General features: G+C 40.9%; 3 protein-coding genes across 3 annotated transcripts; 2 read left to right on the forward strand and 1 right to left on the reverse strand.

Moving 5' to 3' along the window:
• The first annotated feature begins 20,363 nt into the window (after nucleotides 1-20,363).
• Nucleotides 20,364-21,345, forward strand: LOC137902701 (4-galactosyl-N-acetylglucosaminide 3-alpha-L-fucosyltransferase 9-like). Its single transcript, XM_068746793.1, is given in 2 exon segments — nucleotides 20,364-20,416; nucleotides 20,418-21,345. Coding segments are annotated over 2 exon segments (981 nt in total).
• Nucleotides 21,346-48,830: 27,485 nt separating this feature from the next.
• On the forward strand, nucleotides 48,831-107,318 carry bsna (bassoon presynaptic cytomatrix protein a). The gene is made up of 14 exons (XM_068746217.1): nucleotides 48,831-49,439; nucleotides 59,129-60,179; nucleotides 60,531-60,862; nucleotides 82,887-83,339; nucleotides 85,738-91,098; nucleotides 92,418-92,582; nucleotides 93,741-93,997; nucleotides 94,130-95,048; nucleotides 97,978-100,483; nucleotides 101,357-101,854; nucleotides 103,209-103,528; nucleotides 105,341-105,434; nucleotides 106,914-107,045; nucleotides 107,278-107,318. The coding sequence occupies exons 1-14, from the start codon at nucleotides 48,831-48,833 to the stop codon at nucleotides 107,316-107,318; spliced, it is 12,738 nt and encodes a 4,245-aa protein (XP_068602318.1).
• Nucleotides 107,319-120,358: 13,040 nt separating this feature from the next.
• LOC137902868 (oxysterol-binding protein-related protein 2-like) lies at nucleotides 120,359-128,750 on the reverse strand. Its single transcript, XM_068746967.1, has 13 exons — nucleotides 128,510-128,750; nucleotides 126,051-126,177; nucleotides 125,648-125,723; nucleotides 125,194-125,328; nucleotides 124,495-124,592; nucleotides 124,214-124,396; nucleotides 123,801-123,908; nucleotides 123,004-123,093; nucleotides 122,802-122,922; nucleotides 122,261-122,386; nucleotides 122,012-122,135; nucleotides 121,326-121,416; nucleotides 120,359-120,808 (listed from the first exon to the last, which is right to left on the reverse strand). Exons 1-13 carry the CDS (start codon nucleotides 128,544-128,546, stop codon nucleotides 120,706-120,708), a joined length of 1,419 nt encoding a protein of 472 aa, XP_068603068.1. The 5' UTR covers nucleotides 128,547-128,750; the 3' UTR covers nucleotides 120,359-120,705.
• Nucleotides 128,751-140,290: the final 11,540 nt, after the last annotated feature.

Raw genomic sequence — 140,290 nt, forward strand, 5'->3', positions numbered from 1 at the left:
AGCAGATGTTTTCTGTCTGTCAGTGCATTTGTAAAATGATTTTTAAAGTGCTTTGTAAATAAAGATTATTATTAGAAAAACATTATGAATACATTAAATAAAACAGAAGAGAAGATTAAGTTCAATTCTAACTTGCTCTAATGGACAAAGTGGTTTCACCAGGCCCTGTTGCCACTGCCACCCCCCTTACTGAAATGCTTTGACATAAAGTCATGAAGAAAGATTTAATTTTGAAAACTGAGGAATATCATAAAATCTTTTAAATAACTCATATGTGCCACTTTATTTTCCTCTTCTTTTGATGCCTCTATCTTTCATGGAATTAACAATACACAGATTTGCTCTTCACATGGCTCGTATATAACGACGATGTTGGACCGGAGAAAGAGAGTTTTATTGATGAAGCGCCAAAAGACAAATGCCATCTCGCCCTGTTCCACTCTCCCACCCTTCTCTGACTGTTCTCTGTTCTCACTTCTACACACTTTCAATTAACGCCGGAGGTTTAGCTGAGAGTCAGTGGAGCGGCCCTGCCTCTCCTTTTCTCGTAAAAACTCAACACTGCCTCTCTCTGTCGGTTGACTGAGCCAGAACACGGCACAGAGTGTAATCAGTTTATAGCTGCATCCCAGCGCTTGCTGGTTTCTGCCTGGCGGATCACAGTTTCTACAAAGCACTGCAATAAGAACACTTTCTAAAGCACAGCGCACTGTCATCCACTTTGTTTCCTGCTAAAATGTATGCAACACCTTACTGCATATGGCAACAGACAGCTCATCCGTTTCCAACAGATTTTGTCAGAGGTTTCCTCCTTTTTGATGGGAAACTTGTAGCTCAGAGCAGCTGGGAGCTTAATCATCTGACCTGGAACCAGTAAAAGAGTGAGTAGCTGACTGGGACCTTTACTCCCAGTGGTTCTGTGCTCACTGGCGTCTCACGGACATCCGCTGATGTGTGATGGCAGTAAAATCATAGTCAGGTTTTTAAAGCTGTACAATAAATTCCAGGGTTTTCTCTGAATGCAGAGCACAATTAACTGTGCATTTTATTTCATTTGTAATATATGAATGTATTAATTACTGTGTGTAGATTTCCATCCTCTAAACTGCATGTGAGAAATAAAATGTGGCTTAGACTAGGACTGGATATCAGAATCTGACACCTTTTTAGAAGTGCTGGATTATATATATAATGTCTGATATTATGTATAAATGTGCCACGCCATCTACCACGTGAAGCACCTTTTCTAATTTCAATTTTGAATTCATCCTCATTGTTTTCTGCTATCAGGCGACTAAATGATGGAAGTAGTTGCTGATTTTTAGATCCAAAAAAAGGAGCTTCTGTTAATTCTCAGAAATGTGTGGTTTCCCCTTCTTACATCATGGTATAGGCATTATCATTATTCGGCCTGCTTCAGGCAATGAGTGGTTCAGAGCTGATATTTCATGTCAATTAGGATTTTACCCCTGGATTAATTCACATCTGATGTCAGAAAAGCCAGTGGGGACCTGCAACCATAAGTCATGAGTTTTGACAAATATGACCCAAAGATAAGACGGTTGCTGCAAATGTTGCATGCTGAACTTTTAGCTTTGTTCATTCAACCCTTTTCATTTTGTAATTTGTTCTTTCGGAGGCTGAACGTTAATCTGCCTTATCTCTTTTCTAATTCTTCACAGGGATCCGTCTTTTCTCTCTTTGTTACCGCCAGTCTCCAAAATCTTTTCATCTTTTGCTTCCCTCTCGCCTTTCATCATGAGCTCTCTGTCAATTATGTCTTCAGTACTTCCTTTTCTCTTTCCTCTGTAGACTCAACCTTTTCCTCCCCTCATTCTTTTATCTCATCTCTTGCATGTTTTTTCCCTTCTTTGTCTGTCTTGATGTATTTGCCCTCCCTTGCCTAACGTCCACCAGCCGCGTGGGTCTGAATACACTCACATACACACACATTTGTGCAAACCGCTCCATCGATGCCTTGCACATGCATCGACATTCATGTTCATGTGTTCTTCATTCATGAACCTGCATTGACCACTTTCAGAAATATTTAGTGCTGCAAAACATTTGATGGGTATCCACATAAAGTATTGCCGAACATAATATATATACTGTATAAAAACTGCACATTAAATTATATACATGTATATATATATACTGCACACTAACAAAGGAGCACACGGACAATGAGACTGAGACCACCCCTCTCAAAGACTGAACAACATAGAAGGTCTTTTCTTCCTGTGTCAATTAAATGACACAATGCATCAGTGTCATTTAAAATATTTAAATGACACTATATATTTTTTGGTATATTATTGTTTTCGTTAATTATTAATGCGCTAATTTATAATTCAGACTTTGTTGAGTGGATCATTGTTGCTGATTTAATTTCCCGATATGATTATTCAAGTATTCTGATTCTGATGATAACATATATATTTTATATATAATATACATTTCATATTTTGTAATATATATTGTATTTACTTTAGGTATAATGTTTAACTTTTTTCATTTGAATGATCCCAATTATCTGCACATTTTACTCTAGTGATAATACACTTTTTTTAAGTCGTGTTTATCTAAAACCTATTCAGTTGTGAGATCTATAGGTTTTATTTTCTGTATCTCTGATCGTTCTCCTTCTGTCCACCCGGACTAATCATTTGCTCCACGTGATATCAATCCACTTAAACACTGAGATGCATTACCACAGTGTGTGTGTGTGTTATTTTACCCATTATGATTTTGAAAGTGGGATTTAAAAAAAAACCCACTCAGTGATTTATAATCGGTGTCCAGTCCAATTACCAATTATTACCATATCCTTAACTTTACTGCAGTCCTCACTAAACCTGAGAGACTTGGGTCACCAGGTTTATGGTTTGAAGTGCGGCGAGAGGAATGGCCCTGCAAAGCAACTGAGAAAAAAAGGTGGATGCCGTTTAAAAACTGAGGATGGAGAGGTGGTGGAAATGAAATCAGAGGAATGCAGCCCAAGATGAGGTGTGAAGACAAAAAAAAAAGGAGACAGATGTGTTCAGGAACTGAGTAGAATAAAGAAAAGAGCAGAGAACGGAAATGCTGTAAAAGAGAGGAAATTGAGGAGAATAACGCATGTGGGATTTATGTAGCAGCATAAAGTAAGACACACATAAAATACTGCTCATTTTCTTTTGAAATAAAAGCTGAAGTAATTTAAATCCCCATTGAGCAGATGGTTTCTGTTTTTTAAAGAACTGAGGCAACAGTAGGCGGAATCCTGAAAATGTCTGAAAAGATTCCTGCCAGCAGGAAGTTTGACAGTCTCCTGGCGTGATGAAAGCACATGTTCGAAATAAAAATACAATAATTGATTCTATAGTTTAGAAATGTCATTATTTTCTTGACAATAACAAATATTATACATATAAATATAAAAGTGAGGGCTTATCCAGGGTGTAGCCGACCTCCCGCCCGATGTCAGCGAGGATAGGCTCCAGAGAAAACCTCTGACCCAGATTGTTTTGTCTTCAAAGACAATAAATAAATGAATGAATGAATATAAATATTTTACATGTTATGAAATATTTCCTGACACGTCTTTTGTAGCATGAAATCAGTGTTGCACTGAACCCACTCGGGTAGACTCCACCTTCTTCCGAGTCTCTTCAATTCGCCTTGGCTCCACTCGTGTTCGAATTCCAAAAGTCTGTTCAACTTCCGTGGCATCTTAAACTCAGTTTTTTTGTTCGAGAACCAAGGTTCCACTTTTTCATATTTCACTCCGACAGTTCAGTGTCCTTGTCCTTGTCCTTCCTATGATTCTTATCAGAATCAGAATCATAATCAGAATCAGAATCGGTTTATTGCCATTGTCAGTGAGGGTTCACAGACTAAGACTTTTTCTCTGTGCAATCGTGCGCTCTGCTGTAGGGTATGCCGTAAAGTAGGCTAAGTTAAAAACAGCTCTGCAGTGCTGTCAGGAGTACATTAGGTGGTGAGTGATGTGGAGGAGAGCCCCATGTTGTCATGGCAATCAGTTGAAATCATGATGATTCATGAGGACAAGCAGCAATCGTCACTGAAGATAAAATGCTATGTAAAACTGACTCCAAATCTGTCTTGAATGTAGAAAATCTATAACCCTGAACACTTAACAAACGTCAGCAGTCAGAGGTCTGCACCCCCTCCACCCCCATAAAACTTTATTGTTGCTTTATATTTTATGGTACTCTCTCTCGCTCTCTCTCACACAGTTCCAACAATTCATTCCACAAACTCAGTCTAGTGGTTGGCTCTGTAGAGTCCATGGGGAGTTGAAGATTAGCCTTGGCCAAAAGTGCTAATCCCCCTGCCTACCTATACCTGCACACACGCACACGCACGCACACACACACACACACACAGATGCAGACAAAGTGAACAACCCAACCTGGCCAGTACTTCTGCCCCACACCGGCCAAATGCAGTCTCACTCAAACAAGTCAGCGGAAGGTGAGGGGTCTCTACTTCAGGTCCTCTACACAAACACACACCCAGAAGAAATGAGGGATGGAGGCAGAGAGCGAGGAGAGGGGGGGGGGGGGGTCTGTCTCCAGGGGCTTTATTGAAACCACTCAGCTTCAACAGGTTAGTCCTTTCTGCCATCTGGAGGAACCCGTGTGAGGGAAAATGTAATGTCCTCTTCAAACTCCTACAGGAATGTGTTGCAAAGAAAGAAAGATTCGTTCCAATCTGAGACATCTGGTCTAAAGCCGTGCCCGGTTTACCAGAGCAGCGTGCATGTTGGAGAGAGCAGGCCTGCCGACAGACAACACTCCTCTTGATTTGTCGGTATTCCTCGGCCCAACTAGCGCACAAATCAAGTGTGACGAGAAATATCTACCCTGAAAACACGTAGCATTCCAAATATTACGTTTGAACAGCATCATCGAATGTAGTGTTTGCATATGCCGACTGAGTTCCTGTCATTCCACGAAGAGTGAGTGACATCAGTTACACAAAATTAATTACAGCAATTCAACGGCACTTTATTTAAGTAGGTGCTTAAACAACGTCTAATCGCTGTCTGGGTGAAGCTTTACTGCAAATAGCTGATGATTTCACAGCAACTTAGCTGAACGCGGCTCACTAAGACGAGGTCACGAGGTTGAAGGTTAAAACCACACTGGCTCCTACTGAGAGATTCGGTTTCCTAAGGTGTGTGTGTGTGTGATGCTTTTTTCAGCCACTTCAACACAAAGTAGCAACCTCTGCTGCGATCCTGCTGACCACCAACTCAATATCCTGTGTGGTTTGGCATGTTGGTTCCTTCCTGTCTGTTCACACGTAAAATATTAGTTAGTATTTAGATTATAATTCTTTTACATGTCTCGTATTACTGCTTATCTGTTGAGGCTTCATCCTCTCCCCTCAGTTTTTATGAGGTGTTTTGTTACAAACTGGCAGTCTGTCTTTTTCCCCTCTGATTTAATGGTAACATTTATTTCTTGTTCTCCTCCACACTGTGTCACTTTCTTCTCTTAAACACGCAGACCTTATAAATTAAATCCATCACCTGGGCGGGCTCTCAGATGCTCCACATACCTTCTGGGGTAAAATCCAGCACCACACTGAAAGCAGATTATGCTTCCCTTTTAAAACAAGAAGACGAAGAGAGCGAGAGAGAGAGAGCGAGAGAGGGAGCCTGTCCACTTTTAAAGGATTATTGATTGTAACCACTGAGGAACGAAAAGGACAGGCTTCCAGTTTTAAAGAATTACCTTTCCCCATTTAAAATGGACAATGAAAAACTAAATATGCGCTGTAGGTTGGGTTTACTAACAGGACCCTGTATTAGGATTAATAGGATTAGGATTATCATTGCATTACGCCTCTTCAGTGGCCTGTTGGTGGTCTCTTATAAAGCCAGTGACACTCTGCATACATTTGTTGGAGAAAACTACACAAAGCAAAAATAAAAAAGGAATTAAAAGCAGGCACATACGTTTAATTATAGTACCAGACAAAAATTAAGGATTAAACCCTTATTGTGTTTCTTTAATTCACTTTGATTTATCAATCATGAGTACCATGGCCACTCTGATCATAAATTCCATTTGGCCGCATCATTGACACATCAGATTCCCAAAATATCAAGCTTTGCTTGGAGTTTGCCAGGCGAGCTGGCTCCCCCCCCCCCCCCCCTGCATCCCACCTCGATGCTAAAATAAGATAACTGGCTTACATTTACTGCATATGAAATCAGACTGGTATCGATCTATAATTCACAACAATTTAAGATCATTTTAACAAATACCGGTATATAATATAATTGAATATTTTAGTAGCAGCGCGTGATAAAGTGTGCCGGGTTCGAGGGTTGATGTCGATCTGCTGGGAGTTACAGCAGCTCTTTGTGTTCCTCGGCAGTGCGTTTCATCATTGACTAGAACTTTATGTGAACAACTTTATTAACTTTATTTTTTGTCATGTCCAGTGCAGCGTCTGACATATATTGAATGTCGTTTTTACTGCATGAACTTCTGGCGGTGCAACCTCGACAGTGTCCAACTCAGCGAGGAAAGGGACAATGCTACTTCACAGGCTAACATCAGCAATGGCTGACTACCATTCTGCATCGAGATGATAATGATGAAATAGACTCTCATTTATAGAAAGACACCAGGAGGCACAAAAAAGGTGGAAAAGAATAACTATTGTGCAACAGAGAAGAAAGGATGAGAAACATAAAGATTAAGAAATACTGCATTGTGAATGTTTGGGAGCATCAAGAAAAGAAGAAAAGGAGGAGGAAAAAGGAGAATATAAAGACGGGGGAGGGCTCTTGGTTTCCATGGAGGTAAATCATGAGAACCTCATGACATGGGGCCTCCATGAGAGCACCCTACTCTTCTATGCTCCTCCCTCTCTCTTCCTCTCATTGTCTCATTCCGCCCCTCCTTTTCCTCTCCTTATCCCTGTTTCCACTCTTAGCCTACTTATTTTCCTCTTCCAAAATCCTCCCCGTCTTTCGCTCAACTCACAGCGCCCATATATGGATCAATCACGTATTAATTTGCATAGCAAAGGACATTCCTTAAAATTCCTCCTGGAGCGGATCCCAGATGGTCATAAATGATGAAGCATTGATTACTGGCATGTCTGCCTTTACACTCCCCTCTGTCTGGAATGTTGGGAATAAAAGTGTAATCAGTGACATTCTGATACATGAATACACTGATAATTGCCCTTATACAGTATGTGACCTGTGTACTTTACTATCTCACCATCAGAGGAGGGGCTTTTGGAATATTTTCTGTCTGTCTCCTCTGTTCATTCCTTTATTACATTTTGTTTCTGGATAACTAAAAAAAATTTGAACGTTTTTTTCTGTTTCCATGGTTGCAACTTGAACTTATGCTCTTAGGTTTGCATAGTTTTTGTAATAATAATAAAGGAGCGGAACTCCAGAGTAAATATCCATCCCAGGATCCGGCACCTCTGCATGCCTTGAATTGTTTTTTGGGGCCCGACTCTCCCACTAACACTAAGACTGGGTCAACTTGATTTTCTGTAATCCTTCTTACAAACAGACAAACAAGCCAAAATAATAATAAAAAAAATCACCTCCTTGGTCCCACAAAAACGTTTAAATGTCCACAGCCACACATGGAACGTCCTTTCAGCTAACTGCTGACCTGACCGGATTTAAATGTCCCTGCTGGACTCAAAATGAAAAGGGTTATCTTTTAATTAAATGTAAGAGGGGAAAGAGAGAGGACAGAATAAAAAAACAAGAGGAGGAGGAGGAAGTCAGAATACAGTTGTATGAAGACAATAGGAGGGAAGTGAAGAAAAGGCTGAAGTCAAATAGTGGGGGAAATCACAGAAAACGATGAAGTAGGGGAGGAAAGGAAAAAGAAAAAAACTAAAAGGTATTACAATTTTACTGTAAAAAACCAACAACATCTTAACCAGTGGGGGGCAGGAAGACTTCAGAACATTAGATGTTACAATGAAACAGCTAAAAAACAAACCCTAATACATGGACGTCTTTGCAGACTAAAACATCACAAACTGGCTTCCAGCTCTTTTGCTGTAACGTTTCAGTTCAGATGAGGAGGCTGCTTGTTTAAAATGCTCAGTGAACTCTGCAGTTTTGTCACTACTGTGGCAAAGGGCAGCGTGAGAGGAGGAGCTCATCTCTCCCATCACACACCTGAGGTCTGCCGCTGGATAAACCTTTCTACACAACCTACTGTAATGCACTATAAACTCAGGTCATAAAGACGACCACGGGCCTGGAAAATAAATAAATGACGCTGCGTTCGGCACTTTGTTTAGAACTGTCCAAACTAACTCTGGATCCCCTGTGTCCATTATCCCCCCTGTTTTATTTACTCGTCTTCTCTTCCCACACGTTCTTCTCTTATCCCTCTCATCTTTCTTTTGGGACCTCTCTTTTCTAAACCTCTTCTGCCCCCCATCCTGAAATGGCTTTCTGCTAGTGATGATAAGACCATGACCTCTCTGTCTGTTGGCCCATGTGTGATGACAGCACGGATCATGTGATGATTTAAGAGTGTTTACATCACTGCATCGATGTTAGAGGCAAAGCACGGTTGGATTCTATAAACCTCCCAAACCTACAAATGTGAGTGTGAGTGTGAGTGTTTTTGTTTTCCATAGTGAATGTGTCTTCACTTTGGGTTTATTCGGGGATGGGGGGTCCCTACCTTTAGGGTCAGGCTAATCAAGCTCATCACAAAATGCAATCCTAGACAAATACCAGGCTGCATACAGATGCATGCGCACATGTTTGTTGTCAAAGGACATTTACAACAAGTTCCTTCCAGGCCTGTTTTCATCTGAAATGGTTTTGGATGATTTACATTCCTTCATCTCTCAATTGTTTAAAGTTAAATTTGGTATCACTTACAATGCAGATGCCAATAACCCTCTTTAAAATATTGATTTATAAAATCAAAACCAGAAAAAGACATCGTGTTAAAAGAAGGTTATTTCCATTGTTGGTCCAGAGAAGGTGTTCTGGTTTTCACCCGAGCCACGGTAAGGATTTCTTTCTGCCATTCACTTTGACAATGCTAATTATAATGACAAAGTCATTGCTGCAGCTTTGTGAATAAAAGTGGCATAATATTTTAGATCAAGTTTTAGAAAAGAATTATGGATCCTGAAAATTCAAAATCAACTTTCTACTAAAACAGAGTTGACTTAAAGCTCTTAAAGTTCAACACAGATTTCTGAGCGTAGTAGTGATATGTGTGTAGATGTGTGTGTGTGTGGTCTCCCCTCCTGACTGACAAATATCTCTGCCATGCAGGCAATCAGTCAAGCCTGCAAACACACACAAGCAGCCAATGTGTGTTGGAACGATGATCCAAACTGACTGTCATCCTGAATTCTGTCTGAACCTGCCACCGATAAACCGATCACAGACGGAATGTGTGTCAAAAACGATCCAGACCAGAGCCATGTGTGTGTGTGTGTGTGTGTGTACATGCACACGCTCACTCTAATTCATGCCGGAGAGGTAAACACAAAGGAGAACACACATGCCATTGTACATACGAACACACACACACACACTTGCTGAAGCTGGAACAGAGCACTCTGATTCTGTCCGCTCATCAGGGAGTCTGTTGTCACAGTCAGGATTCCCATGGCTGGAAAATCCATCTCCAAGCTGTTTTCGTATCCTCCAGGACACAGACGAACACCGAGCTTCACAGATCCCCTGCTATCACTTGGGGAAAATGCACCGAACACTCAATCCTTGCCATAAGTTAAAAACTTTTAAAGCATTTCAAATGTTAATGGTGAATTTCTTTTTTTATTTAGGCTGATATGCTGCAGGGTACATGAATATCACATGGGTTTGATTATGCAGTTAAATGATTAAACAAATTCATCATCACTCTGCAGCTGCTAATTTGATCTCTGGGATTGAAATTATTATTTGTATTCAGAAGTGCTAGGTTTCTTTTTTTTAAATAAGGAAAGCACACATACATAAATGTTCCAGTGTCTGTCCTGCAATTTGCTTTGACATCAAATATGTTGAGCATAAAACATGAAAAAAACCTGATGTTTTTAAAGGTTCCCACAATGGTATGTGTGAATTACTACAATTCCAATTTCATTACCATCTAATTGAAATGCAGAGATGTGAAACACTAAACTGAATAAATTCGGTGCCTAAACATTGAAAATTAAATTAAACCAAACTAAACAAAAATCTCAACTTCACAGAGATCGTGGTGAAATGGGCAAAAAAAGGTTATTTGGGAAAGATATTCACAAAACGTAATTTGTTAATTTTAAAGCAACACTATTAGATGACGTAGTTTTATGTATAAATGTATGAATTGAATTAAAAGATAAAGATGCATCATTTTACCCTCGGACATATTGACAGGAGGCGTCGAAGACAGCGTGCAATACGATGGAGAAGTTTAGACAAATACTTTCTGGACATTACTTTCCATTGAGTACCAGCAGAGCAGCTCCACGTCATACATTTTAATGACATGATATTTTTGTGAGCGTCTCCTTTAGCTTTGGAGCAGAGTGATTCCTGTTCCTAGATGCTCAATGGCTGTCTCAGTACGTCAAGGAAAGCACATTAAAAAGCTCTTACATGCCTCTCTATTTGTCTTTGAGCTTTCAGCAGCATGTACATATACAACACTGGAGATGGGCCGAAACTTCCCTGCAGTTTATTTATGTATGGGAGGAGCAGGACGGCTTTAGAGCTGGAAGATTCATCTGAGTCTTTGATTTAACACAAAAACTCAACCGTAATCTTTTCATTCCTGTCCAGAACAGAGGAATCATAGTGTATTTTGTCTGTTTAGTCATAAATAAAAATATGTTTTGCACCTGCATACGACTCGTCTACAGCAGCCGCTGCTGCATGCAGCCCACTAGGATGTCATGAGTGAGTTAGAGACCTCTCCAGTGTTTGAACATTCTGGGCATGAATCCCTCTTTCAGAAATGCTGCTCTTCCCCAGGTATGCTGGTCTGCCGTGGGGGTAACTAATTTATGAAAGGATTGTAAAACATTTTTGGGACTTTGGCCCAGCATAGCAAATCAATTATTCGTTTAAAATGAATAATGTCTGAAGAGTTAGCTACCTTATATTGCACAAATTAACCTGTTGCTGCTCCACATTTCTTTTGTTTAGAAGGCTGTCATGTTGGCTAAGTTTGATTTAAAGCTTTTAATGTGCTGTTCACTTTTTTTTTGCATTGCGTGTTGGATTATGATTTATTTCATGACTAAAGTAAGCTGACCCGTACCTTCGTTACTGCTTGGGTAATCACACTTTTGCTGGTCTCTGTTCTCTGCTTTTTGGGGTCCACTCCTATTTAGCACATAACACTGTTTCCAGTAAGTTCTTCTGTTTCTTGCACAGTTTTGAAATATAATAAAATACCTCACAATTTCAATTCTGATAACATTGTTTTACTCCAATAGCATTGACCCACAGTTTGAAATTTCACAACAAATTCAGTTATGTCAAAGGATGTACCAATGATCAATGCAATAGTGAAAGTAAAGTATGCTATCAAGTCAAACACCTGATTCCTGATGACTGACACTAAATGTGACAACCTGAGCAAAATACTCAAATATAATGGTGTATTCCGCTGGACATCTTGGTCTGTCAATCCCTGCTGGACTTTAGTTTAATCAAACCATCCACTGCAATATGCTGGTTACTGGCTGAGGTTGACAATACCAAGCCAGCCAAACAATATGAAATATAAAAATGGACAAAAACTGTAGTAGAAAAACAACAGACTCAGAGACAGCTGAAAAGGACGAGAGACAGTACTTTCAGTTGTCCCAATGGGATTAACAGAGAGGGGATCCCTTCGCTCAGCTTCTTATAATTTATTGCCCAACCATCCACAGTAGAGGAAGACAAGAAGGGGAGGACTAGCAAAGCTAAGAAGGGGAGGAATGTGAGCATCAGAGAAGGAAACAATAAAGAAGAAACAGAAATATATGGAAAGATGATCAGAATAAGTAATATGATGGCCCATCAATAAAGTATGACCAGTGTTTTATGGCTTCGTTGGTTATTAACCAGGAAGAGAACTCCCATGAACACATTTCAGTCCATTTGCTGTATTCGAGAGAACAGCAGCAGCAGAAGCTCTTGTGTGGAAAAGTGACAGCATAATTTAAAGGCAAAGCAATGACATGAGAATCACGGTATTTTGTAAGTGAAATTTGGAAAGAGTCAAAGGGGAGCATAAGGGAGCAAGAAAAGGTGACGGCAAGGAAAATAGATAAAGGAAGGAAAAAATCCACAAGGGGGAAAGAAAAAGGATGAACTTAGGAGGGAGGGATGAAAAGAAAGGAGGACAGCGCTCAGGGAGCAGCAGCCGTTTCAGAGGTGATAAATGTTGTTTTGACAAGTGCGTATCCACAGGCCCAAAGGTCGCAGTTTGAAAGAAGGCACAAAGGTCAGCCTGAAGTCTGAGTCAAGCCGAATATGATTCCTTAAGTGACAGGTGTGGAATTTAAATGTACGGGTCAGTGTGGCTGAATAGGAGAAGCGAGAAGCATTGCCATGAGTGTAACGTACAATGTTACAATGAACGCAGGGGTTGAGGTGTGAGGATCATCTGATGTCATCCTCTGCTGCAAAGGGAAGACCAAACAAACAAGGCCACCCTCATCATTTGCACGTGGTGAATTGACACTACCTTGTGTGTGTGCATGCGTGTGTGATGAGGAATACAATAAGATGCTGATAGTGGCCATGAAGAGACACTGTAATGTCTAGTCAGCAAGCTGCCTGCAGCAAGAACACTCACACACACACACACACACACTATTACTGAGACTGCAGATGCGCAAACAGACTAACAGTGGTTCAACATGTAAAAATATCAAAAAGACATCCTCTGTGTTCAAGTCCTAAAATGAGAAGCAGGATAGTTTGGAGTCATTGATGGTGTTGGATGCTGAAGACCTGTCCTCAGCATTAAGCACAGGGAGCCTTTAACCCAGGGGTGGGCAAACTTTTTGACTCGTGGGCCACAATAGGTTCTAAAATTTGACAGAGGGGCCGGACCGAGAACAGATGGATGGAGTATTTGTGTGAGCTAATATAAATGACACATGAAAGCTATTGCATTAAAGGATTTGGCCTTTTACAGGTAGCATTACAGGGAAAAGGTCAAATGAATGAGGTTTAATTATAATACAATTTTATTTAATGATATAATTTGGACAAGTTTGGCGGGCCGGATTAAAAAGACCAACATGTGGCCCCCGGGCCTGGGTTTGCCCATGCCTGCTTTAACCCATGGTGACCCAACGGAAACTTCGAAATAACCAGGTGGCATAAATCCAACGTACAAACTGTAGGGATCTAATCTGATCTATGGCTGAGTTTGTTGGAGGAGATCTCTGCATTGGGATACATGAAGGCATTCCAAATTAAAATTAAAGCTTTTATCATCCCAGCATGGTCAGCTCTCCAAGATGAAATGGTCTTCACACAGAAAACATGGCTGATTTTAAATCTCAAGGGTTCTCCAAGTGGAACTATTGTAATAAAGACATTTATGAAATTCACGTCTGAGGGGGGTTTAGATTGTAAAACCATATTTTTATTCTATAAGCCTCGATATCATTGCAATTTATTTTGAAGAACCAAAAGACATTTACAAGCTTGGAGAACAGACAGTAAAATAATGGACCTCTGTTATTAACCACGTCTTGAAGTTAAACTTTTCAATTCCAGCTGTTCATATTCTATATATTGCTCTTTTATTAACGTTTACAAATGTTGTGTACCAAATTTTTTTAATCTTCTGCAGGTCATTAATGCGTTTACACCCTCTTCAGGCCCCCTGTGTGAAGTTAAAAAATTCTTACTGGAAATTATCCCTATAGTTTATTTTCTTTTTTTTTCCTGTCCAAATTCTTAATGAAAGCTTTAGTTTAAAAAATAAAACAATATATATATATATATATATATATATATATACCGTGACATTCTGTTACAATGAAGTCATTTTAATTGTCTAAAAGTGGGCGCCTTGAAGCGCTCCAGTGATTTTCATGTTTACCAGATGGCTTGTTCTTCATCCTTTCATTGGCGCTGGCTGCCTGCTTAAAATCCCTTTAATCTGCAGTCAAACGCCATTTAATAATAAGATTGTAATGTAAACCTTTGTCACTGCAATCAAATCCTATTTGCTCAAAACAGGAAAATGAGTTTGCGATCAAATTCTTGGCGCAAAGTTAAATGCTTTGATTTTAATCTAATTTAAAAGCTCGGTTTTCCAAATTGCGCCAGGGTGCCCAGCTGATTTTAGAGCAGGCATGGGTAAACTACGGCCCGTTGGGCTTTTTAATCCGGCCTGCCGAACGTGTCCAAATTATAATATTTATTTATATTTTTTAGTATTAAACCTCGCTCGTTTTACCCTTTCCCCTGTCATGCCAGCATTTCCCCAATAGATGGCGCATTCCAGGCACATTGACCTTTGTTGGAGGATGGTGTATTACTCTACTACTAGTGTTGTTCGATACCAATGACTTCCTTTCTGACCCGATACTAATCCGATGCAGGCTGGTATCGGCGCTATCTATCCGATACCGATATCTTGTGCAAATACATGTAATGTGTCTGGTAAATCTGAAAACAGTCGTGCATTTCAAATCATAGCTTCATGTATATATATATATATCCCAAAATATTCCCCTTGCACAGTCTTCGACCAGACCCCTGGAAGTTGAGGATTCTGTGCAGCATTATACCTGGAAATGTCTTCATTGTGTGGGTTATACTGTATATACATTTCCATTTTGTTATTTACCGTCCGATCTTCTGTGGCAGGGCTGATCATAGATTATTCAGCACCTTTCATATCTCTTCTCCATCTTGACTGTCTGCACTCTGTCTCTCAGCAGTGTGTGCATGTGTGTGTGGAGAGACAAAACAGGCCAATGTTGGATTATAAATAACAGGTCATGGCTGTGTGTTTTTAGCATGTGCTTCATATAAAAGTGGGAGCTGATACATGGAAACACATGTTAGCAGAGTGATAACCTCGGCCATAAATTAACAAAGAAAACGGGATGCAAAACTATAATAAAATGAGGATGACAAGGAGGTATGCGATAAGAGAAGCAGATGCAGCCTTTGTTTTATAAATACATTATAATTTAGAGCCTTCCAGATTTTAAAAATCTTATGAACCACTTCAAATTTTTAATTTGTTCAAAAGACCAATGTGGGAAATGGTCCCCTCCTACTTGTCTGACAGGCGATGAATGAGAATTGAGAAATGAATTGAGCACAATATAATAAACAGAATAAAACAGTGAAGTGAAGAAAGGAGAGATGGATATGTGATTGGATGCAGAGAGTGATGGAGTATTAATGTCTGACATAAAGCAGCCTCAAATAAGGCTAAAGGCATGTGTGGCTATATTTCTTCAAGGCTAAAAGCTAATATGTTTCCACTTCAGTTTCTACAGGATATTTAAAACATTGCAAAGCGATAGATTATCTTTATTGAGTCTCTAAGAGCATAGCGCTGCTCTCCTAATGCAGGAATCACCTAAACTACGTCTCCCATAAAGGTCTGTGCTCTGACATGCTCGCATTTCTCTTTTACTAGCTGTAAGCGGATATCGCTGCTGGTGGTACCATGCATGATGGTAGTCAACAATGTTTGGTTGCATTGTGTTGGGCAGCTGACAAATATGGGCACAGGCCGAAGAGAGAAGAGAGGGCGGTGCCTTCTGTCCTTCATCATCAACCTGAGGAAAAGACTGGCCTTGGTAAATCAAACAGACTGTAATAATGACAAAGAGGGGTCTCACAATTACAGTGTAATCATACATAAATACTTTCTCTCTCTCACTCTCTCTCCATATCTTACCCCATCAGCTCTCATCTCATTATTGAAGTACCAAATGGGGGGGGGGGGGGGGGGGGGGGGGGTGACCTCATCACCCTGACACCATGGTAATGCCCTGCAGCCGTGCACCCTAGGTCCCCGGGATCCTGGGAAGGTGGAGGAATGTGGAACGTGATTGGTCCGTGTCTAGAAGAGTGGACGGCATGGTGGGCGCAGAGCAACCTGAGGATGGTTGGATTAAATGACAGCTCAAGTATTCAGACACACACACATGCATGCACACACACTTTACAACTCACAAACCATGCTCTAAACACACACAAACACACACATATGTTTCTTCTTTTGGACAAAGTATTAAATAACGTAAAATGTTGGACCCTCGAGCCACACATACACACACCCACACGCACACACTTGATACCTGCACAGCAGCAGCTATCAGAGTCTAATTTACTTTGTCTGTCAGGCTTCAGGGCAGAGGTATGGAGCAGCAAGTGAAGGGTGCTGAAAGTCCTTGTTCTCTCTCGTTCACTCAGTGTCAGAGTGGAAATATTTTGGAATACTTGAGTTGCACTGCCTTTACAGCAGCTTATTGAATCACAGCATCTTAATTTAACACAGCAGCAGTTCTGCTGTGCCTGCAATGCAAATCAAGCACGCCTCACATAGCTGACTCTGTGACTGGTGTTTATGTGAGGGAACAGCCTATACATGAAAAGAGATGTCCAGGAGAAGAGGAATGGCTGTCCAAGTTAATACTTGGAGGTTATTATTTTGCTTTCCTCTCAACAGATGGCGATAGAAGCGGCAAAGAGGAGTTCATCTGCAGGGAACAGTAAATCACAATATCTTTGTGTCTATTGAAGCTCAGCCCCCAGTTAATAAAATCCTATGATTTTCCTACTGGTGTGTAAAAAATGAAATTAATACAATTATTTCAACACATATTTCAAAACAAAAAACAACCGACGGCGCTAATTGGCAGCCTCGCTCCCGTCATTCTGCCCCGGGGCAGCTGTGACTACAGTAGTAGCTTCACCACCACCAAGTGTGGAGTGAATGAATGATGCACAATGTAAAGCATTTGACTGTCCAGAATAGCACTATATAAAACCAATGCATTATTATTATTATTTATTAGATAGAATGTTAGGGCAGTATAAATACAGTCAAACAAAAGAATGTATTACAGTGATGAGTGAACTGAAAGCTGGAGAGCTGCCAGATCACCTCCTGTTTGCAGTTATACAACCAGATAACTCTGTCACCTCTCTCTGCGAGAACAAAAGCATTTCTATAGGTGACACAAGAATGTCTGCTTCTTTTTGCACAGATTTATTACTTCAATATTTTCTCTCCGCACGCCATCTATTCCTGCGAGCTAAAGCACCATGATATAGTTTTATAGTTTAAGTTGGCTTATGCCCAAACACAATATCATGTTTCCTTTCATTCCTATCATTTAGATTCATTAGTGTATTTACCTTTTTGTGGCGATAAGAATTTCCCTTTAAATTACTGCTCTGGTTTGTAATCTTAAGTGAAAATCTCTACTGATTTGGACCAACGAGTATTTCTCACCATTCTCGACACTGACAATTGTTCTGCGTGCACATGTTTTTAAAGTCAGCTATATCTGATTCAGCGTACTGTATAAAATGTGGTCTTGTACTCTGAGGTTTTGGATACTGGCATTTATTTCAGTCCCGATTCTTTGTTTGAATTGTTGCACTTTGGCAAGCTCTAATAGGGACATTGTTTTTGCAGAATTGTTTTTCAGTTTGAAGGCAGCGACATTCACAGCCACATATCCTTGTAGCCATTCAGCAAAGCCACACAAACACTCATTCATGCAATCCCAAGCGTGCATGGGCAGCTCTCGAGTCAAAACAAATCTTCAGAGACAGAAGCAGAGCAAGACGGAAAGAGCATGAGGCGCTCTAAATGTGTTGCCAATTAGCGACAGCAGATTGATGGTGCACAGTGAAAGAGGCCGAAACAGGAACGATATGAACGAAGGAAAGAGGGCTGTTGTTTTCTGGAGCTGTAGTCAAACAAGATGCATGTTTACTGTCCAAAACTGCATGAGAACTAAATAAAAATATCGAAATAAGATATTTGCATCTGTTGACCATTTTTTCCGACATCTTCTCGCTCTCCATTTGAGCCTGCAACTGAAAACACTTTACTTGGAAGGCCTTAGTTTCTGCTCTTCAAGTTTTGATGTCTGATGAGATGATGCCTGATGTCTGAGGTGGGCCTATCAGACAAGGGTGAAAGAGCCACCTGTGATCTACATCAAAATATCCTGCAAAGAATTTGCCCTTGGAACAGAATCAGCAGAATGTCTGTATGTCTCAAAAGACAAAGGGAAAGAAGGAGCCCAGGACATGACATGAGTTTGACCCCAAATGCCTAAGCCAAAGCCATCCATGGCACATTCTGTAGCTGTAGTCCCAGGTTCCGTGCAAATGCTGGGATCTGTTTTCTCACCACCAGCTGAGGAACAACAGGAAGAAGGGAGCATGTTGTGGAGGAGGAGCATGTGGGCGGCAAAGGATCTGTCCTGGATGCACCAGGGAATGAAGTATCACATGCACAGTAGTCAACCAGACCTGATACAATGTGTCACTCTAAAGGTGTATTACCCTTTAAATATTATTGTGTATTATTGTTTCCATTAATTATTATTGCACAATGTAAATACTGTTAATTGTAATTATGTCTTTGTTGTGTGGAGCATTGTTGCTGATATAATTTCCTATTGGATTATTAAAGTATTCTGATTCTGATTTTGCATATATTTGTATGACTGAAATAAACTTAGAGGCCAGACTTGTATGGTTTGGACATGTCCAGAGGAGAGACAGGGACTATCTCGGTCGAAGGATGCTGAGGATGGAACTGCCAGGGAACAGGGCTAGAGGTCGACCCAGGAGAAGTTACATGGACATACAGAGGGAGGACATACGAGTGACTGGTGTTGGGGAGGACGATGCAAAGGACAGAGTGAAGTGGAGAAAGTTGATTTGCTGTGGCAACCCCTGGTGGGAGAAGCCGAAAGTGCAGCAGTCGTAGTGTATGACTGAAATAATACACGTTGAAGTCAGTAGATGGTGCTATGATGCTGTTGTGGGCTCTGTAGGGATATTATAACTACGGGTTCAACTCATAGACAGTTCAGACATAAGTCAGCTGTGGCCAGGACCTATCTTTATTCCGATCTCTATCAATTTACAGGTACTGAAAAACCCACTTCTATAAATATAACTTTTTATTTAACTTGTTCTACAACTGATGTAAATGCAGTGTAACTAATTGTGTACTAATCTTAAATTGTTGTGAGATTTAGGATATATGCAGGAAGTATCCGTCACATTAGACCAATGAAAATTTGTAGTTGGTGGTTCTGACTGCTTTTGGCATTTGTTAGCTGGCAATATCACAAAATTGTCCATCCGTCTATTTCAAGAGAAGAGACAATCAAATTTGAGCTTTTTAAATGTAAATACAGTCCACTTGCCATTTGATATTATAATGAACGGCGAGGCTACATAACATAATAAAACTGGATTACATAGAGAGGTTAAAGAAAATCGTATATTTTGAAAGAGATGACTGTATTAATATTTTATCGAGCAAATGACTATTTTTGATAATTTGATTTTCTAAATGACATTGAACAATGTGAAAAAGTAAACAGACATAAAGTTTTTTTTATGTCCTCTAAAAATACTCTAAGGATGAAGCTTTTTTTTGTTGTTGTTGATGATATGGAAAATAATGATCGGCTATTTTAAACAATGACATTCAGGCACAAACATATTATCCCACCGGTTTGTGTAATAGAATTTAGATATATAGTTAAATGCCTATTTGGGAGATCAAAAATATGTATTTGTGTTTGCAGGGGCTCGACATTGGATGACAATAAAGAAAAATGTCCATCCATCCACCCATGAAAGGTAATTCAAAGATAGGGTGTAACCTGGAAACTAAATTTCCAGTTGTTCAGGTTTAATTGGTAATGGTGTTGATAGACGTTTTCACTGAGAGATTACGTTCTCTTATTGGAATAGAATCAAAGTGTCCTGTGCTCAAAGTATAGCTAGCAGCATGACTAATCATACATTATAGAACGTATGCAAACTAATAACTGTCTGTCTGTCTTGTTAAAAAAATACAAAAATAAGTATAGAGTTTTTAACTGATGCACAAAGTCAATAGACAAGAATCTTTGAGGCAGTAAAATAGACACAAACACATGGCAGAAATATGGAATGCATTCACACTATTAGACGATCAATCTGCATTTTCCATCTTCTTGATCGGGACTTTATTCTGATTTATCTTTTCTTTGATGTGTACTTTCCAGGTCGGTATGTGTTACTTGTACCAACTCACGGAATCCATAAATGCACTCTGATAGTCATTTGCATATGCATACTGAGTTGCTTAACAACTCTCTTAGTGATGTATTTCAAACCACACACCCATTGGATCTTGGTTCCTGTCGACAACAGCGGTCCAAGACCAAGGCAAGAGCGTCTTCTCCAACAACAGGAACGAAAATGTGACCCTAATGCTGATCTGGCTCTGGCCTTTTGGGCAACACTTCCAGCTGACGGCGTGCAAAATTGAGGGTTGTATCTTGACAGCAGATAGGAATCTCTACAATAAGTCAAATGGAGTCATTATCCACCATCGAGACCTCCGGGGTAACTTGTCCAACCTGCCGCAGCTGCAGCGACCACCCTTCCAAAAGTGGGTATGGATGAACTTTGAACCTCCCTCAAACTCCCTCCGGATCCCTGGGATTGAGAATCTGTTCAATGTGACTCTTAATTACCGTCGAGATGCTGACGTTGTTCTACCTTACGGGTCTATTTCAGCAACAAATGGCACGGAGGAGTTTGTCCTACCCAAAAAAAACAAATTTGTCTGCTGGATTATCAGAAGGTGGAAACAGTCTATTAAACGTGTTAGATACTTCTATGAGCTGAAAAAACATATTGAAGTTCATGGCTTTGGACCAGCCTTCAGGAAACCCCTGTCCCGTGAAGATTACCTCACCACAATAGCGAGTTGTAAGTTTTACCTGTCTTTTGAGAATGCCATCCACATGGACTACATTTCAGAAAAATTCTACAACACACTCTCTTTGGGGACTGTGCCAGTGGTTATGGGCCCACCCAGACAGAACTATGAGATGTTCATCCAGGGAGATGCCTTTATCCACGTGGATGACTTCACTTCGCCAGAGAAGCTAGCTGACTATCTGCTGCTCCTGGACAATAATGAGGAAATGTACCTCAGGTACTTTAAGTGGCGACGGCACTTCAGTGTAAAGAGGGAGCATTCCTGGGTGGAGCGCACATGCTTAGCTTGTGGTTATGTGCGATCGCATAAGGAGAAAAAAACAGTCAACATTGACAAATGGTACTGGGGAGCATAATGCAATGACAGACTTTTTGAAGCTTGTTTTTATTTTATTTTTGTTTTTCATTTAATTTGTTAAATGACAATTAATTGATCAACCAAATTATGTTTTTGCCATTAGCACAGTGAAACATCCAACTGATTTTTACTTGTAAACCTATTTTGCTAAACCTTACTTTATCTTTCGCTTCATTCATTTTTTTATGAATTACAAATACACTACAATTTGTTACTTTGTACCCATCAAGCCATCTTTTTCCTTTTGAGAGTGAGACATGGCACACAGTGGGCAGTGCAATAACATTGATTATAAGTGAGGACGAGAATTAAAACTGAAAATATCTATATAATATCAAATATTGATGTGTTACTGTCGCACGGCCGAGTGTTTCTGCTTAGCTTAGTGGCAGCTTCCGTGCTTAATCTAAAATCTTTTTAAAAATTTAAATAACACAGACAACGCCACCTAGCTATTTTAAGTGCCAGGAACTCTAATTAAAAATAATAAAAAGGTTCTAAAACAAGGCAGGCAGTGCAAACAACCAGTAGGACCACACTTTTAAAATGTTAAAAATGTATTACAATAAAAAGTCAACCAGTAAATGTTGGGCCCAACCCTAAAACAATGCTACAAAATAAAACACTAAAAATCCGGAGGAACATGCTCGGAATCGGAGTCATCGCAGTGACGCGGAGTGGTCCTTCCCTTCATCAATCTGCACACTCCGCCGCCGGATCCTCCCACGGCGGCGATGCTGCTGGAGACACCGGCCCCCTCCCGGCAGTCACTCATTCCCGCCAGCAACCCGCTAACATTTTGCGGGGAGGTACGGTTAACCTGCCAGAGTACTAAGCCGTATTAAGCATTGACAATTTGACAATGGCAATAAACACCTTCTGATTCTGATCCTGATTCTGATTCTAAGCTTCGTACTCTGGCTGCTTTCCTGTCGTCTGCTGCTGTAATTTGTCCATTGCCCTCTACAACTCCCTGTCCTGTACAATAAAACCAACGTATAAAAACATGCAAATCCAAAGCATGCAAATATAAAAATGTCTGTACAATTGTCCATCCTGTGACATTACAAATGACCACTAGAAAGACAATCAGAGATTGCAGATACTCGCCTCCAATAGACTATTCGATCTTGTGAGACAGTAAACAGGGCTTCCGGATCCTGCAGACGACAATTTCACTGGTTATTGTTTATTTTTAAGTGCATTAACCTCAGTTATCCGGATTATTTGAAACAATATTTTATTTATTTTCATTCTTCCTATAGTGTACGTCATGCTGACCAAACCTTTTTTGTTGTTCCGAGGATTAAAAAGGAAATAGGGAAATTTGCATTCCAATTCAAAGCGCCTGCTGATTGGAACAGTCTACCATCATCCATCCACTCTATAAAATTTTATAATCTGTTTAAAAATGCCCTATTGTTACATTTTCAAAATGCCTGTAATTGCTTTTAACTTTGTGTTTCGATCTTATGTATATTTTCTTATGTAAAAACTGCAATTTTAGTCTATTATTACTATTTTGACAGTGTGCATGTTTGTGTGCGTGTTGTTTGAGTGTGTGGATGTGTGTTTGTGTGTAAAGAGTGAGTATTTTTTATTTTTTATTTTTTTGCATATCTGCACTGCTGTAATTTTGCTGTAATTTTGTTATTTCTGTTTTGTTTTGATTGAGGACCCCCTTCAAACGAGATGGTTTCATCTCAAGGCGTTTTATCCTTTCAATAAATAAATAAATAAATACATGTTGCAACCCTGAGATGAAATTAACGACTGGACTCACGTTCATCTTCGTTTGGCAACTTTTAATTACAGTCCTCGATTCAGTAACGTCAAGTAATATTTTTGTCTCCTGCATACTACAAGACACCTTCTGGACTCTTTTTCCCATCATGCCATTCGTGTCCCTCCCTCTTAAAGTGACACTCCCATGTTACAGCACAGGCACAATTCCAGATGTAAAAATAATTCTAGAATCTGGATCCAGATCCGGATCGAGCCACGGACAGAACCTTGCTTGTGTAAAAATTTCAAGTCGATTGGCTACCTAGTTTTTGAGTTATGCGCGCGGACAGACAGACAGACAAACAAACAGACCCAATTGCAATACCCTCACCTCCCCTTCGGCGAGGGGAAAAACGTATCACGCTTGCGATGCAGTCGCCTATGCACAGTGAACTTGGCAATAATGTTTATTCTGTTATCTGCAAACTGCATGTAAAATCGATGTGGGAGAAAATCTATGTGGGAGAATGCACTCTGAACAAAACAATGCTGATCTATTCTCTCTTTGTCATTTCTCTCTGTCTGTGAATTTATTTGACCGTTCTGCAGGAATTCTTTCTTTCTTCTTATCATTAACATAGGTGTGTTATTTTTGCTTCTTTTCTCTCTCTGTGTGTGTGTGTGTGTGTATGAGATGGTGTTCTCAGGTGTGTTTGCACAAAGGACCTTTGTTGTTTCCAGTGAAAGAATTTAACCCCTGAATTCCAGAGAAATTCAGGTTATTCTTCTCAGCCGTGGCACATAATGCATACATCATACAGGGTTGATAGGTTAAACCTGTTAAACCTGCAGTTGCATGCTGATCACATGAGTCTCCTTAAATTCAAGCAGTCAGTCAGATTTGAAGCTGCATCTGTGCTGACCACACATGTACACTAGATGGAGCTACTTCACTCTGTAACGTTACAATATTGCTCTTTTTGAGCCACTAGCATAGTGCGCTCACACCAGGATCAGACATTTAGAGGGAATCACGTGTCTGAGTGGCTGGATGGATGGCTGGATCATCGCTGCCCTTTGCTACTTCACATTAATACAGTTGTGTTTGGAGGCCTTTTGTTGGATCTAACAAGCCATAAACTGTTGAAAATAATGCTTCTTTTTCAGACTTATTGTCAAAAAATCACATCTTGGAAAATATGCATTCAATTCCCTCACCAGTCATAAAGGGGTCCAATATTCACTATCATGGAAAATGTCTTCTGGATCTGATCCAGAATGAGGTCAGGAAAAAATATAAAATTTTAACATTAAAAACCCCATTTATAGATTCATAAATCAGTTAAAAACACACATCAACTCTTATTCACTTTTACTTTTCATGGTTTGTGTATAAAGATACCAAGAACAATTTAGAACCTTTTGGTGATGATCCAGGACGGTGTAAATCCAATTAGGAGAGGAGCGAGCTGCTTGGCAAAGGTCTGTGCTTTCTGAGTGTTTTTCTAGTTTTCATTAATTTCAATATACAGTGTAAACACAATCTTAAAACTGAATTTACTCAATGGTGGTTGAATTGAAAATACATGACAATTCATGTGGATTATGTTCCTTTTTAAAAATATTATCGAGAATGAATGAAGCTTGGCAGATAAACACAATCAAATCTCAAATATGGTCATAAAACAATTTATTAAAGGTGATACTGTTCTGATAAGTGGTGAAGTTAAAGTGGAGGTATAGAGTCTAGACCTCTGGGCTGGGGCAGCAAAATTGCTGATTGAGGTTTTGAATATCAGCCATTTAATTAACCAATCACTGCTGACCAATCGGCTTTCCCTGCTTTGGGTTGCTGCTTGGATTGGAGTGGATTGCTGGCACATTACTCATTTTAATCTCTTTAAGTATTCGCCCCCACAGTAGCATCAATGATTCAGTCTATCGAAGTGATTGATTCTGGTTTTGCAGGTTTCCTGCTCAGCCAGGACTCTGTTCTGGAGCTGGAAACTATGCACTGGATGAAACACCTGATGCTGGAGTTCACAATTAATCCACCCTGCTATGATAGCAGATTGAAAATAGACTGGTCAAGCATCTGCCGTTACAGGCTGCTATACTGTAGAAATGACAAATATTAGTATTTACTTTATAGCCCCCAGGGCCAATTTCTTACTCTTTTTTATGTTAAAAGCACTTGACATGTTTTAACTATATGAACAGTCCATTTTTCAGTCCAGAACTAACCATGATGAATACAATTTAAAAATATATTAAAATTAAAATGGAAATTAATATAATTTGTTGCTTTAAGCTGAAAGCAGATTGGAAAAGTAATTGTTTTGGGGTTGTTTTTTTTCCATCTTGTGTAGCTGCAGCACCACTTTGTAAATTTCGTCTACGCCTGGAGCAATCCTGATACAGGCAGTGCTGAAATTAGCTGCCAGATTTATTTGTCTCTGTACAGTCTGACCTCAGAGGGAGACACTTGGCATTATAACAGAGAGACTGGCTCAGGGTGGGACTTTGTTTTCATTAGGTGCGTTTACATCGATACATTTAATCGGATTAAAAGCCTGATCAGAATAAAAATGCTTCATGTACACACCCAAATCAGATTAGTCTGACCCAATCATGTTTTGTTTACAACGGAAGTCGCTACGGCTTCTTCTTCTACTACTATTTCTGGTATATTTGGTAGAAATTGCGAATGTCAAAATATATTTTTACAATCAAAAGTGTGATGCATGAACACGCAAGTCCTTATTGAATCAATATTTTTAGGGTCCATGAACACAATGCATCCGATCACAATTTTACTCCAACTCTGATCAGATTAAATACATTTTGTCCATGTGAACGTAGCCACTGTTGCATAGAATGGATTTAATGTCCTCTTCCTCACGTTGCTTTCCTCAAACATTTCCTTTCTCTTCATAATATTTTGCTGCTATTGAATGATAGTCAAAATAAAACCATGGCCATTGCAACAGTACAGTATATATATTTTATGAACTCGAAGTCAGTCCTACATTATTTACAGCTGACATTTCCCTCACTTTCAGCAAGCGCAATGAGGAACCCTCGTCTACAAATTGAAATTGTTTTAACATCAAAATAATGGTGCTGACTATTGTCATTTACCTGTCTATCAATCCGTTGTTCTTTTTTTTTTTACACCAGCTGATTTTAATTAGAGGGCAGTGCAGTGGCAAAATGGGTAGTCCTGTTATCTTAGGGATTCATTGACTTCAAATCCTCCTGGGACCTTTCCATGTGGAGTCTGTGTCTTCTCCCCTCAGACTGAAATATTGCTTTACCACTTGTTGTTTGGCTATTTGATCAAAATTTTGATCGAATAGCTGCGTTTCATAACAGACAATCCAACAAATGGGTTTAAACACTTTTCTGTCTGCATTATGCTTTGGTTCTAATCCGTACATCCGGCAACCTTTAAAAAAAATTCTGCTTGACTTGAAATGATATATGTAATACTGCACTGCCTTATAATGAATAAATATACCTTCATAGCGGAGTTTGTTCATGCTTATACTCCCTGGCATAGCTTTTATCCAACAAACTATATACGGCATCTGCTTGTAGCTCAAATTTATTTTATATACAAACTTTAACGATGAAGAAATCATCCCAAATAGAAGTGCGTATCCAGCAGCTGTGTAATAAACACACTAAGTCGTATTTGTGGACACGTGATGCGCTGATGCAGTCCAACCAAACGGCCCCTGCGCGTCCACGTCCTTACTCATTCCGTTACGTGAAGCGCGCACTTATATCTCCGTCCTTTTCTCCCACCACTTTTCAGCTGTCAGCAGTTACGTGCATATTTTGACACCAATTAAAAAAAATAAAATTAAGTTGGATTTTTTTTTTCTGCTTGTCTCATGTCTAACTGGTGTTTTAGTGTAAACATTTTACCAGGAATTTATTTTTTATGCATTACATATAAATATTTCTGATATCAAACATTCATGTGAGTATTTAACAGAGGGGAGGGGATTTTCTGGCGAAAAAAGTTTAAATATTGCTTCTCAATTTTCCCTACATTATTTTTTTGTCATTTTTATCTCACGCTTTTATTTCATCTCGTCATCGCGTGGCCGCGCTGCGCACTCCCGTCAACACGTCGGGAGGCAGCCCACTGGTTCTGAAGAGGATAGTGATGGCGGAGATGGAGGAGCAACGTTGAGTTTGTGCTCCCACTTTTACCCCCCCCCCCCCTTCTTCCACTAATTATTTTTGATTTAATATATATACATATATATGTATTTAAAAAACCTACCGATTTGACCGAAGTGCGTTCTTTTCTCCACCTCCCGTCTCCTGAGCCGAGACCGAGATGGGGAACGAAGCGAGCATGGAGGGCGGCGGGCAGCCCGGTGAGCCGGGATCCACCGGGATGATGGGGTCGGTGATGTCCGGCGGACCCTCAACAGGACCGGGCACAGGACAGCATATGAAGCCGGTCAACGGAGCCGCAGCCGGGGGAGGGCTGGGGGTCGGAGGCCCCGGGATGGGAATGACGAGGTAGGGGCTGCAGAGTCAATCCGGCTCGGGGTGAGATCCCATATGAGGTTTAACACGTCAAACGGCAAAACCTGGCGGCGGGCCAGGCGGAGCAGAAACATCCCTTGAGCTGTCCGCGGTGCTGAAGCGCAGCGATCTGCAGCGATAAACTCGCTGTCGGGAACGTCTCTGACGGCCAACATGTGAGCGCGCATGCTGCTGTGATTTCCGGCCACCACTGCGCTCCCGTCTCGGCTGCTGCCGCGGTGTGGTTTTGTTCCACGGCGGCATGTGCTGTAGTAGTATTTCCTCCCTCTGTGCTTGAGCGTGGCGCGTTCCGTGGGACGCGCTTGATGAAACAGGCCTTCCCGAACGCGCTGCCGTCTCGCCTGCATTCTCATTTGAAAGCTTGTCATGTTAAAACGATTCTTTAAAGCGCGGCCGTTGTCGGTGTCTTGTGTTTGACATGTGATGTCGCCGAAGTCTATAAATACTCTGGTTTATTTCCGAATGGGAGGGGAGAGGATGGGTGCTGAATGTGTATGTCTGTGCATGCGTGCGCGACCCTGTGTGTGCTCAGGTAAAGGCGCGTCCCTGCTATGCAGGCCAAAAATACTACACTACATACCATTTAACATGGAATAATATGAAGCATTGTAGGCTTTATATTTAGATAATGTGGAATAAAACCATTTAGAAGGCAGAACATGTAAACCTCAGCAGCCGAGTCCTCATTATGTCGCTGCAGCTACAAGCACAATTCCAATAATCGTTTAGCCCTCATAGTATGACTCTTCAACCATAGAAACCCGTTTGTATAGTTGATAATAATTATAATTAATATAATTATAATTATTATTATGATTATGATTATATAATTATTAAAGTCTTCATCATTTGGATCCAAACTATGTTGATTCCTTCCTCTGACATCCCACCCTGTTTTATGCTGATCAATCATTGGTTTATGTATGAGTGGGGAATAAAATGGCCCTAACAGTCAGCAATGTAAAAAAAACAAAAACAAAAAAGCTTGTGCTCCATGCACAACCCATCTGCCAACTTTCACCAAAATCTGACAGGCAGTGATTGGTGTAATCCTGCAAGACAAGATGAAGACAAACCAAATGTATGACTTAACCTCCTTGGCTGATAATAGTAATTTAATTAATTAAAGATATTCTAAGATTATGTTTCATTGCAAACTCTTTTTTACGGGACACCTCGATGTGGATAACACAACAAAATCCTAATCCTACGTAGCTAAGAGGTGATAAAGTAGCCATGTCTTGCCAAAACCTGAACTGCACTTTCAGATGTGCCTTAATCCCACTAAATCCTTATTTCCTTTACACACACACACACACACACACACACACACATGAACACAATTAGATTTATTCATTAATGCATGCATGTATGAAAAGAGTTGCACTGATGAAAATAAGCTCTGCTCTGGTTTCACTAACTACCAAGGCTTTTCAATGACAATTCAATGGGATGATGTGTTTTGTTGTGCATTCAAGTACTCTGCTCAGCAAACATCACACGTAAAGTACTCTCAATACACTGTAATATACAATGACATAACCCTAACACCATAACCCCCCCCAAAAAACGGCTTGATATCCTGAGAGCCCAACACAAGAAATTAAAACAAGTAATATATGTGTCCCATACAGAGGCACACCTGCACCAGCACAGAGATGGAACAAGGCAGATGTTTATGGGAATGATGCAGAGTAGTAAGTAGGGCTGCAGTTGGATTCCACATACCACAGACTGTGTGTGTGAAGGTTATATTTAGAACACATCCCAGGTTTGATTCATGCTTCTGCAGGAGAGAAGATCGGAGCAGCACAGACACATCCTGCATTATGTAACACAGGCACTCAAAGAGCAAATGACAGCTTCAGTTCATGTCTGATGAGCGACAGAGCGACACGCTCTGATGGTTTATCGCCCTGTTTCAGGATCCACCCTCATAGAATAGTTTTTTTGGTTTTCTCATTAATTTTTTTTCCTGCACTCTGGCTTGCAGACCTCAGTTCTTACATTTGAAATGTATTTCTAATTCTTTTTTCTTTTTTTTTGCAGAAAGCACCACCTCACATTAAGTATTTATAATGGTGTAATACAAGGCCATGTGAACAGATTGAATCACGTGCAGAGTGTGTTTGCTCGCCCCCACCCTTCTGTAACACACACCCTCCCTCTCCTGCACTGCTCCGCCTGACTGCCTGCTCCTATCACTCTCTCTGCAGCTGCCTCACCCCGTCTCCCATCCGCACTCGTTGCTTTGCCGCTTTGTTTCCTTGTCTCTCTTTCCCTTTTCTCACTCTGTCTCTTTTTATCCTTTGCACACTTGCATTCTTAATATAGTTCTCTGTCATCTGCTTTCGCACTGCTTCTTTTTTTTCCCATTCCTCTCATTCTTTACTTTTTGCCTCTCTCCTCTCTCCTCCCTGACTCTGCACATTCCCACGCTTACTCAGAACTCCCTCTGTCTCTCGGTCAATCCTATAAATTAACAGCCATTATTGTCTGATATGTACAGTCATAATGAAAGGAATAAGGCACAAGCCAACATTTATTTTTTCCTTCCAGGATAAGGATGTCTTGGTAAAATTGTCCTTATTAACAAAAATAAATAAATAGAATGATTAAAGGCAGGATTATCAATATCTGTTTCCCAGTGTTTGCTGGTAATTTTCCCATGTGATTTGTGAATTACTTTTTATTTGGGGACTCAATTCATTACAAGGTTTCTTTTGTTGACAGCGTGAAAAATATATTTTTCCTCATCAGCAGGATGTCATTGTTTATCTGTGCCTTTCATATCAGCCTGGTTAAATGAATGGATAGGCCATGGTTTGGGTTCAGGTTGCCAGTTTGGGGCTCTTGATGTTCGATAGGAAACAATAATTAGTCATTTGTACACCTTGGTAATCCTCAATGTCTTTGTCATTCCATAATGATAATGCCTGCCCTTTGCTCTCATCACAATAACCATAGAGGTTTAATGGTTGTAATTATGTGTCATTTTTTTGTCATTCCTGAAAGAACTAATGATGTCACTATTTACTGAGTGGATATTCTTCACAAATATACTGAGCTGCATAATTTGCTCCTTTGCCCCTTTTGTCTCCCCATATAAATCCCTGCCCTCTTCTCAACCAATAACAATCAGTCTATGTATGACTGGCACTGCCTTTATGGTGAGGTACGGCCTCAGTGCAACATTCATTCATTCATTATCCAACCGCTTATTCCGTCATCGGGTCGCGGGCCAAGCTGGAGCCAATCCCAGCAGTCAATGGGCGAGAAGCGGGGTACACCCTGGACAAGCCGCCAGTCCATCGCAGGGCAACACAGAGACAGACAATCAGCCACACACACACACACACTTACGGGCAATTTAGCGTCACCAATCAGCCTAGGCTGCATGTTTTTGGTGGTGGGAGGAAGCCGGAGAACCCGGAGAGAACCCACGCAGACACGGGGAGAACATGCAAACTCCTCACAGAATGGCCACAAGCCGGAGACGAACCTGCGACCATCTTCAGTGCAATATATGTTATGGAATACAAATAAGGAGAGAGGTAGAGCGAGAGAGAGAGGTAAACTGAATGGGGAATGGAGCCTGCTGGAAATAGATCAAATGTAGTTGGATATAGAAGGTTATAAAACCTAAAACCTAACAGCACACAGGACAGGGGGAGGAAGTGAGAGGATTGTTTCATTTCATTTCATTTTCTAACCGCTTATTCCGCTATCGGGTCGCGGGCCAAGCTGGAGCCAATCCCAGCAGTCAATGGGCGAGAGGCAGGGGACACCCTGGACAAGAGGCAGGGGACACCCTGGACAAGCCGCCAGTTCATCGCAGGGCAACACAGAGACAGACAACCAGCCACACACACACTCACACTCACACCTACGGGCAATTTAGCGTCACCAATCAGCCTAGGCAGCATGTATTTGGAGGTGGGAGGAAGCCGGAGAACCCGGAGAGAACCCACGCAGACACGGGGAGAACATGCAAACTCCTCACAGAATGGCCACAAGCCGGAGACGAACCTGCGACCATCTCGCGGTGAGGCAACAGTGCTTACCACTGCGCCACCGAGCCGCCCTGAGAGGATTGTGACTGATCAAAAAGAAGAATAAAACTCTTACCTCCAGGCAGGGATCATAGTGGAACAACCAGCAATACGCATAAGGCAAAGAGTTCAATCACATTTTAAACCTGTTTAATTAAAACTACACTTAAATACATCATGTGAAATGAAAACAGCAAAGAGACCATCGGATTTAATTGGAGGAGAACATAAGATTTAGGATTTATAGCTGCACATAAACAAAATGAAGCTTTCTGTGGCTCACTTCCAGCCAGATATTCCTGCTCTTAATATTCCTTTGCATCAAATGTAATTAACGTAGTATTGCATTATTACTATTACCTCATCTATGCAGGAAGCAGTGAATCATACAAGACAACGAAAGTCAGGCCATGTTCAGAGTGACGTACTTTGTCCCTCAGCGTTCCCTGTCCAGTAATTTTTATTTTTTATTTTATTGCACCACATACGTTCCATATCTGTTTAATTGTCCTTACAAGCAAAATGATACACAACACAGTTAGTTTGTGCAACACAAAGCAGTATTTAATGTATAAATAAAAGGTCAGTATTTGTAAGTATGATTTTTGACCAAAATCTTTATTGTTCATTATAATTAAGACTGCCTCTTAAATCCTTAATGTTAACTATTGAATTGAGTTAAAATTTAATGCTGGAAAACCTGGAGTCCATTATAGCCACATTCTTGGTGAGTAAATTGAAACTGCGACAAAACATGACATGAAAAACACGAAGCAGAAGTTATAATATTACACTACAGTAACAAAACACAAATTAGGCCAGATTATATTTCGGTACAAATCTTTGAGCCTTTCTGACAGCTTTCGGAAAAATGAAAGAATGTTTGAACTTTAGGATTTTAGGACAATTCCTCTTCTGGGAAGAGCTGCAGAAAACAATGATTTCCACCGGAGGATATATTCTGTACGTAAAAGAACTCTTTGTTGAACCCATATGTTGTCAAATGAACTCACAGGAAATTGTTTTTTTTTTGTCTTTCATGTTGAGATTCTGTATTTTGTTTTTTTTATATATATATTTATTTCGAATGCAACAACAAAACAACTTTGTATATATATATATATAACACCCATAAAATAAAATAAAAAAAACCCCAGCTTCATTATAATACACATTTGACTCATTTGAAAAGGAATAGGAAGAAGCCACATTCTTCACCATCAACAAAAGCACAATTCCAATAAATAAAATAAACAGGCAACATAAAAATACTCAGTTCAAGCTATTTAAGAGATTTTTTCTTAACAAAACACACAAAAGGAACAAATGAACATGTATGATTAATTTTACACTCTCCTTCCTCCTGTCTATACTTCTCAAAGATATATGTCTTGTAAAGTAGAGTTCTGTGAAACAGTCCATTCCTCCCAACATCTTAACTACAGTTGGTTAAATGAATTATAGTCATATTCCTGAAAATGGTTTGTAGAAACAAACCACTGCAAATGTTGACATTTTTAAAATATTGACTTATCAGAATGCATGTAAATCTAATGATGATCCTTATTTTGTGAAAGGCATTTCATATTGAATAAAAATGTACACACAGGCAACAAAAAACAACAACAACACAACAACAACAAAAAGACATCTCAATGCCTCGGATATGGCTCAGTAAAAGAATAACAAACAAATAAGGAAAAATAAAGGAGCAGCTCTGCTCTCAGGCTCTAGCGTCTCATCTCGAAAATTATCTTCATCTTTCTTGGGGAATTTAAAACCCCTACAGTTAGATCTCTGCCCTGGGCTGTAGGTTCACTCTCTGACTCACTGGAAAAGGCAGTGAGCAGATTCCTCATCACTATCATTACTTTCACCTGAAGGGTCACTGAACTCATCCTCAGAATGACCTCTAAAACTCGATATGGACATATCAGGAGAGGGACTGTGGACAAATACCGGTGTGTGTGTGTGTGTTTGGGCATTGTGTGACTCTGAAGTGCAACATAGTGGGCGGGAGACAGAGGCCCTCTATATATTTGCTCGCCCTGTTATCAGATGCATTTGCTGGAGCCTCCAAATACTATATGTGTTCGGGCAGCTGCATCAGGAGATAAGACGGCAATAAGCACAATATCACAGCTCAAGAAAGTATTAGTTTTCAGCAAATGAATGCTGGCTCCAGAACGTATAAGTGAAAAACAGAAAAACAATAAGGCTATCAGAGCAGGATGAGACAAAAATCAGTCCAATCACAGGGCAGACACAGACGGGGAACATACATTATAGGTCAGTTTATTTAAAAAGGATGTTGAACCTAAATGTAAAGTCTATCTTTCATATCAGAGCAATGCACGTTTTTCCCCAACTGGAGAGATTCTGGTCATTCCACGGGTCAGGACTGATCTATCCGTGAGAAACCTGACCATGAACACAAGAGCTGAGACTGAAGCAGAGCTCTGAGTCACAGATCATAGCTGAGATTCCCTCAGAGATTAATGCATTTTCTCGTGTCCGTTCACACACGTGTCTGCTGATTGGACAAGCAATCAATTCAGCCCTGCCTCAGGATGAGCGATCCGATGGCTATTTTTATTTTATTTTATTTTGTTTATCATTATTATTCTGTATAAAGCTCAGAATAACAGTTTGTGTAGCTTTACATTAATTTACACCCTCCCCTGAGGAATTTCACAACTATCTGTTTCATATTGACAGTTTCAGTTTCATGTGCTCTTGCTCTAACTGTGAGTTTAGGACTCCTCTCACACTGCCAAGAAATCCTTTGCGGGCGACGCTCTGATGTTCACAAATTGATTTGCGCTGAGAAGACCGGTGTCCCAAAGCACTGAACATCTGCATGGTCACCAATCCAACTGCACATCCTCTCTGTCTCTGCCATAAACCGATCCGACGGGTGATTTATAAGCCAGGTCCGTCCAGACGCTGAGGCAGACACTCACATACGGGGGTCTGACTTGACTCGGTCTGTTGTACCTGGATACAGGCGGTCACTGGCTTATATTTGTCAGCAGAACATTGGTGGCTTGGACTGAAGATGCTTCAGCTATACACTCCTGGCACATATAAACCCACCCACCCAATTTCCCAGCTTCATCTTTGCAGATTCACCAGCTTTATTATGCCTTCATCCTTTTCTGTCTCAGCAGATTCATCAGCCACCAACACCACCGGTGTCTGGGTTCTGTTGTGCTCACATATGATCGAATGCAATAAACCATTCTCCCACCATAAACCATCCTCCCACCTCCAAAAACATGCAATTTAGGTAAATTGATTACTTCAAGTTGTCTGTCTGTGAGTGTGTGTGCATGAGTAGTTGTCTGTCTATGTCTGGCCCTGTGATGCACTGGCGACACATCCAGGGTGTACCTGGCCCCTTGCCCGTAGTCAGCTGAAATAGGCTCCAGTAACATGATTGGCAAATGTATTATTTATTTTATTCTGCATGTTGATGAGGCTATTCTTGCGTCACATTTTGATTTATTTCCCACTGTAAACTACTTGAAGATGACAAAGTGCATATTTCCATAGCGTGATGCCATCTGTGGGTAAATGACACTCACTGCTTGTGTCATTGAGTTGAGGATGCATTCTGTCTGACTTTCATTTGTTTGGTAGAGAATACTCTGCTGCGCACTGGTACGGTGACCTTCACCGTACCAGTGAAGGTCACTCCGTGCTTTGTCATTAAGTTGTTGCTGTCTGACATCAAATGTTTGCTGCTCTGATGCTGCAGCAGAATATGGTGCTTCTGCATGGGCACCTTTCGTGTTTGTGGAAAAGCAAAAGGTAAAAATGCAACATCTTGTAGTAGAATGCTGTGTGTGTATATGCTTGTGTATCAACTCAATGTCAGGGAGCAGTGGGTAGCACTGTTGTCTCACAGCTTCACCTGGGGCCTTTCTGTATGGAGTTTCTCTTCTCTAGTTATCTGTATGGGAAACTTTAATATTCTCTCTCTCTTTATATTTCTGTCTGGTTAATTAATAATGGCGGATCAAAACAATGTTCTTGTTCTTCCTCGAGACCCAAACAGAAACCAATAAAATTGAACACTTACTAGCTTGTTTGTGAGAGCATTAATTGCGCTCACAAACAAGATTTATGTGACTAAAAGATTGCAACAACATACAGTTTTATAAAAAAAATAATTAAAAATTAAAACTGAAGATTCACTGTGACGGCAGCAGTTGTTCAAATACTTTGACCTCATTCACTACAGAGCGGCAATTTCCTCTGTGCAGTTTAATTTTACACACATTTCTGCTGCTGCAGTCATTTGGACTCAGTGTTTTTTTTAGTTTTGAAGAACTAGAGAAGGTAAAATTGGAAGTTTTTGCCATAGGCATGAAATAAGGGGGAGCAAAATGGGAATTTTGAATGTAGGTCACTTTAGTGAAAGTTTGCAAACTTGAAAAGAAGCTGCAACTTCTGTCCTGTTCTGTTCCCAATCTGACTTGATTTTAGAAATGATCCTATCAGGAGCTAATCCTGTTCCAGCACTGATAAATTAAATATGTTACTGCAAGATAAAGGCACAGCATGCAGGGAACAAACTGTTTGAGACATTTCTCAACTTTCAAACACATCATTTTAATTCACAATGAGAGAAAAAGACAAGAGGAAAAAACTACAAGTTCTTGGGCGAGCACTCTGCATCAGTTTGATATTATACAAATTAATATAGGTAAGACGAAACTAAACCTAAGCAAAATAAAATGTATTTCAAAATATACATCTGGAACAAGCACTTTCTTCCTAATTGGTTCTAGGCTTGAAAACAAATAGATGAAGTCTGGTTGCCTCAGGGTTCTTTGATTTCACAAAGTAAAACATCTTTTTTTTTTATGTTCAGGAGTAGTCGATCAGTATGTTGTAAACCCCAAGCTACAGCACTACAGTAATACAAGCTTTTAACCCTAAGTGGGGAAAAAAGACCATCATTTAGACAGTAAATATGAATGGAGTGACAAACGTGTCTGTTTCGGTACAACACCTCCGTGTTTGTGACGGCCTTGCTGAGCAGTGTGCCCATTTGTCTCTGATTCTGTCTGACATTCCTGTGTGACAGTTAATGGGCAGAAGGAAGGCGAGAGAGAGAGAGAGATGGTTGGAGAGGAGGACGCAGACAGACGGAGGCAAATGTAGCGGGACATATTGTGGCTCAGCAGTTCTGTTGACTGAGTACCCTCGCCACCACACGGACACCTCCTTACTCCAGTGGCGACTTTATTGATTGTATCCTCTCTGTATTGACTAGAGTGTCAATACAGTGCATTTCTTGACCTTCTTACCCCCCATAGCCCAATTAAAACCCAAGATTTTCTTTCACTCATGGATGATAGGTTAAACCAAACACATGATCAATTTTTCACCGCTGTCTTTAACTAACAAGCTGGATTTCAAGTGAATGAACTCTGTGTTAATTTATTCTTTGCCAGATGTAAGGCTCTTGGCTAGTAATGTGATAAAATAAACTCGGCAGTAAATACTCGACGAGTACGACCTAAAGCCTCATGGTACCATTTTCACCCTGGCACCAGTTTGTGCCATCTGTTTTGGTACTTATTCCACTTGCCTGTTAGGACTCTGCCGCAGCCATTCAAGCAGCAACATCCAGGAAAAGACCTCATTAGAGTCACCGAGAAGGAAAGTCATAGAAAACCAATGCCCGGGCTGAGAATGACCCTGCATAAATACAAGCAAACCAGTTTAGATACAAATGGAATATAATCAAATTGAGGAGAATAAATCGGTTCATAATGTACCCTGCTTTGGAAAACAGTCGTCATCTGACTTGCTAAATATTGTCCATTTGGACCTCATCAAGACACAAGAACTTGTAATTCTAAATAAAAATACAAAAGCCTTCCAATGTGCCAACGTCAAAAAAGAACAACTCGGATCAGCCACAGTCTGTATTCCGCTTTAGGGTGCACAGTTGTGACACTTCCTCTAAAACAATCTGATTCAATCAGGGCGGAGGATGGGGTAGTTTGGTGTAGAGCGCAAATTACTTTGACAGTGGAAACTTGTCTTATCTCATACTTCATCCCACCCTACTTGAACTTTTCTAATCGCAACTAAGTGCTTACATTTGCCTAATAAAACATATAATAAAAAACCTTGCGATAAAATGATCTCAAGGTCCAATTCTGATATTTCTTCTGAGGTTATTCACTTGACATTTTATGTGTGGCAGATCTAGATAACCTTGTTATTTTGCATAGTTGAAAAAAAAATACATATTATTGAGTGAGAAGTGATGATGCTTGAGGTCTGGTGTCAAAGGTCAAGCCTGTGTCTTTGCAGTTGCTGTAAATTGGGATTAAAACCTTAGAAAAAGCTAAGTGCATCTTAAACTATGATTTTTAATACATATAATTATCCAACGATATCTGACTGAAATCTGTATGGAATCAGATATCTCCTCCTGGAAGCCTTATTTAGAATTTTCTGAAAACAAACTAAATTACCTTTAGAGATTACTACCAAGCAATCAATGTCTCTGTTAGGTATGTTAAATATATTTATTATGTCAAGAACATTGCAAAGTCATGATTTTAAGTTACTTATTATTCACTTTGGACTTGGAGTGCCTAAGAGTGCTCCTGTAAAACAACATTACTTATATAGCCGACATGCTTTTTTTCTTTTTTTTCTTTTTTTTTTTTTTTTTTTACCTTGTCTGCATTCATGCTCCACAGTGACAACGTACATAACATCAGTCACTGTTAGAGTTCTATGCAATTTTTATTCTTATAGTGATTGTGACCGTCACCTGCCCTCTTGGCAGACTAGCCTATTCATATTTTATTGGTTTTATTACCTGCTTACCGCCGTAGAGGGCTGTGCACACCGCAGCCGACATGCTAACGCAGCTATGGGTTTTGACCACATTCCTTTACATACTCCACCCTTCGGGTTTGACAAACCACTCTCTATACGACGTTTGCAATACTGTAGGAAGTGGAATCACATGAGACCAGCATCCACGAGTATGAATTGTGTCATCCGTGCGATCTCGTGCATGTCCTTTTGTCATTGTGCACATTCAAAATACAAAGTACATGCTCAGCATACTGACCTGTTGTTGTGTCAGCTCTTGCTCACGTTGTTTAAAAATGCCATCACATAGTTAATATTCATATCAATGACAATTTACACTCTTGCAGCAAAGAATTATGGAGAAACATCAAGGTCAAATCCAGCCAAGTCACAAGGGAGCTAATGACGAAGAGGATGATAACGATTGTGCAGAAATTATTATTATTACCTGAGTCAGGAAATAGAGATTATTGAGTGAGGTAGCCTCTATTACCATCCCTCTGTCCCATTTACTGACCATTCATTTACTGACCAGTCTGAGCAGCACAAATTAATCCTTTTATTACATACACAGCATGAAACAGACGATGGCTGCCAATGGAGGATGGCTAAAATACTACATTTGGGCATTATGAGGCGAACCAATTCATGAACACAGATTAACTCCACTTTACATTTGCTGGCCTAATCTCTCAACAAGCGGGATATCTTAGAAATTCAAGATAAAATCTCTGAAAAACAAATGTAAATGTGATGGAAACAGAGAAATAACATCAAATATACCTTCATCACAATATGAGTGTATTGGCGCATGAGCATGTTTCATGCTTGTGTGGCTGGCGACGCATTCGGGGTGTATCTTGCCTCTCAACCACAGCAACCATGACCCGCAAGGTGGAAAAGTGGCTGTCGATGGGACAATCATCTCATGTACACGACAATGGATGGATTGATAAATGGAGAGTCTTTCATGCAAGGAAAAAATACAATTTGCAAGAGGAATGAAATGGAATATTTTCAAGGTGGATCGACCACTGTGATTATGCATGCATGAATCACATTTACCAGTTTTGTGTTTGTTTATTGATAAGTGGCTTTCAAACAAACCCTTTTAACAAATATAGCTGGAAGTTGGAATCCATACAAATTGAAAAAAAAAAAATTGGTATTGATTTGAAGCGGCTCACCCGTAACATCAAGATAAAGCTGTCAATGTTAATTTCCAGCAAAATAACCATGCACAAAAGTAAGGTACTTTTACTCACTCATTTTATGCATGCTGCTGTGGAAGCTCCCCCCTCCCTCCCCAGTGTGGCTAATATTAGGGTATCTAAGTATGTTTCTAATGACAATAAGGCTTATGTTTAGCTTTGATGTGGTGCTTCTGCCCTTGTGTCTGCATTGTCATCATATTAAGATGTCATTTCACTTAAACCTTTACTGATCGCCCAGTCAGTGAAAATATATTGTACCTCTGCTCATTTTCTTCCAAAGTAATGCTGCTTTTGTTGTTGTTGATCCCCTTGTGGGACTTAATAAGGACTCTTATTAAGGGTAAACAAGCCATTATCTAAACAAAGACCTTAAAGGGAGAGCGAGAAGAAGATGTGATGGCCAAACTAAAGTGAAGCCAGCAACTTTTTTTTTAAAAAAGGGAGGGGACAGATAGAAAATAGTGTTCTAAATTACGACACACATTTTCATATGCAACACTGCAAATATGCGTCAGCTCAAGTTCATTTGATTTTCTAGAAGTATTAAGGTTTTACAGAAGACATGAAAGGCAGCTTTTGACGAACAGATTTGCTGATAATCTCCGTCACACAGTCATTTGTATGTTGTGTATTTCTGAGGATAAAAGAAAACATCCTATATTTGTAGAGATTTTAGCAGCTGCTGTCTTTTGATTTAATAATATGCTTCTTGTTCTATTTATAAATGCAACACATTTGTTGGGAAAACAGAAAGCCTGACAGTGTGCAGTTTAAAAAAAACATATTTTGTGTACAGTTATCATTTATTTTAACCCTATTTTACCTCCCCCAAGGAGGTAATGTTTCTGATGGCATTTGTCTGTCTGTTTGGAATATACTGTTTCACTTTCACGTCACATTTCACATTTGATGTATTCCATGTGATTTATAATCACTCCACAACTTGATCTTTATTAATTAAGCGATCCATAAAACATTCACGCATGGCTTCGGATGCAGATTCAGATTGAACTCTGAGAGCAGGTACACAAAGGGGAAACACCTAGAAATGGATTTCCATTAGCGTGTGTGCAGATATAAATATGGATGAATGTGGATGTGTGGGTCTGTATGGAGGGAGAGCAAAGGAGTTTGAGGAATATGTTTCTGGGTACACAGCAGCATCAAGGGTAAATCTTCTCTGAGACCTTCACTCTCTGTCTCTATGAGTCGCTTTGATCTTTTTTTTTTTTTTTTGCCAGCCTCCATTTGTTAGATTTTAGTGGCTTTCATTCCAGAGGCGACTGGAGCAGTTCCTGCAGTCATTCAGGTTTAGAGACACCCAGAGAGGTACTCAAGTTGCTTTTCATTCGATCTGACAGGCAAAGAGCCAAAGAGGCAGGAAAACAATGCTGCTGCTGCTTCTAGGTTTACTACTGGTTGGCAAACAGTTTAAAGGCACTTCATTGCCACCTATGGGACTGGAGACAGGGACCCGTTCATTCATTAATTCATTTTCTCAACCACAGTAACGCCCTGACAGGGAAGTAGATAGACCAAAAAAATACCAATTTCCATCCAAAATATATCTAAAACATTCACAAAGCAATAATACAGTCTGTTCTGAGAATCTTCAGTGGCTATTTGGAAAGCCAGTCAGCCAGAAAACTGACAAACTACAGCCTGGATGAATCTTAGTTTCTAAATGCTAATGTCGTTTTCAGTAGTGTAATCAGCCAGTTCTTGAATTGATCAGCTTGCATCAAATCCTATTTTTCAGTGGGCAGGTAATTAACATCTCATTAGCATTTCATTGCAGAAATATTGCTTAGATCTGGCCTGTTTTATCATGATGATGAAATGTAAACGCATGCATTCACGTCTTCCTGCAGGCATGATTGCTGTAATGTATACTTCTCTCTGGTCTTGGGAAACATTCTATTAGTAGTCTGCAGCTTGTCCAGAATGCTAATACGAGAAAATAGGAACATATAATACCAAATCTGGTCTCTCTACATTTGCTGCCAGTATTGGCAAGCCGTGATTTTAAGATTCTTCCTTTAAGTTAAGTTCTAAAGCCTTGCATGGACTTGCAGCAAGTTACTTATCTGAGGTACATATTGATGTGGCTATCCTTGTCACTCCTTCAATTAGCCAAAAAAACTCTCATCCTCACAATGTTTACTTACGCCTTAACTTGGCTCTGAAATACAATCTCACTTCTTGTTAAAGAAACAAGCTCTGTTGGAAATTTTAAATCAAGGTTGAGAACCAGCTTCTATTTTCTGAATAGAGAAAATTGCTGAGCATCGGCATAGATCTGCCCTGCTCAACCATATAATTTAACTCTGCACTATTAAATGTTCTTTTTTTTAAATAAATAGATAGATAGATTCTGTATTTATTCATTTTCCAAACCGCTTTGTCCGTTACTGGAGCCTATCCCAGCAGTCAACGGGTGAGAGGCGGGGTACACCCTGGACAAGCCCGCCAGTACATCGCATGGGCACACATTGGACACACAGACAATTATTCACGCACACAATCACACACATGGGCAATTTAGTGTAACCAATTCGCATGCTTTTGGTGGTGGGAGGAACCTGGAGAGAACGCACGCAGAAACAGGGAGCGCATGCAAACTCCTCACAGAAAGGCCGCAAGTCGGATTCGAACCTGCGACCTTCTTTGCTGTGATACAACAGCGCTTACCACTGCACCACCGTGTGAAATTCTGTGGGTTATAACTTTTACCTTTTTGTATTTATTTTGATATTTCGATTTGTTGCAGTTAACAATGTTTTTTGTAATGTATCGGGACCATGACACATGGTGATTTTGCACTTTAAATAAGATTGATTGATTGACCTCATACTATGTGTGTGGAAAAGTTATAAATGAGTTCAAAGCTCACCAGTAAGTCTGTCAGACACAGAGACAGATGGAAGGATGGATGACTTTCATGTTCATTACTCATTTGCCATTTTCTAAATTATCTTTGTAGCCTTATCTTCTCATGGGAACTTGAGGCATTACATGTCTCAATAAGTACCTGCTGCTCTGTGTGTATGTGAAGGAGAGAGTGAGTTCATGTGAGAACAAGGAAGCGGTAGAAAGAAAGGAGCATGTTTGTATACATTTATATGCGTTCTTCATGTGACTGCAAGCTCCAGGCAAAAGGCAGCTGTGCAGTCGTACGCTTTCATAATGATCACACAGTTCGTCTCTGACTGCTCAGTCTATTTACACACAGAGGTGAAATTGTGTGTGTGTGTGTGAGAGCGAAAGAGAGAGAGACAGTTTGCACATCTGCTGGAGACAAATTTAACACAAAGAGGAACATATATGCACACACACACACACACACGATGAGACACAGATAAATGCTCACACATTTCTATTGCACATTTCTTCTCATTAATTAGATGAATTAGCAGGACGCAGCCTGATCCACAGGCTCTCCAAACTGCTTCCTGGTTCAGCTTTGTAAGGCGTTTTTCCAAATGGCTGCACCAGATCAATCTTTGTGTGTTCAGAGTCAACTTCACTGTTCCTCTTACCTAATTCCATAAATTGAGTTTGAATCTTACAATTTGCTTTTCCTAGCAGCCAGTTGCCTAGACACAGTGTAATGTACAAGCGTGTAATGAGATGTAGCATTTGTAGCATTTATGTCTGCACAAATCACCGTGGCTTGTGCACGCATTCAGTGCATGCGTGATCCCAACGGACCTGGTGCTCATGGTGACAACAACTAGCAGGGTGTTTTTGTGTTTGATTTGAGTTATCTGTTTGAAGAGTGGGGAGGAGGAGGAGGAGGAGGAGGATTGCAGGATCTCTAACAGTATACACAGACAACAAAAGGAATTATATGAGCTTGGATGTGCTGACATGGCCACAGAGCAAACAACTCACACACAAAAAAGGTAAGACGAGTGCCAGTGAGCAGAGCATGCGATTCAGAAAACGTTTTTATTAGACTAGCCAAAATGTTAAATCCAAATTGAAGGATTGATTACCGGTACTAATCCTACTTTACTGCAATCCATTAAGGTAACAGCAGCTACCTATGGAGTCAAAGCTGGCTAAAAGGTCCAACCTCACATGTATCGGCTGTGTGTTGACAGTAAGCTAACAACTCAAGCATGCAAAAGTTATGCACAAGACTGAGTGAAAACCTAATTTTAAACATGATATTTTGTGAAACTGAGTATTGATAATGGAAAAAAAGATGTCACAAACTGGGAGAAAATGAAGAGAGGGCATAATTTAGTTATAGAGAATAATGTCTATTAGAATTTGTCTATTAGATCTTTTTTCTTTTGGTGAAGTCTTCAACCAAAATCTGAAGAGATTGTACCATTTTACAGAATCTCTTGAAAACCTAGAGAGGGAAATGAAGAGTGGGTAAAAAAAAAGAAGAGGGAATAGAGGAGGGAGAGAGAGGACAATGGAATGAGAGATGAAAACGGGAACCAGATGGAAATAAATGAACTGTACAATCCAATTCTATCAATAGGCAGGGGTAGACTGCAGGCAGCGGAGGAATAGACTCATTTTGCTTGTGTTCTAGAGGTGGAATAAATGATTCTGGAGGAGATTCATACAGCAAACATCAATAAAAAGAGAAAACACCTCATCTGGGGATTATTTTGAGGGGGGGATCACAGGCATATAGTTAAACTGCTCTACAACCATCTATTGTCTTTGATTTAAATGAATTTAAAACTATGAACTGAAGACAAGGGACAGATTTAATTAACTAATGATGATTTTTTTTCTCTCTTGATAGCCACATGGATAAACAACACTGTTAAAAGTCACAATCAAATAAAGACTAGTAAAAAAGCAGTTCCCATTAAATCTGAGTTAGGACAGGCCATCCAGCCTGGCGGCGACTTCTCACTGCTGTGCTAGCGTTGCATGAGCAGCAGAATGACAGCCTGTGCTCGGTCTACAGCTAAGGCTGTAGCTGCTCACAGCTGTGGCCGTATGTTTGCTGCATTGGTTTGGTTTGGCTGTTGAGTGATTCTGTCATTGCTGCTGCTGTGTCAACAATCAGTGAAGTTTTGCATTGAACACTCTCAACAAACATGGTAATAATTATTGCTCATTCTATTTAATTAACATGCAAAAGAGTAGATCATGATGAATGTAAAGGATTTACAGCCTGAATTAGGAAAAGTGGATGACATATACTAAGACTAGAATCAATGTATCAATATGTTATTTTATTATCCGTCACATTTTCATTCTTCTTTCGGCTTGTCCTCATCAGGGGTCGCCACAACAACCTTCCTGAAAAGTCAAACATTCCAACAACAGAAATAATCTTAACAGTGTGGGAGGCTGTGATGTGTATCTAGAATAAAATTTTACAGCCCGTGAAAAGGGGTTAGGGTTAGGGTAGTTGTTGAGATCCAAAGTTTAAAAAAAAAGCAGCTGGTAGTAATTAAGATGATCAAATAATTACTTTACACTGGGGAGGGAGACTGAGTTTTGGGAGCTCCATATCCACCGTGATCAAGGGAAGGTAGATGAATGTACTCGGCACTGAGAGACACATGCTTAAATCATCATGCCAAACACCAACTCTGCTAAACTGTACATCAGGCCTTTTTGAGCTTCCAGAAGCTGACATGTTATTTAATGTCATACAATTGGGAAAAACATTACACATCCGCTGGATTCTTCAATGTCAACAAACAAAGGCAGTGCAGAAAACATCGCATAGTGTGATCTCCAGCCCATTTTCTTCTCTCTGTCTCCACCTTTCTTTACATCTGTCCTTGTCTTCGTCACGTGCATACGATGGCAGACAAGCTTCATCCTTGTCTTCATCATTTTCCGTTTCTTTTCCTTTCCTTTTCTTGACTGTAAATGGAGGGTCGTTATGGGAGTGGGTGAAATCACTTTCACCAAACAAGCATGTGTTTTGTGTTTTTAAAGGCTGGGTGTGACAGCGATAAATGTCCCTGGTGCAACACTGAGGCAAAGTGTGCAAACACACGGAAAGAAATACTGTTTCTATTATTTGGCTTGTCATCTGCATCGGCCTCAGTTTCTCACAATTAACGATAACGACGGTGTCTCCTTAAACATGAATATGAGGCTCTTTGGCTGCCTCAATACTTTTTTTGTTTCTCTTTTCTCTATTAAAAAATATATAATATGTGCAGTAACTAGAAATAATGAGAAACAAGTGCACTAATAATTGTTGAAATAGGAGAACGGGATGAATGCAGTCTTAGTTTTAGTCTTATTTAAGCAGCTCCTTAATGTGGAACAGAAAGAGGGGGTGTGGCAAAGGAGGCGTCGGTTTTCAGGGTGAACATACTGCTGAAACGTAAGTGACTGTTACAGTTGGAAATATGTAGCAGAGAACAGTGATATGGTGATTTTTGCCAGTGAGTTTAATGGATTAACTGATACCAGTGGGTCAATTTGTGAGAAGAGAGAGTCGCCAGTGACTCCCTGAGCACTTCAGTCTCCTGTACAGGCCAGAAGAAGAGAGGTTCAAAAAACATTTAGCAGATGTTTAGAAATGATCAAAGGGGGGCATTTGGGGTTATCACGCTTGCATAAACATAGACATAGAATTAAACATGCACAGTCTGGGAATGATTTATTGCAGTTGCAGAGCATTGGGGGGGTATTGAACTTATCCCAACAAGCCTCTCATCCTCCTGCCTCTGCCGGGTGAACCAGCGAAGCTTTGAGGTTCTCCTTGACTCACCCCGTGCCTCTTCAATTTCAAATGTGTGCACATGCGGCTACTGTCACAAGTGTGTGCGCACGGTTAGGTTTAGTTTTTGTCTTGTGTCTATGTGTTTCACCCACTTCCTGTTTTATTTTGGCGCTCACCCCTCCTCACTCCTTTCATACCCTGACTTCCTCCCTTTGTGTGATTGATTCCACCTGTGTTTCCCTACCTGGTGTATAAATTGTTTGTGTCTCCCTTTGTCCTGAGCCAGTTTGTCATGAGTGTTTTGGTGCAGAGAAGCAGCGCCAGCCCATGTCATGTCACGTTAAGTGAGATTTGAATTTTGATACTTTGTATGATCTTTGTTACTTTGCTCAGTTTCATGGTCATAGATGTCTTCCTCTGCAAGAGTGATTTTCTGTTAATACTGTGTTAGTAAAACTTACTGAATTAGAGTTGTGCGTTTGGCTTCAGATCCTAGTTCGGGTCCTGACACAGGAAGTATAAAAGAGACAACAAAAAGGTCTATGATTCACTTCCATTTCAAGAGCACAAATAAAAATCAACAAAAGGAGAGATTGAAAAGGGGACGAGAGAAAACATTGGTCGAGCGAGGCCATGGTCGGTCCTGATTGAAGTAATACATAGTGCAGACAGTGGGGGCAATGAAGACAAAAGCGGTTGTGAAAAAGACTGGGGAGAAACTAAAAAAAAGGTTAGTAACAAAGAGAGAAGGAGAGAGGATGTCACAATGGAAGTCCACAATAACACACGGATTTAGTAAAAGCGGAGACGGACTGGACCCGGTTGACGTAGAATCAGTAACCCAAACATGTCCTATTTGTATACACTGCATATATATACTATATATATACTACACAGATTGCATATATAACTGTCTTATGGACATGAATGTAAATACAAGATTAACTACTGTAGGGCACCATCAAATGAATAGATCTCTATTGTCTGATAACTGTCATATGTCATTGTGTGCTTTATAGGTGGCTGGTGGCTCAAATGTTTCCTGTTAATTCTGTCACTGTAAAATGTCTTTATGAGGCACTGCGAGAGTTTCTCACCTCTTGAATGTAATGCTCTTTGACGTGGATGTAATGGATGATTTCAATTGGAAGAATCAGATGCAATAATTTGCACATCATTGCTATAATGTCACTTTATAACTCATGCTTCGTCTTTATCACGCCATGAACAAACATAAAATAATCTATTTTGAAGAATATTTCTAATGGCTAACATGCATTATATTTTATTAATTTAAGCACTTGTACACGTATATTAGCTTGTGCTGACGGTTAATGAGTAGAGATGTGTGTATATATATATATATATATATTTATGTGTTCTCTATCTTAACACGGCCTATTACATTCCACTTTAATTTGTTTGCACCCACATTTGCTCCGGACTCCATCAGCAACTACCAATGAAAAAAAAAAATGTTAATTATTTTTGCAAGCGGGAGACTCTTTTGCAAGAGTCTCCCGCTTGTTTCTGCATCTCTTTCTTTGCCAAAAAAATAATTGAATTTGGTGGAATTGACAATTACTATGACTGAATTCTCCTGTTGTGTTAATTCATTTAACAATGCATTCAAATACAAATGTGTTCTTTTTTTCCATTAAATATCCCATTGAGGCGGTTTTCAGCCAGCAGGGTACAGGCCTGTTAAACATTCCGTTTCTCATCTGCAGAAAAGCAATCATTGCATTCAAAAATGAACTTCTGTCTTAAACTAACACTGACACAAACTCATTTAAAAATGGTTTTCAGGTCAGAGAGGATGCATTGTAGTTTAATTACATGGCATAATATCCATTCCATCTGTTTATCAGAATTTAGAACATCTTGGTTTACGTCTTTGCTCTAATTCAATTATTAGGCACTTTACACTTAAGAACAATGACAACTAGCTGATGGGCTAATTGTGCTAATTAACTACTACATACCTGCATAGGCAGCACATCCCACTGAAAGGATCAGCATCCCTGATGAAAGATGTTCCATATAGAAGGCATATAAATAAAGATGGAATGTTGCTCATGTATTGCAGTGAAGAGTAAGTTATCTTGCACCTGTTTTACTTTTGCATTAATGCAGAGAATTCCAGAGCATTAATGTGACTGTTGCTGAGGGTGCAAAGCTGTAATAACAGTTATCCTAGCTTGAACAGTTGGCATTAATTACATACATACAACAACTATAACCATAATGTCTAACCTCATATAGAAAATATGTTCTGATCTACTCAGATGCTAATCAATCTAATCAGTTTGTCTTTGCTTTGTCCCTCTCTTTCAGGGGGTCTTTTGGTCCAATGGGAAGCCCCAAGACAGGCATGCAACAAGGAGGAATGGGAGGAGGAGGAATGGGGGGAATGGGAGGAGGAGGTATGGGTGGAATGGGAGGAGGAGGTGGTGGTATGGGAGGAATTGAAGGAGGAGGAATGGAAGGAATAGTAGGAGGTGGCCTGGTAGGTGGTACAATGGGTGGAATGGGAAGAGGAATGGGTGGAGGTGGAATTGGGTCCAGAGCTGGTGAGCCATACCGTCTAGCCACTCATGAAAGTCCAGTTTCACCACGACACATGCAGTCAAGCCATGGACCAGTCATGGGGCATGGCCAAGGATCCGGCCACGGGATGGGTCACAGTCCAGCCGGATCCAGCATGGGAGGCCATGGAGGTCAAAATCCCGGTCAGCATGCCTCCCGCCGAAACCTCCAAGTCGACTTCAGTGGCTCAGGGGGCTCCAGAACAGGGCGATCTCCTTCGGTGTCTCCTGACCGTGGCGTGACACCCACTTCGCCCTACTCGGTGCCACAGATCGCACCGATGCCGAGCAGCAAACTGTGCCCAGTGTGCACCACCACAGAACTGTCCAACCCGCCGGCTGTACCGAACTACAACACCTGCACTCAGTGCAAGGCCACAGTCTGTAACCAGTGTGGATTCAACCCCAACCCGCATCTTACTGAGGTAGGTTGGTTGTGGCAATAAGTTGTATGCATGTTTTGTTATGTGTTGTTGTTGTTGTTTTTTACATCATTTTTTAAACTTTTTAAATTTGAGCGCCATCTGTAGTTTTCTGGCTGTATAAACAGTATCAATAATCAACTAATGCTGATTTATAGTGAGGGACTAAGCATTTGGGAATTAAACTAATTTGAGCCTGTAGGCGGACAGAAAACGCTTTTGATTAATGTTTCAGATTTAGATGATAAATGACGAGACACTCGCATCTGAAGTCGTAACGAGATCCAGCAGAGACAGACACGATAAACACAAGATCCCAGACACGGACGTTGTTTTCATGTTAGTCGATAACTTCCTTCTTCCAGTTGTTCTCGCTGCTTTCCTCTTTCCTTTGCCAGGCGTCTTACTGCTGGCTTTGTTTAGATCCATGAGTAAGAGCTCAAAAGAATAAATCTAAAAAAACACGCACACGAAGCGAAAAAGGTGCACATCTCCAACGGCAGGTCGACTCAAACTGAGTCCACTCGGGTAGACTCCGCCTTCCTTCGCCGTGTCTTCGGTTCGTCCTCGGCTCTTCTCGTGTGTTGGAATTCCGAAAATCTGTTTGACTTCCGAGGCATTTTAAACTCAGTTTTTTTGTTCAAGAACCGACTCAATCGAGAACAGAGGTTCCACTGAAATATATGAGAATGCGATATGTGAGAATATGAATATGAATGGAATGTTTCAGCCAGAATATATAAATCATAAATCTGTGTTAAGCAATTGAAATTGGATTTACATTATTATAAGAACTCAGGGAATGTAGTTATAATAGAATTTTAACAATGAATTTGGTAGATAGAAAACAAGACAGATTTGGTCCCCATTACCTGCAGCCATCTCTCCGTTGTCTCTCAGTCATGTGTCATCTAAACCTTTTGGCAGCATATCCTCCTCCCTGTAGTCTGTTTGTTGTTCAACAGACTGCAAACTAATTTTAGGCTCAGCACATTAATTTGCAGAAGCAAGCCACGCGGGTCATAGTGTGTGTGTGTGTGTGTGTGTGTGTGTGTGTGTGTGTGTGCGTGTGCAGGTGTGTGTGTGTGCGTGCACACGCGCAATTGATTGATTAGTTTCCAGGGAAATCTGCAGATTTTTCTCTTCTGTTCTTTCCCCTCAAATCTCAACACCTGCTTGTCACACAGTATTTATGCGAGTGCAACTCACTCGTGTTCGGTAGTCAGAAACACACACGCAGTCCTTTTATAGAAATATGACAGATTACCCCCAATAATTGTATAGCTATATATTTTATTTATTGCCTACATTTTTCATTCATTTCATTTTACAATATCATCATGATGAGTCATTTAATTTAATATGCTTCTTTCCTGCATTTACAGAATATACAGCATTTATATTCTGTACAGGATCAATCTCCATATAAGCTCTTTCTGCTTTGTGCTGCCAATGACACCTTATACTGGTCTAGTCTAATATTTATCACCGTCACTGTCACACTGCCGATGTAACGAGATAAAAGATATAAGAAAAAAAAGACAGTCTGACAAGAAGAGATCCAATAATGGTTAGATTTGCAGTAAGCATTGAGAGCCCGATAGTGGAGGTGAACACTGGTACAGGATAATTGTATGTCATCACGCCCACTGATGTCTGCTTTGGAGAATATTCCAGTCCATTTCACATTTGGGTTCCTGCTCATCATGGCTAATTAAACCTCAAAGGAGTTGGTCTCACACCCCCAAGCAGAAAATCTGAATTGTCGTCATTGGTGCACTTTGCCTGTTTTGTGCTGGTGTCTTAGGGTCACACCTGTGACTGTCCTATTATTACCCTAATGGTTATTTCCAATCTGAAGGACTAGGCTGACCTAAATGAATGGGTTTGTCTTCATCACCTCTGACAGAGAATAATGATTACAGTCCAGTGTAAATTGCAATGATGAACTGTGAGCCACCCGTTCACCATCCTGTGCTGGAAATGTCAATTTCCGCTCTTCTCCAAACTAACTGTGGTACAAAGGCTTCTCTTCCTGTCTATCGCTCTTCTCTCTCTCATTTTGTCTCATTCTCATATTTCTTTCTTCCTCAGTCTCCACCAACACTCTCAGCCTTTTAGTCACCTTTACGTCTGCCTCCCACTTTCTCCATCTGCTCGTCTTCTGCGTGTCGCTTCCCTCTTTCCAGCGCTCCTCTGCGGTGGAAGAAGCCGTCTGCCATGCATGGCTTGTCCATGAGTGAGCGTTGGATCAAAAGCCCCAGTGTCGGCATAAGCCTCTGCCAAACAGCACAAATCGCATTTGAAAGCCTCCAGTTGCTCTGACAGTTCAGTGGAAATGGGCTCACACATCAACCCACATGTGGAGGCATTGATAATACACTCGGGAACAAGTTTAGATTGGAGGAGAAATGTGGCCGTGCTGTAGATATTACTACTTGTGGGCACAGGCATCTATTCTGACATGCATAAATGTATGTATCAGCAAAATGACAAAATACTTCTGTTATGGATTCATACTCATTTAAAGACCACTGGCAGACTTTTATCTGAAGACTCCTTAGCCCAAATTTGACATTTAATTTAACAGTATTGAGGGAGGACGGCTCAGTGAACCCATTCATTTGGTTAATTGGTTAAACATGATTGATTTGTTTAAAAACTATTCCATCATCTTGAAAAGGCCTCGCTAGCGCTCAGCTGCTAACTGCGATGCTTTTCTTTCATCTGTTCTTCATCCCTCATTGCCAATGGCCCTTTTTGCTGTTGACTGTTAAGGTGTCATTACAAATGAATGACTAGCGGATGATGAAATGTTGAGTGTGTCTAATATGGCTCTCACTTCGAATTGAAGGTCAGAGCTGTCGGAGCTCACATCACCTTCACTTGGCTGAGCTGACTGAATATCATTGGAGTAATTATGCTGCGACAGGAACACAATGCAATAATTGCAGAGACAGACATGTGTGTGACTCATTCCTATCCTGCATCAATGCTTGGGATGCATCTAATATTAAATGGCTGACTGAGAAACTAGCACAGTGTGGTGATGCTGCCTGCCTAGCAGGCCTGTCGCTAAATTAGTCACGTTTTTTTCAAGAAAAATATAACCCTCAGAAAACAAAATGCTGTAGCTCTTGTCACTGGACGAGTTTGCAAGCTGGTCCTCACTTAACGACAGAGTTACATATCGAAGACTCAAAGTCAAAGTAGCATTATTGGTCAATTCCTTCACATGTGAAAAGCATGCAAGGATTCGAGAGAACATTTCCCACACTCCGACGGTGACACAGATAAAGTGCAGAGGCGTACATTTCTGAAAATAAAAAAAATAAGCATAGAAACGCATGACAGTCAGAGGAAAATGTATGCAGCAGTAATGAAATAAGATAAAATGAAATGGTACAGTAAAGTAGACAAGTGGAAGTCTCTTAATGAAGGAGCAGCATGTATTCTTATATAATTTTAAATCATAGTGCAAGATAAACGTCCTTGCTGTGAGGCAGCAATGCTCGCCACTTTGCACACCCAAGTTTAAAAATTTGATAACGGAGCATAATATTCACAGTTCTACTGTGTGTTCCAATGTTTTGGTACAGGCATCCCGTCCTGGTACTGCTACCCTGGCCCGTATCCAACGTATTTCACAGCTGACCCAACTGTTTGGTCTTTCTGAGTTTGTGACCTCTGCTGAGGCAAAGGTGGTTTCTGTAGTCCAGCAGGTTCCATGAAATCGTCTCATATTCACCAAATGAAGAGCAGGGTGCTCAACCCACTGTTTGACACAAAGGAACCCTTGAAGGTCGATTCAAGCTTCACCCTCACCTGGATAAATGAGAATCTACACAAGCACATGCAGCATTTTCATACAGGAATGGATGATGGATGATTTTATTCCTAGGCCTCCTCATACCTTTTAAGCATGTCTCCTTATCTCCCTCTCATCCTCCCTATTCCCATTTCTTATCTCCAGCCATGATCTATCTGCCCCTGCTTTTTTTAATGCTTGTTCATACTTTTCACACTCATCTTCCGAGGTGTGCACCATGTTTCCTTCAAGTATGTTTGGGGGGGGTAACTGGAGAGACCTGGATTATTTTGGCACATGCATTAGCGATGGACAGAGAGCAGCAGAGAGGCTCCAGCTGGGCCGGCTTCGGAGAGAGAAGTCACATGCACATGATCAAATTGACACATGCACGCACACACACACACACACACACAACTGTAAACCCAGGAGTTCAAGAGCAGGAATTTATAATGAGCTGTTTGAAATGATGAATTCCTGATGAGGGACAGAGAGATGGCACCTGTGCTGAGGAAGACTACTACTAATATTATTAATATATATATATATTAGACACAGTGATTTCAGTCATAAAGAAGTCCAATTTACACTATCACACAAAATGTTTTCTGGATCTGATCACGAATGAGGTCAGGGAAAAAATATTACATTTTAACATTGAAAACTGCTTTATGGATTTAAAAAATAAGTTAAATAAATACTCAACTCTGATTCACTTTTACTTTCCATGGTTGGTGTATAAAGATACCAACTATTTAGAGCCTTTTGGTGATGATCCAGATCGCCATGTGGGCGGCGTAAATCCAATTATGAGGGGAATGAGCTGCTTAGCAGAGGTCTGTGCTCTCTGAGTGCTTTTCTAGTTGTGAATGATATTCGCCTACGATAGCCCCATCTTTTCTTTTTTTCCTCTTAATGTTTTTAGTTATGCTGTTTATACAAAACTACACATAGCAAACAACTGTCTTGGTGGGACCATCATCTTCCATCAACTTCTATAACCCAATTTTTTTAAAGTGTGACAGTGCTGTCCCTGTATGATAAGACTTTGAGGTGGCAGTGATATGATCCCTGCTTGCACTGCATTCATGTCTTGATGTCTTATCAGATTGCACACGCTGTTTGGTGCAATGTCCTCCAAATGATGTCTCTCTCTACTTCATCAAAGCAAAGTCTAATCAAAGTAGAAAATTAAAATGCTGAATCAATTAATCAAACATTGTTAGGAGGTCACTCTTTCCCTCTGAGAAAAGTCTATAAATGTAAAGTGTGTCTCAATTTCCACATTTCTTTTAGTCTTTACCACCAACACACAAAAATGTGTTTGTGTGTGTGTGTGTGTGTGTGCAGAAAAAAAAACGCTATTAATAGCTGCACTGTTAAATGTATGTATGATGTCAAGCAGCAAGTAAAAGCAACTTTAAATTCATCTAGAGTTTCTAATTTATTTTAGATGTTGTTTTTAATGACACTCAGACTCTGGACACACATTAGCGTTTGTATGAAAATCTCCTTATATTACACACGACTACATACATTACACACATCTGCACCATAATCTGTGGAAAAAGTGACCGACAAGCATTCAGTAAGAAAAATTGAGTAAACTATAAACAAATAAGAGATGGAAACACAAATTTATCTATCAAGCAAAATGAACCCATATTGTGTAAGGTCTATTTATAATATATTTGCATTAACCAAATCGTAGAACATTATTTAAAAAATAGTTGATGCTTCCATTTGATAACTTTTAACATTTCAGTGTAGGAAAATAGTTGTGGTGGTCAAGGTTATTTGAAGGGGCCAGTTAATTAATTAAGTAAATGGTTGTTTAGGAAATAAAAATGGTGTGTGTGTGAGTGCTTCTAAAATTAGCTGCGGTATTCAGTGCTTCATCTTGGAAATACTTCCTGGAAGGTCATCTCTTTTTTAGTTATTGATCAGTACATTAGTCAGCTGCCATGACGGCCATGCAAATTTCTTCTTCACTGCGTGACGGCCTTCGAGCCTCCACTCAATGACTAAAAGTCAACATAAATATTAGCGATGCAGCGAGCCCACTGCTGAAGCTGTCTATGTAGGAGGGATGTTAAGAATAGGAGCATCATCTTCTGATAAATGTCTGTAAAATAGCACACGCAAAAAGACCTTGACACATTATTTCAGATTATTCTCAGCAACCTTACAAAAATAGTGGATCAATATATTTCTTCAGAGTTTGTGTAATAATCTTAAACCAGAAGCATCAAGTGCAGCAGTAAAAAACTCATGTCTCATGATTGACTGTTTAAATCATTTCCCCTTTACTGCCTCCTAGTTTTCTGCATATGTCGTTATTCCTTAGCTGTGCCTGAATAGGTGCCTTTCCTGCGAAAAAGTGGACGATACCAAGCTGAGCCAGGCAGTAGAAATGCAGATTTATTTGTTATCTAATTTAGAGCCAATCTCAGGCCTTCCCTTCTGACTAATGACAGTTTTTTCACTTGTTTTGGTGTTTATGTTCAACTATAAAAAGCACTGCCAGAGTATACCACCTTTTATGTCAGTTGCAGGGTTGTTATACACTCCCACTTCCTAAAAAGTTAAACTGACTTAATTTCCGTCGGGATCAATAAAGTATCTCTGTCTCTCTGTGTGCATGTCAACAAAACGTCTCTTAATTAAGGACAGTATCTCAGATGATAAAAGAAATAGGAAACCACTTCTACTAAAAGCGTCTGTACTCCTCTCTTCACATATTGATGCCTCACTAAAATTATAGCTCACCTTTATTCTTACTGCGTGACTGCAAAGAATCCTATACTGTTCCTTGTTCTTTCTCTGCCTCCTCTTTGCCTTGAACAGCTGTGCACCATTTGATAGACAGGTCTATTAAAAGCTGGGCACCACGGTGTGGAGCTAACTATGGAACCTGCTGAAGTTTCCTATCTTTCCTTTTTTTCATTGTGACATTTCCAGTCCGTTAGAGCCAATTGCTGACAATAGCAGCTAAATTCAAGTTGACCTTGACGAGACTTGTGAGCATGTTGTACTTGTATCGCTCTCTCTTGCAGACCTTCTGCCGTTGTTGGTTTTAGAAGAGGCGGTGATAGTTTAATTATGTTTCTGTGGTTTTTTCCAGCATTTGTCTACAGTCCACCCAAACTGTAGACAAATGCAGTTTTTCTAATGCTGACACCAGGCTAAACAAATAGCTTGAGTTTGTCACTTCTTATGAAGCTTCTATGTCTGGGGTCTGGATTAACATGAACAAAGGCCTTAAACATACGTGCTTCTGCTGCATTGAAGGCAAAATAAGAAATATAAAATACCTATGCAATTATAGGGTAAAAACAATGTGTTTCCTATGAAGGTGATATGGGTATATAGTGATGTTATTATTATCTGATGCTAGACAGATATACTTACAAGTATATTGCAATGTAGTATTGTATTAGAACAATGATTAAATTGAAGGAGAAGCCACTGTAGGATGTTTCAGACTGATGACGCCTCCTTACGGGAGTGGGTCGATTAAATCAGCTGAGGTGCCCTTGAATAAGGTATTTATCATTCAGATGGTCCGTGGAATGCCAGCAGTTTAGGATGGTGGCTACTTTCATGGGATAGTTTCCAAGTTGCATATGATGATGGAGCAGCATGGTTGACAGCTTCCTGGAAATACAAGCGTTTTAAAAGTTAAATATAAATGTGAGGGCTTCAATGAGTTTAAAGTCATTGCCATGTTCAGATATAGGCGAAGGAGAAATGCCTGAAGACGATATTATACATCACACCTTGGGTTTTCTCTACATTCAGTTATTCTAGAGTTTGGTGATCTGTGACGTGAATATTTCACATTGACAGGCGGTAGCCGTGCGTGCGTGTGTGTGCGCGTGTGTTTGAGTTTAACTGCATTTAGAAATCTTTTATATATTCAAAAGATTCCATTGGAAATTCTGAATAAAGCTGTTTAGCATATTAAATTGACATGGAAGGCAATTTGGATTTAACTTTGAAAGCCAAGTAAATAAAACAATTCACACAACCTTACTTTGGCATAAACATCATAGTCACCTATCTCAAAGCTTTGACATACAAAACCGAGCCTGCCTGCATCGACGCACCCCTGGAGGTGTGAGATGAGAGGAAGACTGTTGCAACAAATCCTGAGTAGCATGACTCTTCCTCACCTGTTGGCAGCAGGACTCAGGTGTGTAAAGGATTTGCTGCTCTGCGAATGAGTAAGCTTGACATAGTGAGAACTGAAGAGCTGCTGGTACCCGAAAGCTGCTGACTCCTCTCCCTCCAATTGGCCCCCTCTTCATCACTTTCTACTCTTTCCCTCATTCCTCTTCAGTATCTTGTGTGATTTGGCTTGTAAGGCAACGGGTTAGATGGGGGGCTCATTAAGATTAGCACTCCCCTTCTCTTCCTCCCTAGCTAGTACTTCTCCCTCTCACCATCTTCATCAGTTGTGGCAGCACAATGTAGGGGGACGAGGAGAATCCTGCGCAGAAAAGAATTACCTTCAAATATTTTGCTAATATATGAATGAGATCTACATTTTTAACTTCATCAGAAAAAAATGCCGCTAAAGCTGGAACAAAGACAACTTGAACAGTTAAAGGGAAAAATGGAGATGTGAAAAGAGTAAATCAGATGGAAGAGGGGCAAATGGGAGTGGAAAAATAGTTAAAGAAGGGAATACGCTATAGAGGAAAGGGGAATGTCAGGCTCTAGCAGGCTCTAGCTGCTGAGCTAACAAAACACGGGATCAGTAATGTTGTCAAGCCATAAAATGCCAGACAGCAAAGCCGGCTGTGAGCGCAAAGCGGGATGAATCACTCAGTTCGTGTACGTGACTGATGCAGCCATGTTTTTCTTTTCCTCTCCCTGGGTTTTCCTCAACCACCATCAAATCCAAGGCTGCTACCTTGTCCAATATCAGCTCGCAAAAAAAGGATGGATAGATGTTTCAGCTGGCAGCAGGTTAAATTATACAGTAACATTGCGCATTGCATTATGGGAAGGAAAGGGGATGGGAAAAACAGAGAATTATAAAAAATAAAAAAAAAAGCACCATTTACAGAAGATGGCTTGCTGTGGTTGTTGCAAGGCTACAATAGGAGAGAAATTATACATAAGTGACGTGACACACTTTACAGTGTCAGGAAAAATTAGAGAGCCAAGCGAGGTCCGGGCACGAGGCAGCGTCAATCAGCTCTCATCTGGAAGAGGTGGGGGAGGAGGAGGAAGGAAGGAAAGAAGGAAGGAAGGGTAAGAGGAGAAGGAGGGGTGATGTGTTTTTTTATTTTTATTTAAGAGGGGTGTTTCATATTTGCATTTGACTACGTGTATCTCTTGTTGTATCTGTTGTGTCCACTCCTGATTTCAATCTCTGTGTGTGTGTGTGTGTGTGTGTGTGCGTGTGTGTGCGCGTGTGTGTGTCCATGAGCAATGTCATGCTCTTCACTCAGCCAAGTTGTGGTTGGTTTACCTCTCTCTCCCTCCGTTTCTGGTTGATTGCAACTATTCCACTATTTCCACTGGAAGAAGAAATGAACCGTATTCTATGTACAGCCATTTAATGCACTCTCTGTCACATGCAGCTTTAAAGATAAAATAATAATAATAATAATAATAAATCATGGATAAATGGCCATGGGATTGTTTGGGTCTTGTTGGAGTTTATGCTCTTCTAGATCATCATTAAAGCTACAAAAGACCTTTCTTCACTTACACTCCTGCAAATTTAAAGAATATCAACTAGGCTTCAAATGTGGTAGGTCTTTATTTTCAACTCCAGGGGAGATTTTAAAGAAGCCAAACCCATTACAACATTGCATTTGATTGCTATTTTAGAGTTAAATAACATTAAACCTTTATTTTCCAATTGCAGGTCCAGGAATGGTTGTGTCTGAATTGTCAGATGCAGAGAGCTCTTGGAATCGACATGACCACACCTCGCTCGAAGAGCCAACAACAGATCCACTCTCCATCCCACCAAGCCAAGCCCATTGTACAGCCTCAGCAGCCCCCTCCCCAGCCAGCTCACACACGACCAGTGGCAGCTGCAGCACAAGCCAGACCTTTGGCACAGAGTCAACCCATCCAGCAACAGCAGCAGTCTCAGCCCTACAGCCAGACCCAACCATACTCACAGTCCCAGCCATACTCCCAATCCCAGCAGTACCCCCAGTCTCAGCCGCAGTCCTACCCTGCATCCCAACCAGGACACCAGACTCAGCAGCATACCTCCCCAGGCCTACAGAGACACCAAGGCCCTGGTGGCCCACATACTCAGACAAGGCCCTTTCAACAAGGCATGCAGTATGACTCGTACTCCCAGGGAGGTTCCGGAGCTCCCGGAGCTGCTGAAGTTCCCATGGGAGGCCTGAGCCAGCCTGGAGGTCCACGGATTCCCCACCCTGGTGCTGTGCCCCTCCCTGGCCTTGCAAAGGCTCCCTCCCAGCCTGATTTGGGTCGTAGTTCTCCGATGCACCAACCTATGGCACGCCACCATGATCAGACGAGAAGCGCTGGTTCCTCCCCGGCCCACAGACCTCAGAGTCAGGCCCCTGCTCCCGCTCAGGACGGCCTGACCAAACTGTTTGGTTTTGGGGCATCACTGCTTAATCAGGCTAGCACTCTGATAAATGTTGACCCTCTACCCACTGCCTCCACCCAGCCAAGCCCTGCGCGAGGCAAGGTGGTATTCAGCAATGCAACTCAAGACAATAAACATCAACAGCAAGGGACCCCTGGGGCCAAACAGTTTGGTATGGGGGGCTCTCATCCTCCAACTCAAATGGGTGATCCTCATGCCCCGAGTCAGATGGGGGGTCATCATGCACCCAGCCAAATGGGTGGCCCTCATGCACCAAGCCAGATGGGGGGTCCTCATGCACCAAGCCAGATGAGTGGCCCTCATGCACCAAGCCAGATGGGGGGTCCTCATGCCCCGAGTCAGACGTTGGCACCCAGCCAAATGGGTGTTCCTCATGCCCCGAGTCAGACGTTGGCACCCAGCCAAATGGGTGGCCCTCATGCACCAAGCCAGATGGGGGGTCCTCATGCACCAAGCCAGATGGGTGGCCCTCATGCACCAAGCCAGATGGGGGGTCCTCATGCCCCCAGCCAAATGGGTGTTCCTCATGCCCCGAGTCAGACGTTGGCACCCAGCCAAATGGGTGGCCCTCATGCACTAAGCCAGAAGGGGGGTCCTCATGCCCCCAGCCAAATGAGGGGTCCTCAGGCGCCCAGTCCAGTTGGGGGGTTTCATACACCCAGTCAAATGGGAGGTCCCCAAATGGGTGGATCTCACGCGCCAACCCAGAAAGAGCAGATCATGCAAAATCAGCAAGGAAAGCCACAACAGCAGTCCCCTGCACTTCACCAAAAGGAACAGCATGGACAAACCCCTGCTCATCGAGAGAAAGGGCCGCTAAAGCAGGAGCTGAAGGAGGCTCCCGTTCCTCCCCCAGAACCTCTCAAGCCCAAAGTAAACTGTCCTCTTTGTAAAACAGAGCTGAACATTGGCAGCTCCGATCCACCCAACCACAACAGCTGTACGCAGTGTCAGAGTCAAGTGTGCAAACTGTGCGGCTTCAATCCAACGCCACATCTGGTGGAGGTAGGAATGCTACACCTACAGTGCGCACACATCTTCTTGGTGACACATGCCTGTGTAAATATGTAAGTAAAATGTGTTTCATATATTGAACACACACACACACACATTGTGATTCACCTCTCAGACAATCAATACCATTCAGCCCAAATAGAAAACAATTTTCACTCCAAGAGTGAACTTCTTTCTTCTCGGTTAGTAAGTACTCATCTTTCTCTCTTTTCTGCAGACTTCACTCTATTTTTCTAATTGTTCCTCTTCTAAGCATCTATAGGCCTATATATTTCCTCTCTCTGCTATCTATTAAATTGTCTATCGTTTATTCTCTCTCATCAGTTTCTTCTAACTAGTTCTCTGCCCCTTTTCTGTCACCATTAAATCAAACTTTTACATACTTTATATACTCCAGATGTGGATTCTCAGAAAAGCATCATTACTTTTATTTTTCAGCAATCATATTTGTAGGAGTATCGATTATATGTTCTGATAAATGGCCTTGAATGAAGGGGGGAAAAAACCTCACTAAAAACACAATTAAAATCTCACACAATCAAATACACTGCCAAGTTACCTTTTCTACAAGTCATGAAGGAAATTAGTCAACCGAAGGATTATTTTTAATCAGAGCTACTCTGCCACTTTGTCTTTTTAGAATCACTCAGCCTCCAAAATGTATTTATCTGTTAGATGAGACGAAGCACTTGTTTTTTTTCAAGTAGGCTCATTTCACAATAAGACACATGAAGTAAAAATGACGGGTAGAAATAAAAATGAATACACATTGAAACACAATGAATAAGAAATAGGGCTAAACCATGTCAAAGTGGAGAGTTGTGAAAAGGCAATAGACAGATTAAAGAGAGATGGATGAAAATAATAGACTAAAAAGCCAGAGGGTGGTAAATGATGAAAGGGAATTTCCAGGGGAAGTGGAATCACAGAACACATTATGTTCAGTTATGCTTTCTGTCTTTGCCTCAAAGTAATTTTGCTGAAGCCTCAATGAGATGCTGCAAAAGGCCAACAATTCACTAGCCTCCCTATTATCGGCCCTGACACAGGGGCAGAAAAAAGGAAGGGGAACGTATTAAATAAGTAAATGGAATAAGCCATAGAAAAGACAATTATATTGAAGATTTCAGGAAGAATGGCACAAAGAAATATTTATAAAATGCAGGGAGAATGAAAGGAAGGAAAATCTAAAGATTTGAGGAAGAAAGTCAAATAACTGACCACAAAGAACATAACAAACAGCAATGAAATGTGAATGTGTGCAGGGTGGGAAGAAATAGCATGGGCTTAAAAAAGAGTAGCATAAAAGATGGAAACTGTGTGAGGATGAATGAAAAGAAATACAGAAATGAGAACGTTTGGTGCAGTAAGAAGCAACGTTTTTATGAGTACATTGAGATTCTGTTTTAGCGTATACATGATTCCTGCAGGGCCTTTAGGGAGTGCAGTTATTCACAGCACTGTATTGATTAGATCAAACTACAGATAATAAATAGGGCTACACAGTGCATAAAAAATCGATGCCATTTAAACCGTCACACACAAGTAGATCAAAAGAAGACTTTGCATATAATGACAGGGTGCATGTTGGTTTGTGTGGACTAATATTTTATGAAACAAATGGGTTTTTTTCAGATCAATACTTGCATAGTGTGTATTTTAAATTGAATAACTGAAGTTAAAGTATTTGAGTTGTGATCTTATAGATTTCTAGAGTGAATTGATTTCCTTTTTTCCTGGTTTCCTCAAATTTTAGATATTTAAATATATATATTTTTTGAATGTTTCCTAGTTTATCATGGTTTTTGAATTGATAGATTTTATCAGGGATAAGCTTTGTGAATTTAGTGAATTTATTTCCTTTTTCCCTGTTTATTCAAAGTTTTTATTTTTATTTTTGAATCAACTGGTTTTTCCTTTAAACTCTTTCAATATTTTCTTGAATGCTTTGTCTCCCAAAATATGAGAATGTTTCTGTTCAAAACAGTCAGACATGAAATTACCCTTCAGAACCCCCCCCCCCCCCCCCCAAAAAAAAACCAGATTGATTCTACAAAATGTCATAAAAATGTGCAACACTGACGATCGTCCACGAATACAACATTCAAGGAATCACTGTTGGCACTGCAAATATTCATATCAGCTCAGAACAGCTGCCATGCCTGAAAAACGTTCTGATGTACCTACAGGCAAGGAAAGAAATCAGAGGAAAGAGAAGTCAAAGGTAGGAATTAAGGACAGAGTGAGTCATGCTTCTGTATTTAGAAAGCAATCCGACTGAAGTAGACCGGCAGCAGGGACGACAGTACTCCTAATGGACAAGCAGTTCGTTCCTGCACTTCAAGACGTCTCACTACAATTAATAATGAAACGACTCGCCATCCTCTCAGCCTCCTTCCCTAGTCTCCTGCATTTTGCAGCCTCTTTTAGCTCCTCCTCCATCTGTTGCTTTCATTTCTCTCTCTCTCTCTCCGCCCATATTTTCCTACCTGTCAGTGAAACTTCTTATATTTCTCAGCCATCCATTTCCTACATCGATTTGTCATTTTGTCTTTATTTTACTTTTATTTTCCATCATGTTTTTGAAAAACACTCAACCTTGTTCACTTCAGTCAGCCTCCTCTCTTGTTCTCTGTCTCTGGTTCTCTCCTCGGCTCTCTCTGTCTCAGCGCTCTTGATTTATTCAGCACGTTGGACTCCTTTACTTCTTTAAGAATTTATTAAATATTCATCGAAGTGAAGAAACTGCAAGACAAGTCCCTTTTTTCGGTTTTGTTTACTTTTCCTCATATTTCTCAGCCAGTTGAGCTCAAATTAGTCATAAAAATCACTGCTCAGTCATGGAAAAAGTCCTTCTGGTACTTGCCTTCAAACATAAACTCCTCTGTAAAGTATGTGTTTTACTAGTGCTTGGACCACTGAAAGGTGGTTGTTTCACGCATTCAAAATGCAATCATTTTCACAGTTGATGTTAAGAAGGTATTTAAAACTCTTATTGATATTATCTCAATCACGGAAGGCAAACATAAAGATAACTGGCTACTGGTGAAGAGGGAGCTAAGCCGAAAGGCAAAGCTCTCTATTTACCGGTCGATCTGCGTTCCTACCCTCACTTATGGTCACGAGCTTTTGGTAGTGACCGAAAGAACAAGATCGCGGGTACAAGCGGCTGAAATGAGCTTCCTCTGTAGGGTGGCTGGGCTCTCCCTTAGAGACAGGGTGAGAAGCTCAGTCATCCGGGAGGAGCTCGGAGTAGAGCCGCTGCTCCTCCGCGTTGAGAGGAGCCAGATGAGGAAGCCATTATTTCTGAGACATTATTATCACCCATCAATCAGGGTATCTGGGGCGGGGAGGTCCATCCTGGTGTGTCTTAGCTTCCTGGGGCTAACAGAGGCATGCAGCAGCACTACTTTTACATTTTGTGTTTCCCTGTCCTACTTTCGCTCTTCTCTCCGCCGCATTGCTTTTAACTGGGTCAGAGCTCGTCCCTCCCCTGAGCTGCACAGCTGATTAACAGCACCCCTCAAACACTCCAGAGAGACTCCCACAGAAGCACATTGTGTGATTCCAGTGGAATCCAGTCTAAAACACAAAGGTGCAGGAAAGATACTGCAGAGAGTTCCTCTTTCTTCATTTTAACGTGAATTGTGGGAGAACCTGAATATGAAGCTTCAGGAAGTCACAATGGCAGCGTTTCAGTGCAGATCGGTGAGGATGTCGAAGGGATAATCAGACAGGGTTTTTTTATTTTGGAGATACAAATCCAGGATTAAATTTATTTACTCATTAGCGTCAACTCAGAAGTAGAAGTTTCACAGCACGTCTGAAAATAATATTGACTGTAGAGAAAATGTACCCAAAGCTCAGGCGAAATATCTCTGCCACTAAAAGTTATGATGGAGTCTGAAAAAACGGCCTCTGGAATACAATATTAGTGCAGATTCAGAAATGTATGTCTGGAAATATGAGGATAATATTATAACCAATTATTGTCCAAAACTGATGTGAATAACAACAAGTAACTTGTGACAGGAATAAATACATTCAATAAATTGTAAATCAAATAATTAGATATCCTGCCTGACTACCTGCTTGTGGATGCAACTGTCATCGTGCCTTGATTGATCACGACTCTTTGACAGGGCTTTTGAGATACATTTCTAAAACTATGACTAAGGTACAACCACACACAACCGTGGCAGAGAAAGTGCAGACAGAGTTATTTGACAGCTGACAATAGATTGCTTTTGACAGCACAACAACAGCACACTGCACTTTATTGCTGATGTCCCCCATGTTGAGTGAAGCTGTGTCACAACAGAATTGGTCTTTACTATTTACTATCCATTTTTCCCATTTGGCGGGTCACGGGAGATGCTGGAGTCTATCCCATTTTGCTATGGGCGAGAGGCGGAGGTGTACCCTGCCTTCGATGTGATGACCTAAATCGCATGTTTTGGGAAGTAGGAGGAAACTGCAGACACGGGGATAACTTTAAAACTCCGCACAGATAGGATTTCAACCCGGTACCTTCTTGCTGCGAGGTGACAGCACTAACCTCTACGCCACCATGCCGCCCCAGGACCCTATTAATTACACTCTCATGTTTATTCTGTTTATTGAGATAGAATGAATCCTTTCAATTTGGCGAGCTGACTAAATGACTTATCTTGCATGGAAACAGATTGAAGCCATAGGCCCTCAGGAAGATGGGTGGGTGGGTGGATGGATAGATGGACAGACAGATGGACGGACGGACAGACATATAGATAGAGATAGAACTTCATCCCAGAGGAAATTCAAGTACTGGTCACATGACAAATACGGCATCAGATCTCTGCAGGGATCAGAGAGTCAGGACTCTGCTCACATCACATCCATTAAAGACAAGGCTTAATGGAGGAAGAGATTGGCGTTAAGATGCCAAAGCTCAGCAAGTGCTTTAGCAATTGTTAGTGATGGAAAACAAGATGGGTACTTTTTCACCAAGATGACGCCTGCTGGAACAGCTGAGAGGAGAATCTAGCATTAATGGAGCTGAGTTTGCTGCTGAGCTGTAAGGAAAGGGCTCCCTTTGGGCTGCCTGCAGCAGAGCCCCTTGTTCTTCTGGTGTCGTTAGGGTGGAGTAATGTCTTTAAGTCCATAGACGCTGCAGCGGAGCCATAAGGCAGGTGCCGACTTTGAAGTGGATCTCAGCTGTGACGGCGGCGTAAAGCAAATGTCTCGTGCCTTAGTTTGAAATAGAAAGTTGGGAATACTTTTCATATTATTTGATGTTTTTTTGTATGCGAAGTTTACATATCATACATAGTACAGTGCAAGTAGTGTATGTTGATTACCAATGATTTATATTTTATTTTTTCATGAGTGTATGCAAGACAAGGGGTAGGAGCGCAGCTCTGGGAAAAGTACCAAGAATGCGTGAACCATAAGAAATCACAAGAAAGCAAACCCTGAGAGAGAATAAATGACAAACATAATGAGCTCAGGATAATACCGGAAAACAAGGAATCTCAAAGATGATCATTGGGAGTACACAAACTATATACACAGGTAGCCAGTCAGATACAGGCGGAAACAAAGAGTGTGGACGGGAGGAGGTGACGGAACACACGCAAATGACCAGGGACAAGACAAAATAGGACCGGAAAGTAAAGAATGAAAAGGGGAAAATAATACTCAAAAGATTTGGACTTTTCTATGTACTCCTTCATGTTTGATTAATGTGTTTCTGCATAACACTATTTAATGTGTTTCTGCATAACACTATGCTCTTCATGACCAGGCGCATGGTTTGCTTGGGTGGGCCTGGATTTGCCCCGACCTTGCTGAAGAAGAACAGTAAAATCTAGTATCGTCTGACAGCTCTGGCAGCCGCCATAACTTTAAGCAGTGTGCTGTAAATGCATTGAAGTACAAAGCATCGTACCATTTTAGCCTCTCTGGCCCCCACAGCTCGAACTGGTCCTGTCCAGTATTGCGATGATTTCATATTGCCCTGCCTTTCTTTTGCATGTCATCTATCTCCTTCATACTGTTTGATGTCAGCTGACTGAGTGAGTCACGAATGGATATCTGCGGGTGTCCTTTCTGGTTCTGTGTTATTCTCTTTGGAAAAGAGGGATCAAAAACATGCATAATACTTGTGTGTGTCATCTTTAGTCATGACTCACACCGTTTACTGGATAAAAGGGGCATGAGTCAGATTCCCATTTTTAACGGTACCCCTGCTGTTGTTTGTTCGGTCAGCCCACCTTTTATCTGTATGAGGATGTGGAATGGAGGCGTGTGTGTACTTTGGGTTTGTGACAGACTGAAGGAACATAAATTCACAGCTTTTTTCATCATCCCATTCTCTGTCTGGGGGGGGGGGGAGCAGAGCGGATGAATGGCTCAGATGCACTGCTATCTACACTCCGCTATCCGACAGGGTCCATTCACAATTTTGGAAAGGTCTGACAAGAAATGACAATAGCTCAGACCCCCCCCCCCCCCCCCCCCCCCAAAAAAAAAGACTAAATTAATATAATATAATATAACATACTTTATTGTCATTGCACGGTACATACATACATCTACACTCCACATGTATTTATAAAAAAAAAACAGAAATTAATTTTGGCAAATGATATTGCACACATTTCCCACATTGCACCATGACCTGTTTTTGTTTTGTGTTTTATGCTGACTTTCTGTTCAGTTCAGTTATGGCTCTATGAAAGAAGTGAGTGAGTAATACTGATATACAAAAGCTGCAGGTGGTGTATGGAGTTAGTCGGAAGGAGTGTGGTGCAAATATAAATGCATGTTATTATGGGTCACATGGTGCCTGGCTGGATGGGAGTCGTTGTCAGCGGCGCTTCGGCGTGGCAGCTGCTCGACGTCATATGCAACGTGAGTAGCTGATATAAAACTGCAGCATCGCTTCTTTTTACTTATTCATAAGTCTGTTCACATCAAATAGTCCAAACCCTAATAAGTCCACTCTTCTGCACAAATTCCTTTGACACACTGGCAGTGTCATCTGAAGTTGCAGAGACAAGTGTTGGTGGTCCAGCTGCCAATCATCTGTCATGTCCAGTGTGTGCGGCTGCCCATCCACGAACCGATATGACACATACACACACAAAAAAGAGATGTGTGCAAGCAAGGATACACATTCCATCACTGTGTTCAGTGAGAAACACATTTATGTGCTTGTTTTTTTATATGGATATGCAGGTAAAGCCTCATGTCTGACTTAACCAGGTTTTTATCTCTGCAATGTCAGCAATTTAACTGCATTTGAGAATAAAACTCAGAAAGTGCGATAAATAAGTCAAGAGAGTAACACGAGAGAACAAGAGCGTGGGAGAGAAAGGACTGAGGGAAGAAGAAGAAGAAGAAGAAGAAGAAAAGCAATGGACAGTCATTTAAAGAGATGAGAAGGGAGGGGGAAAGTGAAGGCTTGCGAGGAAAGATAAATTAAGGGAATAAATGGCTCAGCTATGAAACAGAACACCAATCTGACAAGGCGAGCATGAGAGCTAAACTGGTCAGAGGTTGTGTTACTGAGGGAGGGGTGGAAGGGATCTGGTGAGAGAAGTAGAGGGCATACACCAGCCAGATATCTTGTTTGTGTTTCCCGTGCTGCTAACTGAATAGATGATTCCCAGGTGAGCCCACCATCCAGTTGGAGTTTGTGGGGTTGTTGTTTTCATCTGATAGCTGTTCACACTGAAGCTTGATGCATGTCTGCTCCATTACCTCCTCCCGCCATGCGTCTCTCCCTCGCCGCCCACTCAGACTTTCTCTCCTCCTGCCCCCCCCCCCCCCCCCCCCCTCTCTATTTTCTCTAGCTTCTTTTAGGCGTTGCACATACAGGACTAATATGGATACTAGTGCGCCCAGAAAGACATCAGACACAACTGAAACATTAAATTCTACTTTTTAAAAAGTCCATGGTCAGAAATTCTATCAAATTAAATGCCTTGAAATGTGGGATTGCCAAATAGGTTGTGTAAACTTCATGTTAAGCTATACTGATGATGATGATGATGATGATGATGAATGACTGTTGTGTTAAAGGGCTACATAATAACCTAGAGAGATTACCCAGAGTAATAATAATAGTAATCAGTAAAGAAGTGAGAATGTCGTGGAACTTTAAAATATTCATAATGAAAGACTTTAAGGAAGGTCATCATATTTAGGCAGTGTAAGGCAGAGTTCATCGCTGTGCTACAGCCAGACAGAAATAAATCTGCTGAGCCAAACCTTCCTAGCAACACTGCAGCTCCACCTCTCATGGTGATTTTTGCCTCTCATCAATTTGAAGGTCTACCATGAGAATTACGTCAACATATATCCTGGTTGAATTATGGGACTAGTATTTTTCCACCTCCAGGAAAAAAGAACTTGTGCAGTTGAGATTTCAATTAAAGATACTGTGGGGAATTTTAAACTGCACCGAAGCTTGTTTCACCATAACGTAGGTGTTGAACCTGGCACATAAGGAGATAAAAGAAATACAGTAGTTGTTTTTACAAGCGTTCGTGCTGTGTCCGGCCCCCCATGTTTGGCACATTTGCCCCCGTTTTTGTGATGATCCAGAACAGATCCTGGATTATGGTTCACGTTGACATTTTTATTAACATTGCAGTCTATGGAGCTTCAAAATGTGTTCCTCAATATCTTGGTTTATTATTGACCAATGTTTATGGAATTTAACACAGCTATGTAGGGTGGGGGCCTCTATCTTATCAACGAATTTCATCCAGATTGGATCCGGATTGTGGATACTGTCGCGATACAAATGAAATTGGGATCATGTAAAATATGCATTCAATTAATTCCAAAAATCAGTCATATAGGGGTCCGATGTGCACTATCATGCAAAATACAGAATGAGGTCCAGAAATAATTATATTTATGGATCCAAAAAACAGTTAAAAATACACATCAACTCTGATTCACTTTTACTTTTCATGGTTGGTGTATAAAGATGCCAAGAACAATTTAGAATGTAAAATAAAATAATGGACTCACCTCCTCTGTATTATATTAATAGTGTTGGAAACAATTCTCAGCGCCCTTATTTGATTATCACTTACAGATACTCAGTCTTACAAAATATCTAGAAATTATATTATTGTATTCAATGTGGAAACACGCTATTGGCCCCTGTATAAAGAACAGTTTGCTGCTTAAACTGATGACAGAGATCATAATTCATAGTTCAGCCAGATTTTAGGCCTACAAGCAGACCTTAGATCTCCCTACCACAGATCACACAGCTTTTCACTTCAACCAACACACACACATACCCGCATATGGACATGCTCAAATTAACTATTTGGGGCGTGGGAGGGTGAATTAGCTCTGTTGCTAGCATGTTTATCGGCTCAGCTCAGTGGGCGACGTGATGACTAATTGGCAGTGTAGAAAAAAAGTGTGTGTGTGTGTGTGTGTGTGTGTATATGGTGCTATGTATACTCATAGTGTCTTATAATCACTGCACAGACACACTTCTTTTTCATGGCGTGTACCAGTACATGGTGACAAATCTCAGCAATGTTTCTCTCACAAAACCAGAAAAAGAAGAGAGAGAGAGAGAGAGAGAGAGAGAGAGAGAGAGAGAGAGAGAGGCACAACACATCTTAAAATGCAAGCACACACCTATCAACACACAAATGTATACGTTACAGTTTTATTGCCTTTAAAGTAAACAATGTCATCTGTAAGGACCCTCACAAACACCACAAGACAGCAAGAAATACATAAATAAATATATTGATGAATGGCTGAAGGAGAATTAGATGGGAAAAGGCAGCCAAAGAAAATGGCTGGGAGTGGACTGTACCATGATGCAGCGTAGGGGTGTAAAAGGAAAACATGGAGAAGCAGAAGACACAGGTAGTAGCTATCCTCTGACTAATGATGGAATTGACCCAATTTGTACTGTACAGTTGTGTTATTATAATTACGATGTGCAACATATTTGTCTTAAATGACAATAAACCTGAACGGGAAGATTAGACTGAATTAATTTCACATTTGATTATGAATAATGAGTTTGTAGTAGGTCATGTGCAGTTTAATAATGTGTTTGCAGTTTTATTTATTGATAATAAATCAAATGTATATTTATATATATGATGATGATGAATATATTTATTAGATAGAATGTTAGAGTACAAGTACAAGTACATAGTCGTGATGACTATCTCCGTTTCTGTCCCCCTAAAAGGTGTATTTTTAGGGCCTTTTTGAAGGAGGCATATGTTTATGCTAACTGAAAATCACTGTCTGGGATGTACACCATCCCATTGGCCGACATGTGCCAACATAGAAAAGCAAACTGATCTGATTGGTGCTTGTCAGCCCTCGATTTCTACAGTGTGTGTGTGTGTGTGTGTGTGTGTGTGTAACTAGATAAATCCAGCTGCAACCAGCAGCTTAATGATTTGTATTCCACTGATGCTCTCTCTCTCTCTCTCTCTCTCTCTCTCTCTCTCTCTCTGCCTCCTCTTCACCCTCCCTCTCACCTGATTCTCTCATTCCATCACTCCCATTCTTCTCCTCACACTTGTTTTGTTATTTTCTTGGATTTAAAATTGTAACATATTAATTATTCAAGTATCATCAAATCAAATGTGTTGTATGCCCCTAACCCTGACTAGCTCTAATGTTAACAGTAGCTGAACGTCCCCCTGCTGGCGGATTCTGCTCACTGCATGATGTATGTTGTCGCTGTCCGTGGGGCTGATTTCAGCTGTCGCGCCAATCAAAGTCTTGATTTTTCAATGAACTTCGTTTAAACCTGCATAAAAAAAGAGAAAAAGACAGACAGCCTTGTTCAAGTCACACAGATGAATTCTAATGCATTTGAACTTTGATATGTATTGGTTATTTACGCGAATTGTGTTGGCAATTATCTATTTCTTGGACACAAAGTCAAGTTGTGAAATAAGAAAGATGTCAGTGATGTGGAAAATATGATGCCATCAGGAGCAGGAAAGAGAAACTGAACCAGAGATCTGGTAGAAATGTGATGCGACTGGAAGCGCGGTCTCAGCGGGAGCTCCCTTCAAGCTGTGCTGCAGCCTCAAATTTATTAGGAATCACTATATTTAATGACACGTCTCTTCAGCACACCGCCAGCTCCATCTCTGTCTTTCTTCAGGGAATTTACCGCTTTCACAAATAGTCCATGTTCGTTCCTCTACTTTATTATGCTAATAGTGTTGGTTCCCATGGAAAGCCTGTAATTTCTGCATCCAACCAAAAACTAGAACTAGGATTGTTGGATATACAAAAAAGGTAATATTATCTACAGCTCTAAACATTTCGTTTCTATATGATGTAAAACATGATAGATAGAAGCAAAATATAAATAAACTTGCTTGCTTTCTACTTTTTTTTGCAAACTAATAAAAGGCCAAGAAAATTTGACAATCACTTGTATTTTAGAGATATAGTGTACAGAATATGAATGTTTGTTTGTGCCAGTGAAACTGTGAATAAAATGTGCACATTTGAGCAAATTAGAGGTTGAGGACCAAAGTGCAGCCAGAAATGAGAAAATGCACTTTACTGAGGCAGGCGGTGTCCGCGAGGAAATAACAAAACAAAACAAAAACTAACTTCACAAAGAAGAGTGGTCAAATGAACTGGGAAATTGAAAAATTATTCAATGCAAAAAATGTTAATAATAATAAATAAGGAATTTAATAGCATGCAAACTTCAAACACCAAGCAAGAATTCGATAAAAAAGAGAAAATGTACACAGAACACATAGAGGCACGAGAGAAGCATGAAATGCATGCAGAAGATCCACATCAACACAGAAACACTGAGGTAATGAGGGCATAAGAAATAGGTGATAAAGGGAAATTGAGTCAACTAGAGGTATGGGAAACAATCAGAATGATTGGGTAAACAAGCTGAGCAAACGTAAAGTGGTAAATAAGAATAATAATAACAAGAAACACATTAGAGACCCTCCACACAAACGAGAGGAAAGAGAATGTACAAAAGTGTGAACACAGGAGATGAAACACATGGAGAATGGTAACTTTCATTAAACCAAGAAATTTCAGAGGCATGACTTGTGTTGCATTCAGGGACTAGACTAAAATAAGGAGGAAAGGCAGAGCAGTTTATGGCAGAGAGACAAGTATGTTATCTCTGTGAATCTCCAGTGAGAAGAAGGTAAATTGATCTTTCTTCCACACTAATACACACACACACACTAACACACAATCTAACTCATGTTGCACACAATGGTATAACAACTAGAAAACACCCTTGTAGCAATTTTGGTCAATTAAATTACAGTCCTCACTGAGAGGAGATCCGACCCTGGAGCTGACCATTCGAGTTCCTGTGTGTGTGGTTTGTGTGTGCGTGTGTGTGTTTGCGTGATGATGATGATGATGATTATGAATATATTTATTAGATGGAATGTTAAAGCAGTACAAGTACAGTTAAACAATAGTATGTATTACTACAAGTACAGTCAAACACCCTGTCCAAGAGGAGCATTTCAAAAAAGCCATCATGGTCTTGTTTCCGTTGAAAGTCCTTCGTACATAAATCATCAACATTTAACAATACCATTCAAATAAATTACTCCATAGATGCAAAATAACAATAAATTAAAAAGACCCATAATATGTACAACGTAGGTGGACAAAAAAGGAGCGAACTGTTCTATGTTACATTCTGTTCTATTCTGTTCTGTTCTGTTCTACAGTATTCCATTATGTTCTCTTCTATTCCATTCTATTCTGTTCTCTTCTATTCCATTCAGTTCTGTCCCGTTCTATTCTGTTCTGTTCTATTTCATTATGTTCTGTTCTACATGGCTTCATGGGTTGATTGGCCCTGCATGCAAACAATTAAAACTGATGCACTGCCACTTGTGAGTGCGTGCATCCTTGCGTGCGTGCATTTGTGTGCATATGTGCATGCGTTAATGAATGTTGAGCAGCATTCGACATTCCCCAACATTACTGATCTACTGTATAACATTAGACTTCTGGAAGGCACAAACTAACACGCAGTGCACATGCACAAAGAAGCTCCCAAAGCAGAGCCTTTTTCCTCCCATCCAATCAGATCTGTCTGTGTGAGCATGCACACACTGTGTTATGGAGGCATCCCCCTTCGCTGAGAGATGAAGGCTCTTCTGCTAGCTGTTCTTTTTCCTGCCATTATTACCTCCGCCAAGGAGGTTATGTTTTTGGGGGCGTTTGTCTGATTATTGGCAGGTTTACAGAAGAACTGCTGGACGGATCTTGAGGAACAAAAACTGAAGATGGGTCTTGGTCCCATCAGCACTGTCATGCAAAATGCCTTCTGGATCTGATCCAGAATGAGGTCAGGAAAGAAGATTACATTTTAAACCCCATTTACAGATTCAAAAATCAGTTAAAAAGTATCTCCGTGTGCTTTTCCAGTTTTTGTCTATCTCTTCAAATTTTCCAGCTCCACTTTATCTTCCCTTGTCACTCTTCCACTTCCCTCCACCTGTGTACATTGTTATGAATATAAATTAGTTGCTGGAGGGGATGAGAAAGAACCAATTCAAAAATGGGACTTGATAAAGAGATTTATGGAGTCGAAGCTTTAGGCAAAAACAGAGAATAAATGCATGTCGGCTGATTCCAGTGAGATTTCATTGAGTTTATTTAACAGAAGTATTTAAGAATATTTGAAAAATAGATTATCTACTTCCTCCCTGTACATTTGATTTGATTGGTTGGCGTTCCTTCAGTTCCTGCTTGCTGGACGAACTGAATCATTACATGGTGATTAGTTGTCATCTTTGCTGTCTGTCGGTCCCTGCAGCTCAGATAGGTATATTGATTAAGTGTCAATGTCAATGCTCTGCCTTGTGCATTTAGAGCAGAACAGAGGCCTCAACAGAAACTGCTGGGATGGGTAACGAACATGTCTGCAGAAATTAAATAATTTCAACATGAATGCTCTTTAAAGGGTGATTCCAGTTCATAAAAACTTTAGTCTTATTTTGCAATCAACCATATTATAAGGTAGCAAAAAATTCCACCAGTTAAGAACACTAAAACTGATTGAATAAAGCTTGTGTATCTTAGTGGCAGAACACGGGGCAATATGTTTGTGTCACAGTTAGTTGTTGTTTTATTATATAAAAAAAGAAGTATAGGGGAAGCAGCTGCTAACAAATCAATAATCAATAATCATTCACTTAGAAATGCAGGTAGGGAGACACTTGACAGTGCAATCAATACAAGGGATGCATGAACTAGAATGATTACTACTTTCTTCATGCATTTATACGGACAGCTGCACACATGCTATACTTCCTCAACATTGGTTGATGCATCGATAAAGAGATTAGATCAGGATGTGTTTAATCATTAGCCAGTCTGTAATAGTGCAGTTGGTTAAACCCAGTTTAAGACCAGTATGACTGCTGGACCCGTCCCAGAGTCGTCTAACACAGAGACGAGCAAATATAGCTCAGACGCCTAATGCGAAAATTATGCAAAACAATGTGGTAATTTTTCATTATCCAGACATTCAGCTGATCCAGCAAATACTCTGGGGAGTCACCCTGACGCCTGTCTTCATATCCAGGGTTGCAAGTCACCAGTGAGAGCACAGCTGCAGAACAATAGAAGGAGTTGAAGGTGAAGTAAACAGATGGGTGGTTGTAGTTGAGGGGGGAGCAGATAGAAGGAGGGAGAGGCTGAGTGTTTCAGTAACAAACAATAGACAATCGGAGATTGCAGACCCTCGCCTCCAAGTGCCATATCTCGCAATGTTAAAGAATCCTTTAAAAAATTATAGAATCTGGATCCAGATCCGGATCAAGTTTCTGAGGATTTGTGTGTTTTGTGCAGGCAGCAGTGATCACACCTGACCCATCAGCTCTCTGCGAGCTTCATGCTCAGAGCTCCTCTTTGGGAAGGGACTTTTCTCTACATGTCAGCAGGCGTCGTCAGCGTCTGTTCAGGGGGGGCTGCGATGCTTTCTGCACAAACAGCAGACATTTACAACTTACATACAAATTACATTTAGACTGGATCAAAATGCTCTCTGGACCATGAAAAACACATCTCTGTTTTAGCTTCTCTTCCTTTCCTCTTTTCTACTCTCCCCTCATCCTCCTCATATCTTTGTAATTCATATATATCAAATAGTACATTTGCAGGAAACCAGGAGGGGTCCAGAAGACAGTTCTTTTTCCTCTCTCATTCCACCCTAAACACCCTCTAATTTAGTTCTCTCTGTTTCTCATGCTTTCTTTTGTCACTGTAACATTCCATCTTCTCTCATCTCTTCCCCTACCACTACTTATTTTCCATTTCTCCTACCTCCTAGCCTTCCCCTCTCATAGCATTCCTTCACACCAGCTCTTAAAAATTAACAAACATCCCGGTCACTTAAATAAATAAAAAATAAAACTACACCAGATCAAATTAATCCTTTTGAAGCAAAAAAAACTTACCTTGTCTATATTTTAACTATATCGCCAAAGACATATTTTGTTTGGTAGCTCTGAATAAAAAAGATGACTAAAAATGATTTGTTTCTTCAAAAAGTCTTCAAATAGGAATGCAGCTTTGGAAATGTTAGCAATTCAAACTTTTATCCGAGAATGAGTGGAAAAAAGAACACAACTGCAGCTGCCTCAGTGATAGACAAACAGTCTAAGTTTCTGTAACACGATGGAGGCTTCTAGTTACCGTTCTTAGCTGCTCTCTTTGTCTCCATCAGCTGCTGAGATGAAATCAATGTGCCAGCTGATTACAAACTGAACACAAAACTGTATCTGCAGCATTGTTGAAAAGTACTTATTACACAGTAATGCAGTACACAATAATGCAGTAATTGTAATCATATGGCATGCCGTTCAGGAACTTATTATATATATATATCAAAAGTGCTGGAATATATGGACCGAACTATGAAAAGTCTGAGAATATGGACCGAACTCTGGAATATATATACGAAAAGTCTGAGAATATGGACCGAACTATGAAAAGTCTGAGAATATGGACCGAACTCTGGAATATATATACGAAAAGTCTGAGAATATGGACCGAACTATGAAAAGTCTGAGAATATGGACCGAACTCTGGAATATATATTTTGATATATATATTCAGACATTTTCATAAATATATTCAGACATTTTCATATATATATTCAGACATTTTCATAAATATATTCAGACATTTTCAAATATATATTCAGACATTTTCATATATATATTCAGACATTTTCAAATATATATTCAGACATTTTCAAATATATATTCAGACATTTTCAAATATATATTCAGACTTTTTTCGGTGCACGGGAATATATATTTGAAAGCCGCGGTGTAGTGGTTAGGGCTCCGCACTCACACCCCTGTTGCGCCTGTTCGGTTCCCGGTCGCGGAGCCAGATCGATCTTGTGTCATAAATGGAGTCAGCTCGAAATCTAGTGCCGGCAATCCTCAGTGAGGAGATAATGAACGCCCTGAAACAAATCCGCAGGTTTTTTTTTGAAACGCTCCTCTTAGACAGGATGTTTGACTGTATTTGTAATGTAATGCATGCTGTGGGTGTCCGTCTGACGCGCGACAAGTCACGTGATGGCTGGCGTGCCGACAGCTGATCGTCACGCCCCCTCGCTGGCCAAACTGTTCTGGCTTCATACGGCACTTGACAAGTCGCGTGATGGGGTCGAAGCTGCCTGCCCCGGAACATGCATAGTTCCGGTCGAGGCTGCCTGCATGCATGTTCGGTCGAGGCTGCCTGCCCCGGAACATGCATAGCGCCGTATAAAGCCAGAACGGCGCTATGCATGTTCCGGGGCAGGCAGCCTCGACCCCGTCACGCGACTTGTCAAGTGCCGTATGAAGCCAGAACAGTTTGGCCAGCGAGGGGGCGTGACGATCAGCTGTCGGCACGCCAGCCATCACGTGACTTGTCGCGCGTCAGACGGACACCCACAGCATGCATTACATTACAAATACAGTCAAACATCCTGTCTAAGAGGAGCGTTTCAAAAAAAAACCTGCGGATTTGTTTCAGGGCGTTCATTATCTCCTCACTGAGGATTGCCGGCACTAGATTTCGAGCTGACTCCATTCATGACACAAGATCGATCTGGCTCCGCGACCGGGAACCGAACAGGCGCAACAGGGGTGTGAGTGCGGAGCCCTAACCACTACACCGCGGCTTTCAAATATATATTCCCGTGCACCGAAAAAAGTCTGAATATATATTTGAAAATGTCTGAATATATATTTGAAAATGTCTGAATATATATATGAAAATGTCTGAATATATATATGAAAAAGTCTGAATATATATATGAAAATGTCTGAATATATATATGAAAATGTCTGAATATATATATATCAAAATATATATTCCAGAGTTCGGTCCATATTCTCAGACTTTTCATATATATATTCCAGACTTCGGTCCATATTCTCAGACTTTGGTCCATATTCTCAGACTTCGGTCCATATTCTCAGACTTCGGTCCATATTCTCAGACTTTTCATATATATATTCCAGAGTTCGGTCCATATTCTCAGACTTTTCATAGTTCGGTCCATATTCTCAGACTTTTCGTATATATATTCCAGAGTTCGGTCCATATTCTCAGACTTTTCATTGTTCGGTCCATATATTCCAGCACTTTTGATATATATATATAATAAGTTCCTGAACGGCATGCCATATAATCACTATTAATAGAGACAATAATGATTAGAGGAACCTTTGCTCTGCCTACTCAGTTTCTTTATTTAAATGACAAGCATCATGACATGCAGTAAAGCACTTGAAGAAGTTCATTGACTTTTCTGCCCATGTGCTCCTTGTTGACCTCGAGTTGCGATAGCTGTTGCTGGCGGGTTGCCATCCTATTACTGCAGCAGTCACAATCATCATGTCCCTGAAGCCCACAGGCACACGCAAACACAGACAAACACAGACGTGCACTGTAGCTGCCTTCGTGCCAGCAGAGTTCGTGCCCTTCTGCTTTTGTCTGCGTGTCAGGCTGTCCCGTTCATCCTGTTAAAATGAGCTCTCATGACAGATTTATGGGTCAACTCATCGACACCCTCATGGTCAGCATTCAGTCGTGTTGTATCTCAAACTTAAATAGGATACTGGTTCAAACCCATCAAATATACCAATGAATCAGGAGCAAAGTGGAGCATTCCTGTATAGTGACATATTTGCTCAAAGTACACAGGAAATTACACTCCAGTGAATGAATGATCCTGGTTTATGAATAGTGTAAGTGTAAATCAGCATATTTAGCATATTTTCTTTCCATAAATCAAAATTCAATTATTATCAGATATGAATTTTAATACTGTAATACTGCCTTGCTTGCTGCTTTTTAGGATTTAGACGACAGTTTAAGGCGCATGATGAAACTTGAAATCCTCCCAAATTAGACAGAATAGATGCAGACGGTAAATTCATCTGGGGAGGATAATCTTGCATCAGATTCAAAGTCTCAAGGCCAAAACTTTCACCACTGTCATAATGAATCAGCATGGCATTTATAAATTGACAATATATGATTGTGAGAGCCTTTTAGGCATAGTTTCAGCAGGGGAAGGCGCTGGTTGGCTCGCGCTCCTCTGGAATTATATCAAGCAGCATTTTGTGTCCGTCTTCTAGTTCTTCTTGTTATGCTGTGCTCATTTTTCTATCCTCTTATTCATCCTCCTTTCTTTCTGCAATTTGTTTCTCTCTTACACCTTCCTTTCACTCCACCTCTAATTATCTGCAGCTTATTGACTCCACGAGCTTTTCACTCCTATAATTCAGCCCTTCTATCATTCCTGTACAGCTTCAATTTCTTTAATATACTTCTCTGCTCCCGTCCTTTCCTCCATCGTCTCAATTTATGTCCTTCTCCTATTGTTATTTAGTCCTTCACTGTCTCTTGTCCTTCTAAAGATGCAAAAACCAGAGTATTAGATTAAACCCTCCATCTTTAAGCCGCTGTGTGTGTGTGTGTGTGTGTGTGCGTTTAGGTATGTGTGTGTGTGTGCGCGCGGGCATGTTTCAATATGTGCATATATAACTTGTATGCAAGTATGTGCAAGTTTTCTAATTTGTTTTCATTTTCCCGTTTCCTCTCTGGAACTTAAATCTGTTTCTGTTCATAGGGACATGATTCAGTTTCATCATGTCACTCGAACATGTTCTAGTCTGCTTGCCATCATTAAGGTTTGTGCCTGACCCTGCTTATCACCTGGCCAATCTAAAGATGGCCAAAGAGGTGGAGGAAATACTTTTTTTGATGTTGACCACAATTCATCACAAATCCTATATTCATCCCAAAATAAATTATATTACATTATGTATAGCATTTATATTGGAAGCTTTCTGTGAAATTATAATTTTATTGTGTAGAAAGTGAAGACCTTTTGGCTTGATGAGATGTATTATTTTCTCTCATGGAGTTATTTGTATTTTACACAGTTGCAGGCTGTTGAATCTTTGGTGCTGCACTGACGGGTTCATCATCATAATGTCTTTCTCCGTGCCGTATGAAAGCAGCACGACATATTTCCAGAGGAGGTGCACAGGTCAGCAGATATTCTGGCTGCGTTCTGAGTGAATTGATAGGGCTATGCAACCATCAATCATTTAGTGGTCTGCACCATGGTTGTCTCACTTGCCCTGTGGCTGAGAGGTATTGCTGCAGGGAGGAACAGTGTGATTTGAACAGGATGATTTACTGTGACTGTAGTTTGTGTAACCATGGCCTGCCGTTAGTAAAGCAAATAGTGAAGTCCTACACTATCATGGCGTACAAAATATTACTTTCCATCCACCATTAGTTCATTACTTTATACATTTTCATATGGAGACCGTTTGATTTTGTGCCTTTTATATTACTGTGAGCACCCACGAACCAGTTTCTCTCATTTCTCTCCACTGATTTGTAAAAGAAAAAGCAGTTTCCCACCATTATATCACACTCGCTCTCTTTTTTCTTGTCTTTAATCCAACTTCAAACCATCAGACTCAGCAGGGAGACACATTACTCGAGGCATGGCTGAGCGTGCATCCACTCATGTGCATGTGTGCTGTTACTCACTTTCTCTTTTGTTCCTTGCTTCTACCCCCTCTCCTCTTCCTCCATCTGCTTACCATCTCCTTCTGGCCTTTGGCTGCATAGGCTGCCTCCATCTTGCATTGAAGTCAACCATCTGACTGCATATGCTTCTGTGGATATAACTGTACGTGCAGCGCAATGGAGTGCAGCCTGAAGCTACACCCAGCCAGTGAAAGAAAAGTGTGCATTCAGGCAGTACAGTGGAGTTCGGGGTAAAAAATAACCCTACCTCTGGAGGGAGAGAAAGGGAGACAGAGGGTGACAGAGAGGAGAAGAGAAAGTTCAGATTTAGCAATAATACAGTGAAGAGAGAAAAGAAAAATACTGCATGTGCAAACATGTGCACGCTTTATTTATACTAAGTGGGAATATAAGACAGCATGCCAAAAATCTCCCTGCAGATGCATACGAGTAATTATGAGTCCTCTATTTGTCTTAGGGGTAAAATGTGGGTTGAGGTGGTCAACTGTTTACAGTCTTGTAGAAAAACAAGTTCAGTGGCCAAATTAGTGAGTTAAATACAAGAACCATACCTTATGAAATGTAAGTGTTTGAGAGAATAGCAATGAGATAGAAATTTAAATGCAGAATGTTAAATATTGTCGAATGAACAGGAAGAAAGCTAAAAGGATTGGTAAAAATATGACAGACATTTAAAAAATGGGGGGAAACTGTTGATTTCTGCTGTGTAGGTTAAGTGGTGCAGAGATGGGCTGCACTCACACACTTTAGAGTATAAAATGAGCTTTAGGGACCTAAAGATAGTAATATGGAGGACTTGTGACTTACATCACCTCGGTGAATAAGGAGGCCTCGTTGTGCTATCAACAAGCTTAAACTCACACAGACAATGAACTTAAACATGCTGCATGCATGCTTTAGCAAAGTCACATAGATCAACACAGTCAGCATTTAACCGCACCTTCTATTATAAAGATAGAATAAAATAAGAGCAAATAAAATAATGCTTTCTGTGTGTTAATTTGTAATTTCAGTTGCTAAAAAGTGTTGGTCAGAACTGAAGCAAACCTCTTAACACACTCAGCAGCATCAACTGTGACACATGATGTCACAACTCTCTGAAATCATCAACACATAATCATACAACTGATATGTTCAGGCTGTTTGACCGCAACACTGGCATTTACACTAATGGGAGATACATTCACGATGGACTTAGATCTTGGATTTATTATTTTACGTATTTCAACATAGTGTGTATTTTTACATTATTAACAATATTTTTTTTTTCTATGCTGGCTTATCTTTACTTTTCGTTTGGTCATCGTAACTTGGCTCGCTGCAGTTTTGACAGCTCAGTCTGGAGTTTGTAGAGTGCTTAAGTACCTGTATATGTGTATATGTGTTGTTTTTGTGCACGCGCTCTTATTCTGTTGGTTTGGCGCAATTATTTTCAGGACTGTTAATCCTTGTAAATAGTAGTTGCCAATAGTTTGTTAGAATGAGGAAACGCTGGCTTATAAAGCACCTTGAGTGGTAAATAGAAAGGCTAGTACTGTCTATTAGCCATTTGGACACACTTACTCAGCAGCTGCCTCGTGTTCCAGTCTTCAACCTACTGCTGAGTTGTTGATTTGTCCTAATATGCAAGCCATTGTGATTCAAAATAATACTCTGCAACTTGTATTTTCATGAACTTTTACATGTTCTGATTGTGTCATTCATCCCAGATTAATGTTGATGCTTAACAGAGCCTCTTAAAAAGATTGGCATTGAGATAAACGTAAGACTTCTGGGACTACTACACAGTAACTAAATCAGGAAATGTCTAGAGATATACATTTTACTGATCATGAAATAACAACATGATTATGTATGTTCTGTTTTAGCAAGCATGCTGGTTGTCCATCACCATCTGTGTTGCTCTCTCTTTCAGAAGAAAGAGTGGTTATGTCTCAACTGCCAGACCCAGCGGCTGATGTCTGGAGGTGGTCTTGATAATCCACCACTTCCTGTTCCTCATCCATCTCCTAAACACAAACCGATGGGCTCCGCTCATCAACAGGCGCCGACCAGTCAGCAGAGCCCTCTCCATAAGTCCACCAGTAATCAGAGTTCTATACCTGTGGACTCCCAGAAATCGCATGCAGGAAGTGGGAGTAGCGGACCATTTGCACCCACTTCTGCCAAACAGCCAACTGACAAGAAGACTACGATGCCAGCTACAGCATCTGTGCCAACCACAGAGACCCAGAAAGAGCCAAAACCCACAGAGGAGAAGCCCAAGACTGACCCTGACATCAAAAATGCTAGCGAGACCAAACCCCCCCATAACAAAGGAGAGCAAATCACAGCAATCAAGGATATCAAGAGGTCCAGACACTATGACGTAAGTCACAAATTATATATCTTTTTTAATATTTCTTTGTAACATTTATTTAGCCTTGCATCTGACTCAGTATGTTAATCTATGGAAAAGCATCACAAGTGAACCCAGTTACTAACGTATTGACAGATGTGAAGGTCACAAAATAAAAGCAGATTGGGCTCATTCCAGATTTCCTGTGTAAACCATAGAGTAACATATACGCTTAAGAACTAATAAATAGTTCTCCTGGGCCACGTTTGCCTGGCTGTTTCATCATGGCCCCGTTTCATATTCATGCATTTTTCTTTTTCATCAAGCTTAGTGGAAAGTCCTGCTTTTGTTAAAAATATGGATAGTGGATAGTATATGGATAGTCTACAGTTTTTGCCCATGTTGGACCTCCATGATTTCTGAGATTGATGGACGAATCATCTGAGGATATCTTAACAATACAAGCTTCTTTCTGATGGATAAATGTTACCAAGTGATCAGAACAGCTGATGTCTCAATTGACTATTCCATGTCAAAATCTGCTGATGTTTGTTGGACGATGACTGATTAAGTTCTGACTAGTTATTTCCATTAGAGGAACCCTTCACTCAACATTCATCACTTTAAAGCCAAACTCACAATCAAATAAAGAAATTGATTTGTTTGAATTGTATGTTTCAGCCTCTCGAAACCTGTTATATTTCTAGGAATATTTGATATATTTTCTTGCAAGTTTCTTATCTGCACACTGTTTTCATTTTAGTAATAGTAATAGTAAATAGTATTGGTTAGTCTTGCAGGCAGTAAGTCATGACAGCCTAGCATCTTTTTCCTGTACTTTTTTGCAAAGTGATAATATTTACTTTTTCCACAAAAATCACATTAATTTATTTGACAGAATTAATGCAACAAGGAGTTGTGACATGAGACAAAATTGACAAATGACACATTACATATAAAATCATAAATGAAATGTGTTACTTGCTTGGATGTCCAGGGCCATTGCGTGCCATTGATTCGCTCCTCACATATTGCTGCAAGGGGACAGGAAAGCGGTCTCTCTGGACTAGCATGGGGAGGTAAAGTGAGTAAAAGAGAAATGCAAAGGAAAAGGCACAATAGCTTTTCTTACACAGCTTCAGCCATCATTCCTGAAGTATTTATGAAGCTTGGTTGCTTTGGGACTTTTCAATGGTAAGCAAACTGTCCTCATTTGGGGAGCTGCTTGAAATTCCAAGTCCAAGAGCTCAAAGTAAAACCTTGATTAAATTCCAGACAATTACCAAAGGTTTTCTATATTATTATTTTTATTTATTTTGTATAATATCCTCAATCCTGCTTTCATTGACCAGGTTAGTCCCTTTGACATTATCATTTAGCATGTTAATAACCAACATTTGAACATTAATGAATAAGTAGTCATGTTGATAGCTTATATCTTCCAGTTAGGATAACTAAATGTATGATTGTATGATTTGTTTAAATGTCATGCTTTCATTTTCATTTTTAATGCTACCATGCTCTGAATGTCTGCAAGTTACATACTTAATTTTAATGCATATTTGAATTGTTACTACGTTGCAGTGTAATATGAAAATATTTAGGATTGTTCAAATAAGATAAGATATGCAGTGGAGCACTGTTGCCTCACAACAAGACGGTTCCGGGTACCGTAGCCAGCTGGGCTAGCCTCCAGCCTGACCCGTATGTCGGATAAGTGGCTGAAGCTGAGGTGATTAAATTCATCTTGTCTTCATGAAGAGAATGAATGAATGAATGAAATAATAAATAGAAAAAGATGATAAGATAAAATATGATACAATTATATATCTATAGGGAATTAGAACGGTGAAATATGTGGTTTTATTTTGAAAGGTTACTAAATCTAAGTGCACAATGATTTCCTGCAGGACTCTCCACCCATGGTCTGAAGAACCTCAGGCCTATTCTCTTGCATGTTCTGTTCTGTTTTCACATCAATATTCTTTGCACAGTTACACAATTTGTATTGTAATGATTTTATTAGATATATATTTTATGCATTACATTTTGGCCCTCATACCTCATGTGACATGTAATCGTTGTTAATACAAGTCAGGTCAAAGTATTTACATTTCGCCAAGAGGTAAACGTAGCTTTAGTGTTGCTGTTCAAGCAGCCCAATAACTTACCTAAAACATTAATACCTTGGAACTGTTTTAACTGGAGATTTTCTTCATACATTCAGCTGCCTTATAGCTGTTTCATATTCAGAAACTTGGAGAAAAATTATTTGCTTTTTTTGTCCAAAGATCAGAATCTAAATGTATACAAGCTTACATTGTGTGGCTGTGGATGTACTTATCCCAATCACAACCATCTAACACTTTGATTAATGAAAACCATAGCTTACCAAAACTTAATAAAGTTTCCTTTCTTTCTTCTTTAGGATGCAAAAAACAGCTCCCATGACTTGTCGCGCAGCCCTCAGAGCCTCAGTGACACCGGCTACTCCTCTGACGGAATCTCCAGTTCCCATAGTGAAATCACAGGTCTCATCCAAGAAGAGGAGATGAAACTGAGTGAGAGGGGAATTTGTGGGCGAGGCTCGCCTCTAAGCCCATCCGAAATCACTAAGTTAGAAAGCTCCATGAGACCTTTGTTGGAGAAAAGTCTTTCTGAAGAGAAGACAGACAGACGGGGAAGGAAGCACAGAGATAGAGACTTGGATGACAGAGGAAAGCAACGCCCACGCTCTTTGTCAATTCCACCAGATGCATATGACTCTGATGAGGAATTAGAAGATATACTGGAAGAAGGAGGGAGTGGAGGAGACTGGGAGAGTAAATGGAAAGAAGTCAAGGAGGAGAAGAAGGAGAAGAAGAAAAAAGATGCTGAACCAAAAGAGATGACAGATGAGGAGTTTATGAGGAGACAAATAATTGAGATGAGTGCTGATGAAGAAAATGAAGAGGAGGATGAGGAGATGGAAGAAGAAGATGAGGAAGATGAAGGCTACGGTTACCCTAAACCCAAGAAAGTCCAGCATAAGCACATTATATCTGACTCAGGGAAGGAGAAGAGACGTCTTCAACACCACTCTAGTAGCTTTGAGGAAGAAACTAAGAGCTCTACCGATGTTTATAAAGGCTCTGTAGAGGAGGGGGAAGAAGATGTCATGGCATCACAAGGAGGCCTTAGGCGCTTTAAAACTATTGAACTCAACAACACCAATAGCTACAGCCGAGACATGGAGCTGAGCAGTGAAAATGACTTGAGCCTCGATCGAGAGCCAGAGTTAGAGATGGAGAGTCTGACAGGATCTCCTGAGGAGCGTTCTCGGGGTGAATATTCTTCTACTTTGCCAGCCACTTCTTCTTCATATGGCTCAGGCCAGTCCCCCACATCCATCTCATCAATGGAGGAGGACAGTGACAGTAGCCCCAGCAGAAGTCAAAGACTGGAAGAGGCCAAACAGCAGAGAAAGGCGCGTCACCGATCCCATGGCCCTCTCCTTCCCACTATTGAAGACTCTTCAGAAGAGGATGAACTAAGAGAGGAAGAGGAGCTTCTAAGAGAACAGGAAAAGATGAGAGAAGTGGAACAGCAGAGAATAAGAAGCACAGCACGAAAAACTAAGAGGGATAAAGAGGAGCTGAGGGCACAGAGGCGCAGAGAGAGGTCCAAGACACCGCCTAGCAATCTGTCACCCATTGAAGATGCCTCTCCAACAGAAGAACTGAGACAAGCTGCCGAAATGGAAGAGCTCCATCGTTCCTCTGCCTCTGAATATTCACCCCAGAGTCTGGACTCAGAGGCTGAGGGATATGAGTCAAAGATTTACAAATCAGGCAGTGAGTACAACTTGCCTACCTTTATGTCCCTCTACTCGCCAGTAGAGAAATCATCTACCACAACAACCACCGTGGCCCCATCTTCAACTTCCAAGCCCCTAAAGAGTGCTGAGGAGGTTTATGAGGAGATGATGAGGAAAGCAGAGATGCTTCAAAAGCAACAGAAACAACAGCAGCAACAGCAGCTACATGTAAGGCATGGGCAGTACTATGAGGAGGACATCAATGGACAAGGTTACGATGAGGAGTATGAATATGAACAAGATCGAACAGGATATGACAATGAAGCATTAGATACAGAAACAGACATTTATGAAGAGATCCGACAGACATCTCAAAACATTACCAAGATGCAACAAGCCACAGATGAGCAAGTGGAGATTGAGATTGAACGCTCTTACCCAGACAAACAGTTCCTAGACACAGGCTCAGCCTTTGCTAAGTTACTGGAGCAAAGCAATGCTCTCCTAACTCCAGGCACGAGTCCTACACAGATATCAGCACCTGTCTCCTTTGTTGAGACGGTAGGACGGATTCCTGATGTCCATGTAACACAGCACTTCTCTTCAAAAGATGGACCCAAAGACAAGATCAAAGTAGGAAAGAATGGAATAACTCCAACTGTGGCAGCCACCACAATTGCAGCTTATGGAGTTTATGCCAGAGATGCAGTGACTATCTCAAAGACTAGTTCAAGCCACAGTGTGACATCTACTCAATCTAGTATATATGGCCGGCAGCCTGGAAGTCCCGCCACATCTTCTACTACAGTCTCAAGTGTGTGCAGTAAGATTGCAGAAATTACTCAGGCCTACAGTCAAAGAGAAGTGCTCACTAGAAGGATAGGGGAGACCAGGGGTATCCAAGTGCGAGACAGTTCCACATCTTCCACTGAGAGAATTATTGAGCCACGCTCTCCCAAGTATACCACATATTACAGGAGCACCAGTCCTCCTCTTTCTCCTTCACCACCACCACAGAGTCCCACCCGCTCACCCTCTAGAAGGGCTACCGCTGAATTCTCGACACAGACATTTAATTCAGCATTACGCATGGAGTCAGTTAGCTCTGGGCACACATCTCCTGTTATGGCTCAAGGCACCCAAACTTCACAGCGATCAGTTTCCCCACGGATCTATCGACAGCAGTCTTCCCAGGATGCCTCATACTCTCCACCCGCAAGCCAGGATAGGCCAATGACAGTAAACACTGCTACTTCTCCGCTGTCTTCACCTACCCGATTTAGTCGCCAATCAACATTTGATGCTTACTCCCCATGTGGCAGCCCTCCAGACACACCACCATACCAACATTCTCCTACACATGGCTTCTACAGAACACATAGAGTGGAAAAAGTAAATGTGGGAACAAGTATGGTTACCACAGGTGGTATTTACACCAGAGGTTCTGTTTCAATGGATAATATCTCCCTCTGTCGAATTTCTACAGTACCAGGAACTTCTAGGGTCGAGCAGGGCCATATGATCCAGGGTGGAAGTGTTGTGGATCTCAGAACATGCAGCAAACCAGCTCCTTTTATCATCACGGACCAGGGAATGGATCTTACGTCACTGGCAACAGAAAGCAGGAGATATCATATTGGATCAGAGAGTAGTAGACATTCAACAGTTGTACAGCCACTTATTATGAACCTAAACAACCAAGAGTCTACCACACCTACCACTGTAAGTGTAACTGTGGCTGCCTCCATGTTCATGACCCAGGTAAAACAGCCAACAATGTACGGTGATCCCAATCAAAATCGAATGGATTTGGGCCAGGGCATGGGTTCAGCCATATGTCTGTCCCAAAACAAAGCACCATTATCGCCTCCAATGGACCCATCCATACCAAAAATTGATGCCAAGCTAGAAAACCTCAGTGTCCAACAGAAAGAACTACAAAAACAACAAGAGAAACTCCAGAAGCAACAAGAGCACCTTGAACAGCAGTTGCAGCAGCATCATCACATGCAACACCATCAGCAGCAGGCATCCACTTTGGCTAGGTATAATCTTACAGGACAGATCTCACCTTTAATGAAAAAAGACTTGCTAGTCAGTCAGACTAGCACAGCCTCAGTGGTGGTAACTGCAGTATCACCTATTGTTAATGCTGAGATGTATGGCACTGGTCCTGTTGAGCTGAAAGGGAAGCCTAGTCCCCCTTGTTTGATGTCAGGAAGTAGATCAGCACATGCTATGATAATTCAGATGGATGGAGGGCCAGAGGAGGCCAGAGCAGTGACTCAGCTGGTGAAGGTAGAAGAGGGACAGGATGCTATGGATCTGACAGAAGGTCAAATTAAATATGACAACCAACCAGCATGTTGTGATGTTTACAGACTTCCATTCGGTGGCAGCTGTGTCGGTGGTTCTGAGAAAGAAGGGATAATGCCTCCATCAGCCACTTCCCTCACCTATGAGTCTGACCAAGAAAGACAATTTCAAGGTCACCATGAATATCCAGTAGATGGACGTAAGGCCTATACATTACCTTTCTCTGGTAGGCTTCAGCCTTCCATGTCTGATACAAATCTAGCAGAGGTTGGGTTGCAGTCCTACCATTCTAAACTAGATCCACACAGCCAAGTCCCAGCAGAACTTGCCATGGATGTGGTCACAATGAAACACGGCTATGGAGGATATATGGGAATGCAGTATGGCTCTTACACAGATTTGCGCCATGGAGGTGACATCACAGCTCCAACACTGCCCATAAGGAGATATAATTCCTTGTCTAACATCAGTTCAGACTACGGCTACACTGCCCGTGACATTGCTAGCTTCCATGAAGCTAACCTGGCTCAGTACAGTGCTACAACTGCCAGGGAGATCAGCAGAATGTGTGCTGCACTCAATTCAATGGATAGGTATGGAAGTAACCCAGACTTGATGCAGTATAGTAGTTTGGGTAGAGGAACTGGGACAGGGACTGCCAGGCTAGCAGCAGGTCTAGGCCTGAGACAAAACCTTCTCTTTGGACTTGATGGTAAGCCAATATCCCACACTCAAGCGCTAACTAACCTTATCAATGCCAGGCAGGCGAGTCTAAGAGCCATGTACCCTGCTGCTATTAGGTCTTCTGATGGGATGATTTACTCCACAATACAGACCCCCATTGCTTCTACACTGCCCATCACAACCCAGCCTGCTTCTTTTCTTCGTCCACTACTGAGGGGAGTCTACAGGCCATACCCCTCTGCAAGCATGACACCGGTGCCCCTATCCAGTCTGAGCAGACTATCGATGAGCCCCAGAATGCCACTTTCTGGACAAACTCCAGTTCGTTACCCAGCACCAGGTCCACTTCAAACAGCATCAACCACTTCCACAACTGATGGCCCTGCAATAACCTCAGCACGGCTGGGTGTGGCAGTATCTGTTTCCATGACAACGACTAGTTCTATTGTCCAGGATGAACCTGTTTACCTTGGTAAAGGTGCCACAGTGGCATTATCATCAGCAGAAGTCACATCAGTGCAAGGAACAGTCGTCATGCCAATGGAGCCACAGCAGCAGCCAATAAACCTGTCCCAAGCGCACCTAAATAGTCAGCAACAGCAGCAACAGGTGACAAATGTTCATCAGCCACAGCAACCTCCTCCAGCTGCTCATGCCTATTCTCCTTCAGCTGCTTCTCATACTCATGGCTATAACCAACCTGCAGTGGGCCCCTCTGCCTCCACCAGTGTTTTAGCTGTTGCTGGGGGTCTCCCGCCCTTCCCTCCACCGGGAGCTGTACACAAGGAGGGGGAATCTGAGGCGGAGAGGCTGCACCGGCAACAAGAGCAACTCCTGCAGATGGACAGGGAACGTGTAGAGCTAGAGAAGCTCCGACAACTGCGACTGCAGGAGGAGCTTGAGCGGGAAAGAATGGAGCTGAAGCTACACAGGGAAAATGAACAGATGTTGGTGCACAGAGAGTTACAGGAGCTGCAGAACATCAAGGAACAGGTAGAGGCAAAAATGGGGCAAATATTGGATGTTTGGTTTCACTGGATAATGATTTTGTTTGTTTATTTATATGGGGTGATGTATCTTACTAAGTTATAACCCTTTTATTTTGATCTGCTTCTGTTCTTTCGATGTCACATGTTTGATTGACAACCATAAATGGGCATGCTCTACAAGATGTAGACAAGAAGTGCACAATTTTAAATAATAAACAAATTCTATATCCATTGCATATTATATGCATGCCTTTCAAAGGATGTCTGCTGTCCTTTTAAAAAGATAGCTGTAGTGTTATTGAAGACTTTTGACCTTTAAATGTTCTTTCTGAAGATGGTGTTAAAAGTCATTGTTGAAGAACATTTGAAGTGAAAAGTTCTTTAATTTTAAGACTGACTATTTGCAACATGCCTGCTTTGCAAGACTATAGTAGCATGCTGTGTTCAATTTCTTCAACATAAAATGTGCATGAATGGGCTTGTACAGTGTGCGCTAAGTAGAATATGATGATTCACATATTTTGTTTTAAAAATGATTTTATGCTCCATTAGTTGATCTGATTGACATGAAAAAGAAAACATAATCAGATTTTGATGAAAAGATGCAATAATCAAGAGCACAATAGTTTGTCCGGTCTCTTATCGCCATTGGGGGATTGTTTTATGAAATAACAACAGGGCTAACATGACAATTTTCTTCTTTTTTTTGATAGAACAAGCAGTTGAAAATCATTCAAGTTAACTCTGTTAAACAGGTGTGGAAGTCTTCCTGAATGAGAATGAACAAGAGCTGGAATGTTTAATATGCATCTCATGACCCACAGCATAAGCAAAAATAACAGATGATTTGCACTGTCCTGCCATATATGCAGCATAGACATTGCATTAAATATGTTCCTTGACTGGCAATAGTTATTACCAGTAAATGCTGCTTTTCATTTATGTTGCATTTCCATTCCTGCCTTTTTGCAACGTATACATTTTGACTGATTTGAAAACCATTTTTTTAAAACCATTCTATCATTAATAGAATAACTTCATGTTACATCCAGTTTAGGGAGTCAGATGATTTGATTTGCATTTCTGAAATTCTGATAATCTATTATATAACCAGATGCCTCACTCTGTCTGGTTCTGTCTTGTATAACCTTGTCTGTTTTTCACCATGTATTGCTTCTCTTCTGATATTTTCTTAACTCTTAACACCATCCACTTCAATCTCTTTCTTGTATCATGCCTGTCCATGCTTTTTTTTGTTCTGTGTTGCCTGATTTTGGTGACGTGTCCTTTCATGTGTTTCCCTTCTCCACCAACATTTTCCAGGTTCTACATCAGCAGCAACAGGAACGTGAGAAACAACTTGTTCTTCAAAGAGAGCAGCTAGCTCAGCAGAAGTCTCAGCTAGACCAAATCCAGTCTTTGCAGAATCAACTCCAGCAGCAGCTTGAAGAGCAGAAGAGGCAGAAAACAGCATCTCAGATTATGCAGGTGATGGGAGTGAGAAACACTGGCTGATGGTTTACATGTAAAAAGATATGACACATTACAGCATTAACATCAGCATTGTCTATGTTTTTAATTGTTGGTTAGCAGTGGCTAAATAATATGGCCTTTTGAAAATGCAAAGGAAAGTGGCATAATAGTCTATTATGCAATGCAGCCTCATGGGTAGTATGGGTAATGCGGTTAGCAGGAGCTAACGTAGTGCCATTTTTTTCAAAATGTCTTCCCCAATTTAATTTTACTTTTTTTATATTTCATTATCTTCTGCTTATCCGAGTGCATATCACAGGGGCCAGTCTCACCAGAGAAGGCCAAACCCTCTCCCTAACCACCTCCTCCATATCTTTTGGGGGTATTCCGAGGCATTTCCAATCCAGTTGAGACACAGAGTCTAATCAGTGAGCTCAGGGTCTACTCCGGGGTCTCAGAGTGGGGCAGGCACAGATGCTCCCAGCAACCGGCGACATCCTAAATAAATACCTGAACCATCTCAGCTGACTGTCTGAGTTGCCATATTATCAAGGCGAAGGCGTTTGAGTGTGAGAATAGTCCTACAAGCTATGTTGTTGGTTGGAGCCTGTTAGAGTCTCTCAATGCAAAGTTATCATAGGTAACTGAGTTACTTGTCTGCATTTGTGCTCGACAGTGACAACATACATAATGTCAGTCACAGCTCGGTAAGAGCCTTGTGGTCCGACCTACATCCATGGTGTACAGGGCACAGCCCGAAAGAGCTGCATATGTGTCCATTTTTCATTGGGCTATTAGCCACAGAAAAAGAAAAAAAAAGTGCAATGTGGTTTGGGCAGCAGGCAAAGGCCTTGCCAGACTGATCCATGGCTGCCAAAACTGGATTGTGTGACAAAGGTTTACAAACACAGGATATGATGTCATTACCCAAAATGCACTGGACTCTGCACGGCAGATGTTTGACATTTGGGTGTATGGGGATTCCAATATGCTCTTTAAAAAATAACAAATTTAAAAGCTCCTTGACTTGAAGTGAATAATTTGTTCTTTAATTCCTTTGGTGTAAATCTAGCTTCATATAGCAAAGCTTCTTCAGCCGCAGTTCGGAGCTGGGCTACAACAGCCTAACGTAACCTTATCTAACGACTTTGAAGCCATTCTTTTTTTCTTCAGATGGATATTAATGGACAACCACTGCACCCCTACATTGACTCTCAGATAGGTTCACGATCTCTCCCCAACTCTTCATCTGAGATATGCCTGAGGAGCCAGGAAGAGCACACAGCGACCAGGAGCAACATGAGAAAGCACAGCTCCATGACCAGGCTGAGCAGGGACAGCTTGGATGGAGATGGAGGGATGTTTTATGGCTCTCCCCGCAGGAGCATGGATAGCTGTGTGCAGACAGACGATGAAGACAGAGAGGAGAGGTAGAGATGTTTATCTGTGTAATGTCATAAATCAATGGATTTTAGAATGGCCGGTGAGTTGAAGTGTTTAAACTCCCAATTGTGATCCAGCCTGAATATTGATTTTTAATGAACTCTTCTCTTCATCACCAGGTTAATGATGCGTCATCGGACCAGGAGACGTGGCCGCAGTGTTGACTGCTCAGTACAGACCGATGACGATGAGGACAAGGCTGAGACAGAGCATCCGGTGCGTAGAAGGCGTTCCCGTTTCTCCCGGCACTCTGAGTCCAATGCTGCCGGAACCACCGCAATGGCTGATACCAAAACTGACAAATCTAAGATGGTGTCTTCCAGTATTGCCATCCAGACCATCAGGGAAATGTCTTGCCAGACAGAAGTGGAGCACCTAGGAAGGGTCTCCCCAGCCATTCATGTAACAGTACCAGATCCAAATAAAGTTGAGATTGTGCACTACATCTCTGGACCGGAGCGGACCCAAAAGGGACAGTCTCTAGCATGTCAGACTGACCCGGAAGCCCAGTCGCACGGTGTTGTTGCTCCCCAGCTCAGTGTCCCAACTACAGTCAGCCCATATTCTTCCTCAACCAGTGCTGGAACTCAACAATCCAGTTCTATTGACTTCTTGAATCAGCAGCGCCAGCAGCAGCATATTACAGCAAATGCTGCCAAGTTTGAACGACGACGCCCAGACCCACTTGACATCAGCTACCAGCCTCATAACCATCTGCACAATGAGTCCATCTCCAGCATCATCCGGCAACAGCAAGCAAACCCCAAATCCCAACAAGTCCTCTACTCACCTGTTTCCCCAGTGTCCCCTCACCGCCTGCTGGAGACATCCCTGTCTAGTGAGAGGCTAAACAAGGCCCATGTCACACCTCAGCAGAAATCCTACACCGCAGAGTCCCCCCAGCGACACCCTTCTATGCCAAGACCAATCAAGAGCACCCAAAGGTCCATGTCAGATCCCAAGTCCCTCAGCCCCACCACAGATGAGCACACCAAGGCCAGGCTGTCTCTCTATCAACAGCAAGCACTCCAGAGCCAGGTAAAGTCACTCAAATCATATTGACACATGAATTACACAGAATGACACAATTCAAATTGAACTACAGTATATGACATTACAAACAGTGGAAGCTAGTGTTTCTCAGAAAGATCTAATATTTGGCTTTGTGTAGGATGTACAGTAGTTCTAAAAATTAGAAAACAAATATATATATATATATTTCCAGCAACATAATAGTAGTAATTTTAATTACAGGTCATTCAGTTATTTCAGTTTGAATCAATTAAATCAAATCAAATATCTGTAAATATTATGGGAATTTCAAGAAGAGATTTAAAATGTGGGCAGGTCATAGTCAGTCTCCAGAGCTGCTCCAGCAAATTCCACTTGTGGTTTAATGATCATTGTTGACAGGTGCACAGGCACAATACATGTTTAGCATTTCTAAAAAATAAAAATAAAAAGTTTTGTGTGCAAAAATTGTTTTTTTCTGTTTAGAATAGTCCACCTTCCTTCATAATATTATACATTAGGACTTGTATCATAAATGCTGGACCAAATGGACCAAGTTCAAAATGCAGTTAATATGTTTGGCAGGAGATGAGGAAAATACAATATCTACAGATATTCATCATCAAAGATGTACAAATTCATTCTGATGAATGTTAGTCATGATATTGATCTACCACTGGAAAACATGGACTCATTGGAAAAAGAAATGCTTGATTGGAACAGCACTAGTTATTAACATATATTGTGCACATAGAATAGTTTTTAAGAGGTAGTTAAATAAAGTGAAGCTAAAAAATATTTTATTTTAAAACATTTATGATCTGATATTTGTTTACTTGCTTATTTGAGATTTGAGGCTTATGATATTTTTAATTCTCTGTCTCATTGTACCTACGTGTTTTTATTACTTCAGAAAAAACATTCTGCCTTTGGAATTATGTATTTGTATTCCTACACATTAATAAGATATCAAAATTCAACAGAGGCAATGATTCCATAGAGTCAAAAACTAATTATAAAAAAATAATCAAGTTATATGGCCATGACGAGCCGGATTTATTTTTTATACCAAAGTATTCCATCCCAATATTCATATACTTTTTTTTTACTTTACTTTTTTACTTTACTTTACCCTAACAGCGCTTTGCACTTTATTATTTGTTGTTGTTGCTATTTTATGTTCCTTTCACTGACAATGGCAAATAAACAGATTCTGATTCTGATCCGTTAAAATATGCTTAGTGCTTGAATTGTTACTATGCTTCTACAACAGGGGTGGGCAAACTTTTTGACTCGCGGGCCACAATGGTTCTAAAATTTGACAGAGGGGCCGGGCCAGGCTGGAGTGTTTGTGTGAACTAATATAAATGACATGTAAAAGCCAGGACATGGCCTTTTACAGGTTGCATTACAGGGAAAAAGGTAAAATGAATGAGGTTTATAATAAAATGTTATTTAATGATATTATTTGGACAGGTTCGGTGGGCCGTATTACCGGTATAAAGCCTAACGGGCCGTATATGGTCCCCGGGCCTTAGTTTGCCCGTGTCTGCCCTATACCCTGGCGTACTCCTACTGTGGAGCTGTCCGTGGTGCTGAAACGTACCGCTTTGTTTTGGAGGGCCCCCTGATACAACGCTTCCCCCCCACACAACAAAACAAAAGCGGCGCTTTCAGCACCACGGACAGCTCCACAGTATGAGTACGCCAGGGTATAGGCTACAATCAGTTAATGATGACTGATAAAAAATGTACAAAAAAAAATCAGTTAACTCAGACTGCGAGCTGGGCCATTGAAACTATTGAAAAATAACGCAAATAAAATATCAAATATCATGTTCCCTCTAAGAATTCCACTTCTGTCTTGCAACTATTGCAAACTGCAATGTATTTGATTTACTGTACTTCCTTATTGATCTTTAGAAAAGGTCAATTCGATTTTACGTATGCTTTCCACAATCTTTAGTTGTCATTTCTATCCTTGAGTTGATGATAAAATCTGAAAATACGAAGTGTTCAACAGAGTTTTCAAAATGTATGTCAATGTCACAAATGCATGACTTCAAGGGCAACAAAGGAAGTTGCTGAGCGTTGACAAAATGTTCCAGATGTATTGATTTTCATGATGAATAATGGCATATTTTTTCACTTATTTACAGTAAATATAATGAAATATAGCGGCATACCCTTTTAACACACACCCCTACCATTGATCTGTAGCAAACACACCCTTTAAAAACAATGAATAATTTGATTGTTCCCATGCATCCCTCTTTTTCTAAAACAACCTTTTACTCAAAGCACTTTGAATGAGTTACTAGTAGACGATTGGTTCTCCAGCTACAGCACCTCACAATGGAACTCATTTTAATGTGTTTGTATGTCCTCTAACATAAGCTCCTTGTTTCCTGTTGCCCTGTCTGTGTATGTCTCCCTTATGTGTCCCTGTCATTGTGTTGTTGTTTCTGTCTGAGTTTTCCCTCCCTTTTTTCCCCATCATTCCGCTGTATGTCCTCCCACCTGCCTTAACTTTCTCTTCCACTGTCATCCATCTCACAATTATCCCGGCTCTTTCTTTCCTTTCTAACCTTTTTCCTTTTCTTATCATATAATCTGTTTAATCTGTTCACTACATCTCGCCTTACTCTACTCATTGCACTTTATTCAACCTGTTATTTCGACCTTTGCTATCTCCACCATTACTTGCATCATATCTCTTTTTCCTCCTTCATTTTCTTTAACTCAAACTTATTCTGGCTCCATCCACCACTTTTGTATCTTCTCCATCTGAAATTCTACTTCAATTCCATGGTTTCCACAAATCCATTCCGCTCTCTTTATCATCAAATCACTCTCTTAAGTTCCCTGTTCTTCTGTTCCTTCCATTTTGTTTTTTGTCTACCTATATTGTCCTGCTCTCCCATGCCCTCTTCCCTGCCTATCTCTCTCTCCCCAGCTGGCAGCCCTACAGCAGAGCTCATTGCTCCGTAAAGTCAAGCGTACCCTGCCCAGCCCCCCTCCAGATGAGACTACCACATCAACTCACTTGCCCATGATGACACCCACCCTCCAACAGGTCTTCCTACCATCAGTGCCCAGCCTCAAGCTCGGCTCCAGGTCTGGGCTTGCTGCCAAAGCCAGCCTCCTCAAAGACCTCACACACGAGCTGAAGGCCGTGGAGCAAGAATCGACCAAGCTGAGAAAGCAGCAAGCTGAACTGGAGGAAGAAGAGAAAGAAATCGATGCTAAACTGAAATATTTAGAATTGGGGATCCATCAAAGGAAGGAGACACTGGTCAAGGAGAGAGAGAGGAGGGATATTGCTTACTTGAGGTGTATGGGGGACACTAGGGACTATATGTCTGACAGTGAATTGAATAACCTACGTTTAGCAGCTGCAGCTGCATCACATGAGACTAATGGGCTATTGTCAACAAGGCCAAGCACCGCCCCTCTCAGCCAGTTCACCAGCGATCTTCATTCAGCAGTTCAGTATCCCCCAACCCCAAACCTCCTCTCCTCTCAGTACCCCCAGAGCCAACCGGTACTGCCAACTCAGCAATCAAGTCTAACGTACCAGTCTTCAACATTCAACCAACCTCCCTATCCAACAGTTTCCCAGTCCCAGGCACTGCCACAACCCACCCCTCTCCAGAGCCATGTCACCCCTTCTGGACTTTCTTACCAGTCTCAAAGCGCCTATTCTTCTCATTCCTACCCCCAGAATCAGCCCCCCTACCCCCAGACAGACATTGGGTTGCCAGCTGCACCTCATCCTCAAGCAGGACATACAGGTTTTGGGCTTGCTCCACCTGGTCAGCCCCCATACCCCACCCACAGTTCACCATATCCCAGCGCTGTGTCCTCCTATCCTAGCCAGACCAGCCCATATATTGGGCAGTCCCAAGCGGATATTCTGACTCTCCACCCTGGAAGACCAAGGCAGACTTCAATTGCCGATCTAGAGCACAAGATGCCAACCAATTATGAGACTATTAGCAACCCCACAGTCGTGGTCACCACCACTGCTCAAGATGCTGCATATTCCAGTGCAGCTCCCTCTTATGGTCTGTACACTGCATCAACAACTATGGCCAGCTCCTATGGGCCCTATGGCTCAGCACCAGTGTCTAGCAGTTATGGTGGGTACTCTACCATGCCACCCAGCACTTATGGCCAGTATACTTCAACCTCAGCCAGTTCATATGGACCGTACACCACAACCACTACTAATACATATGGTTACACCACAACCACAGCCAGTTCTTATGGACCGTACACCTCAACAATATCTAATGCCTATGGACACTCTGTTGACAACCCTTCGATCTACAGCAATGCAGATGGGATGTATGGGGCTCCTGGCTTGGAGCAAAACATCCCAAGAAACTACATGATGATTGATGATGTAAGTGAGCTGACAGTGAAGGACGGGCTGGGCACAACAGCAGGAGACATGATGCATCAAGGAGGCAGTGGGCGTTACCCTGGCGACATCCATGGCCATAGCAGCACCATTGGCAGCACCACGCGTGGGGGAACTGGCAGTTCTTCATACGGCAGGACACCTGAGGAGGAAGCAGCGATGCAGGAAGAACTGTACGACCACCATGGCAGGGGTAAGAGCAGCTACAGGCACGGACCACTAGGGGGCAGCAGCAGCAGCGTGAGCGCTAGCATGGGTGGGGGATCCCCCTATCACTATGACTATGACTACAAATATGGCAGCATCCGCTCCGGGGTACAGAAGCCTTTGTCTTCCTCCAGAAGCCTTCTGGCTCCAGCAGTCATGTCCTCCAAGCGCAACAAGCACAGGAAACTGGCGAGTATGGAGCAAAAAATCTCCAAGTTCTCCCCCATTGAGGAGGCTCGGGATGTGGAAGCAGACCTGGCCTCCTATTCCTCAGCAACAGGTGGGGCTTACCCATCCTCCAATATACGAGGGCGCCAGCTAATTGAAGATTATGGCTTTAAGAGGAGTGCTTACGAAGCCGGCAGTGGCATTGCAACTCATGGTAGTCGATACTATGGTTCTACGGTGGAAGAAGACGATCGGATATATTATACCTCCACTGGCCGCTCCCGTTCCACCGGTTATGGCATGGACAAGATCTCGGCCAGGGACTACCCTGGATATCGCAGCCGATCCTATGAGAGGGATGATCGTTCCTACCGATCTGGATCTATCTGTGGGCGCCACCCGACTCGGCAGTACTCTGAAGAGGAGAGCCCTCTCAGCCCCCTCGGGAAGTTCATGGGTTCTGGGCGCTCATCAAGCTTAGGTCCCAACCCAAACGACAGTCGCAGCAATAGATATCATTATTATTATGGCCAGTATGGTTCCAGCCACTCGTTGCCTGATGTACAAGACCATATACGGGATCTTCCCCGGACCCATGTCTACAAATCGGATGATACATACATTGTAGACGAATATCATTGTGCTGTGTCAGACAGTGAAGGTAATTGTGGGAGCTGAATGCCCTCAGAGTCTCACTACCTACTATTACTCCCACGTTTATCTAAACGTCCCCCACCCACCCAAATGCTAGACTTATCAAAGAAAAGGAGAAAGACAAGAAAGCTGTTGCATGCTCATGTTTTCTTCTTCCTGAGAGTCACTTGGAGCTCTCTTATCAGTGGACTGCTGTCTGTCTGTCTGCCTGCCTGCCCATCCTTCCGCCTGTTCGTCCAGTCGTCTGTCTGTCCAATACTCGCATGGTTCTTCGGCGTGGTCCTTTTCTGCATTTACTACACTCTGATTCACTTGAAAAGGTCTACTTTGCACGACACAAATACATTGTTTTTCCTGTACATGTTATTATCTTTATTACGTCTTTGTTATTATTATATTGGTATTGATGTTTTGTGTTCATATATCGTAGTTTAAGAATTGTATCTACACTGCAAAGCAGTTCCTCGCAATTAGTTCTATATTCAAACCCTGATTTAAAAAGGCCAAGTATAATTTCCTTATTATATGAAAGGATCCATGCAAGGCAGTTGCATTTAGGTACGTTTGTGCAGTTTAAATTGTCTTGCTATATGTGTAGCTGACCTGTTTTAGCACAAACACAACAAGTGGAACGCTTTGCAGTGTATGCTTTTTCCTGTTTAGAATCTCTTGTAATGTTTGAAGGCAATGTGAAGTGTATTCTGCATGGATGTAAATCTTTTATTTTTATTTTCTGCCTTTCCTTCTGTGTCTTCTCCTTCCTATTCTTTTCTTTTGCATGCTTTTGGTCTTCTTCCTGCCTCCTTCCTTCTCTCAGCCTGCATGCCGCTGTCTCCAAACGACATGGAGATTGACTGTGATCTGCTCTCGGTTTCCAAAGCCTACCATCTGGGCCAAGAAGAAACTGACTGGTTTGAGAAACCACGATCCAGTTCTCGACACTACGGTAGCAGCCACGCATCTGGAAGGAGCCGTCATGGTTTCAGACACACTTATCATGATTACGATGAGCCTCCTGAGGAGGACTTGTGGCCCCAAGATGAGTATGGCCATGGAGGACGACACACTTCTTCTCGTGACCACCGTCACCATGGCAGCGCTGGCCGACACTCAACCTCGTCACGTCATTCAGATGAGGCTAGGTCCTCTAGGTCATCTAAGTCGCACCCCAAAGACCAATCGATACGCCCTGAGTCTTCAGGACGATCCTCATCTTCAGGAAGACATGGCGACTCAAGGTCCGGAGGGTACCACTCGTCGGACTACCCCCGGGATCCATTAGGACACCCTCACAGCCAGCGTTCATCAAGACAAGGGGATCCACACCGTTCCTCACGCAGCAAGTCCCAGCAGCAAGTGGACATGCAGGGACAACCAGGTACAATCAGGGTTTCTTTACAATTAAAATAGAATAACATTTTATACAAACAATCCAATATAAGGTGTGGTAAAGAGTTTTGTCATAAGCCGAAGTTGGTTGTAAGTCGGCCCGTGTTAAATTCAGATGAGCATCGTAGCATAACAGCAAGAAGGTTGCAGGTTAAAATCTGACGTGCGGCCTTTCTGTGAGGAGTTTGCGTGTTCTCCCCGTGTCTGCGTGGGTTTTCTGGCGTCCTCCCACCACTAAAAACGTCCAGGTTATTGAAGAAAGATAATTCTCAATTGACTTACCTGGTTAAATAAAAGTTGAATAAAATAAATAATAAAATAAATTCCTGCAAGTATATTATGCTGCATCATGATACTGTAAATGAGGAGTAGAAAGAGCCAAATTCCTCTTGATAGACATCGTGGGTGAGACCACAGAAAATGTCGTACATTTGATTTGTTCACTTTCCGGTATGTCTTAAAAACACTTTGTAAATAGACACACACAAAAAAACAGTGCAGTCGAAGAGTAACAGGTTGTAAGTCAACAACCCCCAATAATAATTTATAGTTATTATTATTTGATTTTTATTCATAGCCCTCTTCTTAAAATACAGAATAGTAGCAAAATGAGTAAAAATTACTTTGCATTATTTTGTGTGATATTACTTAACTGCTAATACTTATATGATTGTACAATATTGACAAAGGCCACTATATGGAAATTGTATAACTCGTAAAGTATTCATTACTATAATGTATTAGACTACCATTTAGATTCTCTTTGTATTCAGATGCCTGGCATACCTAGATTATCTCAGAAAGAGCTAGTAAAGAACTGCCTTCAAGGTTCAACAATTTTTAATTAACTATATCAACTGTGAAATTTCCAAGAAAATGTTTTCTCCCAGGGTGGCACGATGGCAATGAGTTCATTGCTTTTGATATTTGCTTGTTAGTGTAGTGTTGCACACAATATATTAGAAACTGAATTGTGGTTATAATAATATAATGTGTCTATTCAAATAAACAGTCCATATAATTTGAAGACTGGAGTTTGAGTCTTTGAAATGTTAAGCGTTTTTAGGAACAGACACATGAATTAATTAGATTGGATGAGGTAGGCTTGTCAGGTGAGGCATTTGTCAAGGAGCAGCTGATTCAAAAGGTAGATATAGTCACACATCATATCTATGGGTGGAAGATGTGTTTTAACGTGAAGGATTGCAGGGTTTAGAATGCTGCTGATAGTCTGTTTTGTTTTATAGTTGCATCTTATTTGTTTTGGTAGTTCAGGATTATATAACAAATGCAGATTGATCCTCAGAAAAATACAATCCAAACCCCTTGCTCTTTTCATCCAGGCTCCTCTAGGTCTGGCAGCAGCTCTTCCCGTGCACAAGGCTCTTCTGGCGGGCCTGCAGGATCGGGGCGTCAGAGTGGTCCAGGTTCCCAGGCAGACGGAGCTCTAGGACAGAGGACCCAGCTCCAACAAGCCCAGACATCAGTGTCCAGGGTGGGGCAGCCAGGTTCCACAGCAATGACTGGCCCCCAGCAACAATCCCTGGGACAAGGACAAGGCATGGGTCAGGGCCAGATCAAGCCAGGGCAAATGGGACCAGTAGGTGGACCCATGGGGCAGGCCAGGCAGACAGGTCTGACAGGAAGCACACTTCCTACTATGGTGAGTTTAGAAAGGTTTAACAAGATTACTGTAGTCTTGTAATATAAAGGTGATAATCAACTCCACAGTTTGTAACAAAATCAAAACATCAAGATCAACAATAATACCAAATCATTACCACCTATCGAACTGCTCTCAATAATTAAACATTTTCTAATTCTCATTTACTTGCTACTTCATATTTCTGCATGTTTTATTTCCATAGCTTACATTCCCCTTTATTGTTTGCCTTCAGTCATCCTTTTTATCGAGTACCTTTTGGACCCACTCCACTTTCCTTCCCTCCTCTTTCACTTTTCCCGGGTCCTCGCTCCCAGCTCGTACTTTACCTCCTTTCCTGTCGCCTGTCGTGTCCATCCATGCTTCCAGCGATAAGGACTGGTTCATCTCCTCCAAGTTCAGTTTATTTATATTCTGCTGTGCCTCTGCCGTGCTGGCAGGGCTTTATCAAACACTATGATTAGCACAGGCAGGGCTGATAACTGAATGCAGCTGATTCACTGTCTGCCAGACATTCAAGAAACTGCCAAGCAAAATGTCTCCCAGCAAAATGTACCCGCTTCGCCTCCATAATCATAAATCACTGTAAATTGATTTGTTTTAGGAGTCTAAAGAAAATGTACTCGTCTGAAAATTCAGAAAGTTTTGTTATTTTCTTGAATTCAATATGTCTCTCTTAAATATGTCATGTTGTCAAGGATGTTCATCGAGACTATTAGGAAATGTCTATAAATGATCCCTACTGTGCTTTTACTCTTCAAAGCACACTACAAAATACTTTTCTTATCGCTGTGCCTGCAGCAGGAAACCAAAGTGAAATAATCCACATAGTCTGACATCAAATAGGCAGGAATTGGCTTTGGAATGGTTCTGCTGTGGATTCGCTCTGAGAGGAAGGCCATTGACAGCAAATCAAATATCACAATCATTCAGTCTCCTTCACTGACACTCTTGTGTTAGTTCCATTCTTTCATTGCTTTAATGAAGTGGCTGTAAATATTGAAATATCCTGCGATGCATGGCGCATTGTGATGAATGGACTCTTCTTTTGCTGGAACAAAATGGGATTCGGTGGGCACAGAAATAGAGAACAATAGGTCTAACATGTTGAGTCAGCGTACCTGAGCAGGATTTACAAATGCGGTTTTAATCAATATATTTTGATCATATTTCCTGTGTTTAGATGGTACCCGTTTCGAGGCTATCCGCAATGATCCGGTCTACCATATGTTGTTCCTGAAGCCATTTTGTTACAGCAGCAGAAACGGTTGTTTCCAGATGTTGAGGATCTGGATCAGGAAATGTGGAAAAGACTGCAAGAGGAACTTTTAAGAGCGTTCACAAAGTGGCAGCACATACTAGCAGTTTCCAAACCGTAATTCCAAACACGTCTACTCAGACAAAGCGATGCTGATAAAGAGAATGTGGGCAGCTCCTAAGGCAACATTTGTAAATGCCTACTGGAAGTCTAGACGAGCACCAGTGGATTACACTGGGATTAGGCACCCGCTTTCCCTCAGGCTGGTGCTTGATTTTAAAATTAATGGACGCGAGAATGCAAGTAGTGCTGATTCAAAATTACTTAATGGATTATAATAACTAACTGGCGGAATATAATTTACCAAGCTTTCACAATAGGACAGCAGCTATTGACAATCACTCTGTTTCACAGTCGTTCAGGGTTTTGTTGCCGTAGCTATAGATGATTCTCATGTCACTCTCATTCCTGCCTTTTGTCGGTTTATTGTCGAACATGTTTGTGTTTGTGCACCTTCCTCCAACTGCTTCACCTTCTCCCACCTCTATCCACAGGCCAAGATTGACACTCCTCCAGTAACGGCTATCGGCGCTAAGGCAGCGCCCGTCATGGCCACAAAAGCTGCCCTGCCTCCGCTCACAGGCATAGGTACAAAGAAGCCGCCACATAAACACCATGCACAATGACTCTCATCACGCCCACGTCTCGCCAGCTGCTCCCAGCTGTGTCTGTTTTATGTAACCAGTGTGTATGCTGTTGCATGTAATCTGGGATTAATCACTTCCGCAGCAGGAGGTGTTTCTCTTCCAGCAGTACATCAGTCCTGATGTACAAAGTCACTACTTGGTGAGTCAATTGGGTAGTTAATTTGAAATCAAGCAAACAGACTAGTTGCTTAGTAGTAACAAGGTAATCTCGTAGTAGGCAGGTGTTTAGTACCCCCCCCTGAAGAAAAGAGTTTGGACTGAAAATTCACTGCTGATACAGGAAGTAGAATAGGTTAATATAGCATCCAATTTTACCACTAGCTAATTACATGATTATTATGTGTTACTCAAAGAGATGAACACACCAACTAGTAAGACAACCAGTTGGTCAAACAAATGAGTTTTTAACAGTTTAATTAACAGATCAAACCGTTTGATACCCAAATGCACGACGGGATAAGGGAAATCCAGAATCTGAGCTTTATTATTCAAAACCAGGTCAAGTCAGTCCAAACCAGCAGACAAATCAGGACAGGGGGAGGCAATGAGGCAGTTCCAAGAATCAGGCAGAGCCCAAAAACTGGGTAGTCTGAATAAACAGGTAGACAGGTCCAAAGGGGCAGGTAACCAGACGACATCCAGAAACAGGCAGGGCAGGTGCACGAGAAGCAATAGCTGGAATGAAGGAACAAGTCACGACAATCTGGGAGAGAGGTGTGGCAGGAGCAGAGAATGAGTGGAGTCCGGGATGATGAGCGACGGGTCGCAGGCGATCATAGGAGAACAGGTGACGGCAATAAACTGATTTCAGGAGGAGGAGCTGAGAAGACAGGAGAGGTTAGTGCATGGAAAAAATGCAGATCCTCCTCAAGCTGTGAAAATATCATTTTATGGTGGTTAATATTGATCTGGAGCCGAATGGTGGTGCAATGGTTAGCGCTGTTGTCTCACAGCAAGCAGGTTCAAATCCACCTGGTGCCTTTCTGTGTCGAGTTTGCATGTTCTCCCTGTGACTGCGTGGGTTCTCTCCGGGTTCTCCGACCTCCTTCACCAAAAACGTGCGACTTATAGGTTAAATGATCCAGCCAGAAATTGACTGGATGTTTGTAGATGTGTGGCCCTGCAATAAACTGGCGACTTGTCCAGGGTATTCCCCGCCTCCTGCCCGGTGTCAGCTGGGATAAGTTAACCCATGACCCATATTCCGGATAAGCGGCCGAAGACGAGACGACTACGCGTCTCATGTTCGGGTTCACGTTTCATTTTCGAGAGATTGTTGAAAAGTGTCATAAACAAAGACCAACTAGCGGAATGTGTAATCATTGAAAAAACAAACTTGTCCTCTGGATCCTTCTGTGGTCCTTCTTCCTCTCTCCTTTGTCCTGTCGCTCTCGCTTCTATGCTCACTTTTCCCGTCCAGGCTCCAAAGCGGCTCCGAGGCCAGGAGGTATCGGCAGTGCTGCAGCAGGGCAGCCTGGCATGGAGGGAGACAGCATGCTGTCCAAGATCCTCCCCGGAGGAGCAGCCGAGCAGGCTGGCAAACTAGGAGAAGGTACAAAGGAATCACTCACGGTTACAGTTTAAATACGTGACAGCCAAGCATTAACCGCAACATTGCAAAATTGTGCTATTAGTTTATCAACTTATAGTGTGTTCAGCTAAAGAAAGTGAAAATGGAGCAACATGACTAGGATGCAAATAGATCATTTATTATCCTGACGAGATCTTTCGGTTCCCTCGCTCGATGCTTATTTAACCTCCCTTGCTTGTCAACTTTCCTTCAGCTATCTCTGGATTTGGCAAAAAGTTCACCTCTTTGTTCTGAGGTGCCGAGATTCGGTATGTCTTATCTTTCCTTCCATTTCTCCTCAGCATTTTTGCGAAGTCAGTTCTGAAGAACACGGATCACTATTGAAGCAAATCCTGGACACAGAAAATTAAACTTGAGGAGGATTTATTTGATTTAAAGTTTGTTTAATTTTTAATTTTTAAATTGGGGGGCGGTTTTTGAAGGTCCAAACAATATTCATTTACGAAATAATTCTGCATTTTCTATGATGATTTTCAAAGTCTCAAACTAGCACTCTGGGCCAATGAGCTTCGAGGATACCTGAATTTACAGTCGTCTGCACACTAAGCTGCATTTCCTTCGGCAATAGTAATTTGGAAAGTTAAGAAATTCTAATATTAGAATTAAAATATTTTATTAATAGCTGCTAAAATAAAATATACTCCTAAATAATCTGACTGAATGTATCTTTATATTTGCAGAGCCATGTAAATGTTGATGAACTAACAAGACCTTGTACCAGAAAAACCTGTGCCCCTACTTTTGTTTTACTAATAAAAGAGTGAGAAAGAGGAGATGGATGATGGAGTGACAACCGAGAGGAGCTGAGCATACTGGTGAGTTGTTACATCTCAGTGGGAAACACCGTACAACTTGGGGACAACAGTCTTTATCCATCTCTGCTCGTGAAATGTAGCCGTATAAAATGGTAATGCTTTTTCTTGCAGCCAACCAGGACTGGGATGCTGAGGATACTTCATGTATCAGGCCTGAACCCGTACTGATAGAGAGAATGCACTGCTCTCTCTAGCAGGCCAGACAGTAAGTTCCCTTCAATGTTCCCTCACTGACTCCTTCAAGATTTTTAAACCAGTCGAGAACCACGTCGTAAAACCAAACTCTAATCGTCTCCTTCGTAGTCGTGTTGCAGTCGTGGAGTAGGGCTTCGTTGTTCCTCTGCTGTTGTTATGTGGGCTGGTCCTGATCATCACTAGCATTTGAGATATACAAGTTTAAAAGCCCGCAGGCAGGTCAGCTCGAAACAAATCAGCCAAAGTCGTTTTATTTCTGAGAGTGGCCTAGTGATTCATGAACCACACTCCGATGTAACCCTATTAGAGTGACGGGAGAGTGAAACATCAAACTCCAAATCCAATCACAATCAGTCGTGTATCTCAGTTTGTCTCTGCGTGAAGCAAACGGCCAGATTAAAATGGAGACTCTGATGTCATCTTTTTAAAATCTGGAAATAGTCAAGGTTTATGGTGGTGAGTGGTGGTGGTGGGGGGAGGGGGGGTTACACATCCTCATTCTGACAGCAGCATCCCAGCAGTCAATTACTAGAGACAAACAGTGAGAGGGAGAGCGTTTGAAAGTGCCTTTGTTATTTTACGATGAGGAATGAAAACATGGGCATAGATGTGAGCCTTTAATAATAATGATTTTAATTTTGTTTTACTTTTCTTCCAAATCAAGAACACCAAAAAAAAAAAAAAAGAATCATCTGGAATTGCTTAGGGTTGGCTGAAGACGTTTCACATCTCATCCGAGAAGCTTCTTCCATCTTGAACTGAAGACGCTATTTAACCAAGACCACAACTGAAAACCTTTCAGTCAACATAAGTGGCCATCTATAACAAAAACATGTATTTTGTGTTTGTTGTATCCTCCCAAATCTAGAAAAACAATAATCAACAAATGCACTAGTGTAAGCTCCACGAAGGAGGTTCCGTTTCTTTACCAAGAAACTGTGGAATTAGTAATGGACAAACGGATTTGTTGTATCTCCTCTCATCCAGACACATGGAAAGGAAAAAAGAATAACTTTTCTCTGTCAAATGTCATTCTACCCATCAGTACTGTCCATGAATGTTGGTGCACTATATAGCCAAACATCGCTTGGATGTTTTATTCTAAAACATATACGAATTTTCTCACGTTCAGCCACAACATTTTTAGTAAAGTTCACCAGCGATGCTGTCCTGTCCGACAATCCGTGACCAATCCACTTCCACTTCCAGCCAAAAAGTGTTAAATAGAATTATGATAATGTGTTTCCACCCACACAGAATCTCGTTCATTTTTGGACCTCACACTGTGCACAACATTGTGAGGATGACTCAGGGAAGCTGTTGCTACAATGAAATGCTCTAGTATTAAAATATTGAGTGGAACCTAGCTGCCCACACCAGCCTGAAGTACATGTGTCCATATGCTTCAGGCCATGCAGTGTTTTTACCATGCCTCCCTCTATCCATTCACTTAACATGTGTCCATGTGTCCCGTTTACTGGGACACACGACGTCTGGTATTGGGCACATTATTACAGCATGTTAGCAGGATCTCTGGATTTGCCTCTTCCTCCGCTCTAAGCATTGTCCATTGCAGTCTAAGGCTGTAGAAAGATGTCAGGGCAACGACTGAAGTTGCATGACATGCCCAATGGGAGATGGGCGTGAGCTTTGTTTTTCTCATCTAGATTTAGAATATAGATGAACATCAACTCGACTTATCCACCATCTAGTATCCAACAATGTCTTTTTCGCATGTCCTTCCAGGCTGGCATCCATTTTCAGAGGGAGGATCTTCAATCCAGTCTCTTCAGTCAAACCAGCCAATAGCTGCTCCCCCAAAAAAACTTCACTTCTTCCTCACAAAAGTGGAGCTGGCAGCCAAATGTCAGCAGAATGAGAACAGACGCTGCTGCCAGTACTCTACTGACATGGAGGAGACCTGCATCCATCAGCAGCCTTTGGAGATGAATTGGAGAATGGAAGTCAGCTTTGCACGTGAGCTTCGGTACGGATTTAACACCGCAGCCTCAACAGAATGAATTCCCTTTTCCTGGACATTCTAACTTCATCATGGGTGCGGTGGCCTGCTGTGATCCTCGGCTTCACAGTCCTGCGCTCAAACTAGGACTCACAACAAAACACCAATCTCTCTCTCCTCCTTCTGCCTCTTCACAAAGTAGAATAAGAAAAATGGTGGGAAGGGCATAAAACTCACCTAAGAACTACAAGCTTTTCTGGTACTCAAGAGCTCTTGTTAGATAACTTGACTTAATGAAAATGTCTCACTGAATGAATAAGACAACAACAACAACGAACCCACACAGCCAATGCACAGAGAAGAAGTGTGACGCGTGTGGTTCTGTCCAGGCTTCGCTCTGTTTCTGTCTACATTCCAGATGGGAACTGTTAAAAGCTTCTGTTCCCTCTCTTCTTCACTTCTCTGGGTTCTGATTCTTTCTTTCGATTCCATGCCCAATAATTCTCAACTTACCCTGTCTTTAAAGAAATGTATAGTGAATTTAAAAAATATATATATAGAGAGAGAGAGAGGAATTCAGAATGCATGGAACTTTATATTCAAGACCTTACACTGTTCATCATTCCTGAAAAAAACAAAGGCCATAAAGACAGAGGAAATTAAGCTTAGCTAAAAGAAGGATTTCCGGACTAACGCAACTGGAATAGGGCCACAGGAATAAGAGCAGCCTTTTTGTTTCTATGAGGAAAGACAAATCTGATTGGTTTCAGAATGAAGCCGCGTGTGGATTGGTTGTTCTTCAACCAATGCGAAGCCATTAAGACAACATTTACCTGCAGTGATTGTGGTGAAAGGGAATCTCGAAGGCTCAACAACATTGGGCTCTCTGATATTTCTCATTTTGTCACAGCCATTATCATGTCTTGTGTTCTTTTGTTCTTTTTGTTCTTTTTTGTTTTTATGTTGCAGGTTACCAAGATAGCCTTAATCACATTTCAGATATTAATTTTTATTAAACTCCGTAACCGTATATATTTTCATCACATCATTTTTTTGTGTAGTAATATCAACTGAAACGCTGGCCACAGTGAGATTAATTTATATATTTTTTAACTTTATTTTTGATATGTTTGTGAGATTTTGTTTTTATTTGTGTGTTGGTTTTTTTGCCTTCATCAAACCCACTTTCAATTTTTTCTTATTTATCAATACTTATTAAAGCAATAGAGCAAAAGCTAAGAAAGTAAAGAGCACAATCTTGTGTCATTGTAAAAGTTGGGATGGAAATGTGTTGCCGCCATTTGTCTAACTTGTCACTAACGCACTGCTCAAGTCTGACTAAAACAAACCACAGTGCAAACGTTGATACGGCAGCACTGCTCTACTAATACAACAGAGTCGGAGCTCGCCTACTAACCACAGTTTGGTACCGCCCAGATCTTCTCCTCCAAGCAACAGGAACGCATTGCGTCTTCAATCCACGACGCGCTGCTTGCATTCGCCTGCAGGAATCTGATCTGGAATCACTGCAAGGCAGCAGAGAGGCACTGAAAAGCAGACCAGCCACACAACTTGGCAGAACTGGACTTGTCACCTGCAGGAGTTTGGGTTTCAATGCCATTCCCCTGACCCTCGTATGCCGAGCGTTTGCTAAGAGCCCCGTCGGTCTCCTCACACATCAGTGTGCACTAATCAGCATGTCTTCAGTCTGCACAGCACAAAAAAATGGAGTCCAAAATAGAGACAAATCAGCACTCATGTGACTGAGGAAGCAAATGTCACACACTTGGTTGTGTCACAAAGTCGCAGTCTTTTTTTTTTACGTTTAATTTTCTATAATGTTCGTGTCCAGACCTGTTGCCCGACCCCTAAAAGCCTCTCTCAGACTGTCAGTTGTCATGGAAACTTCTCAGGTCAGTATTCTCGCTGCTGTTGCTACTCCAGTGCATTGTGGGATCTGCGGTTTGGTACTCAAACACATAGTCTGTCAGGCTTTACATTGCAAGGCCTTCAGCAACACCAACGAACAACCAACTTCTGCTGTATATTTGTCTGTGTGAACGCTCGCTGGGAACCTTCGCATGCTGCCCGGCGCAGAAAACCTCAGTCACCTCTATATTGTTCCGTACCTAATGTTTGTATGTGCGTGTGGGGGGGGTCTGTGTGTGAGTATTTAAAGACCATCATCCAACGTGGAAAAGATAACAAGGTCAACCTTGACAGAAACGGTGGGCAGAAGAGGCGACCTCTCATCTCCAGTCCTTCTATGCAATGAATCATATTTGGAAAAAGCAGAAATGATGGGGATTTTTTTAAAAAGGGAGTGGAAAATACACAAATGGGAAATTATCACAATCATTGTTTGCCATTCTACCATCCTCGTCGATAAATATAAGGACATTCTGTGAGCTAGTTTGTGTGTGATATAAGTAAGTTAGTAAATAAGAGGGTCTTTGTGTTATTTGTGTTAACCTGGCGTGTTCAGGGTCCATCTCCCAGCTGGAGGCCCCTCAGGGTTTCTACCTTTTATCATTACAGCTGGTGTCAGTTTCAGCAAAGGGGTTACAGTTGCGGCACCAGATGCCGTTTCTGGACTGTTTTATGCAATTCAGCAAAATAGAAATACTGCAAAACATTTGACCTTGAAAAAATCTGCACCAACAGGAAAGTGTTGCCACTGGTCAAGCAGTGGTTCCTATTTAGATTTGCGTGCTTTAAAGGAAACTCGCATGTTCGGGTCCATTTGCTTTTGGCTGATATTTTACTTTTAAAAGGAAAACTTTAGAAACAGAGCGCACTTTGAATGTGGGCTCTGCAGACCAGTGTTGGCAGCACAACACACAGAGTCCAGAAAGGTTGTCAAGAGATTTATGAAAAATTAGTAGATTTATGAAGGTATATATAAATATAGACTATAATGTGTATATAAAAATGATTTAATATATTCCCTTATACGGTTTATTTCTGCTCAGGGGTGAGGAAGAAAGCCTCCCAATTATTTATTTAGTTATTCAATAAATTATTTATTTACTAACCACAGCCCAAAATTCAGGCACAGGCTACTCAGTAAAATTAAATGAAAGAATATGAATATTATTATCGCAGATTGCAATATCTGGTGTATTTGATTGATAAAGATGCTTTATGCCACGATTAAAGCAGTATTCAAAGCAGATACACAAATATCTGATATAAACACACTGAATATATTTCTGTACCTTAGAGTCAAAGATAATTAATCTACAAAAAATTATACAAATATAATCACAACACACTAAAGGAAGGTCGAGGGTATGAAGGCAGATGTGACAGAGGTGGCTCATGCAGCGTAAAGGCCTCTGCATCTCATACACCATGAACATGACGGCCCGTCGCCAAGTCTTAAATGTTGATGAGATGTTTTATTGATGTTATAATATATATATATGTATCGCTGAGATGGGGTAGAACGCTGAAGGAGCGTGAAGCATGACGGAGCGATGAGATCTATAGTTTTGTAGAGGGAGAATGTGTTTATTCAGAGATCATTGAATTAATACGCACCCGCAACAATCTGAAAATGTTTTCATTAATTGTCATCTAAATATAAGAAACCTGTTGTCGAGTGAGTTTTAAGAAATATTTTTAAACATTTTTGCATGCATAAGCTTCCCTCGAATACAAAATCGCACATCATTCTCGTTATTTTGGTGTTAATTTGTTTGTCGTTTCCTCAAATTCCTAATGAATGGTGTGATTTTTATGCTTCTGTTTGTATGGAATTGTTTTCCTGTGCTGCACCACGGAAAATTAAAGTTAGACTGCAGGTGTCAAAGTAAAAATAATAATAAGAGACAGAACTTGAATTACCAATGTTTATGTTTATGGAAGCATGTTAAAAAAATGTTTCTCAATCACTTTTGCCTCAGGAAAACACACACACAAAATGCAGCATGGTAACAGAGACATTAATAGAAACAATAAATGGATGTGTAATAAGACATAGTTGGACACTTTTCAACACAGATGGGATGTTCCCACAGTAATGTTGACATGAGACAACCACGAAGACAGAAATAACAAGATCTGCATCAAAATTAGTTCCTGAATGATCCCATGCACTAAAGGTGACTTAAATATGCTGAGCGGCAAGGGCTTTATACTGCAACATTGGTCACTGGAGAAAGCCATCCTGTCAATGCTCTCCAGCCAGTTACGGTCGCCGTCTCTGCTCTGCATTGTGTCCATCATCTAGTTCCAGGAACCACAGCAAATAACCACAGCAATTACTGAGGGGCAAAAATAAGAAGCCACAGTCGGGGGTTTTGTTCTGTTTTTCAGAGGTTTTAAAAAGCACAATTTATTTTTGACATCAACAAAAATGTAAAATGTAGTCAAACCAAGATGGCGCATTTAATGTTTGTATCGCCTTCAAGAAACAATATTTTTACGAGAGAAAAAAATTACAAATTCAGAATTCAAAGATGTTCTCTCAGAATTCTATTTTAGAACAAAAATCTTGCTTATTAGTTTGTGATAGAACACAAATTGTGAAAACTGGACATGAGGTCGGATAACCCTCAACCTTTGCTGAAAATAAGTCGATGAAGGGTCTCAGCAATAAGGCTGTACTTACCCGCAGCCACAGAATCAGATCGTTGACCCTTTTTTGTTGCCCTCATCTTAAATCAAAAAGGGGCATTTTCACCAGGGGCACGTTTAGCGCCACAAAGTCTGAAGTTTAGTTTTAGCGCTCTTAAAGCTTAAAATGATTTAGGTAAACCTGAGTGTGCGTGCGTTTAAGTGTGTGTGATCTTAACCAAAAACTAGTATTGTTCAGTATGTCATGTGGTAACGGTTGTAGAGACAGTTGATTTATAGCAGAACTGGAGAAAGACTCTAAAACACAAACTAGTTCTATGACATTAGATGAGAGGTTGTAAAAAAGAGAGCAGGAAAGCTTAAAGAAACTAAACCATGAGGGGAAAATCTATCCATTAATTCATCTTTCGCCTGTATTGAATCATCTCGGTGAAATTACAAGTGCATGACCTGAACGCCCCCCCCAAACCTTTACTCCATGAACCTCTTCGACCTCTCACCTCACAGGCTAGAATCTTTTTTCCAGTGTAAATACCCGTCAAGAGCCGACCGACAAACAGCATGTATATGCCCCTTTAAGGACGTATTTGTGTACAACATGTAAATCTTAAACATGCTTAACACAACGCAAACCACACCGGCAAGAGCGAGGCCTATGCCTGAACCTCTCCGCCCAAATATGTGTGTGTGCGTGTGTGTTTGAATCCAACAGAACCAACAAGAGCGGTTGTTGATTTGAAGAAGTACCGGTAACAACAACTTTAATTGTGTGGCTGGCTTGTGCGGACTGTTTAAAAGTCATTAAAAAGTTGTATTTGGATATGAACAAACAAAAAAATAATAATAACATATTGGTCTGTAGATTTTCTATACATGTTGTGTTTGTAAAAAAAATGAGATGACATAAAAACAAAAGAGCGAGAAATACTCTGGCTTCCATGTCATTTCCACGGAGATGGGGATGGAGAGGGCGAATCGGACGATGGAGATGTTTAAGAATATCAGAATAACAAACTGAATGGAAAAGCAGTGAAAACAAAACACAGAAGAAGCTTGAGAGCCTAATATTGACTACAAATTGTTCCATTCACTGTTGTAAGTGCAATGAGCTCAACTTCCTGTTTCCCCATTGTAAAACGTTGTGTGTGTGTTTCCGTGTATTCCTCCTGTAAGTGGGTGTAGTAGACCTGGTGCATCATGCCATGTAATGTGATGAATGACAAAATTATGACCTTACAATACATTTCAATCAGGAAAAATCAATAAAAGAAAATAGTGAAAAACACAATTGTTTGGGCTCTTTTTTTAGTGATTGGTTTAGTTTTGCCAGCCTCTGGACTGGCCGATCGGGGTGGTGGTTCCCCCCTTTTCAAGAAAGGGGACTAGAGGGTGTGCTCCAACTACAGTGGGGGGGAATCACATTCCTCAGGCTCCCGGGGAAAGTCTGAGTGTGAAACGAACGAGATGAGGATCAGCACCTCATGGCTCTGGATCGTAAAGAGGTGGTCTGCCCTCCCTCCAGGTCGGTAGGGAGTCTTTGCGTCAAGTGGAGGAGTTCAAGTATCCTGGGGTCTTGTTCACGAGTGAGGGACGGATGGACCGTGAGTTTCACAGACGGATCGGTGCAGCGGCTGCAGTGATGTGTTCGGTCTGTGGTGAAGAAGGAGCTGAGCCGAAAGGCAAAGCTCTCGATTTACCGGTCGATCTACGGTCGATACGGTCATGAGCTTTGGGTCATGACCGAAAGTACAAGATCCAGGATACAAGCGGTTGAAATGAGTTTCCTCCGCAGGGTGGCTGGGCGACAGGGTGACGAACTCAGTTACCAGGAAGGAACTCGGAATAGAGCCGCTGCTCCTCCACATCGAGAGGAGTCAGCTGCAGGCTGGGGCATCTGTAGTTCAGATGCCTCTTGGACGCCTCTCTGGGGATATATTCTGGGCATGTCCCGCCAGTAGGAGGCCTCTGGGAGGACCGAGGACACGCTGGAGCGACTACGTCTCTCGGCTGGCCTGGGATCACCTTGAGATTAGGAGGAGGTGTCTGGGGAGAGCAAAGTCTGGAAATCCACGCCAAGACCGTCGCCTAGGCAACCCGGCCCCAGATAAGCGAATGGCTGAGTTTTCTTTTTAACTGCAACCTCATTTTTATTTGCAAAGTGTTAAATATGAACATTTCTCTGTCTATAAATCTCTTTCCTATTTAGACACCCGGGGCATGTTAAAAGCATCATTGAAATAATGTGCACAATAATGAGTGATATGTGGCACAAATTCGGAGCTGATAGGACATCCTGTATGTTGCAGAGTTGGCGGGGCTTTAAGGACGTTTGACATGGGTTTGCTTGACGCCATGACACGAAGCTGCCTTCAGACCAGTGACAAGCGACCCCGGCTCTCGTTAGGGGTTGGTTTGGACTGACCTGAAAGCGGTTCTACAAACTCTTTGGACTTCTTTGCTGAAGGCTCACATGATAACAGCTGTTTAGCTCTTTTCCTCAGAATCCATAAGTAGAAGACGCTTATGGTCAGGTCAGACATTAGATTCCACCCTTAGACACCCTTGATATCTCAAAGTCAAAACACGATGCACTCAAAATCTTATATTAGGATTTTATTAGTAGACATCCCCCATTCAATAATCTACCAAGTTCTCCACCTCAAAATAAAACATCTGGTACAATGCTCTCACCATTTACGGTTTAAATACTATAAAAATAAATCAATTGCACAAAATAAGATGCCATTTTGCTTGTGATTACATCTGTGCAGAACTTGTACACGTTTATATAACTGACACAATCATGATACAGTCCGAGAACAAGAAGGTAGAAATTTTTATAGAAAAAAAACAACACTCAAAGCAATAAAACAATTTATATATCTATATCTTCGTCAATGCTGATGAATGCGACGGTTCATGTTTATTCGCGACATGGGTGATTTTAAACAGGAACCGTTTCCTACTGCAGCATTTAACCAGCATTGATGTCACAACCTCCTAGAAGTCCTCAAGTGTTGTTGCTGTGTTTCATTAAACCAAATGACAGAATGGGAAATACGGGACCTTCCGGGACTGAAAATAAGTTTCGACGTGTATTTTAGCAATGAGAAGTTTCAAACAAGAAAGCATAATCCCACACTATCTGGCTACACATACACACTGGACTGGTTATTAAATCTGACAAATGTAAAGGTCTCTGGCAAAAGTGTGTTACGCTGGCGAGTGACGTCCACTTCAAGACAAGATTGGATGTTCTGCACCTCCGTAAAGTAAAAGAAGAAATTACGAGCCATTCAGATTAGATAAGGTAAGCAGAAGGAACAACACAAAACTCAAAATATAGTAATACACATAAAAAAAAAAAAAAGAGGAATGATCAAACTGCAAAATGACATGGACATCTTAAAATCAAGCAGTGAGAGGTTAGTCCACAATGCGATAGCAGGCTGAGTGTAATGACTCCCCTACCCTAGTTAGTAGTTACTAGTTAAAATTATTTCCAATATGTGATTCAAACTAATAAAGCAAAGTGGTTATTTTGAAATGTGACAGTCCTAGCTAAGCTGAAGATGTGTCTGTGTTGTTACTCAACGGTAACGCATGCAGATCATATTAGTGCAATATGCTAGTGAAAAACATTGACGCTCTTCAACACACTAATTGAAATGTGATGTTTTGTTTTGTTCTGCATATTTAAGAAACAGGGGGGAAATGCACGATAAGAACATTTTCTCAAATTTCAACAACATTATTTTAAGTAGTTGTTTGCTCGTAAAAAAAAAAAAAAAGTGATGTTCTTGCAGTGCAAACTGGTCTCCAGGTAACATGACGACTGGTGACTCTCTGAAGCGTGGAGGGTTGTGACATCACACTGTAAGATGCCGCATGAACCAGTGCTTTAACCCAAACAAGACACACTGGATCATTACAGGTCAGTCGGTCTCTACAGGAGCAAAGAAATGCAGGAGTGGCGTTTTTAGTTGGATTACCTGCAGACTGCTTTGTGCATCTGAAGCGAGACCATGAGGTTCTAATAGTCAGCCTTTGTTAATATAATTTCAGTACACATATACTGAATCTTTAAACTCAAAAGTACAATCCACTCGATCTATACTTTTTTTTTTCTAGATGTTTGCATGTAGCTTGGATTCCAGTCAACAGAATTTAGATCTCACTTCTGCCGTCAGCTCCAGTTCTAAACGGACACGAGTTCCTCTCAAAATACAAAATACCAAAACAAACCTACTTGATTGAAATTGTGTATCTTACTTTGGAATAGAGCAACCAGCAAACTGGTTGGAGACGAGGCGTTGCGACTCGTGTCTGAAACCGACTCATCATTACGACCGTGTTTCTTGCTGTCCACAGACGTTTTCATGAAGAGCAACTGGAAGGTGAAATACTTGATATGTGGTCTGTTCTGTGTTCAGCGCAGCCAAAAGACTGAAGACTGTACGGACCTTCCTGGCTAGCATTCATTCATTTATTTTTATTGTGTCATTTTGAAGTAAGAATATATAATAACTATACTTGAGCTGCTGCTGTTTCTAAAGTTGTTTGCATGTCTTACTTTCCTCCAATTTAGTCTTTGTAGTTTTTGAGCATCACTTTGATTCATGTCTCGTTGTAGTTTTCTCCTCTTTTTTTGTGCGTCACTGAAGTCATTTTAGCTATTTTACATCTGTTGGGAACCACTTTGTGTCTCCGACAGTAATTATTTGCTAATCCATCCAGGCTTTAAGATCCAGATTCAGCCTGGCAGCAGACGAGACAATTATTTTATGCCTTGGTGAGAGAGCTATGTAAAGTTAATGGACATCTTTTTGATGTCATTATTGCCAATCAACGTGTCAATGTGTGTAATCTTGAAACTAAACTCTCAGTTACAATAGAAATAATTCTCTAGTTTGACTCTGAGTGGTTTTGTAATAATTCATACAACATACTCCAACCGCTGGCTTCCTCCCCGCCTGCAACACTGAAAACAAAAATGTTCCATAAGACACATCATGAATGGGTTAAATGTTCTGCACTTTTGTGAAGCCCGTTTCAATGATCGATTAATTATAATTAGTCGAGTGTTTCTTCAACCGCTCAACATTTTGTTTGAGAAGCCAACAGTCTGAATACACAATAGCAGAGACGGCTTGTTATAAAGTTCATTTCTATGGTGGCTGGCTGGTAACAGAAGCTACAGGCAAAGTGCTAAGACAACTATACATAAGAGGACCTCAGGCTCACCACTGACCCTCCGGTTATCCATTCTTCCTTGTAGATGATCACCAGTTTGCAAGTTGGTCCCACTCAAGCTGCAGATTCCACTGCGCTATCGAGGAAGAACGCACTTTCTAACAGTCGTTTCAATGCATCCTGACGACTAAACCTTAAGCTGAAGGGCAATGGCAGAATAACAGCCGACACGATGGGGGAATAGAACACGTAGCAGTCACTGTGCCGAGTCCATGTGTGCATTTGATTTGACTTGATCCATTAAACCAGGAGAACATCTGGAGAATTTCTGGTGTTTTAAGTTTCCCAAAAAAGAAAAGCATCTTCAAAGGAACATTCCCATCCCTGATTTCCCTGTTGACCTTCCACATCCATGAACCCATCACTATGATTATGTCTTCATTTTACTTTCAGTCTTACTAATGACAAATATGATCGAAGTGTCCCTGCCCAGAGAGTCTCAGAGAACCTTTTATTGTAAAGACGTTAAACATTCAGAGTGTGTGTGTGCGTGTGTGTGTGTGAGAGTGTGTGTGGGTGTTTTAACGTCATTTCAGATGAATAAACTTGACATCACATAACAGATGAGAGATATTTGCTGGTTGTTATGTGATAAATCGATACGCTGATGAGAACAAAGCTCTACTAAAGACAAATCTAAAAAAAGCCTCAGCCAACAGTGAGCAGTTTTGATGGAGGTGAGGGACATTTGCTGTGTGTTGTCTGGTTTAAAAAGCATTGATGATGATAAAGAGAGGGCGATGAGGATGGTACAGGGATCCGCTGTGGGCTATAGAGGAGGAAGAGATGGTGGAGGAGGGCGGAGGCTAGCAGACCATCAGTAGATGTCAGGCAGGTCTTGGTAATTCCTATTGAAGTAGCCACCCGAGTAGAGCCAGCCCTGCGAGCCCGTGTGTGGGTTGGTGCCCATCTGGAACCACCTGAGAGGCACAAAAACACAGAGCATCAGATCGGTCGCCACCATCGTCCTCCGTTAGTGCGTGGGCCGCTTCCACTGACGTTTCCACTGACATTGCGTCGGCCGAGAATAAAAGGCTTTCAGTGAACTAATTGATGCTGAGGCAGAAATATGGGAAATAGAATACTAAATAGAATAGGGATTGGTGTTGTAGAAATACAGTGTGTGGAAGATAACACTACCTGCCAATGAACTATGAAAGGTATTGCATTCTAGGTACCGATTGTCTGAATGACATTCAGTTAGTGGGTCACTAGTTCTGAGCCTAAATGAAGGTATGATTATAATGTCTAAGCAAATATCCATTTCATTATGTGGAAACTGTGAATCGATGCACACTCCTCAGAGAAAGGCATCAAGTCGGATTTGAACCTGTGACCTTTTGGCAGCAGCACCACCATTCTGTCCCGTACCTAAAACAATACAACTTTTTTGGCACAAAATGCTGCACGTGTGTGAGTTGGGTCCACGTTTCCCACCTTGTGGACCATTCCTCCTCATTCTTAGCCCTCTCCTTTCTAGCAGACCTCTGCTTCTCCTCCAGTCTCTCCTTCTTCCTACTGGCCTCATCTGTACATCAACAATAACAACACGCATTAAAATGTGTTTACATTGTCTTATCTACTCTTTAATAGTTCAGATGATAAAGTAACAGACATCCAGCAGGTGGCAGTATTGTACTATTTTATGTTACGCTGGTTCAATTGAGCGGTCTTTATTTATTTGAGCAGTTTCACACAAAAGTTAAAGAAAGGATTTGTATGACATTTTTACTAAAGATGGAGCCAAGCATATCCTCGAGGAGATGGATTTAGGTGATTATCAAGACCAGGATCTGGATCACAGAATCCTGGTCACTGCGAGAAGGGAAACTTTCTACATTCTGGGTTATAACTTTAGAATTTTGAAAAGCACACATCTATTAAAAAGGATAAACCGCACATCTTTCAAAGGCCTTTCAAAGTGTTGGAGTGTTCTTGAACTGTTTGTGTCTCATGAGAATTCATAGCAGACTTGCTAGTAGAGGTCTATTTAGCAGCAGGCATGAAGAATCACAGTAAAGTGCTTGGTTTTTTAAGCACTTTTGATTTCTAACATCCAATTATAATTCTAAAAGAAACCTGCTTTGGAAATAAAAACCAACAATGGACTTAAATCAAATTACCCATGTTGCCACTCTCCATGGCCCTGATGTCAGGCCTGAAGCGGCAGTCTGTGGGGGCCAAGATGGCTTCCATACCAGGCTCCAGTTCGTTGAGAGACATCGCATAATTGGTGAAGTTGTACATCTGGGGGGGAAAGGGAACGAGTTAGCAATAGTGAGTATGTGTATTAATTCTCACAATGACAAATTTAACTTATTTCATTGAATTACATTGCTCTGTTATTTTCCTGCACGTGTGTGTTTTTATACCGTCGCAGAATAAGGAGGTCTGGACTCTATCCTCCACAGCAGAGTGCTACCTGGGACGACAGAAACAGTCTCCTGGACTTCAGGCATGTCATCTGCATCATCGTTCTCTGCCCCATCCACCTCCTCCTGTAACAGTACGTTTCATTTCTGCTGCTATTATTCTGAAAATGACGTTACATTCATTTATTCATACTGGATCCAAACAGAGCAACCATCTGCTCTGTTTGGACGTGGAAGGATCCATTCCTTCCACGTCTGGAAGGAATGACCCAAACTTTGTGCATCTACTGTGTTTTACTGTGCTGATCTACACAGCCCTACCGGATAAGAATACCGAATAAGACCGCACAGAAGGCCGAGGACACAAACAGGAGGGGAAATGGAACGCTACTGAAGAAAGTAAGAAATCATAGCATGTAAAATGTTTTAGATCTGTGTGAAATGAAAACCAGCACAATTCCATTTTTAAAGTTGAAACTTTTACAAGAATGAGGCATCATGGTAGAATATCAGGATGAAACTAAACAGAAAACATTCTCACATGTTTGTGCTTCTTGTTGTCTCCTTTCTTCTCCGACTTCTTGTGGGCCTCATAGGCCTGAGGGCCGACACTCCACATGCATTCAGTCCACTTCCCATAAATGATGCAGTGCTTCTTTTTACTAGCCGGAGGAAGAGGAGATAAATAAAAAAAATACAATACCGTCTAAAGATTGTAAAATAATACAGGAATAATCGCTAACCTCTTGTCCTGGATGTAGCCCTCCACTCTGTGGAGCTCTTTACCAAACATCCCACAAGGCTTGAAATTCAACACACACTTGTCTCCAGTGCTACAGGTGGAAAGAGGAAGAAAGAGGAGCCAGTGTACTTGTTATCGCTAGCTTAAAATGTGGCTTTAAAATGGAACTTCACTTCTGCTAACACATTACCATTCATTCTATTAGTGTAATTTAATGATAACATTCCTCATTGATATTGAGTTGTGACACAATTATGACTAAAACCGGCACAAAGAAAACGCAGCGCTCTGTTTTTTCATGAGGAACGTGAATGAAATGGAGACATTAAAAGCACTGAAGAGATGCTGTGGATAAGTAACAGTTTCAAAACCCGATTCAGGGATGGTCTGAATCTACAATCAGCATCTTAACATATCAGAAGAAGCACTGTTATAGTCTCAGCTATTCTATGTCTTGTTTGAACTAAATTATGCCTCGGCTTCCTCTTCCTGCACGAACTGAGGAGTCAAAGCTGGATGGGGCTGAGAATTGTATTGGAAAAAGAGTTTGGTGATGCAAAGGTGATATTCCATTTTACAGGACTGTGCGATTTGAATGGAAACTAGTGATATCTCCAAGCGTCTTCCCGTCTCATCTGACACCAGAGGATAGATTACTAATCTGAGATCTGCTGCTGCAGCTGCCTGTGCTTTTGACACAACACACAAATAACCTTTTGTTTGGGTTAATACGGTAGCAATATAAAAAAAAAAACAAGCATTCACAATCAAAGGCTACGACTCACATATACCGGTTACCTGTGGTTTACTATTTCCACAGTTCCATACTGTTCGATCCACAGCTTGCCCAGGATGATATTATGCACACAGCAGTAAGGGTTACTCCATGTGTACGCCTCATTGTGTCTGGAGGGGAAGAAGAAGAAAAAGAAACATCAATCAAAGAGGTGTCAAAGCAAAAGATGAGAGACTAGACATTAAGTGTGCGTGTGCACGTGCACACGCTAGTACTCGGTGCATAAAATGCAGTGTGTCCAAGACAGATTTCCTTCAGGACAACAAGGTTCTTGTTAACTTAAAAGTCAGTTCATTGGTCCGTCCTATGGGAAACATTACATTCCCCTGTTTTTCTTATTTCTTTCTTATTGTAATTAAAGACATTGTGTTAAACGACTGACAGAAACACACATGCAGTTTCTCCATGTTCTCACTTAAGTAGTTCTAGTGTTATGGTCCCTCTTGGCTCCGCCTCGACGCTCTTGCCCCAGAACTTGAGCTTGGGGTAGATGGAGCCGTAGAAGACAAACTCGCCGGCCAGGCTCTCTGCGTGGAAGGCACTGACGGGAGGATGATGGGAAACCTGCTCCGAAACTAACCGGTAACCTTGCTCCTCTCTGTTGAGAGAGAGTAATATAACTTTATCAAACTCGCCGACCTCAAACAGAACAGCGCCAGTCTGTGTGTGTGTGTGTGTGTGTGTGTCTGCGCTTACCTGATGAGTTCATAAGTCTCTCCAAGCAGAGGGTTGAAAGGCTTTCCAGTTCGGTCCCACTGAGACGCAACTGCTGACACAGCAAAAGCAGCTACGGCCTGAAAACAAAGTAAAAACTGAGATGAACCCTAGAGGGGGCCCTTAACAGAGCGCAGAGCTCCACCCAGACCCAACAGTTGCTTCATGGATCACAAATTCGTGGATTTGAAATTCAACCAAACTTTGATGGGGTCTTTCCTGCCCAGTCCCCAACCCAACAACGTTTCAGGAAAATCTACCAGGCAGTAATACTGGTGAAATTAACTTCTGTCTGTTAGTGACGAGCAGAAGCTAATGACCTCCAACCTCAAGGTTACTTCATTATGAATAGATTTTGAGTTTAGTTTTTTAGGAGCGGTAAAATGTTGTCCAAGTAACAATTCTTTAGATGATTTGTGGCGATCTGGATTGTCGGTATCCAATGATTCTTTACAGTTATGGGAAGAGGGACTCATGGATAATGCATCCAAGGACTGGACAAAAACTACATGACAGTCCCATAAGATCTACCCCTACAAGTCCAAAATGGTGATGGTGGGTTGTCAGAAAGGCGGCATTAAACCTCAACATGTTTGATCATGGTCTAGAATAAATGAAAACCGCATGTAGATTAGAGATGCGTGTGTGTGTGGTGTGTGTGTGTGTGCGTGTGTGTCTGACCTGCATGCGTTCTATGGAGTCAGAAAGCGAGCAGGCTCTGTTGATGAGGTAAGTGTGTTCCATGTATTCTGTGATTCTCTGCAAGAAGCTCAGTGGCTCATTTAGAACGATGGGCATCGTGATCTTTGACAGTTCCTATGAAGAGAAAAAAAACAAAAGTTGTAATGTTTATCAACCGACACACGAAGGGCCATCAGGTATGTTTCATGCCACATTGACCCTTGGCCTTGACCACAAACATTCACCAGCCTGGTCTTCTTCATATTCCACTATAGAAGTTTCTCAGTGTGACACTAAGGCTGTCACTAGCTGTGTGCAGAGGAAAGTGGTGTTTGATCTTTACATTTGTATTGAAGCGTTACTTGAAGAACTGTATTTGTCTCTGCAGGAAATAAATAAAGTGGATTATATTGAATAAAAAAGTAAAAAAGCCTGGAAATGTGCAGGCACTTACGAGTCCGATGCATTTTTTCAGGATGCTCCAGATGCTAACAGAATTTCTGGAAAACATGGGAGCAGGTAATGATGTTCTGAAAAGAGAAGAATGGACAATATTACTAGAAAGAACACACACACACACAGAGTTTACAATGTGTGACACTTGTTGATTGTATATTTCCTTACAGGATGTTGGACACTGACAGAAGCACATCTCTGTTAAAGTTATTCATCTAAAATGTTTGCTTTTTTTTCACATTTGGAAAAAATATATAAAACTCCAAAGAATTCCACGAATGTAAATTGTAGAAAAAGCATTCTGCACTGCACAACAAACACAAGCGCTCTCATAAAGAGGCTTGAAATAAATTGTCAAGCTCACACTGGAGGTGGAACGTGCTGCGGGAATGCAGCGGTACCTGTGTTTCTTGATGCCATTCTCCTGTAGCACGGATCCGTAGTTCTTCTGACTGCTGCCGCCAAATACCTGCGCATCTTTGTAACTTGACTCTGATGTCCCTTCATACGACTCGTCCGAATCTAGGCCTGAGAGAGAGAGAAAAGGAGACACAAGTGTTACAGTTCATCTGAGCTGAATCTCTTCTCGTTCACCAGAACGACAAATGAAGCACAGAGAAATGAAATGGAACTAGAAAAGTGCTTGAAGCGCGCAAGCGTCTGCCAAGCAGCTCCTTGAAGGAGGCAATAACTGCATTACAGAAACACACGCACACAGACACATACACACAGATACTGACAGATTTTATTCTTAAGGCATAACCACAGCAGTGGTTATAATAAATATATCTTTTTATTGATGACAGTCGAAATTACTTTTGCTGTTAGAGAACACTGCATTACTCTGAACAGGACTGCGGTGCTTCTGGAAATACGTGCTGGTGTTAATCTACTTGTACTCGGGTGGCGGCTGGAACATGAAAATGGAACGTGAGAATTAGTGTGACAAGGTTAAGTAATGGTGAACTGACTGTGGGGCCTTGACCAACAGTTTTAAATACACCAGACTCACCCTCATATAGTAAACAGGATTGACTCAGCTTTAAGCAAAACTTCAAACGTATCAAGTATGTGTTCACGCCATATCAGGTTTCGATATAAAATTAGCACAAAGACCTCTGACGTAAAGATGTAATATGGAAATAGAGAACATGACGTTCCTCCACAGGCGACGTAGCCGAGATGAAAAAAAAACATCCGATCTTGATGAGGCTCAGAGATGTCATTGAACTGATAGCAGCGCACCTTAACTCCAAATTTGATCTGATGTTCTTCAATTCAGGACTACAGGTGGCAAAAGTTAAATCATTGTTTGCTGGGTAGAAGTTCATTCACCTTTGTAGTAAAAAAAAAAAAAAAGGAAAGAAAAGAAATACAAAGTTGGGGCTCCAAAATGTACTAAAAATAAAATGACATATGTGCATCACATAGAGCAAAAATAAATCAAATGTATAACTATGACAATCATCACAACTTTGTCACGGTCAGGTTTTGTGCATATACATAAAAACAAAATGCCTATCATAATTTATATATACACGCATAATATTTATATACACAGTAAAAAAAAATTACGCCTAACAACAGCTTGCATCAAGGACACAACCAGCAGTAGAGGTAAAAAAAACAGTGCTTAGTTATATTGACAGAATAAATAAACTAGCCTTCAACCATTCACCCCTCAGGGCCCCAGTACAGTACAGCCCCCCCCCCCGCATAGACTTAACAGACAGGTCATCTGGGTTTATAAGAGGAACTATCCTTAGTGACACTCTGCAACACATTACAAATGACTGCATGCTACTGCAAAAGACTTCCCCACCCCAGCCTCAGAGAGGCGCTGTTGGTCATTAAAAAACAGGAATACCAGACTCTCACCTGTTTTCTTCCCCACAGCCACTCAGATGCTTAACACAAATATAACCTCGACTTCACACGTAATAACTACAGGAAACTGTGCATTTACCCTTTGGATTGTACAATATGGTAACCGTTGTTACTATTATCCATCGTTTATATATTTTTTCAATCAGCATAGGAATGTATGTTTTTACACATGGTGAACATTTAAAAGCGGTGTGCTCGTGAGTTTATATTTTGTTTCGTATGCCTATGCAGTGTCTTTAATTTCGCATATATAATGAGGATAAACTATGGCTGATTGAGCCCTAGAATGTTACCAAAATCCACACTGTTGCTCTACATCAAATCTCAAAACTGTTCACACTTCCTGCATGACCTTAATCAACATCAGAGTTAAGATTTGACCGCAGTTCTGTTTGCAGTGTTGATGCTTTTTGTAAAACGAGACAGGCAAATATCAGGCAAATTGACTTACTGTGCAGTCAAGGATACGGACTACTAATGCAAGAAAACCAATCTACCTCTCTATCTATTTTTGGTTCATCAGGAGTTAGGTTGACTCCTGACCACATGTTGAACCGAGAGAAGGAAGAAACACTCTGACAAAGCAGCTTGTCTTCTAAATTAATGTGTTTATAGTACAGCGGTTCCACTCAAAGTAAACATGATGACACAAGAGAGGCATTCCACTTGTACAAAAACGTTTTGAGTCACGGCCACTCTCAGGATCTGTGGTCTTTTTTATTCTTCCAATTGCTAATGCATGAATATAAAAATACTTATGGTAACTCTAACGTGAACATCCTGCTGGTGTTGGCTTGGAGAACTGCGCCTCTATCGTCCTGTCTGCAAACCAGCTTAAGATAAATCACTCGTAAAATTCATGAAAACGGTTGAAATAATCAACCGACTGCTTTTACCAAAGGTTTTTTTTTTTTTTTTTAATGAAGCACAAGAGACGAGATGTACACCAACACACACCGACAGACACACACACCTGTGACGGCGTCGTAGAACTCATCCTCATTGCTCATCTTCTAGAGGCAAAGCTGACCAGTCGTTCAGGACAGATGATTAACCTCTAGCACATGTTCCTTTTAGTAGCGGCCCCTCGCAGTTCCTCTGGAGGGAGATCGGTCAGATAAAATCCCTCCGACGTGTCACCAAGATGACGGTATTGTTGCTCAATATCCAGGAAGGAAGTCCAAAATTTGGTTTGACAGACAAGATGTCGTTTGGATTACAGGGAGCACGTTGAGTGAGGATTCACCTTCAGAGCTAAGTCGTTGGTTTTCATTGGCAGACGTACATTTGCAACCTGCAGAGGGAAGACAAAAAAAAAAAGTTATTTAGCTTCCAAGTTTTGTGAATTTTGCACATTTTTTTTAAACCCTAAAAATGTATTAATGATCTCATCTAAATCTTGTTTTCAGCGCCTTAGGAGTTTGGTTGGCATTTAAAAAGCCTCACCAGAGTGCTTGTAAAGTACAATTTTAAAGAATATTTCTGTCCAAACAACTTAAATCAGTATCTTCACAGACTTAACAATATTCCTGTAGATTCTCTGTGTGCTCAATGAGTGCATAAAGTATTAAAGTCCAGAGGTTACACAATCAGGACCCAGTTGTGACAGGATTTCTGGGTCTGTGTTTTGTTTTATTTTTGATAAATTAGCTCAAACAAGTTCTGGATTCAATCTCCCCATGGCCAAAGTTAATGATAAACTACTGGATAAATATTAATTCACTGTAATATTTCTGGACTTTTCAGATAGCTGGTGCGGGATGTAATAAATACCAACAAAGCCAAATGTTGATTTTATTTAGTATCTGTTTATTGTGTCACTTTGATTTTAGACTTTCAACTACTTCCATTCATTGTGGAGCTGGGAGGCTGACACTAATGGTGCAGCAGACAGTTTTCTAAAGTCAAACCCTGCAGAATTAGTATTTATTCAATGCTTTGTGTTTCATGGTGTTGTTTGCATTACGACAACTTTTTGCGCAAATATTGTATTCGATACAAAACTTAGATGTCAGATCATACAAATTTCATTCAGAAAAAGGTATAATATAATAATTTCTATACTCCGACAAGCAGCTCAGTAAATCAAACTTCATGTGTATTTAAAAATATATTTTTTACCTCTATCTTGCCACCAAATTTCATTCAGAGGAAAAAGTACGGACACTAGCGGTTGTTTAGGGGGTCACGCGCGATGAGAAACTATTTGACATATCGGTTATTCTGTATTCCTAAAGAAACGGGGGGGGGGGGGGTTCAGTATAGATACACCCGCCAATAACATTCTTACTTGCACATTACTAACATAACAGTCCTCAATGAAGACTATTTTTTGCCAAATTAAATAGACATTGATTGAATAACATTCAAATCATACAAAACGAAACTCCAAGCTGAAAGCTAATTTCCAGACATTTTCTTTCTTACATAAAAGAACTGTTGTATCATTAGCAACGCACATACACATCAATTGACACAGACACAAGAGAATATTATTTGCACTTGTTTTTTACCCTAAAGTCTACTATAATAAGTTTGTCGATGGGCTCCAGCACTACCCACAGACCCTATTACGGATAAAGTGGTTAAGAAAATGGACGGATTACTGTGAAATCTTTACCTACCTGCAATGCAATTGTTACGATAAGATGTATACGGTAATTTCATACAGTCCATTGTTACTTTACTTCAGGCAAAACAGTGTCATCCTCCATTAACCCTTCATGTAACTGTAATTTTCTATGCTGTGGAAGGATATTGACTCAGTACAGTGACGCCTTCAGTACAGAAATGAACTTTGGACATGGCTTCCACAATCGATGAGTGGCTGATGAGCAGGTATCAGCAGGTCGATGAAGCAATGAATTCAAAGTCCCACCTGGCCTTTAGTTTTGTAGTGGTTCATTGGGCTGGATTCTCAGATTAAAATCCTAAATGATGTGTTTTACTTATTCAAATAAAGTAGATTAAAAGCCGTTTCAAAGTTTGTCATGAGGCCTTCTACGACCATATTGAAAACAGATTTTAAGATAACGGCTTATCAGCATTACCACACGAACAAGAGACATTAGACATTAGACAAAACCTGACTTCTCTTTTGTACTCATAAATCCATAAAGGAGGGAACTCCAAGAAATCGGGATGACAACGCTAACATTTCAGCAATGCATTTCCAAAACCTAGACTAAAGGGAAATACAATAAAAATGTACGGTAATAATTATTCTATGGATAGACTGACACATCTCCACTGCCTGCTTCTAAATACTGTTTACAGGCTGAGTGATAACCGGATCTTCATAATTTGTGTTCCACAAACTCTCGATAAACATGAACAATTTGTAGAAAATTAAGCCATTGAGACAACTGGTCCAACAGACAAAAAGTAGTTCACAGGAAACCGTGCAGAAGACGGATAGGTAGGCAAACACCTGGTCACCTAACGTCGTACAGACGTACACAATAATGTTTTAGTGTTCAAAATGTCATCTCAGTCAATGAAACATCAAAAGTGAATGAAGCCTGCCCATACATCTTTGAATAAGGCAAATATGGCTGAATATCTGATTTACATAAGTTATTACAGGTTCAACCATTTTGTTAGTCGTTTGATCACACTTTACAGTCTGATTGCTGATGAACTGCAGGATCTATTCACGTCTAGAATAAATACTCTTCACAAAGATGTCCCTGTTACTTTCTTGCAGCCATTTAAAATATGCAGGGCAAATCCTGCCCAACTGTACCCTTAAAACCTTGAGTTGTATATTTATATATTTCATTATATGGCAGCCTGTTTTGGTCGCAAGCCTGCATATTGAATTCTGTAAGTGGGAATCTCTCAGTATCTAACTTAGCTTTAAATACTCTGTGACAGTATTAAAAGCTTAATCTTGTGCGGTTTGCACCTATCAGCCAGAACCATGTCTGTCATGTTACACAGTTCATACTTTGTATTTAAAAACAGGGAGTTGAAAAACATTGCTAAAGGCCCTGCAGTCAATAAAGTCCAGGTTCATGATTATAATCATTTAAGTCTTTGCGAGGATAATTTGCAAACTATGCAGATCACAAGAAAGACCTTTTGATTGTATGGTGAAAAAGTATGACAACGACTGGTTGAAACGCAACCCCCAGGCTGTGTTTGGCCTTTTAGATGCAAAGGACAAACACATTCTGTTCCTTTAACCGTTTCCGTCCCCAATGGAGGCCAATAATTATTCAAGTCAAGTCAAGCTAACTTAATTACACTCCAAATTCACAAGAAATGGCATAATAATCAAAACATTACCAGCCAAGCAGCTCATTCTCCTCATAAGTAGATTTACACCATCCACATGGTGATCTGGATCATTATCAATTATATTATTGTTACACATCAGAGTTGATTTGAATTTCAACAGATTTTTCAATCCATAAATTGGGTTTTCAATGTTAACATTTTATTTTTTTCCTGACCTCATTCTGGATCCAATCCAGATGAAATTTGGTAGCGAGGTAGAGATGAATATACTTCTTTTGTCTGCAAAAAGCTTGGTTTCCATTTAACTGTTGTTAAAATGCATTGTCAAAATAATTTTCCAAGATCCGAGATACGGACACAACAGTTGTTCTCACTTCCAAGGCATTTTAAACTCGATTTTTTTGTCTGACGACCGAGTCGTTCGAGAACCGAGGTTCCACTGCATGTTATTTTATTACTGTATATGGACAACAAAAATATCAATAATCTGAATACTGCTGAACATCTGGACCAAAAATGGACCAGGTAACATGTTAGTGGTCTACTATTCGGTTCATTTTGCCTTCTCACAACAAACAATAACAAAACGTGTTTATGTAACAATCCGACATTCCAAACCCAAATAACATCATTAACACTCACAAGAAGAAGATGTTTGTTTTTACTCTTCGTGATTTATCTCGACCTTGATGACTGAGAACCTAAACAGACATCATTAACAATCATTTGAAAGCCGAAAGACAAACCTACCGAGGCGGCTGCTCCATTCATAAGTCCAGTGTACAGATACAAACCTAGCAACGACTGCACATTGCTGCCCCCCCCCCCCCCCCCCAGGTCTGACAAAAACAACAGAGCCTCAGGGACAGAGAGAAAGAGAGAGGACAAGATAGAAGAAGGCTAGAGAGGAAAGAAACTCAGAGACGAACGCTTTTGCGAAACAGAGCTGAATGCAGTGCAATAATAAAGCGCACACACAGACACACACCTTCTCTTGCACACATCTCCATGAATAGGTGGCACTCCTCAGTTGACTGCGGGACACAACCAGAAACTCACAGTAGAGCATAATCAACTAGATAAACACAGAATAGATTGGGAGCATGCTCTCTCCAAAAAAAAAAAAAAAAAAGGATTTGGAGAGTTGATTTGTGGAGTCTCGTTTATAATAAAAGCACAATTGAGCTTTTCCATCACTCAAAATCGCACAGCTTTTAAAATATGTTATTTGATGTTTAGAATAATTGGGGATGGAAGTTTTAGGTCAGATAAAAGAGAACTCAGGAACTTTTAGTAGGCAGCCGGCAGAAAAATGACAGCAGTCCAATCTTCTCATATCGAATCTAAAAAAAACGTCTATGGACTTGGTTACAACTGACATTTTCAGACAACAATGCTATTGGCACAGTATCAGATGACAGACAATATGACAAAATCGGGCCTTCACACGATTTTGTTATGTTAGCATAATGATAATAAAACTCTTGAATCTTGAATATGTTAAAGTGCGACGCATAAAGTAAAGCGATCGTATAAAGCTACCATAGAGAGACTGTAAATGAAACAAAATGATTTGGACCAAGTACTGTGCAAACTTCTAGAGGTGCATATACAAAACACTGGCAGGAGAACATCAAGAGGAGAGCCTGCCATGTGCACATTAGAGCAAAGGTATATTGTATTCAGCAGAGAAATGTTGGGAATGTTACCAGGAACAGATGATTACATTTTGGTGATGATCCAGAAGAGATCCTGGATTCTGGATCACTTTGACAATTTCATTAATAGCAGTCATTGCTTCTTCAAAATTTGCTCCTCAATATCTCGGTTGATTATTGCCCAATGTTTATGACAGTCATGTAGGGTGGGGGTCTCGATCTTATCACCGAATTTCATCCTGATTGGATTCAGAATGAGTTCAGGAAAAAAAAATTACATTTTAACATTGAAAACCCCGTTTACACATTCAACAATCAGTTTTCACGGTTGGTGTATAAAGATACCAGAACAATTTAGAACCTTTTGGTGATGATCCAGATCAACATGTGGATGGTGTAAATCTAATTATGAGGGGAATGAGCAGCTCGGCGGAGGTCTGCGCTCTCCGAGTGCTTTTCTAGAGCTAAATTGTTTTCAAATGTGTAAGTGCATCACTGCATTGTTCCTCACAAATGTTTTGAAATCTTTCCTGTTCCCTTAAATTTAACCACAGTAGTCAAAAAATGTGTGTTGCATAACGCTTGTTTTCACGGTACAAACCTTTCAATCGGCCACATCTCATCTACACATTAATGCATTGGGGTCACTGTGTCGTATAAATGCAAAGTTGGAGTCAGAACATTTCCACTATCCCAAAGAGGTTCTAAATATGTGGTTACATAGACTGGTACGCCTTCCCTAACCAAGGTGCGTTAACGAAGCAATACAAGAGCAAGGAAGCGCTGCCGAGGAATGATACACTTTATCTAGTGGGGTAAGTAGACACGCCTTTCTGTGTGGGTCACTGACCTCCTGTCCACCAACATTAGAAGGCAGTGCATTGTTTAGTCTGTCCAGAGTCGGGACTCAATGGTAATGTAGGGAGTAAGATGCCAAACAGGCGAGGGGACATTCCCAATATTGACTGAAACAATAAAACACGAACCATATGCCTTGACCGAGATAAGCGCTGCTGGTGACAAGAGTCACTTGACAAACATTTCTTACACAACTGAATAAGGGGGTTGGTATCTTTGCTGTGTCAATATAGGAAGATTTGAACAGCCAGAAGAAGAAAAAAACAATATTATCCAGAAAACTGGCACTGCTAACCTAACGTTAGATAATGCATTAGGAAATAAAAGCAGGCATTAATAAACACATTTCACTCAAGCCAAGCTGGGTGTGGTGAACGGCATCTTCACTTGCAACGTAATAACATCAAATTTGCAGGCTGTAAAAAGTGCCAAAGAGAAGCCATCCCAAAATGCTATGCTACCGTGCTGCTTGCTCGCTAACATTAGCAGACGATGTAGCCTGCTCAGCTGAAGGTTATTTAACTTCAAGCAACCATTTGGGATTCAAAAAAACGCGACGAAACAAGCCCAGAAGACAGAGCTTGCTCTTTTGGGAACCCACCAAGCTGACAGCGGACGCCAGGGCGCTTCACGGTAGCTAGTTTACCGCTGACGGGCGGGCTACAAAGAGCGGTGGCTAACGTTGTTGACATTTCTTATAAACTGAAGGCAGAGCAATTTTGCAACCGTAGAAAGTTAAGTTAACAGAGGTCACAGTTATAGTTAAAGTAGTAAATTGACTTCCATCTTACCAGGGATATGCCGTGCAAGGTGATTATTTTGACAGGTCCATAGATGCGATCGAGAATTATTGTATGAATTTCGGATTGACACAGAAGCGGAAGTCGACGGCAGCGGGGACGTGGCTAGATGAAGGACAGGCATGCGAACAGCCAATCAGCTATAAGACATGGAAGACTTGACCAATAATGAGACGGGTCAATGACCGAGAGAAACCGAAGACGGGACACATTGCGCACAAAACTAACGATTATTATTGTTTGTTTGTTTGTTTGTTAGCAGGATTACGGAAAAACTGCTGCATGGATCTGGATGGAAAAAAATCTGCAGATGGGTATTTGTCTTGGTCTAATTCAGATCCCATTAAATTTTGAGAGCAATCTGGATACCTGTCTGGACGGAGAAAAAATCCGGTTTTTGGTATTTAGTTATAATGGAGGCTTTAAAAGAAATTACATCTCGTAAAATATGCATTCAATTCATTCAGCAAAAATCATAGTCATAAATGCGTCCGATATGCACTATCATGCAAAATGTCTTCTGGATCTGATGCAGAATGATGTCAAGAAAGAATATATTTTTTTAACATTGACAGTTAAAGATACACATTAACTCTGATTCACTTTTACTTTTCATGGTTCGTGTATAAAGATATAGAAGAACAATTTAGAACCTGTGTATGAGTGCGTGAGTGGTTGTCTGTCTTCATGTGGCCCCGTGATGCACTGGCGACGTGTCCGGGGTGTAGCCTGCCTCTTGTACATAGCAAGCTGGGATAGGATCCAGCAAAGTGGAAAAGTGGCAAGAAAATCGATAAATAGATGATTAAACAAACCAAGAGATTATGTTATATATTTCTTAAAATAAAAAAAATTGTTTGATCATGAACCTCGAGCATTTTTGATGCTCTTTGCCAAACGCCTACAGTATGAGCATTCCTAAATTTGTGTTGTTATTTACTTTGACACAGAAAATGTTAATTCATCAGTCCAACATTTCTGCTCTATAAAATTTGGTCTTTCAGATGAGACGAGTGATCGTCTCATCTACAAGATTCATTTCAAATTCTATGTTTTGATACACCAGCATGCCCAGTATTCCCTCTCATCAATAATGCACAGTCATTGATATCGTTGATACAGCTGGCTGCCTGAGTCAAATCGGTACAACGTACTAGGCATGTGATACACAATGACAACTCCAATGCATGGTTGGTCTTTCTGTTCTTTGTGTATTTTATTTATTTATATAAAGTTATACATAATCATGACTCACTATTAAAAATCACGTTTTGTTGATTCAATTAACTCATGATTGAAAACAGAAATGTGGTATTTTCAACAATGATTTGATTTTGCGTGAAACATTAGACAGACAGGCACTGTGTGTGTTTTTCCCCATGGTTATGTAACATAACTATGATGGTTCAATGAGAAGAAGACAGAACAAAGAACAGGATGAGAAAAAATAGGAGAGGAGGAGGGAGCAGGCACAGAACAGTGGCACCGAAGAGAAAAAGGTTCCCTTTTGCATTTTAAATGGGTAACTAAGGTAAAAGAAAGATGATAAAAGCGTATACACAAGGTCAAACCTGTGTCTAAGATGTGATATATAAACTGCTATTTAGCAGCAATAAATCTCTACAACTATGTTATGTTATCTTTAATCTGTTATCAGATTAACATACTGAATACTATTATTTTACTTTATTAGTTAAAGAACAAGAACATAAGTATAGGTTCATCATTAAAAATCATACATTAGTATTCCAACTGATATGAAATATTAGTTGTATTATGGGGGTGGGATTTAATAAGTTTTCTTCTTCCCACTCCTTTTCAAGCACTATGTAATATATGATTTGCTATTTTTGTGTACATGACCTTTGGTGTTTGTTTTGGACATATTTATTGGGGTTTTGTTTCTTTGGTCGAAATATGGTTTCTTGTACACAAAAAGGTTTTATTTTTTTATTTATTCTGCTTGAAACAAACAAATAAACTAAACTAAACTAAACTACATAAGTACCGGTATTGGCATCAAATTGTATCTTTAATTTCAGACTGAATTATTTATGCTATGTTATAGCAAAATTAAAGACACTACATTTTTTATCCATTTAAGTTGTGAAGAAGGAGACACGCTGATCTGGATAGGAAATAGATCCATCCTTATGATTGAAGTCGGAAGAGGAAACAATGTTGCAGGAGAACCTTTGAACCCTTCGATCTTCACTACGGTGGAATATTTGGGGCACCAGGACCTGACTCATGGGGAAGCTATAGTGACGTTGCAGACTGTGATTGGCTGTACGTGTATTGACGGAAGTTGTTGGATATGATAAACACTTCAGGGATGCGAGCAGGCTAACACCGCTTGCGCTTTGTATTTATATTGTTTCGGTTGTATTATTCAAAGTAGAAATAAATAAATGAATTACTTGGCTGTGCATTTTGATATCTTCCCAGCCCCATCTAAAATATATATTTTTTAACATTTTATTTTAAAAAATAAATCTTTTCTGTTTTATTTTCAATGACTATTTTGAGAAAGCTCTGTTTCCAATAGCCTCTTAATAGCGCCGCCTATGGTGGAAACTAACTAAATGAACTTTGGTACTGCAGAAAATTCTAGATATATTTATAGTGTTTCCATCTAGAGCACATGTGTCAAACCCAAATGTGGCCCTCCAAGTCATTTTTTGTGGCCCGTGAGAGCTGTGTGCAGACATTTGTTTTTGTAAAATGCTTCATCTGTCCCACATGTTCTTAACAGCCAACATTTGTTGGTTGTACTGCAGATCTGCCCCTCTCAACAGTGACAAAAGAGTCGGCTACATGTGGAGCTGTCCAGTGCTGATCCTGAAAGTGACGTCTTTTCCGCAGCATTAACTCGGGGAATTTTCTTTATCTTGCCCACTTCGGTTTGTTTTTTTGGTTTGCGCATGTCCATGACAAGACAAGGTGATGGCTTTTTGGTTTTGCTTTGATTTTGTATCGATTATCTTTGTTCCTGCATGATGATTGCATTTGAATGGAACTTTTCCACATTATTAGATGTGTTAATTTATTCCCATCACAAACTTTGGTCCATACTTATTATTTTTCTCATTTACAGTATGGCTTTATCTATAACAATTTTTAAGTTACAACCTTTTCAAAAAGTGATATCAAAACTGAATATATTATTGTAATTACTGTGGTGGCTAAATAGTTAAATAAAAAATAGTTATTTAACAGCATGTTAAGAAGTAGTTACATTTATTTTACATTAAATGACATTACATTTAGTTATATTTTTTACTGTGTTACGGTTTACATTTGGTCTTTGGAGGGTAAGCATAATGCTAATGTGGCCCTTGGAGAAAATTAGTTTGACACCCCTGATCTCGAGGCTTAACTAAGACACTATATAATAACTATGTCTGCGCCAGTAAACAACAGTGGCTCGCATGTGTCTTTTTTTAACCTTCCCAGCAAAGCTTCGCCTACGAAACAGCACCTCCTGCTGCTCATAGAGTTTTACTGCCTAGCTAAAGAATAATCAATATCTACAATCGCTTGAATCATGAAAGCCAGTTGGACAAATACCTTCGCGAGGCGGGGTTTATATAATCACCGGCTTTGGTTTGTTTGTTTGTCTGTCTGTCTGTTAGGAAGAAAACTCAAAAAGTGATGGATGGATCGTGATAAAATGTCAGGAAATTTTGGGAATGTTACCGGGAACAGATGATTACGTTTTGGTGAGGATTCAGAAGAGATATTGTATTTGTTTAAAATCTTCTTTAACATTGTAGTCAATGGTGCTTCAAAAGTTGTTCATGTAGGGTGGGGACTGGGGACCTCTTATGACGTGAACAACATTGGCGGCCCTCAAACAAAATTGATGTCATAGATTATAATAAATAGTAATATATTTGCGTCTATGTATTTACATAGTAAAGGTATATTCTTGTATTTTTAGACCGATTTGTCAAAACAGTCAGGGATCGCTTTAATTAATCACACTTCAAAGGAAAATGTTTCGTTCTGAGTGAGGAGAGATTCACGACAATGTCAGAAAGGGGACTAACCTGAGAACCAAGACGTTCATGATGTCTTAATGGTGAAACGGTTACAAATCCTTGAGATAAAAATTGCTCATAACAATTTTTCCAATCATATTTGTTATAATCATTGAAGAGACTTGTAGCGAAGCAATTGATGGTTTATTCTTATGGTTCACCACTAGTTGGTGTCATGGTGCGAGGACAACAATCCTCACCCTCAACACAGACAAAACAAAGGAGGTGATAGTGGACTTGAGGAAGGAGAGGAGACGTCATCGGCTGCTGTTCATCGGGCAGCTTGAAGTGGAGAGGGGTCGAGCACCTCTAAATACCTGGGAGTCCACATCAGTGAAGTCCTCCATAACGACTGCTGAGAAGATTGCCAGGACTCCACTGGCCTCTCTGCAGAGCAACTATCTCCATGCAGAGACCACAGTAAGGCTGCCTCCATCGTTCAGGACCACCCCGACCCCCAGCATGGACTGTTTACACTTATGCCCTCAAGCTGGAGGTAAAGAAGTGTGAAATACAGGACAAGCAGGTTAAAATAATACTCTGTCTTTTCTGCTGCCATCAGACTCCCAAAGAGCTGACAGGCGTTACAATCATGGACTACCTCTTCCATCGACAACTATCTCATGCTAATAAATTGCACATGTGCACATACATTTGCACTATATTCTATTGTATTTTATTTTAAACCTTGTATTTTCCTTTAATATTTATTATTATCCATTACTGACATTCCTCACGGACAACAAAGTAAGAATTTAAATGTGCAGGGAACTTGTTTCCCTTCTTTACACATGACAATAAACACTTTGACATGCAAAAGACAAATTACATGAAAGGATTTGGCCTTTTCCAGGCAGCAAAGCATGAATATGCAGCAAGGCTCATTGTACAAATTACAGGGAAAGGTCAAATGAACGAGGTTTAATTATAATAAAATGTAATTTAGTGATATAATTTGGACAAGTTCGGCGGGCCGTATCAAAAAGCCCAAAGGGCCATAGTTTGCCCAAGGCCTGGTATGAATTAAACTGCCCCAGCATTGGTGGCGACAGAGAGCTGCAGAACATGCATTATCTCCTCACTTTGTCCCGAGGGCGAGATACCGGGGCGGAGGGGGCGAGAGAGAGAGCGAGAGAGAGCGAGAGAGAGCGAG

Source organism: Brachionichthys hirsutus, chromosome 2 (genome assembly GCF_040956055.1).
Source record: "Brachionichthys hirsutus isolate HB-005 chromosome 2, CSIRO-AGI_Bhir_v1, whole genome shotgun sequence".
NCBI classification, from domain to species: domain Eukaryota; kingdom Metazoa; phylum Chordata; class Actinopteri; order Lophiiformes; family Brachionichthyidae; genus Brachionichthys; species Brachionichthys hirsutus.

What these genes read in the sequence shown, in the direction of transcription:
- LOC137902868 (XM_068746967.1), bottom strand. Translation starts at nt 128,546, where the DNA reads ATGAGCAATGAGGATGAGTTCTACGACGCCGTCACAG. An exon ending in GACCTCCTTATTCTGCGACG is followed by an intron (nt 122,136 to 122,260) that starts GTATAAAAACAC and finishes TTTCCCCCCCAG; the next exon opens with ATGTACAACTTCACCAATTA. An exon ending in CATGGAGAGTGGCAACATGG is followed by an intron (nt 121,417 to 122,011) that starts GTAATTTGATTT and finishes GTTGATGTACAG; the next exon opens with ATGAGGCCAGTAGGAAGAAG.
- bsna (XM_068746217.1), top strand. Translation starts at nt 48,831, where the DNA reads ATGGGGGGAATGGGAGGAGGAGGTATGGGTGGAATGGGAGGAGGAGGT. An exon ending in AGAGGTCCAGACACTATGAC is followed by an intron (nt 83,340 to 85,737) that starts GTAAGTCACAAA and finishes TTTCTTCTTTAG; the next exon opens with GATGCAAAAAACAGCTCCCA. An exon ending in AGCAAGCACTCCAGAGCCAG is followed by an intron (nt 95,049 to 97,977) that starts GTAAAGTCACTC and finishes CTCTCTCCCCAG; the next exon opens with CTGGCAGCCCTACAGCAGAG.